The sequence below is a fragment of the Pteronotus mesoamericanus genome, unplaced genomic scaffold, assembly GCF_021234165.1.
Source record: "Pteronotus mesoamericanus isolate MK-2021 breed Mesoamerican mustached bat unplaced genomic scaffold, CSHL_Meso_final contig_29, whole genome shotgun sequence".
Taxonomy (NCBI): Eukaryota; Metazoa; Chordata; class Mammalia; order Chiroptera; family Mormoopidae; genus Pteronotus; species Pteronotus mesoamericanus.
In genome coordinates this window covers 6,003,478-6,140,013 of record NW_026555123.1, presented here as the reverse complement: position 1 = coordinate 6,140,013, position 136,536 = coordinate 6,003,478, and the positions used below count along the sequence as shown (strand labels likewise).

Sequence of the window (136,536 nt, the reverse complement as noted above, 5' to 3'; positions counted from 1 at the left end):
GTCAGTGTTCCCCCTCTTTGCAGGGGGGAACCCTGCGCCCACAGAGGCCGAGCCACTTCACCCACGTCTCCCAACGGGAAATGGCAAGACCAGGATTCAAACGGGGGGCCACCTGCCCCCGAGCTTGGACGCTCAGCCGTCCCTTCAGGCTGCCCACAGGCCACAGGGAGGAAGGCCCGGGGAAAGCCCAAGGTCGCCCGTCACGGCAGAAGGAGTAACAAGCCGGGGCACGACAGCAGGAAGAGGAGCGAATCGAGTCAGAAACTGGCCACGGCCCGGAGCAGCCGTGGGACGGGGACCAAACCCGCCACTCCCTGTGACATGGGAAGAAACGTGGGGACTCACAGGCCAAATGTGAGGATTAAATACACGCGTAGACACGTAAGGGAGGCCAGACACGACAGATGCTTCAATTAAATACATTTATTTAGTTCACACAGAAAAAAGAGAGAAAAAGCAAGTGATGGGCAGCCTGGGCTGGTGCCGCGACTCCCCGGCGTCATCAGGGAGCCAGACCCTGGGTCTCCCTGCGGCCCCCAGCATGACCCTCAGGCTGCCTGGTGACCCAGGACGCCTGCTGCAACGCTGACCGTCCTGTCTACTGCCCGGGGAGCTAGGGGCCGGGAGGGGCCCGCACTCACGCGCTGCTTCCCTTTCCAGGCGCCTTCCCAGAATTCTCACCCAACAGCCCGTGCGTCTCCCTGGCTAGAACTTCGTCACTTGGCCCATCTGGCAGCAGAGGAGGCGGGCACGCAGCCCTGTGACCGAGCGCACCGCCCTGCGAATGAAACCTGGGTAGTTACAAGGGGCGTGGGCATTGGTAAGGCCACCGGCAGGACCCGACCCTAAAGGGCCACTACATTTTCCTGACCGTCAGCTCCGTGCCAGTCACTGCCGCGCCCACACGGGGGCCGCGCTGCCCGGCCCTCCCCACGGTCAGACCACCGCCAGGGCCGGGCCCGAGGCGTCCAGTCCGGTTCGGCGCACCCTCCCCACCAGGTGAGCGCGGCCCCAGAGGATGGTGTGCGCTCAGAGCACAGGGCCCTCAAACCTGGCTCCGAGGGCCCTTCTTCGCGGCGGTGCCGTTCTTGGCCACCGTGGGAGCCGAGCTGCCTGGACACCCACTGCAGCCCTGACCGCCGTCCGCGGGGCGAGCGGTCCGCACGGCCCAGAGCACTTCGCGCTCCCGCGGAGGAGCCCTCTCTGGGTGCGGGGCCTCCTGGCATTTCTTGCCCGGACGTGTCCTCGTGGGCCCCTACCAGCCTGTCCTAAGAGGGGCTGCAGGCTGGCCGGCCCCCGGCCCCAGGGGGCTCATATTTGAAGGAGGTGGACAGGATGGGGCCGGTGGCACCCAGGCTGCCTGGTACGGTTGCAGTCGGCACCGGCAAGGAAACGGGCGGTGCCGCCTGGGGACCGCTCTCCACGCGCCCCACGGCAGCCGGCCCTGGGGACCCTGCGCAGCTGGCCCTGAGGCTGGCCGGCCCGCTCACCCTCACGGCACGTCCATCAGGCTGGCGCCGACCTCCCCTGCCACCTCGAGCTGGACTCGGAGCCCGTCCGCCAGACACGCGGCGGGGGCGTCCGCTCGCGCTCCTCCCCGGCCCCCGCAAGTTCGAGGGAGAGCCCCAGGGTTCACGGGACGCCCCTCCTGTGAGGACGTGGGTGCGGCGCGGGGGGCGGGAGGGTCTGCCCAGGCTCCGTCACCAACAGTCTCTATGCCCCGGGGCCAGAGATGTTCACTCTGTGGGCTCAGAGCCGTCTCACGGCTGTGGAGCAAGAAGGTCCATGAGGTCTCGACACGGAGAGACCAGGGAAACCGAGGGCTTGCGTCGCCGCCAGGGAGAGGGGCAGGGGGGCTGCCTCTGATGCCCAAACACCGCGAGGCTCCACGGTGTTCGGCCGTCACGGCCTTAGGCTCCTGCCCCGGTGCCTCCTGCTTTCCGCTGAGAAGCGTGTTTGACAGGCCCCTGAGCGACAAGGGGCACACGTTGCATGGCTCCAGCCGCGGAAATTCCTGCGCCCCAGGACCCGCGGGACCGCATTTTTCTGGGATTAGTGTGAGGTTTTTCGGACAGGCCTCTGTTTGCCTTGTAGAAACAGTTCCAAAATCAATAGGAATGTTTGACCTTCTCGCTCCCAGAAGGGAAAAACAATGGAGAATTCTGAGCCGGGCGTGGGGGCCGGCGCGGCGGCCGCTGCCCGAGGACGGAGGCCAGCAGCTCCTCGCGGGGCCGGCCTGCCAGCCAGAGCGCCGGCCCGGGCCCCGGGGAGGTAAGAGGCCTTTGTCACCTGCTCCGCTTGTCACCTGCTGCCACTCCAGGCGGACGAGGGCGCCAGGAGCAAAAGCCCGTTCACGGCGACAGGAGTGCGTGGGGCCTGGTTGTTTGAGTCACAGGACAGGTCGCTCACCCTTCGCGCTGGACGGAGAAGGGCCTGGGGCGACGGGGGCAGGGCGGTGGCAGCTTAGGGCGCAGAGATGACGCCCGTGAGTGAGAGTAAGGGAGAGCCCGGCAGGGCGGCCGCACCGCACGCGGGCTGGCGTCGCGGTGCAGACGCCGGTGGCGGCAACTCGGGGAAGCAGGGTCCCTGTGCAGCGCAGCGGCGGCCCGGGGGCAGGGCGGGGAGAGGCCCGGAGAGACGCCCGGAGGCTGCCCTGGGGGGGCGAAGACGGAGGAGCCCAAAGCGACAGGGCGCTGGCCTGGGGCGAAGGGAGAAACGAGGCCCCGGCGGCGGCGGCGGGGAGGGCGGGCCAGGAACGGGCCAAGTTTAGGCCCGGGTTTAAGCAGGGGTCTGGCCTGGGCATCCAGGCAGAGCGGCGGCATGAGTGTCCGGAGCCCCTGGGCCCAGGACAGGACACCGAGCCTGGGCTGTGGATGCGGAGCCCTTCCAGGTGAAACCGCTAAAGCCGCCGAACGGCCGAGGGAGAAAGGACGTGGGTTGAACCCGCGGCCGGGGAGCGAGAAGGCAGGCGGGGCCCCCAGAGGGAGCGCTGTGAGGAGGGCCAGTCGGGGGGCCGGCCCCGAAGCCGAGAGGGCAGCGGGGCGCGGGGCGCGGAGAAAGGGACCCAAGAGCGGCCGCGGCCTCCTTCCGAGGGGACGGTTCTGAGCGAAGGCCGGAGCCGGTGCCGGTCCACAGGCCCCGGACCAGAGCCGAGGAATTAGACATCACAACTGTGTGCTGCTCTTCGGGGCATTTGACACCAAAGGGACGACCCCCAAGAGGTCAGCAGCAAGGGACACGTGAGCAAGATCTTAAAGAGGGAAACCAACCGGGTGCCCAGAACCCGGAGGGGCAGATTGCGGAGGCCCATTCTCGTCCTGGAGCCGGTGCGGAGGGCGGGGGGGACGGGGACGAGCAGGTCCCCCAGACTCTGGGCCAGGGCCAGGTGACCCCCGCGCGGCCCCAGCCGCGCCAGCCGCTATCGGAGCCGATTAGCCTGGAGCGTCTGGAATGTGCCTGGGTTTTCTCAGAAACGGGAGCACAGAGAACTCAAGACACCGCGATAAGCAGCACATGCCTATGAAACAACAGTCGGCCGGAGCGACTCCAAAGGTAAACGCTGATCTTCGCGGGAAATGACACAGACGTCCCCGCGGGCCTGTGGACAGGGGTGTCCGCAGGCTCGAGGCCACGGGCTGTCATGTGAATTTGAGACACAGGAAACCGAAGGCTGTCCCCGCGGGGTGACCCAGGACACGCTCCTGGGCCTTTGAGTTGCCGTCTCCTCGTCTGAGAGAGAGTGTTGTCTCCCTGACGGAGTTCGTGTGCCGGGCGCTGGAGCGGGAGGCACGCCCCAAACTGCGGAGGCCTCCCGAATGTGAATTCTCCGATTCCGCCCTGGTTCCAGGAGGCGAGTAAGTTGTTTACTCAGGGTCGCAGAACCTCGGACACAGGTTTTCAGCCTGTGTGTCGCGAGGAAGTTGCCCTGAGCCTGCACTGCTGCCTCCCTCGTCAAACACTCAAGGGAGAGAGTCTTCACAGAGAAAAGTGAGTTTTCTCCTCTCCCTACATTCACGGCCAAGGATGCAAACCGTTTTAGATGAAATATTTTCATAGGAATCTCTCTCAAAGTCTTCCTTTCAGTGATATCAAAACTAATCAGGATGCCTCCCACTGATCAGAACGTTAAAATTTTTGAAGTTTTGTCTCAAATTGTTTGACAAAAGGATTTTTTTTATTTCATATTTTATGTGGGCAGAGAATTGACTAGCAAGGGATTAATTCAATCAAGCTGTTGTATTTTATGGTTCATTTGAATTTCCTGAGTGAATTATAGCTTCTTAATTCAGTTTTTTTCCATTTAAATTTTGGGGTTATAAAGTACATTTAAAAATCTGGCCTTTTAATGGGAGCATCTGGTGGCCAAAAATGGAAAAACCAGCCTTTCTTTTTAAGTTCAAGGACTTGCCAGTCTTTGTTCCTGCCCCACCCCACCCCCCCAAAACAAAAAAATAGAGACGGACAGAAAGACAGTGAAATTAGGCAGGGTTCAGGTGTGAAGGCTGAAATCACTGATTCGATCAATTTAAACTGGGGAATAGTTAAGATAAAAAACAAACATACAAAAACCATTGTCTCCAGCGACAAGAAGGGCCGATTTGAATTGCAACGCGGCGGCCTGGTTCCACGAGGGGCCAAAGGCGCAGGGTTGGCAAGAGCAGGCTTACAGCTGTGAGGATGCGAAACAGTTTCTTCTTGCGTTATTATTTATTAATTGTTGAATATTTGTATTGCAACTGTAGACCTACTTTTTTCACCCCTGCATATCCTGGCACTTTGCCAGTGCTGAGACCATAGTAGATTTTTAGTGAACGTGTGTCAAATGGGAACATTTTAGACACGGACCTACGCTGCTCCAGAAGGAGCCGCCGTCGTATGTGACGCGTCGTCCGCGTGGCAGGGCGTAGCCACCGCTCCGCGGAAGCAGCTGGCCCGGCGCGTCCCGTGCCGAGCACCTCGCTGGGACGTGAAACAGGAGCCGGGTCCGTAACTCCTCCGCATGCTTTGCTTGCAGTTTTCTCTAAAGACAAAACCTCTCTCGACAACCTGCCAAGTGCGTTCCTTGCCGGGGTCTCATAAAATACCGGAAATTGGCGGGTAAGTAGATTCAGAAAGTGAAGAAATTCTGGCGCAGGGTATTTTTCTTCCCATAAATACAATGTTTCGGTTTCTCGACCCAGCCCTTCCGCTGTTGGAACGCTTTGGCCAAGCAGTAGGTTCGCTCTCAGAACTCTCACTGAGACCCTCACCAGGCTCAGCATGACACCGTTTGCACCCGGCGCGGAGGCGGCCCAGGACCCACCTGAACCGGCCACCTTCCTGGGCTCGCTCAGCGAGCTTCACGTGCACGGACTGGCCTTTATATTACCCTTGAAATAACCCTGCAGGACTCAGAAATACAGTTAACTTACCCCAAAACACCTGGGTGTGAATTGACAGAATCTGGTTTATGCCCCCATGTGCCCAATTCAAGGTTTAGTTGAAGCACCTCTTTGTCAGTGTGGCTATTTCTCCATGACAAGAAAATCTGAGGCCGGTGCCTTCTCCCCACCTCCGGCCCCTTCCATGTGCAAGGACAGAACTGTGCCCAGTGACCCCCTGGGCTCCTGGGTGGGGGAGTCACCACCCCCGCCTGACCGTGGGCTGGACCACAGTGGCAAAGCCCCGCACAGGAACAATCACGGAGGCCTCTGCCCCTCCGGGAAGCACGGGCCAAGCAGCAACCTAGGCCACACAGGAGGCCATCGTCCCCTAACGTGGTGTCTCGGCTCCCCAGAGAGCCCGCCGACCTCGGGCCGGGACGAGCGGGAGCCTGCGTGTCCACTGAGCCCGCGAGGGGCCTGGCCCTGCTGGCTCCGCTGCACCTGCTCCCTGACCTCCCGCCTGGCGCGCAGGCCCCGGCTTGCAAACCTGACCACAGCCAGATGCAGCTTCGTGGCCGGCCCTTCCTGGCGCACAAGGTCCCGCTGAAGTTGGGGGAAGGGACTGGCCGATCCTTTTCCCGGAGAGCTGCGTCCTCCGCCGTGAAGCGTGTCCTGATCCGGCCGACTCGGCGAGTGTGCTCAGCTCTTCACGAGACCCCCCCACCCCGCCCCCAACCGGGAGAGCCGTTGCGACGCGGGGCCTCTTCAAACACCTGACGCTACTGGTCAGTCACGGAGGAGAGCCTCCCCCTCACAGTTCTGAGCAGGCCGCCTCCCCCTGCAGCTGGAAAAGTCTCCTGACATCTGCCCTCGAGGCCGCCCTGCCCGATTTCACGAGTCAGGCCCCACGCGGCCCCAGGTCAGCCTCGGTCTCCAGAGGGACCGACCACTGGGCATGGAACGCGCAGCCTGGCTTCTGCCTCCTGTCCGTTTCCACAGTCAGAGAGAGTCAGGAAACGCGAAGGGCACATCGCTGTCCAGCCGCGTCCCTGGGGGCGTCTTCCGGTGTAACGAGCATGTTTTACTTATTTCTGTATGATCCTTGTGAAAATTCGGGGAGTTCTTATAGTTATTTTCCAGATAAAGAAACTGAGGTTCAAAGAATTCTCGCTCTGAGCCAAGTTCACACGCTGCTGTAAAGACGCCACTTCGGTTCTAAAAAACCTGCCCCTCACACCCTGATATGTTCTCCCTCTTTCTTCATTGGGTAATGGGGCTCTCAACTTTTGGCTGGGCATATGGCCTCACAGCAAGAAAGGCTTCATATCCCAGACTGCCCTGCAGCGACGTGGGACCGTACCGCCGAGTTTTGTCCAATCGTATTTAAAAACCAAGTAGACACTGCTTCCAGAAAGGGCCTGTGACAAGTGCTGTGTGGATTTCACACCTTTCTTCTTCTGCTCAGTAGAGTGTACACGTGATGGCAGGAGCAGGAGCAGCCATATTCAACCATGAGGTCACCTGGGCACGAAGGTCCCGCACGGCAGAGCCACAAGCCACACGGAGCTGGGTACCGGCAGACTCTGTGGGACAAAGCAGCCCCACCACCTGGACAGCCTGCACCCTGACATCAGTGTGAGAAAGAAACACAGCACAGGGAGAGCGCACACTCCTGCTCCGCTCATGCTGCGGTTACTTTGATTTCCTCCCATGCGAAACTGAACCCTAGCGGCTCCTGAGAACTGAATCGTCACGGGCGCTGGATTCCTTCTCTACAACATGAGGCAGGTAAGTGATGAGAGAGAAACAATCACATGAGGCGGTTGAGATGGGAACCAGCTGCCCCCTGAGGCTGGTTCTAACGTCGTCATCAGTCGAACTCGTTAGCGTTGAAACTGATTTTTCTGTCTTTGTCCTCTTGGGTGGACAAGCAACGGGAGCAGCGCCCTCCTCCTGAACCGAACCACCCAACCTCTTACATGTCTCAAAAGTCTGCCTCCACCAAGGAGCGAGCCAGTCCAAAGGGAAACCGTGGTGGTGACTTACAAGCATCTCTCTTGCTTTGTTGCATTTGGCTTTACTGCGCTTCGCAGACATCGTGTTTCATACAAGTGGAAGGTTTGTGGCCACCACGTGCTGAGCAAGTGTATTTGTCCCATTTTCCAACAGGCTCAGATGACAGCACTTTTAGCAATGAAGTCGTTTTAATTAAAGTAGGTACATTGTTTTCTTAGACATAAGGCTAGTGGCACTTAATAGTCTACTGCTTGACATAAGCATAAATTTTCCATGTACTGGGAAACCCACAAATTCACGCGAGTCGAGTTGCTGCGAAACCCGCGGTATGGTCATGGGAGCCAAGCCGCCGGTCCCTCCCGCGGCGGCAGCGACGCATGCAAGGCTGTGCAGCCCCCAGACGCTCGGAGCCCAGCTCCAGCCCGAATCGGGGACAGGGACCACGTCCGAGGTCCGGGGCGGCCGCGTGCCCTCCACACGGGGCGCCCGCAGGCTTCCGCCCGAGTCTGCGCTGCTGCGGGCCAGCGGCCATCGCCCAGCCGGCTCCGGTGCCCAGGTGGGGAACAGGGGCACGCAGGCCCGCGCTGCAGGGTGCACCCCGAAATGCCGCGCCCCGAAGCCCGGCTGCGTGCGGCTCAGAGGGGCTCCGAGGGCTGCGGCGGAGAACCGAGAGCTGGAGCGGTGCGGCTCCGCGGATCAAAGCACCGCCGGTTCGATTCCTGGTCGCAGCGCAGGCCTGGGCTGCAGGCCGGGTCCCGGTAGGGGGCGCGCGAGAGGCAGCCCCGCTGGATGTTTCTCTCCCGGGAGAAGCGGGAGCCCGGTGGCACCGAGAGGGAGCAGGGTCCACCGGCCGCCACGGGCTAAGCAGAGCTGAGGGTGGCGGGGAAAGGGTCGTGCTCCGCCGGAACCACCAGGTGCAGATAGGCGGCCGGGGCGGCCAGAGCCGGGGGCTCGGCGACCCTGCCCATCCCAGCGCCCCCACCGCGGGGGCCTCCGCTGCTGGCGGCGCACACGGCCTCGGCCCGCTCCTCGGTCTCCGCACCCGCGCGATGCGAGTGACGAAGGCCAGCGGGTCCGCGTCCCTCTGCACGCGGCGCTGGCCACCCGTGCCTGGCGGGCGCCCCTGCGCGCAGTCCGGCGTTCCCGTCTCCGCTCCGCGGGCTGCGGCCCCTCCTCCGCGTCCCCGCGGCCCCGGCGCCTGCCACGCCGTGTGCCCGCCGCTGTCTATACAGGTGGCCGGTTGGCCTGATGTCTTCCCGGTTAACCTCCAACCTCCGCTGCGGCGCGCCTCCCACGCACTCGTCGCTGACGCCCACGGTCTGCACGCGTGTTTCGCGCACGTTGTGTAATTCAGCTCCCACGCGGCAGGTGTGTCGCAGGTCGACAGCTGACACTGAACACCTTCCGCCGCGCGCTGTTACCTGAAGCCAGTGGCCCGCGCGCACCCAGCAAACCGCGGACGGAGCCGCACCCCATCCCGAGCTCACGGGCGCCGGGCCGGCAGGCGGGCGGGCTCCTCGGAGGGACAGAGCTGCAGAGGGGGCCCGCGCACCCCAGGGGAGAACGCGGCGGGCCGCGGGCCACCAGCTGCCGTCTTCCGAAGAGAAGAACCGCCCTGCTTCTGGGGTGAGAAAGAAGAAAGGCCCGTAGGCGAAACCCCTTCCGTGCAACTACCAGTCAGTTAAAATGGAAGCTGCGCGTCCAGTTTTCTGTGTAGTGTTCCATTTTTGTCAATACTTTCTCTAAATCGTATTCTAGATGTTTAAGTGTGTTCGCTAATAAAGGTAAGTTTGTATATTCTCCATAAAATAAAAGGCTAGCGGGTTTGTCTGGTTTTTTACGTGGGTCCCCTCCCCCCGGGCCCTGGGAGCACGCGTGGCCTGGACGCGGCCCTGCGGTTTCCAGCGGCAGCCGCTGCGCCCTCCCCGCCCGGGCAGCCGCCGGCCAGGCCCCTCTGCCCGGCAGCAGGACTGATGCCTGACGCTGGTCTCGCGCGCATGCGCCCCCTCCGCTCGGACTCCGTGTCGGCCCCCAAGGGCCCCCGCGGTCTCCCCCGCCAGCTCGGAGTTCGCCACCGTTTCCGCGGCAAGGGGCTCCTCCGCTCAGTGGGCGCTCCCCCCTCGGACCGCCCGGCGGCGCGCCTCTGTCGGGGAGTCCCTCCCGCCCCCCCGCAGCCCTGGGCCCAGGTGCACTTCCTGGCACACTCAGCAAGCGTGTACTGAAGAAGCAGGTGAACAGACAGGAGAGACAGGCAGCGGTGGCGTGTGCGACCGGGCCCCACGCTGACACACGGCCGCCCCCGTGGGCTGCTGGAGTCGCGGGTCAGCCGGCGGCGGCGACACGCGCCAAGCGGCCTGCTCTCCCCAGGCCCAGGCACGAAGGAGCGCTTCAGTCCTCGACCTCAAACCCGAATGTCCATTCGGGAAGTTACGCCCGGGAGGCACCGGGAGACGGAGGTCGAGGAAAGGGCAAGAAGCGACCGGCTGTACGGCCGCGGGAGGCCCGCCGGAGACGCTGGTGCGAGGGGCGGGGCCTGTTCTTGGGTCGTTTCCCAACACTTCCCAGCGGCCCGGCCAGCGGAGCGCAAATGGGGGCGCCGCCGAGCCCCCCAGCGAACGAGAAGGCCGGCCAGTCACAGCCTGCGGGCGTGCCCGTGGCTCTGAGGCAGGAACGCAGCGACGAACAGCCGCCACGCGAGCAGCATGTCACGAGCGCCTCTCACAAGGCGGCGCCACCAGAGTCTCCTTTCATAAATGAAGTCGCCGAGGCGCCAAAGCGTTAAGTGATTTTCCCACGGTCATAATAGTTCATTACTGTCAAACCCGCATTCAAAGCGTGTTTCTGGAACGCAGGTGCTTCAACTCACCGACCTACAACTGGCCCAAGTCAAACGCCCTGCGCTCCGTTTCAGCTAAATCCACACCAGCGTCTGTCGGTTCGGGGCTATGTCCAGCCTCCCTGCACCACTCGCCCGAGTGCTTCGGTGGAAACCTCAGCGCTGCAGCTGGTGCGGCTCCGTGGGCTGAGCACCCGCCTGAGAACCCAAAGGGTCGCCGGTTCGATTCCCAGTCAGGGCACAGGCCTGGGGTGCGGGCCACGTCCCCAGTAGGGCACACACAAGAGCCAACCACACAGGGATGTTTCTCTCCCTCTCTTTCTCCCTCCCTCCCCTCTCTCTAAAAATAAATAAAAGCTTCTTTTGAAAACGGGAACTATCAGAGGCCTTAGATGTCAGATCCCCTGTCCAGAGCCGGACACCAGACAGCCCACGCCCGGGCGCAGCCCGATGGCCCACTGCGGGGGCCTGTTCAGAGGCCGTCGCTCCGCGCACGGGCCGGGTGCACACGTGTGCTCCTGTGCCTGCGCCGCCGTCGGGCGCGCAGGGCAGCCCGGGCGCTCGGACACCGTCCCCGCTGACCCCGAGGTGCGACGGTGGCAGCGACGGGAACGCAGTGGCCGAGCGCGGGGCCGGGGGCGGGGGAGGGGGGCGTCCCCCCGCGGGCGACACCAGCAAGTCGCCCGCCCACCAGGACGTCTTCTCCCTGTTGCCGTTTTTCAAATACACGGTTAACATGAAACACTCGTTATAAATGGTAAATCAGCGCAGCCGCGCACACGTGTGTCGAGTGAAATGTCAAAGACGCACCCGTGGCTGCCGCTCTAACCGCCAGTTAACCGCTGCACGTCGTTTGCACGCGTACGCCTGCATGTTTCCCCGGCGCGCGTGTCTGTGACCGAGCGCACAGCGCGGTTCCGGGCCTCGCGTTCCCCTGTTCCCGCCGCTTCCTCCCGATGCCACGCGGGTCCCCGCGTGACCCCGTCCTCGCCGATCCCCCACGGCCGTGCCAAAAAACACACAGGGCGTTTCCGCTGTTAAGAGCGCCTACGCTCAGCGCTGCAGTGAACAGCCTCACCTAGGCAGCCCGGGGCGCATTTTAAATATTTTCACAGGGGAGTTCTTAGCCACGAAATTCCTGCTTTCTGTCAATTTTGATAAATAGCAACAAATTGCCGTCGGAACGTGCGCAATTACGGTTTCATCCTCTAGCTTTACGGTGTTTTCCTGTATCCGGGATCCCGAATAGTCCCCACAGCCCCTGAGTTTTCCTTATTTTGGGGAGTCGCCTCGGGGCGGCCCCCATTCAGGGTCTCAAGGTCCATTACTTTTTCTGTGAGACACAAAGGGGTAAAGCGATGAAGAGCCTGCCGTGTCAGGGTCCGGCCACCTGAACTCTGGCCCCGCTGCCGAGAGGCAGCCGCCCGCAGGGCCGGTCTCTGCGGCCCCAGGCCGGGGCCCCTCCGGCACGGTCGCCCGGGCGGGATCGCGGCTCGGCTGGGACCTGCGTGTCTGCCGGAGCCCAGGTGAGGCCCCCGGCCGCCCGGGGCCGCGGCCCCTTGTGGGTGGGGTCCGGAGGTCACGGCCCTGCTGTGGGGACGGGGGGGACGGGGGGGGACGCGGTTCTCACTCACCCGATCAGCCCTCGGGGGACTTCTCTTCCTCTCCCCTCGGCGACGGGAGGTTCAGTTCTGAGCTGAAGGGCACCTGGAGCCATCGACTCACGCGACAGAGGCCAGGAACCTGGCTTCACCAGGGAGGAGGAGGACGGGCAGAATATAACAAAGAAGATAAAAGAAGAACAGACGCCAAAACACGCACACCCAGGCCAGGGGGCCGGGGAAGGGGCCTGCGGAGGCGGGAGGGCTGCGGGCCGCCTGCCCGAGAGCCGTGGCGGAGCCGAGCTGCGGGTGGACCCCCACCCAGGAGGCTGCACGCAGCCCCGCTCGGCCCCCAACAGGCCCGCCGGCTCGGGGGACAGCGGCTAAAGATGCCAGGTCGCGAACGCTTTCTGGCCTTGAGTCTTCTGTTGCCGTAGCAACAGTCCCTCTCTCTTTTCAGAAAAGTGGTTAATAATTAGATTTGGGAGAAAGACAATTTTATTTCGCACTTGCATGCAGCTCGCTCCTGTCTCTGATGCCACCATCCCGGGGAGGTAACACTGAAAATTCAGAGTGTCCTGGGGACTAACGTCCGGGGAGAGGCGGCTGCTCTGGGCTCCAGGAACCTGCCCATCCAGACCCCTCCGGGTCCCCGAGGTGTGACAACGAAGTCACGGCGCGTGTCCGAGCGGAGGGCACGCTCCAGCGCACACGCGGGGACTGGCGGGAAGAGCCCGGCCACGCCCGCGGACGTGGGAGGGAGCCCGCGCCGGACCCAGCCAAGCCTTCCTCGATGGAAGCCCCTCCGGAGCCGCCTCACGGCCCACGGGCAAACCCGCGTCCGGACGTCAGGTCCGAACCCCAGGGCCCTGCAGCCCTGGAGCGCAAGAACGAACCGCTCTTGCGCAAAGGGAAACAGCATCCTCCTTAAAAAGCATGTCTGTGCACACGCCCTAGGATGGCCATTATCAGAGAAAAACAAAACAGAGAATTAAAAACGGGAGGTAGCAAGAGCCGCCAGGACGTGGAGAAAGCTGTGCCGGCCGGCGGGGGCGGGCGTCGCTGCGGGTCCTAAAACCCAGCACAGAACCACCGTGGGGTGCGGCAGCCCCACGCCTAGGCACGTGCGCAAATGCCAGAAGCGGACGCGGAGCGAGACGTCACACACCCAAGGCCACGGCGGCGGCGCCCACCACAGCTAAGACACAGAAGCAACGCGAACGTCCGTTGTCAGGGGAATGGACAAAACGCGGTGCATGCACATGTGAGATGGTCCGTTTTCTGTTACGCCTATTTTCTGTCAGTAGGAAATCACACCTATAAAAGCAAAGCCAGGGGAACCCCAAGTGTCCCCAAACCTGCCAGTTGTCAGCTGATTCCCTCCCCCACACACACATAGGCTGTTACGCATAGAAGGTCTCAAGGACCAACCCAAATGTCCGGTGTCGAGCCCCGTCGCTTGAGCAGATCCTGGCTTGAGGTCAGAAGACAGGAAAGCCGCTCCTCGGCGGGCGGTCCGGGGGCCAACGGAGACGCGGTGTCTCGCGCCGTCTCCCCGGGAGGCGAATCCCACCGTTTGCCGCCCTGAAGGCCGCACGGGGCCTGCTCACACGAGAAAGACTCGCTGACCGCCTGGAGTTCACGTTTAACCCACACCCTGCATTTCAGCTGGTGGATGGTCTGCTGCTGGTCAACAAACCATCTCTCGCCTTTAGACGCTGGCTCAGGGGACCGACCCCCTGCGCTGCCTCAGTCGCTGCCCCGGGGCCTGAGCCGGCCGGTACCACCCCTGCCGGGGCAGAAGGCAGGGGACAGGACGGACTATGCGGCCGTCCGCACGGGCCCAAAGCCACCCCCGCCCCGCCTTGTCCTCAGCTGGGAGCGGCCGGCGGGCGGCAGCGGCGCCCCGTGGGCCACAGCTCTGGAAACACCGCCCTGAACGCTGCTTCCGCCGCTTCGGCTCTTCTCGTCCACAGACGCCCGCGGCGGCCCGCAGCCCCGGAGCCATTTCACGACGGTCGCCACCCAGCGTTCCTGCAAATACACCCCCTGGGCCATTAAACACGCGTGGTTCCCAAGGGAGCTTCAGGAGGGGACCGGACGGTCTCCATTTTCCGCCTAAAGAAGCAGGCGGCCCGGCCTCCTCGGTCAACGTCCGCCCTCCCCCTGCCCTTTCCCCCCCCGCCCCCTCCTCCCCCCACATCCTTCTTTTCTCAAAATCAGCCGCGAGGGTGGGGGGCCTTTCCCGCCGCGGCCCCACTTGCTTGTTCCTTCGTCTGATCACTCGCATCGTCACGGCCACGGGAGGGAGAAACTCAGGAGCAGGCGACCGAGTCCAGGAAGGACTCGCCCGTGAGGGCTGCCTGCCCTTCGCGGTGCCGGTCCTGGTCCTGCCGGGAGAGGAGGCCAGGGCTCTGGGACGCCGCTCCGGCCTTTCCACTGGGCCTGCGGTGTCCCCCGGGCCTGCGGTGTCCCCCGGGCCTGCCGTGTCCCCCGGGCCTGCCGTGTCCCCCGGGCCCACAATGTCCCAGAAGAGAAACACACCACTCAATTCAACAGCACCTGCAGGTGTTTCCCATCACACCTACGGCGCCGCTGACTGACGCCCAGGAGCCAAGTCGCTACGTCCTGGTCGCGGCCGCAGGGCACCTGCCGCCTCACAGACCCTGAAGGTGAGCGAATCGCTTTACAGGTGGCTCCTCAAACACTGCCGTTCAGTGAGGTACACGCAAAAACAGCCTTGATTTTCCCCAATCCCTGCTTTCAGCCACCTTGGTCTCTTTTCCTTCCCTTAGTAACATTTATGACATGTTTGTTTTTTTGGTCCCTTGAAACTATTAAAAGTCCAACTGTGTCCAAACGCCAGGCCCCGGCCTGCGCTGGGCCTCTCCGTGTGGGGCCCCAGGGCGCGGCGGGGGGCGCGCGGGTCCGCTTCCCGCTCCCGCCCGCCAGCCGCCTGCGGGGCGGGGGGAGGGAGGCCCCCTGCTCTGGGGCCCACCCTCGCCCGTGCCCGCCTCTCCCTCCCGGGCCGGTCCCTTCAGAGAGGGGCTGGGAGGCGGTGCTGGCAGAAGGGGGTCCGCGTCGTCCGTCTCAGACGCACGTCCCTCAGCCTCGGCCACCCCTCCCCATGTCCGCGCAGGAGACGGCGCCTCACCTGGCCGGGCAGGTATCGGGGTGCGGAACTAGCCTGACAAGCGGCAGGGAGCCTGCGTGGCGGCCTCACTCCCCCAAGACAGGAAGCAGCCACCCAGGAGGGTCTGAGATTGAACCTTTCTAACTAAAAGCAGTTCGCAGTCACGTCCTGGGACCGTATCTTCCTACACACGGGTCGGTCTTCCCCTTCTCTGAGGCTGCGCGCGGCCTTCCTGCACCTGAGGTGACGCACCCGTGGAACCTGAAGGTGACACCCGTTTCCAGGCCCCTCGGGGCACAGCCACCACCTGGGAGCTGCGACCACAAATCCCCTCCTCGTTCCTGTGGCCGCGTTAGCTGTGGGCTGTGACCAGCCTGCGCCCCCCCCCCCCCGAGCCCGTGCAAAAGGCGCCCGAGTCTGTCCTCTTCCTTCTCCCCGGCCCCAGGGCCCCCGAGCTGCTCCCTCCCGCCTCCCTGACCCCCCCACCCCACCCCCGGGGCTCTCACCGAGCCCCTGGCGCCTCCCGCTTTGGCGTGATGGAGAAAACAGGCGGCAAAACTGCCATTTCTGGAGCACTTTCTCAATGCGTTGAGGTTTTGCTTCCTGGCAAAGGTCGTCAGTTTGACTGAAATAAGCACATAAAAATCCTTACAGATCTGGGTGTTTTCCATGTCGACAGGCGCCCCCCATCGCCCGACCCTCAGCGCCCGGCACCGCTCCCCACGGAGCCACAGGACCCCTCACGTGCCCTCCGGGCCTGCGGGGGTCCCAGCAACGAGGAGCCGCCCTCCCCGCGCTGCCCCTTCCCCGCCCAGCCCCTCGGCGCCCCCACGGGAGCCTCCAGGTGAGAGGGGGCTCAACATCGCCCCCCTCCCTCCCTCCCTCCGGGGACATTTGCACACTCTCCCCAGAGCCCCCTCCACACACTGTCCTCGCCGATGGCAGGCGGCCACCCCGCCTTCCTGCCAGACACGCTCGGTCGGAGGGCTCCCCGGACGCAGGAGCCGGCCCAGCCTGCCGCCCTGGGGTCACGGGGGGCACGGAGGCCCACCGCCCCCCGTAAACGCACTGCAGGCCCGAGACCCGCGCAGGGATGGGCGTCGCCCACCCAGGGCTGGAGGAAACGTCTCACTCCTGTCCCCGCGGGGCTGGCCCCTCAGGGCCCGTCACCGACCGGACGCTCAGGCCTCCCGAGGACACCGCCCTCAGGCCGGGACTCGCCGCCTGACCGTTTCCCATCAGCAGGGCCGTGAGCTGCTGGTGCGCGGCGGGGCCCCCGGCGGGGCCAGGCGCGGCCCCCGCCCCGGGAAGTCGCCGTCCGTGAGAGCTGACGGCCAGACCGCCCGCACGAGCAGCGGGCGGCATTACCGGCGGGGGAGACCCTCGGGGGGCAGGCGGGCCGAGGCGGGGGCGCGGGTGGGGCGGGGACAGGCAGGCCGGACCGCGCCACAGCTGCTTCCACGGTCCTGCCCCCTGCGGGCACCGCTGCATCTTCTAGGGTTTTCTGAAGGGTAACAGGTGATGGGATGGGACATGGAAGCGGGTCTGAGGGTCCAGCTGCCCTTCACGGAGCCAGACATGGAGGACACTCCCGGAGCACGCGGAAGAACGCCATGGCTCTCGCTGTTTTTGCTTTGTCAAATACAGGGTCCTGCACAAAGAACGCCCCTTTGTTTAACGATAAAATCTTTTATTGCAAAAGCAGAAGCGCGTCATTCGGTAACACAACAGCATCACCCTCAAGCCCAGCCTGCGACATTTCCGGTGCCGCGTTCGAATGAAACCACAAATCATCACGCCCGTGCCTTTGCCCCGGCGCCTCCCTCAGGCGGGCGCTGCTTCTGCCGGACGCTGGAGTTACTGGCATAGCACTGTGTTTCGTGATGAGTTTTCGTTATTTTTAAGTGATTACTTTAACGTACTTCTCAGCTGCCATTTCTATCCAGGAAATATCAGCAGACAAAGCCCACGCGCACAGGACGCTTGGGGGGTGTCCCTGCTTCTTCCCCGAGCGTTTCCACACGCACAGCAAGCTTCAGTGACAGAAGTTTGAAATCGCTGTTTATTGCACGCGTTCGGGGGATCCGTGCACGAATATTTACCGAACACAAAAAGTCAATCTACTACCACAAACCGCCCGACGCGAGCAGGTGGCAGGGGCGCAGCGAGGACTCGCAGCCCCGGAGCCGCGGCTCCAGCGGACGCACCCTGCGGCGGGCGGAGCGGGGTGCTCGTCGGGACAGGAGGGACGGACGACGGGGGCTTGGAGACACCTGTTTTCTTCGCTAACTCCTGTTTCTACAGCTCTGCGCAAACACAGAGGAAAACATTATTCTCTGCAATGGCGTGATTAAAAACAGAAAGCAAAGGGGCTGCCAATCTTTGGGGTTTCCTGAGCTGAACTTCGATCCTGTCCAAAAATGAGGTTATTGTGAAATCCTCCTTTTAAGCGACAGCAAAGGAGCAGCCGACGGGACAGCCAGAGCAGCGGGAGGTAGGGAGCCCCTGCCCCTCCCCGACAGGCTCGACCTTGACCTTGACCTTGACCTCCCCGTGGCCGTCCCTCAGGGCCCGCGGTTCCCCGGCCAGGCCTCCAGGCCTGCCTGCGATGCACCGAGCTGGAGTCGGGCCCGGCCCCTCGTTCCCAGGGAGAAAACAGCCGCCCGTCCAGGCCAACACTCCTGAGTCTGGGGCCTTTGGGACGCGCTCCCCGGCCTTCGCCTCAGCAGCGGTTTCATCCGGCCAGAACCCGAGCCCGAAGGCGTGGGACCCTGGGGTGCGGGCAGAGGGAGCCAGCCCGCGGGACGGAGCGCCTTGCCTCCCCGAAGCTGCGGCACAGAGCCCGCCCCTCGCCCGCCTCCGAGTCGGTGCCGCCTGCGCCACCTGGCACCTGCGCGGCCTCAGGGACAGGAGCGTGTCTCCTCCCGGCTCCAGGCCCGCGGCGAGGCCCCCGCGGCGAGGCCCCCGCGGCCCGTCTCCTCCGAGCCCCTCTCCGCAGCTCGTGGGCGCCGCGGCCCCGTGGCTCCCCAAGGCCGCTCCTCCGCGCGCCTGTGTCCTGTCCCCTCGCCTTACGGGGACTCCAGCCGCCCGGGGGCGCGGCCCGCACTGACCCCGTTCAGCTTCATTTCTCTTTAACGGCCCCTCCCTGAATGCAGCCGCATAGGCGTGGGGGTCGGGGGGCGACACAGGTCAGCCCAGGGCGCCTGGAGCCCGCCCCGCAGCCCCTCGGCCTGTCTCCTTCGCTGAGCGCCGCCCCTCGGACCCCACCCCAGGCGCGTGGGAGCCGCGCCCTGCTTGTCCCGCTCCGAGCCGCCCGCGGCTGCCGGGCCCGCGGAGGGGCGCGCTCACCCCTCCTCTCAACCCGCGTCCGCCTCTCACACTCACCCACGGTCCCACGCGAGTCCGGCCTCCCCCTCTTGCGCGTTTACGACAGATCGGGGTCCGCGATTCCGGAATCGGCGGAGGGTGGGCGGGAAGGGCGAGCCCGCTGACCCGGCTCCCCGCGGGCGCCCGGAGCCGGGGCGCGTTTCGTAGCCACGTGACCCGCACATCGCTGTGCGCGTTCAGCCCCGCGAGCGCGTGTGTCCTTCGCAACCCACGTCTCGATGGACAAGTCCCCTGTTCAGGAAACGGCGGCTGTTTTTTCTTTTCTTTTTCTCTTCATTTGATATTCATGCAACTGTGATTCATGAAATGAGGCAAACACAGTGCGTGGTTCCAGTGGCTAATTCAGATCTATCCAAAGTAAACCTCTTGCGTGGTGTTTCTGTTTTGTAGGTTTCTTTGGTTGTTTCTGTTTGTTTTGTGTGTGAGGCGGCCCAAACTTTTATTGACTACTAAAAAAATTAACTTGTCCAATTAAAAAAAACAATATAGTTCATTACAAAAAAACAGCTAAAAACTCTTTCATTTGGATTTACGCGAATCTGCGATATATTCCAAATGTCTTTGTGTTACTATTTTCCCTCAGCAATTTTCATTCCGTAATATAATCACACTTAAGTTCTAAGATTGGATCTACACAGAGTTAAACAAAAATCAAATGCTACCGTAAATTGTTTACTCTTTTCCAAGTTATTTTGTTGAAGGGCTGAGCGTTTTCTTGGAAGGAAGGAAGAGCGGGAGGGAGGGGGCGGGGAGGGAGGGCTTCCCCGCGGAGCTGGTGTCCCCGGCGGAGGGACGGAGGGATGCTCCTCCTCGAAGGGGACGTCGGGGGAGGGGTCAGGGTCTGCTACACTTTGCTAAGTGCCGTGCGACGTTCTAGTTGATGAGAAAAAAGTTCCCCCGGTCGGCAGCACCTCCGCAGTGACCGTCAGCGGCGCGTCCCACCGAAGGCCCCAGGCCCCGCGCAGCGGCCCGGCCCCAGGGCACCCTTCCGGAGACAGTGCTCCGAGGGCAACGCCGCCGCCCCAGGGAGACCGCGGGCCACCGCATGCGTGTGACAGACGCCGCTGCAAGGAAGCCACTCCCCCGGAGGGAGACGGGCCGAGCCCCGATTTAGGGAGGGCGGTTCAGGGCCAGGCGGGCAGCGCGCTGGGACGGGGACACACACAGGGCGGAGCGCCCGGAGCAGCCTCCGGCCCCGGGACCCCCCTCGGCCCCACCCGATGTTCTGGGGCTCAGGAGCCTCCCCCACCCCTCACGTGGCTGCTCCCAGGTCCCTGAGAGCAGACCCGGCCCCGGCCCCACCCTGCTCCACCGACAGACGCTCTGGCCGGGCCGCCCGGCCAGCACCTCCTGGCGCCTTCCCGCCCCCTGTGCCCACTGACCCCTCCCGCCCACCCCACGCCCCTTCCCACCCCTCCAGGCTGCAGGACAACAGCCCCACAGGAGGCGGCAGGGAGGGAGGGGAGCAGCCGGAGCCTCGACCCAGCTCCCTCTTGCGGTCAGGGCTACGGCAGGGCTGTGCCCCCCAGCGGCCCGCCCGCCTCCAGAGGCTCTGCGCCTGCCGGCCCCTTCCCACCCGGGGAGGGGGGAGGGTGCTGGCCCCGCCAGGTGGTGCCCGCTCCCCTGCGCCCGGTCTGCCCCTCCTCACTCTCCCTGCGCAGCCGGGGCGGGCCTGCTCCTCCCTCCGCGGCGTCCCGGCCACCGCAGCCGCGCTCTCGGCTTTTCCCATCGTGACGAACAAGCAGAGCCATTGGGCCCAGCGTGTGACTGTTTTTCTGTTTGGCTTGCGTTCTTTTTTTTTTAAATCCTTACCCAAGGACAGGTTTATTGATTTTTAGAGGGGAGGAGCGGAGAGAGAGAGACATCAATGCAAGAGAGAAACATTGATCAGTTACCTCCCACACGCGGCCCGACCAGGGACCGAACCCGCAACGTTTTGGTGTCCGGGAAGGCGCCACAACCCACAGAGCCACCCGGCCAGGGGCGGTTTTGGCTGATGTTCTCACTGACAGAGTCTCCCCTCAGAAACAAAGCCAGCGGGGCCTCTTGCCCGCTCCATCACCGCCCGGCGTGCGGGGCGGCTGAGGAGCGCGGCCGCCAGAGCCGAGCGCCACGGGGTCGCCTGCTCTGGGAGAGGCGGCTTCTGACAGTGTTCACGGCGGCTCGGGCTTCGGAGAAACCTCACGGACCAAGTCCGTGCTAAGAACAGTGAGGGGCTGTCTGGGCGGAAGGCGCTCCTCCTAGAGGTACATTTATTTTCCTTTATGATGTGAAATTCTTTTATCTTTTGTCAAAACACATGGCCTTAATTAAGTTGAAAAGATTATATTCCCTTACTCTGCAGTTTCACAATGTCTCTCCCCCAAATTGATATCCCTCGGTTGTTTTTAAAGCCGTTTTGCTAAAAATGTCTTAAAATGAGTAAAGAAAATGGACATGAAATCGCATGGATCTACAGTTACACCCTGAAAAACGCTGTGGCAACCGGTGTGAGAAGACGAAGACCCCGGACGCTCCGTGGGCGGCGGGGACAGTGGCCGGGCCCGCGGGCCACGTCGCGGCTCCGCTCGCTCGGCGCGGCCCAGCCGGGCGTGACGGAGGCGGGCGGCCCGGGGCGGTGGTCTCGGGGGGCACCGGGGCCCAGCAGCCGCGCGGGCCCAGCGGAGAGACGCTGCCATTTCGGGCCGCGGCCTCCGCTGCCAAAGACGTGGCAGACACGGCTCCAAGCGACCACACACGCAGCCCCGGTGCTGATGGGCACACTGGTCGCAGGGCGTTGATCTGGCCCAAACTCACCGTTCAGCTGAGACCCGATAAACAGTAACGGAACACGTCCTGGCGGTCATTTCTCTTACCGTTTCCTTCCGGGTCTGAAAGAACACGCTGTGCCTGGTTTACCAGGTCCATATATCTTTAAAAAGAACTTTCCAGAGATGTTTATACAGATGCTCACTTTGTGTTTGTGTGTTTGCGGGCAGAGAGATGAAAATTTTACCCGTCGGCATTGCAGCTGTGTAGAAAGAGGAATTGTCCTTTTCAAAATAACCACTGCGAATCTAAATATTTGTGTTCCCATCGAGCACTCGGTTGCAAGGGGCACTCATGGAACTGGACTTCATGTGCGTTGTTTCTTCCTCCTCCACAATCGCGCGGGGGAGTCTCGGGGTCAAAGGGAGTGAACGGCACAGCCAGCGGGCTTGGCGCCCGAGGCTGGGAGGTGGCACCAGGACAAAGAGCTGGGGCCCAGTCCGAGGCGCCCGGCTTCGTCAGACCTGGGCCCCGGGCCCAGCGAGGGGCAGAGCTGAGGGCCCTCCACGTTCCTGCTGAGGGACCTTCATCTCCAGGCACAGCTGTTGGGGAGCTTCTCTGCACCCCCAAGTATTAAAGTGAGAGGCAACAGAGGATAGAACACCGGCGTTTTTAAAGAAAACACTGGCCTCGTGGAAGCTGTTTCCCAGTGTTTCTACAGCTACAAGTCCCCCGAAGACTTAATATGCCTGGAAATTGACGCCTGCGGATCGAGTCCTCTTCCGCCTTCAGTTTCCCAGAAAACGTCCCCGATTAGGGCTCTGAGGTGGGACTCCAGAAGGGGAGTCGGAGGGTCACGTCCTACAACCCGCTTGCCAGGCGAGGTCTCCCTGCCCCCACAAGACGGCACCGCGACGTGACCTTCATGGGGAGCCCTGGCCTCTCGCCTCCCCCTCTCCCCCGACTCCTCAATTTCCCCCGAATTGCTGGCCTAAGTGCCAGGTCAGGGCAGGACATTTCCACACGGGAAAACGCAATCACCACGGAAGGACGAAGGGCGTGAGCTGTTCTTCAAAGGGCGCGCGGTGACCAGGGGCTCCACGGACAGGCTTCCTCTGCCCCAAGAGGCCAGGATGAGCCGCACGCCAACCCCAAGTCCAAAAGAGACCGTGAAGGCGGCCTCGGGGGGCCTGGGTCGCAGCCGGAGCCGCTCCGAGGGGCCGCGGGCATCGGCCGTCCTCTCGGCAGCCCCCTCCGCGGCGCGCCCGCGCCAGGGCCCCCGCGTCCCCAGCCGGCACCGGGGCTGCCGGCAGCCATGGTCTCGCACGCCGCCGCCGCCCGCGACGGGGAACAGGCTTCGGGCGCCGAGCCAACGCGGGGAGCCTGTTGCAAACGGAGCCGCCACGTCTCTCTCCTTCCACCAGGGTGGGATTCAGTGCATCTGGGTCAGAAACTCTATTTTCTAGGCCCGGAGTTCCCCCATTTCATAGCGTGCACAACACAGTAGACGTGTTTTTAACTTTGCAAATTCTACCTCTCCGGTTCTTCTTTAATTTTTAAATACTATGGAACGTGGACGGTATATTTTCTGTGGACCTAGTGTGAATTTGATATAGATTTGGGCAATGTACATAAATAAAGTAAAAGTATTCTTTTACTCAGTCGTTGTGCTTCAGAGAATCTAGTCTAAGAAAAGTGCCCCGGGAGCAGATGGACTTTTGCACAAAAACGCTCTAGGCATGGAGGCGCCGTACACCTCGTGGGAAGGGACAAGGACCATGCCCAGGGGGGGACAAGGGGGCCCCACTGATGGGAGGGTGGCGGCCGGCGCCGGACCTCCGGCCGCGGGGCCGCCAGCGCAGCCGGCTCAGGGGCGAAGGCCCCGGTCAGGAGTCCTGACACCGACCACTTGCCCTCCCTCGTAAGAAACGGCTGGAGGGCCATGCTCTCCCCTCCGACCCAGACGGCCGCACGCCCGCAGCCTGCGGCCCAGCCAGAGCGGCCGGGGCCCGGCCGCGGGATCCCCCAGGCACCGCGATGAAAGCTCACAGTCACGGTCCCGGCGCAGATGGGGCTGCAGGGCCCGCACACCTGTCCGCAGGTTGGAGGACCGCGGTCAGGCCGGCAGATCGGCCCGGCTGCCTGTGAAGAGAAGCTTGCTGTGCCTGCAGCTTCCCAGGAGGGGGACGCACGTGACGCCACGGGGCCAACCCGGGGAGGCAGCAGGGCCGCCCGTGGCGGAGGGATGGGGGCGAGGACCAGCCCTTCGCCGTGGGTCCGAGGGGGCAAGGCCGGGCGGGGCCGAGTGTGGCACCGACAGGGCTCGGCACCTGCGGCGGGTGCAGGGGCACCGGGCCGCCCCGGTCGTCAGGCGCCAGCCCGGGAGGCCGGGGGTCGGGAGCGGCTGGCCCGGGAAGGGAGGCGGTCGTGCGGGGCCGCGTCTCCGGCCCGGGAAGGGAGGCCCGACGGGCCAGGGTCAGGGCGACATCGCGAAGGTCCCACGACCCCTGGAGGAGGCTGCAAATGAAGACCAGCACCGGACACCCACTCCCACCGCGGGAGCGCGGGCGCACGGGCGGCTCCCAGAGGCCTCGGCGGCAGTGAAAGCTCCGCTCCCCTTCCCGCGCCCTCCCTGCTCACACCCTGGGTCTGCCTCCTCAAAGCCCCCCGACACCCCAAACCTCCAGCACCCGCCGTCTCCCCACCCCCTCTGCCCCCAGAGGGTCTGGGAAAGCAAACCCCCACGGGCAGGGTCGGGGGGGCTGGCCCTGCCCCGGGGGACACTGTCGACCGCGCCCGCCAGGCCGGGGGTCACCCGGGGAAGACTGGGGCGCAGCTTCTTGGGAATATCTAATTATTTCAAAATAAAATTGTACACCAAAACATAACTCTCCCCAAAATAAATAAAATTTAAAGGAGGAAATGTTTTATTGAAGAAACGTTGACCCACCCCCACTTCCCGGCAGTGCGCGGCGCGGTCCGGGGCCCCCTCCGGCGGCTGCCGCCTGGGGCGGAGGACGGGGCGCCAGCTCGCGGGTGCCCGCGGGGAACACGGCGGGGCCCACGGCGCGACTCCGCCGCCCCGGACGGAAGACCTGGGTTACTGCCGGGTCCGCAGGGCCCCCCCGCCCCGCCCCCACCAGACGTGCGTGCACGTGCTGAGTGAAACCTACTGTGGGGGGGATTAAACACCGACGTTATCACGGATGAGGCTGGTGTTGGGGGACGCGGCTCACACCACCGTTGCGGGCCCCCCGCCCCCGACCCCCCCCCTCCGCACCAGCAACGAGCTCCCCAGACGCAAAAGGAGGGGCGAGGCCCCAGGTCTCGTGCCCAGTTCACCCTCCGGCTCAGCGGCCAGAGCCGGACGCCGAGGAGCGGGCGCGGAGTAGCCCGGCTCGGGGCGCAGGCCACGTGACGGCTGCGCGGGAAGAACGCGCCGCGCCGCTGAGTCCCTGTCCCGGGGCGTCCAACGCAGGACACCGGGCGCTCGCTGCAGCCGCGCCGGGGCCGGCAGGGCCCAGCTCCCGCGGAAGGGGCTGGGGACCCTCCGCCCGGGTCTCCCCAGCGTCCCGGCGCCCGCGGCCCCGCGGCCCCTCGGCCCGGAGTCTCCGCCTCCACCGCCCCGTGACACCTCCCCGGCGTGTGTCGCGTGTCCTGTGAGGACTCGGTCACTGGGGCTGGGGCCCCCCCGAATCCCATCTGGCGAGCCCCTGTTTCCAAACAAGGTCACGTGCTGTGGGCCTGGGGTCGCTGTGCCGCCCAGGGCCGCCGCCGCCAACAGGCACGCGTGGGCTCACGGGCTTTCGGATTCGTGGTCACGCCTAAAGGGTGTAGCATACGAGGCCGCCACGCGGACATGTTCTCCCTGGAAGCCCCTGCAGAGGGGACACCTGGTTGGAAAGAGCTGACCGACTACACGGCGGTCGCAGACTGGAGACCCGCGGCCGCTCTCTGTGGCAGAGGGAGGGAGGCCGCTGCCCGGGGCCGGCCCGGCCAGGCGAGGGGCGTCCTGTGCGTCCGGGTGAGGAGGAGGGGACGAGGGGCAGGGGCAGGGGCAGGGCCGCGGGCGGCGGGCTCCGAGTATCGCTACCGAGGAGGCGCCGAACCCGACCGATGGCTGACACGGAGCCAGGTGGAGGGCTGCCCCCGCGGCACATCCAGGAGACACGAGCCGCCAGCCAGGCCTGGCCGCCAGCCCGCCCCCGGCCGTCCGCCCGCAGAGCAGCCACGTTCACAGGGCGCCCAGAAACCCCGGGCCCCGGCCGGGGCTCCCGCCGGCCCCTCACGAGGGGAGCAACGGGCACCCCGATCACGCCCCACGCCGGGCCTGCGTGCAGGTGGCACATGAGTCATCATTCAGAAATTATTTTGTACAAAATTAAACACAAAGACTCCACCAAATAAACAGTTTGTATAAAAAAAGGTTTTTATAGGACAGCAGCCCCTTCTCTGGCGTCCACTCCCAGGAATGATGACACGTGACTCATCGGCCCAGAGCAAGGCCACTGCAAACACGTGTGGCCGCTGGGGGCCAGGAGGGCCCAGCGCTGGGCCGGGGCGTGGGGCCCCCTCCACGGTCCTGTCGGGTCAGCTTTTCTTCAGGGCTGAGGGGGGTCACTTCCGCTGGGCAGAGGCGGCGGCCTGGCCGGCTTTCCGTGCTTCGAAGACAGGGTCACGGACTCCCGCCTGGAGCAGTGTCCCCGAGGTTGAAGTGGCTCCTACTAACCATCCTCCTCGCCTTCTGTTCAGAGAACCCCTGGTGTTGAGCTGGTACGTAAGTCCCCACAGTCGAGGCCACCCTGAAACTGCGGTGTGAGCATCGAAGTCCTCACTGGGGAGAGGTAAGCGAACGTGCCTCCTGCCGCTTCCGGGAAGCTTTCTTATACAAGAAGGCAACATGCGCCTCTTCGTCCTCTCCTCGCCCCTGGCCGGAACGTAGGACACGATGGCTGGCGCTCCAGCAGCCGTCTGGGGCTGTGAGGTGGAAGCTACACGACGAGAATGGGGGCTCCTGACGATGTCATGCGCTGGGCACCCCGCTCTGAACGCCTTACGTTTCTCTCCTGTTTGTGCCATGTTATTTGGAGTTTTCTTTCCCTCTCAGCTGAACTGATTTCTCACTGACACATGCTCCCTTCATAACACGACATGGTTCAGGCGGCAGGAGCTGGGAGCTCTGGTCCTCAAAGAGGCAGGAACCTTGACGGTAGGAGAAAACGCCGCCACCCAGGGGGTTCTGTCCCGCTCTGGACGGGCCTGCATGTCTGGCGGGCCATCGGCAGAGGGCGGGACAAGGAGCAGGCCCTCCCGGTTCTGGCTCTTCCCCGACGGGAGCTGTGCCTCGCTTCTCTGCTCTCTGGCACCTCCGTGAGCCCTCCTGGAGCTCGTACCAGGGTTCCCTCCTGCTCGCAGCCGGGAGCTCATGCCCCCGTGCAGACAACCTCCTCCGCAGGGGCAGTGCAGACGCAGCCTGGCAACTGCCCGCCACAGGCGACCTTGCCACACGAGTCCCCGCTCGCCCGTCAGACACGCGGAGTCGGCGGAGGCTCGGGGCAGAACAAAATCTCCCTGGAAGCTGGTTTTGATTAGTGTGTTTGTCTCTAAGAGCCAAACCCCTGACTCCAGGCAATAGGCCAATTGTTTCAAAGCCAAGTTTGGTCCTTGACCTTGAAAACATTATTCAAGGATTAGACTCTCTTAAAATAAAATTTAAAAATGCCTCTTTTTTTTTTGAATACATAATTACCTCCCTTATGTTTCCCTTCAAACTCTTGCACGGCTTCTCGTGACACTCACATAAACTCTGCTTCTTCAGGGACATGGGATGAGCTCTCCAAATGGGCCTGATGCTCCGCCACACGCGCGCACACTCAGAGACTCACGGTCACGCACGCGCACACACACACAGACACACACGCATGAACCAGGCATTGCCTGGCGCACAGTAAGTCTTTATAAATTCCCCTCAAGCCCGACTGCCTCAGTTTTACACTTTCTATGCTGCACTCTGTCCCTTACACCCGTCCATGTAATAAATGTCGGCATCAGCAAAACCTGTGACTTTGTTTGCCTCCGGTGTCCGCGCATCGCTGCGCAGCATCAGCCGCACGCACGGTGCTCAGGAGGTGAGTCCCGGAGGCCCCGCGTGCGCAGACGGCAGGCACAGAGCTGCCATGGAGCGCGCGCCCCTGGGGCGCGTCGGTGGCCGCAGCAGCACCTGGCGGTGCCTCTCCTGGAGCTGCCGTGAGGAATCCCTCCGGCTCATCCACCGGGGAGCCCGGACCCGCGCGGATGCGGGGGGCTGGCGGCGGCCGGGCTGAGGCGAGGGCAGAAGGGAGCGGCCAGGCCGACGCCCGTTAATGGGGTGTGACCTGGGACGCGTGCGCGGGCGGGGACACCAGGGAATCGGATGCCCTGTGCTCAGCTCGCCTCCCTCGCTCCCTGGCAGCTCAAACCACATTGTAATTTAAAAGGGCTTTTCCAGAGCCAGTCATGAAGCTGCTACAGAGAAGTCACAGGCTGACAGGAAACGGCGCGAACTCAGAAGCGTCCTCGCTTGGGGCAGGGCGTCCAAGGTCACCGTCGCGCCCAAGGTCGCAGCCCGGCCCACCTCCTCCTCTTTGTGGGGCTGCCAGGGGCAGACCCAGTCCCGTACCCTGACCTTGCCCCACTGGCCCCCACGGCAGCTGGGGGCAGGCGGGGCCCCCGCCAGGCCTAAGTCCCCTTTGGCCGGCAGGTGGCTGAGCCGGAAGGACGCCGCCAGGGTTGAGCTGAAGGCTGGCCTTGGCGTGAGCACGGCCCACGCACTTCATGGGCGCTCACCTCCAAGAAATGGCCCTGCCCACTTCTTTTTTACAATTCTCGAGTTACGGGGCTGCCCCCTCCCTCTGACTGGAGGTGTCCCCTTTCCTTACCTGCTTCTCTCTCTGCATCCTGTGGGCCCTGGGGGCCGAGAGGCCCTGTGCCTGTTGGGGGCTCGCGGGTCAGCGGGCCTGGGCGGGGGAGGGGCGCGGGAGGCTCTGGGCAGACCGCGCGGGAAGTGTCTCTGGCAAATGACGCGCCCGCCCTGGCCTGGCCCCGAAACGCCTCTGCCTCCTCCGACAACCGCCCCCCGCCCCCCACTCTCGCTACTGACGTTCGCCTGGCAAATCCCAACAAAGAGCCGCATTCTTGTCCCCGGCACCCGCGCCGGAGAGGAGATTCTCCAGTGGGGAGTTTGGGGACCTGGAGCAGAGCCAGACTGAGGGTCACTGAACAAAACGTTATTGGCAAAAGCCACACCGAGGCTGGGAAGACAGCGTGGGGCCGACTCCCCCCACAGTGGGGGCTGCTTACTTCCAGGAATGAGCTTCCCGGACCGCATGCCAGGGGCTTCCCCCACCGACGTGCGGCGTCTCCCCAGCCCGCAGGCTGGGGCCCAAGGTCAAGGTGGCAGCAGCGCGGGCTCCTCAGAGGCCGGTGAGGACGTCACTCCAGGCCTCCCGCCTGGCGCACTGTCTGCGGTGCTGCTGGCGCTGAAGACACACCGCCCGGCCTCTGGCCGCGTTTGGGGGCACGCTCCCTGCGTTGGGGCGCGGTCTCGGGGGCCCTGTTGCCTGAGGACCTCGGGCAAGGTGCACGGGGGCCTCTCCTCGTGGCCTCGCCCTGGCTGCGTCCACAGAGACCTAATTCTAAACGAGGCCCCCTTCGCAGGACCGGGGACCACGGCATGCAACGCAAGGCGCCCGACGGCACAGCTGGCAGCTGCGTGGGCACGGCAGCAGGACAGCAGCCTGTGGCCTCTGCCGGGAGCCGGGGCCGCCCGGGCTGCGGCGGGCGCGCTGGCGGGCGGGTGGGCGGGGGTGTGCGTGTGAGCGGCAGGCCAGGGCTGGGGGTCCCGCCCACACAGCGGACAGGAGGGCAGGCTCGGCCTGTGCTGGCCTGAGGGAACCAGGGCGCCCTGCGCCCACAGCCCGGCTCCCAGCGGGGCAGGGCCCCCGCCGTCAGTGAAGGGGCCCCAGGAGGCGGGGGCCGCGGTGAACACCCGTCTGCCCGCAGGAAGCCTGCTCCACGCCGGAATTTCGCTCCTGGCCCCGAGTCTGTGAGGTTAGCACCTCATGCTGGGCTTCGGCTTCCGGTGTGAGCCGTCGAATGTCGCTTTATTTATTCAGCAAACACGGCGTTGGCCACGCATCGGGACCTGGACCGTGCGCTGTGCGCACAGGAGGCATTTCAGTGCCGTAAGCGCTGGACGCGGCTGCGCGTTGTCTCGGTGCGTTGCAGGCAAGGGATGGGCAGCGGGGCTGGGGGGACTGGGGGGCCGGGGGGCCGCCTGCCGGCAGGTGGCAAAGCCACTGCCACTTCGCTCTGCCCGCGCAGCACAGGAGGGGAGCGAGGAGCTGCGACAGGCCCCGGGCAGGGGCTCCCGGCCTCCCCGGAGGCGTCCTGCCCGGGGACACGGCCTTTCTCTGGCCAAGCAGGCCCGCGGCGACGACACGACACCGATGCCTGTGACCTCACCAGGCCAGCCCTGGGCCTCGGGGGACGCGGGCCGCCCCCCAACCCCACCGTTTCCTCTCACTGCCAGGCGCTTCGTCCTGATCCTCTCGGGACGGGGACTCTAACACAGGGACAAGAAAAAGCCTCCAGCGGTTTCATGAAATGGAGCTCCATCCACCTACAGGAGGAAACAGCCACCGGCCTCCCCGCCCGTCCCCCCGGCTGGGGCGCAACCTCGGGGGTGGGGGCGCCCCGCCCTGAGAGCCTCACGGTGCTTCCCGGGCTTCTCAGCCGGCTCGGACCCCCGGAAGGGTCTCTGTCGTCCCTGAGTCCACCGTTCGCTCGGGAAGAGCCCCCCCAGGAGCCTGGCTTCTGGCATCTGTCCCAGGGGCCGCCCGTGTGACCGGGCCAGGAGGGCGCATGACTGAGATAAACTTAACCGGCGTCTTCACTGCAGCAGGTCCCTGGTCCACAGCGCCAACACCGCCCCCCACAAGCCCATCCTGTTCCCGTCAGCGGAGGCCTCCGCAGGGGCCGCCCCCGCAGGGCAGAGGTGGCCGGGACGGCAGCTGTCAGAGGCCTTGTGTTCACACAAGCGGTGCTGAGGTAGGAAGAGGCGGCTGACGGGCTGGTTTGTATCAACTAGGAGCTTCTGACGTAGAGGGACGTTGCCCTGTTCCGGCACATTCCAGGCCTTCTCGAAGGGAAGACTCGCCCGTGTGAGTCACGGCTGGGAGTTCTCTGCAGCCCAAGCCCATGTGCCCAGCGCGACCCCTGACCTGCGGCCCCCGACCTGTGGCCCCCGCGCTGGGCCGGCTCTTTGGGGGCGGGACGGCCGGCGTTCAGACCCGACGACGTCCGTGCTCTGCTGCAGGGCCGACCGTGCAGAGCAGGAGGGTCGCGGCCGCCCCGGCCTCTGCGTCCAGACGCCGGCCACCGCCCGAAGCCGCGCCCATCGGAAGGCCCACCGTCGAGCCCGACGTCCCCAGGGCGGGGGGGCCCTGCCCCGGAGCCGGGAGCTTCCCACAAGGCCCCCTCAGGGAGGGACACCGTTTGGGACACGGGGAGCTCGGAGCAGCCCCTCCACCACCCGCCCGGGGGGTCCGTGGGGGCTCGGAGGGTCCTCGGCCCTGAGCCTCGGAAACAAAAGCACTGAAAGACCTTCAGGAGATGAGCAGAAAGATGAAAACCGGACGATGAGGACCCCCGGGGGGCTCCGCAGGCGCATCGCAGACGCGCGTCCCGCGGCCTCAGGAAGGAGGGACGTGCTGGTGGGTCCCAGCGCGCGTGACCGGCGAGGACAGCGTGCTGCGTGAAATTGGCCAGGCACAAGGGACACGCACCACCCGCCCCCAGCACGTGCAGGGCACAGCTCCGTCGCACCCCGGGGACAGGAAGTGGACGGCAGCAGCAGGGACTGGGCGGCCGGGGCGTGGGGACTTGCCGGACGGGGCAGAGGCTCGTTCCACGGGATGGAGAGTCTGGAGATGCTGCGCAGGCGTGAGAACACATGGAGCTCCCGACGCGCGCCCCTGAAGATGGATGAGAAGGCACATTCCATGCTACGTCGTTTTCACCGTAGCAACACTCACAGTGAAGAACGTCGCTGTCCCTGGCTCCTCGCCGGGCCCGATGGACGCCCCGGACCCTGCGGACGCCCAGGCCGCGCTGCCTCCCTGGCCCGGCTCCATCTGAGCCCCGGGAAAGGGCCGTGGCAGCCGCACCCCAGCGCCTGGTCTGAAAACAGCGCCGCATCCGCCTCGCTTCTCCAACACACTGCTTAGGACGACTTTAAAATACACACACTTAAAACCGTCGGTTCCTCCTTCCAGCCCGATTTCTGCAGGAAGCCAGAGAGGAACTGGGAGCATCTAAAAGCCGGGGACGGGGGAGGGGGGCGGACGGCCTTCCGAGCCGCGGAGCAGGCCCCAGAGTCCGCGGTCGGGTAAGGAGTAGACACGGGCGCCCACCTCTACTGCCTTTGCCGTGCTCACCAGGCTCAGCAATTTCCTTATGAAACTTAGCAGGCATGGAAAAACGGCCAGAAACACTGTTCCCAGTGACGACTGCAAATTTTTCTTTTATCTTCACATAATTTTTTATTCCTAATAAGAGCTTTCTTTATCTCAACCTGCCCCATCACGTTGTAACAACCTTGAGTAAAACGCAGGTCCGGCAGCGGCGGACGCGTGCGGGCTCCAGGCTGCGGTCCGCGCCGACGCTCGCGCAGGCCCCCGGCCCCTTCCGGGGCTTGGTCAGCCCATGGGAACTGGAAGAGGATCCTTCGGTCAAATGGCTTTAAGACCTCCCTTCGCCGTGGACTGCCTCCTGTTGGCAGAGGCGGCGGCCTCCACGGTGACAGCCATTTGCCAACCTTGGGCACAGGACAGGGTCGCCCAGGGCAGGAGGCGGTGAGGGCTGCGTTCGTCTGCGGACCCCCCTGTCGCAAACAACCAGGAGCTACGTGACCCCAGATGCCAAGACCCCTAAACCCGCCAGGCACGAAGCAGCCCCGGCAGGGACCCTCTGCCGGGGCAGGGAGCACAGCAGCCCGTGGGGGCCAGGACAGGAGGCGGGGCTGCTGACGGGGCGGTCGGGGCGAGGGAGGACCCCGGCGGCCTGGGAGGGAGACGTCCAGCAAGTGCGTGTCCCTGGAGCCGGCCCTGGTCCCAGGAGGCGAAGGCTGTGCGACATCACAGGTCACAGGTCGTCCCCGAGACGTCGAGCTGCGCGGGTGGCCCTCTTTGGTCCTCTCAGCAGGACCTTGGCGACAGACGTGTACATGTGTGCACATGTGTGTGCATGTGTGTGCACGTGTGCTCACGGGTGGGGCAGGGCGGGGGTCCAGCAGCACCGCCGTCGGGCTTCGCAGCCGCTTTACAAGGAAGGGAAGCCAGACGGAGAAACCGAAGCTCAGCGAGTCCAAGACAGACGGTCTCCAAACGGGGACCCACCGTGCCCACCGCGTCCCCCAGAGCCACGTCGGGGAAGGACAAGGCAGCCGCCTGCCGGCCTCCGCCTCTACCCCACCTCGGCCAGAGCAGCTCCGCCGGGGGCGTCACGGGGGCCTCCTCCTACCAAGCCACCCGGAGAGGGAACTCAGCTTCCAGAGTGTGAAAGCCGCTCGGCTAGAAGCAGCCCTGGGTTCCCTTACTGCTTAGCTGCCCTGTGACCTCGGTCCAGCCGGTTCCGTGTGCCCCTCATCACTGAGCTGGTCGTCCCCCCATAACTGGGGCTGCAGAGCTAGTCCAGGCACAGCGCGAAGAAGGAAATGAACGAGACGCTCGCCCTGTTTGCAAGAAATCCACGGCCTAAGGGATCCAACCACGTACAAACCCGGCATCACTGTCCGGCCCCCGAGTGAAGGAACTTGTAAGGCCAGGCGGGGGGGAAGGAGGAAATCTCCCCTGGGCGGTGGGGGGAGGCTCAGGCAGACGGACAGGGGGGTCTGGGTCATCCTGCACCCCCAGGAGGAAGGCCACCTGGCTCAGCAGAAGTGGCATAAAGCCAGTTTCACGTCCGACAGAGCCCTGGAGCCACCGTGGTCAGAGCTGCAGACGAGTCACTGAGACCCTCCGTCCTCACGCGGCTTCTCCCTGCGTCTGCGCTTGGCCATCTTAGAAGGACACCGGTCCCGTGGATCAGGAGCCCAGCCAACCCCCAGATAAACACCACCGACTCACCACCGTGGCCATGGCCCGATGCTCTGACCAGGTCACATTCTGAGGTGCTGGGAGTCAAGACGCCAACGTGTCTTTTTTTGGAAGGTGCACGTCAACCTGCGCCAACCACCTACGTAACCAGACACTGGGATTCCAACGCAAAACTTGGCCTTTCCTCGTTGGGATGCACCCAGAACGTCTCTCGCTGCACCGTCAAGGACCGTAGACTGCGGTGTAGTCCAACAAGGGGAAAATGAATAGAGCCCAGTCCTCCCAGGAGGGACAAGTGTGGCGAGTGCCCAGCGTGAAAGCGCCTGTGAACATGAGCTCCACGCCGGGACCCTGCTCTGTGCCTGTGAGGTCACACACTTGGCTGCTCTGCAAACGTCAGCGGCCCGTGATCCACCTCATTTCCACAGCCAGGTGGCGCTTCACGCAGACGCAGTCAGTGACTCAGTCCTTAAGTCACAGGTTTTAACAAGTGTCAGCTGCTATTCTGGGATCATTTCAACATCCCCCAAGGGGGCTAAATGTCCTTCTTTGCGGCAAACTGTACCCAAAGCAGCAGCAAAACATAAGCAGCAGCTACGCAATTCAGCTGCCGGGAGGCTGTGCTCAGCAGGGGAGAGGGCGGCCCGGCAAGCGGCGCGGGGAGCAGCCGCAGTGGGGGACGGGGGAGGGACAGTCCTCAGCCCAGACGCAGCAAAGACCTGTGCTTGTCTCCATATCGCGAGCTGTACGATGACATCATCGTCTCCTAGCCTGGGACCGACCTCGTACAACCTTGTCTCAAATGGCAGCTTTATTTAATTTCACTCGAGAGAGCAAACCAGAAAAGCATGAGGTGGGGCCCGGGGCGGGGGGGCCGGGTGTGTGGCTTCGGTTCATGCCTGGATGCCGACCCTCCTCTTGCCCGAGGCCGGGGCGGAGAACAGCAGGCTGTCCGCGCTCATTAGGCAGAGAAGGTCGATGGGGCCCGGCCCCCCGAGCGGCCTCATGTGGAAGCTTGGTCGCTCTGTGCTCTCCGTGCGGCCAGGACGGTCACGGGGAGACGGCTCCCCGTTTGGCGCGGGTCCTGTCTTAGAGGGCAAAGCTTCAGGCTCCATGTCTCACCTCCAGTGCCACCTCCCATCAGGCACTTGTTGGACCCTCACCCCACGCCGCCCCATGACCTGTGAAGTTGGGCTGAACAGCCCCTTTGCTCCTACAGCCCTGGGTGAGATGGCAACCTACACCGTCCTTCGCACGCTTCCGCCGCAGCTTTCCAGTGTCCCCAGCTCCCTCCCCCTCCCCCCAGGCCCTTCCACAGGGCCCAACTCTCCCGTTGGAATTGAGGGACTGACGCTGGTGGCATCTCCTGTCCACCTGCAGCAGCTGGAGACACCCGGCAGGTGGCATATCATCATCCCCTGGTGCAGTGAACTGAGTCCATTAAAGCGGCCTTGTCATTCTGCCGTAATGTGATGAAATCACTTACCCGTTTGCCCCACAGCGGGGACCCAGAGCAGCAGGACAGGCTGCAGGAGGGGCCCAGAGGAGGGCGGCGAGAGGCTTTGCCCGCTGTACCCCCTGCCCACCGGCTGGGACAGGAGACAGCAGGCCCCTGCTGCTCCCCCAGCTCCGACAGGTGGCAGCCACCGCTTCAGACTCTGAAGGCTCTTGCTCCTCTTCTGCTCAGCTTCCAGTTTATTTTGCGTCTCTTCCTGGCTTCATGCTTTTCGGTCTCAGCGATTAGATTAAATTTAACCGCCAGACATAGAGCAATTACGGCTGCCGTGACCAGCATTTGCTCATCAGGGACTGGGTGCCTGTTTCTCTAAGAAAAGGTGAAGGGCCGCCTGCCCTCAGGAGAAGGGGGCTGCAACCCCAGGTCCGGCCCTCGAGCCGCCTCCGTCCCAGCTGGAGGGGCATAGCGTGCATGTCGATGTCCCCATGAGCTGGTCGTGCACAACGGGCCCAATGGCACTACTGTGCAACTGTCACTGCACTTCCGGAAACTCCACATACAAAACGGCAACGTCTGAGCTCAGACTGGCAGCGGGTGGCTCCCGCGGGCCCACGGGCTCACAGCCTAGGGCTGGCGGGGGGGACCAAGGGGGGCGGGTCAGAGGCTCTACCTTCCAGGGATTTGCACTCTCGCTGGAGTGTAGTGCCTAGTGGCTCTCAGAGGGGTCCCCAACCAGCGGCATCACAGGGAAACTTGTGAGAAACCCGAGTTCTCGGGTTCAGCCCAGACATACTGGACCAGAAACCCTGGGGAGCAGGGGGTAGCCTGTGTGGGACCAAGGTCTCCTAAGTCTTACAACAATGATGCTCAAAAGCTGGGCATAAACCCGTGTCAGGAGGTTTCAAACGATCCCACAGTGCCAGCCCGTGGCACCAGCCGGCGGGGACGCGGGGCTGGCCTTGCCCGCATGCCAGCTCAGGGCGGGGGGAAGAGGTGTTGACGCCTCCTCTCGGCCTGGGTCCTCGGCCCGCAGTTCACTGACTGGGGGTGCAGGAGTGCGGTGGGGTGCTTGTTTCCGCCGCCGGCCCTGGGAATGCAAGGCAGGTGAGAAGACCCCCGGTCCTCGGGCCACGCGTGTCCTCAGCTGCTGTGGGGTCTGCGCAGCAGGGGCCTGGGGCTCAGCGTGGCTGCCGACACCCAGGAGCAGCGGCTGGCGGCAGGGGGTCTCTTCGGGAGCGGGCGCCGGGAGGACTTGGCACGTGGGATCCCAAGTTCTGGTTCCTCTAAAGGCAGAGCAGCCGTTCGGACCAACACCTCCACCGAAGACAGCCTTGGAAAGCTGGGTGGAGTGTGCACGGGTGTTTTCATCAGAGACCAAATGGCTAATAAAAGCAAAGAACTTCCTGGCCATCGTCTGTAAAAAAGAGAAAATTCAAAGGACCGGGCCCCATCTCTGCGGCTGCCTTGGCCTGAGAGGCAGGGAGAGGGCCAAGCGGTGCCTCTGACCTCTCAGGACAGCAGGGCAGAGGGTCGAGTCTAGGCCCCGCCAGAAGGAGGTGCCAGTGAGCCCCCCGGGGCTTGGGGTTGGTACCCCAAGAGCAGCGCGCTGGAACTAAGTGCCCGCTGCAGTGAAACCTGCCCCGTTTGCAGCCAGACCGCAGGTCTTCAGGGGGCCCCCGTGCGGTCTCACCTGGGCTGCCCCTCCAGGCCCCGGTAGAAACAAGAAAATCCTCGCTGGCGAAAGACATCGTTCTGGGCCTCACATTATCCCTACAAATAATGGTGTCATGTATTGTGCCCAACACAGCCCAACACAGCCAGGCCTCGGGGCCCCGGACGGTCGGGAGGACAGCGGCACAAACAGCAGAGAGGCTCGCCCCGGCGGCCCGGGCGAGGGTGTGCCCGGATGCAGACCATACACCGGCCGCGGCCAGCAGGCGCCAAGGGAAAAAGGCGAATACACGATTTAAGGGAGAAAAGGGAAAAGGGAGAACACGACATTGCAGGCTTGAAAAAGAAACAAGTTGAAATCCAGGAATTTAAAAGCACAGTGACCAAAATTAAGAGCAGAGCACAGAGAGAGCTGAGAGACGTGGCAGGTTCCGTTCCCACCAGCAGCAAGGCGAGTCTCGCATCCGAACTGTAAGCGTCTTGCTGTGGAAACGCACCGTCCGTGAACCACGACAAAGCGCAGCTGACGAAAGGTGTCCCTGAGCTGGTTTGCAGGTTGTAACAAGGCGAGCGGGCGCTGCCGACAGAACCAGTGAACTGGAAAGCGAGCCAGGAAGTCGCGTGGGAGGCCCAGAGGGGGAAAGGCTGGAGAGGAGACACGTCGTGCCCGGCGGAGAGGCACCGGGGCCCCCGCTCCGGGGCCCAGGCCTGCATCCGCCCTCAGGGACGGGCACGGGGCAGGGGGCGGTGGTAGTAGCAACAGGACCGGCCACACATGAGCCGTTGTCAACCCGCACAACTGCAGGGCTTCGCCTCTGTGAGTCCCGCCTTCGTGCTAACCAGCCACTCCCGCAGTTAGTTACCACCTTCTCCAGAAAGGAAGCCTCTGACTGAGGGGCAGGTTCTGGGGGAGCCGAAGTGACGGAGCTCCCCTGACGCATTTCGGAGGCTGTGCCCGAGGGGTGACAGCCGTTCCCTGTCCCTGAGTCAGGCCCTGGGACTCAGGGGGAGCCCAGTCAGGTGGCCGCTGGGCGGAGGCCGAAGGGCCCAGCAGACCGCTCTGCTGCACGTGGGTGGCGGCAGGGCCGCCGGTGCGGCCGCCCCGGTTCCTCAGGGGACACAGCTGGGCAGCGGCCGCGCCAGGGGCTGGAGGAGGGGAGCCGCTGGTGGGCCGCTCGGGAGCAGCTCCGGGAACCCCGGGCTCAGCATCGCGGGGACGGGGCGGCCGTGGTGCCAGGCACGAGGGCCCGTGGCCCCGGGACTGGATCCGGCCGCTCACTGGCTCCTCTCCACCCGGCGGGCGGTGAGGCCCGGCGCACGGGGCGGCGGGGCTCCCATCGCCCGGGGAAGGCGAGCCGAGCCGGCGCTTTGCTCAGGGCGGCTGTTTACTGTGGCTTCTTCTCTCCGTCAGGTGCACACAGCACAGCCAGGGATGGGGCGCCCACCTGACCTAGTCCCCGCGAGGGCCGCGCGTGTCAGCACAGGTCCCGCTCGGCTCTGCTTGGTGCGCAGGTCAAACCCTCCCCGTGAAAGGCGGGGCCCAAACTGAAGAGAAGCTGGAGGAGAAGCAGGGCCCGCGCACGGTCTAGGCAGAAACCCCCCGCCCTGCTTTCCGCTGCATTGTCGGGCGAACCGCACCCCGAGTAGCGGGACGGCCGCTTCACTCAGGGCGCTTCCGTTGCGCGTGTCCCAGCGCTTTCGGCGGGTGGGGCGATGAGGAAGATCCGGCGTTTCAACCATTTCGCTCCTGTGCCCCCCGGAACAGTCCAGGCCGAAAACGCCACCAGAAGCGAGTGTCTGTACCAACTGCAAAGAAAATGCTCTTCATCGCGAGAGAATTTGGGAGCCTTGGGGACGGGACATGGACTAAATGAGACCTTGCTGTTTTTCGGTTTTGACCAAACAGTTTATTTTAGATCTAAACATCCCCCTGCTGTACTGTGAGCCTACAATCTTTGTATATTTTAACTAGAAAGAGAAACTAACCCGCAATAAAGAAGGTAAACACATTGGCTTCATGGAGTCTGATTTTCTAAGGAAAAGAACAGGCGAACTATAAAAAAGCAGGAAAAGGCAAAGCCCGAAACACGGGCGGCTCCCACAGCGCCCCCCGCCCCCGGCCCTGTGGGTGCGGGAAAGCCCTCGCTCGTGGGTCGAGCGCGAGGCGGGGGCCCCCGCGCCCCCCCGCCCCCCGCCGGGCTGCTGTCCCGTGGCCCAGCGGCCTCCGAGGCCAAGAGTGGACCGGCGATTGGGCCCGCTGACCCGTGGCGCCACGTGGATGGTAGCAGCAACGTCCCCATCGCCGGGGTCCACGTGCACCCCCATCTCACCTCCAGGACAAGGCCCGGAGGTGGGCGGGCACCCTCGTTACCTGTCCTGCCTACAGGTGAGGTGACCCGGGAACGCCCGCGCCCGCCACCGTCCCTGGTGCCGCCCCGCCCCGCCCCGCCGCGGGGGGCCGCGCTCGCAGGCCGTCCGGCCCAGGCGTGCACGGCTCCCCGGTCACCCCCGTCCCCGGGGGGGCCGTGTGTGGCGGAACCCGTTCGGGCAGCCACCAGAAGCACGTTTCTGAAACCTGATGGAAATTTTGCAGAGTGATGGCATCGCTGTTAAAAATGAGTCATTTTTTTAAAGGGGGCTCATGTTGGGCTTTTGTGATTTCACTTGTCACCAGAGTAAAAATCCCGTTTCCCCAAGCCCCAGGGAGAGCGGCTGGGAGTGTTTCCAAAGCTGCCGGCCCCCCAGGGCCACGAGGAGCCAGTCCAGACGCTGAGACGCCCCACTCAGCGCTGGAGAAGGACCCCAACCCCCGCCCCGGGCTGTCTCAGCAGGGGGTCATGGTCAGAGGCACCTGCCCCCCAAGAAGACACAGGCCCGGGGGAGTGGGGGGTGCAGAGCTCAGGGCAGGCCCCGCCTCAGCTCTCAGGAGGTTCCAGAACTTTCCCCTGCGGCAGGTCCCTAAAATCAGGAAGGAACTGTGCGTCTGCGGTTTGCAGGGCCTCTGGGGACCCTGAGCAAGGCCAGCTGATGCCTCTGCTGTCCCTGGGGGAGGGAACTGTCAGGGGACAGGCCCCACATCCTCCAGACAAGGGCGGTCACTGGGGATCTGTCCCGTGGGCCCCTGTGGTCCCCAAATTCCTGTCCCATGGACACAGTGCTGAGTCCCCACTTGCAACACAGGACACCGTGTGCTCCCGGGAGGAGGGCGGGGCCTGGGAGGGGGCCCGGGCTCAGCGTGAAGCGGGGGCGGGGCGGGGCGGGGGGACCTCCAGCCCTCAGCCCTCAGGATGCGGGAGGCGAACCCCTCAAGTCACCCCACCAGGTGTGTTGCTGTCTGTGGGAGAAAGACCAGGAGGCCCGGGCAGGGCCCAGGGTGCGGCCAGCACCGGGCTCCCTGGGAGGCCCAGGGTAGGCAGGGTGACGACGCCGTCGCTGGTGGGGGACACTCTGACCTCGGCCGCCCTGCTGAGAAGACGCTGCACAAACACCACCTGTTCGAGACAAGCCCTTGGGCCCTTGGGCCCCGGGCAGGTCTGCAGGCCCCTCAGGCCGGTGCTGTGCTGCCCCCTGGCGTTCGTTTCCTTTTATTTTATTTTTTTAAAAAAGGCAGCCCTGGCTGGGGTGCCTCCGGGGGTTGAGCACCAGCCTGCAAACTGAAAGGTCGCCGGTTCGGTTCCCAGTCAGGGCACAGGCCTGGGTTGCGGGCCAGGCCCCCAGACGGGGATGTGTGTGAGAGGCACCCACACACGATGTTTCTCTCCTTCTTTTTCTCCCTCCCTTCCCCTCTGTCTAAAAAGAAAACAATCTTTTTTTAAAAAAGTCTAGCCCCCCGCTTCCTGCCATCCTGGTCCTCCCCGCCCTCGGTCCCAGAAGAAGCGCCCCAGGACCCGCATAGCCACCGCGCGAAGGAGCCACAGACACACTAAATAAAAGGCAGGGCCTTCGCCTCGCACAGTGACCGGAGCCTGGACCACACCCAGCCCGCGGCGGCCCTGGGGGGTTCACAGGCCCACAGCCCAGAGCCGCGCGGGCACCGCCAGGGCCTGTTCGGGGAGCAGGTATTTCCCCGCCTGCGGGAAGCCACCAGGCCCCCGAAGTTCCTGACTCAGGCTGAGCCCCCCGGCAGCAGCGGTTCACAGCTGGTCCTGGACCCCCAGGGCCTCTGAAGACCCAGGGCTGAGACAGGCCCCACCGGCCCCACGGACCCCGCTGCCTGGCCGGGTCTGAGGGCCGCCGGGTGTGACCGGCCTGGGAGGGGGGACTGAGGGACATCCAGCCTGAGGGCAGCCGCGGGCCAACACGCCCCTGCAGCAGCTCAGGGTCGGGGGCCCGCAACGGCCTCCGAGGGCAAAAGTGGACTCGGGGGGCTGGGGCCCGTGCTGTCTGCCCCCAACCCCGCCGGAGCCCGCTGGGCCTGCCCAGCTGCGCCCCCCGCCCCCCGCCAGCCCCGCTCGCACTTGGGTCCACGTCTCCCTCCGCTCACACAGCCCCCCAGCCCCCCGCGACCCCAGCCGGCATCGGGGCAGGAGCGAGGGCCAGGGACAAGGGGCCTTTTCTGAAACACACCCCCCGCCACCCGCCCCAGGACAAAGCCGTTCACCTACCACTGTCTGCCGGCCCTACTGGGGGCTCAGAGGAGACCCCGCAGACTTGCACAGTGACCGACCCTCCGGAAGGTGGGGGGTGGAGACGCCGCTCCACCGCCGCTGCCCGAGGCCCACATTACCTCCTCGGTCCGCGGCCGCTTCTCTAGCACGGTGGGAAAGCGTCTGAGAAGGGCAAGGCCCCCAGGAACCCGGCTACGGGGAGGGCCCAGCAGGTGTCCTGCTGGAGGGAAGACATGCAAGGCAGTTCCCAGCAGCTCGGGAGGCTGTTCCGTGCCCAGGAGGAGGAAGGAAAAGCCGCCCACACGAAGCAACGAAGCAACGAAGCAACGTCTCCACACAATTCCACGGGCCTGGGAATGGACATGGGGGGACCCCTCGGGGGGCCAGGCATCCGGCAGCCATCGGACGTCTCGGCCGCAGCCGGACAGACTGGAAGGCAACGGGCAAAGTGCAGGGAAAGTATTTCCAACCCGGAAACGTGCACTCAGCCAGAGGACAGGCACACGAAGAATTCACACACAACCAGACTCCCAAGGAACTGGAAACAGTAACTAGGCACCCTCTCTTGGGACATTCCCGAAGATTCGCTCCAGCGAGAGAGGGGAAGGGAAAACATGTTAAAAGGTAAACTGAGGCATATTAAAAATATCAAGAGACTATTTGAACAAAAATCAATTCCACTCCGGCAGCACCAGCCGGAAGTCATCGGGACTCTCCGCGGACAGGAGACGGGGACAGACGCACGCGGGGAAGGCGCTGGGCCGTAGCCGCGGGCTGCGGTGGGTCGCTGGCCTTCAGAGCTTGGCTTTCCCGAGCTCGAAGCGCTTCGGGCTTAGATTTGGGTTTGTGCGCCCGAGCCACAGGCCTGGGGGCCCCGCGGGCCAGGGGCCTCCTTGTCTCACTAAACCGCGCAGGACCCAGGCAGGAGGTGAAGCCGCGGGGTGGAGGGAGCTGGTGGGAGGGGAGCTCCATGCAGACTCTGGGCACAAGCTGGCCCGCCCACAGCAAGAGGACAGAAAAGACATGATACATTTAGTGACTTGGAAAACACCTTTGGCGTTTGACAAATCTGATGATGTGTGTGGAACATCTGTGATCAACGTGTAAAAAACCAGAGCCCTGGGGAGAGCGAGGCCGCTGACTCCCGGACCCCCACGTGCCCCGCAGGACAGGGAGAGATCTCGCCCGCACCGAGCGCGGCAGGGAGAAACATCGCCCACAAAACGGGGCGATGATGGGGACCGCGCGGGGAGTGGAGCAGCAGGGGCAGACCTCGGCCGCCGCGCAGCCGGAGTCTGGGCGGATGGACGGTGAGGCGGGGCTGAGGCGCTGCCCGAGGCGCAGCGGGGGGGCAGGCCTACCCGGCCCGTGGGAAGAGCTGAGGCCGGACCCGGGCGTCGCTTTTCTGGAATTAGCGTTTGTCGAAGGCTCAGCGGGGGCCGCCTCTCCGGCAGGTTCCCCGCGGCGCCGGGAGCGGCGGGGGAGGGGACGTCTCTCGGAGCGCCCCGCGTGCTCTGACCGGCGCCCTCTGTCGTCACATGATCAAAATGCGCAGGACTTTCTGCCCCAGGCACGAGGCGCTGAAAATGGCCGCTCCTGGGAGGACGAAGGGGAGGACAGGGCAGGGAGCGTGGACCACGTTGCAATCTTGTACACAGAAGGCTTTTTTAGGCCAATTTCTCAGTCTTCTATTTTTAACAAGACGCCTCTGTGATTCTGCATGCGTGTAAATTAGAACTGGTTCAGCAAAAGCTGGGGGCCAGGAGCTTCAACACCGCGCCCGGCCCCCGGGGCAGGGAGGGACGGGACCGCAGCCGCTCTTTGGCCCCCTCTGCTGGTGAGTGGTGGGCATGCGCCGGGAGGAGAGTCCACGTCTTGGCTGGACCCTCAGGTGAGCCAACAACTTCTTTAGTGTCCTTTGCACTAAAAATCCCCTCCAGCCCTGAGTCTATTCTCCATTCACCAGCAACGCTGGACAAGGGCTCGGACTGCGTGAAAGGTGGGAAGACCAGCCGGCCCCACGACGCGCCTGGAGGACGGACGGTCAGCGCTTCCGCAGACTCCGTTTCCCGTCACCTGAGCTAAGCCCGCTCACTTTCAACGTCCATTATTTTCTTTTAAAATGACTGGCACCGGATTTTTTAAAGTGAATTCCACAGAATCTGTTACAAAACTTTTTTTTAAAGATTTTATTTATTCTTAAAGAGGGAAGGGAAGGAGAAAGAGAGGGACGGAAACATCCGTGTGTGGCCGCCTCTCGCGCACCCCCTGCTGGGGACCCGGCCCACACCCCAGGCCTGTGCCCCGACTGGGGATCAAACCGGCGACCCTCCGGTTCGCAGGCAGCGCTCCGTCCACGGAGCCACCCCAGCCGGGGCAGGTAATACCCTTTCCTCACTGCACCGCGGTGGCCCAGCACTTCCACCACGCGGGCCCCCCCAGAGGAGAGCCAGGGCCCCCAGCACGGCCCCTGCAGCGACGTCCCCAGAGCTAAAGCGGGGACACTCGGACAGGCGGGCGGTTCGCTGCTCCAGCGACTTCCGAGCCCTGCGAGAGCTTCTACAACAGGTGACGCCTGACCATTCCGCCAGGGGCTCCGGCCTCTCTTCCCGCAGTGTGTCACGTTAAGAGATGACAACAGCCAAGGACAATAGCTGTCCAGTGTGAATGAATCAAAATTATACCTGTTTTTCTATCTAATATGCATAATGTATATTTTTTGGTGTGTCCCAGAATTTTAGTAATCCGTCTATGTGCCACGAGATGAAAAGGTTGAAAATCGCTGGTTTATGCTACAGCATCTTGCTCAGCAATTGAAAAGAAGAAACTGGTGTGTTTGCAAGTGTTAACATGGGTGTGTGTCCAGAAATACCACAGAGGAGCAGCGTACCGTGCAGAGCCGTACAGCACGACGCACGTGTTTCTCTAAATGCCGGACGCCTCTCCACCTACGATGAGGTCGGCACACGGACAGCATCAGCGGCCGCGGACCCCACGCTAACGGCGCAGCTGCCAGGAGCGGGGAGCCAACGGGCCCGTTCGCAGGCGCAGACTCGCTCAGGACCGGAGTGGTTCCCAGCCCGCGTGGAGGCCTCGCCGCTCCATCGCCATGCAACCCCCCTCCTCCCACGGGCCCCTGCCCCGCGCCCTCCCGCAACTTCCTCTCTGGTCGAATGAAGCCGCACAAATACACACGCAGACTCTTCTTTTGCACTTTCTAAAATAGGATCAGACTGTGCATAATACTCTCCAATTGTCTCTTTACTTAATATTATTTCAAAGATACGTTTTCAGATACTATATAGACACAGTTCATTCCTTCCAACAGCTTCACTTTGCTCCATAGCAGGGATGGGCCCTAATTTATTCAAAATCCTTGTATTTACAAACAGTTCAGTTGTTTCTACCAACTTTTTGCACCAGGCTTCTCCCACAGACAGACCCCACCCAGGCAAGGCAAGACGGCTGAGCCTGGGCCGATGAGACAGTGTGGAGCGGGGGCCTCACAGCCAGGTGACTCTGGGTCTCTGGCTGGACCCCATCCCTCACCGAGCAAGTCCGGGCAGTGCCGTCCGCACTCGCCGCCCTGGCCCGCGCAGCCGGCAGGGGCTGAGCGGGTTCTGCCGGCAAGCGCAGCGTCGGTCCCTCCCACGCACTGGGGCTCCCTGAACCCTCTGAACCACCCTGCGAGGGACCCAATTTGCCCTCTGAACAGCGAAGGACCCTGGCTCTGTGGGGTGAAGGGCGCAGCCCAGTCGCCCACCAAGGCTCCTGCCCGCGTCTGTTCGGCAGACATGAGCGGGGCTGCCCTTCTGCAGGTCGTTTCCTTCTGGAATCTGCCCCCACTTCTGTCCCGGGTCTCCCCAGCCAGAGATGGTAGCGGCCTTGCCGCTCCTGCCCCGGCCGCGCGCGGGCTGCTGGCGGCGGAGCCCCAGGTCAGGCCCACCCCGGGGCTCGCTGGCTGCCCTCTGCCCTCCGCCCGACCTCCCTTGTCTGCGTGCCTTCTAGGGCGTCTCAAGTTCAACGCCCGAGGCCCCGCTCTGCTACCCCCGCAAAGCACACTCCCCCGGCGTGCGCCGCCTCGAGGGAGGGACGACACAAGCCAGGCCGCGCGGACCCTCCCTCTTGACTGACCGGTCCTGCGGGCTCCGCCGCCCCACTCGCAACTGCCCCCCATTCCCGTTTACCCCCGTGCAGGCTGCTCTGCACACAGTGGCCACGGCGACCTTCCGGAGGCACCTGCACCTGCTCGGCCCCCATGGCCCTCGGTCCCGCTCTCCGCCGCCACCGCAGCCACCGCCACACATCCCAGAGCAGCGCCAGGACCGGGCCCAGGGCAGGATCCCCCACCCGCCTCCCCGGGCACCCCGCTTCCCTGGGGGACAGGCCCTGCCCCCAGAATCTGTGTCCTGGAACCGGCACCATGGCTGATATGGATGAGATTTGTCGCAAATACTTGAGCCAACGAATGGCACAAAATGTTTAAGTAAATGTACTTTGTGGGTGCCTCTGCCCTAGACTTTCCCTGGGTGAAGCTCTTCTAACCTCCTTTTGACCACTTTCGGGAATCACTACAAAAAAAGAAAAAAAAAAACCACAACGCCTCTCCCGGTTCTCCACACAGCGTGACCTCCCCTGGCCCGACCCAGGGGTCCCCGGGGCCACCGTCTGTCCCCGCTCTCCCCACGGCACTGGCCGTCGGGGCGGCGGCGTCACGGGAAGGCTCGTGTGGCCGCGGGGTGGGAACAGGGGTGCGACCGCCGGAGGCGCCCTGCGGGCTCCCCCACACTCCCGCACGGCGCCTGCGAAGGGCCCCCGCGCCGCCTGAGCAGTGTCTCCTGTGACTCGGGCCGCCCCGCACGCGTCCGCAGAACGTGAGCGCGCCAGAAACTCGACCCCGAGAGAGAAGCTCGTCCACTTTGGAAGAGGATACAAACAAAACCTAAATAAAGGACAATGCAAAAAACCACACCGGATGTTCCTAATACGGAACACGCACCTGCTCTCGAAAGGAACACGGAGCGAGAGGTGGCGACACAGAGAAGACCCGACTGGGAGCCGGGGACCCGGGGACTCGGGAGCCCACAGCTGCCCCCGGGGAGGGGCCTGGCGCAGCCCTTCCTGGGGCAGGAGTTGGGCCCGCGCCAGGGCATTGGGCAGGCTGACCGGTGCGCGCACCCTGCCCCGCGCATGGACGTGGGGGGCGGGGCCGTAGCCAAGGAACTGGCTTGATGTTTTCAGGGTAACTCGGAGTGGAAGACAAGTCTTAATCCTTCCCAGAAGGAGCAACCCGAACCCAAATGGGGCTCAAGATTTTAAAATAACACTCCACACGTTTTTCCTAAGTTGCTTTGCAATATTACACCACCTGAGGGCGCCACAGATTCAAAGGTGTTTCCACCATGCTTTCTGCTGAAACAGCAAGTTCCTCGAACGTGTTCCATGCCCGTTTCCTGAGCGTGGCCCTGTTTCGTGGATAAGGGGCCGCGGTGAGGGGGCGCAGGGAAGCGCAGGCGGCCTCTGCGTGGTGAGCGGGCCTGGTGGCGGGGCGGGCCCTGCCAAGACAGCCGGTCCTGCCTGGACGCGGTTCTGCGAGGCGGCCCAGCCTCCTGAGGGCCTGCGCGCTTTCACAGTGAAAGGATAGGATGGATGCTCCGGGCGCTGGCGTGTCCCCGGGCACGGCGAGTGCAGTTTTCCCCGAGACACGGGGCGACCCTCCTGCTCCGCTGGCCACACGACCTGTCTGTGTGTCCTGCTCTGTAAACAGCTCCTAAGGCAGGAGGTGGGGAGTAAACCTGCGCTTCCAAGACCAGCCTGTCTGTCCTCTGCGCCCGGCCGTGGCCCCCGCGGCCACGAGCTCCCCGTCCCCTGTGGTTCCCAGGCTCCCGGCTGAGCCACCACAACACCGCCGATACAACCGCGGAGACCACGGCACCGGTGAGACGACCGGAAGAACCACCACGGACACTTGAAACAGGGTCGCAATGGGCCCTGCGAAAGCCAGACCTGCTCGTTGCAGCTTCCCTGCACTGGAAGGAACCCGCCTTCCAGGCCGCGGCACAGCGGGCGCTCCGGGGAGCCCCAAGGCCGTTCGGTGAAGAAACCACAGAAGTGACGTTTCCCGGTGACTTACAGACTCAGCGGCAGACGTGAAGCCCAAGGTCACGGCTCGCCCTCAGGACTGCGCTCGTCTCCCCGACGGAGGAACCTCAGGCGCGGCTGCTGGTTTGTGCGTTTGTGCCCGGCCTCGGTGCCCACTGACCTTGGTACTCGGAAACCTGACTGGGCTCATCAGCGGCCCGGTCACATGCAGAGGCCTCGCGGAAGTGGCCTGAGGTTTCCGTGCGACAGCAGGAGCCCCCCGCGAAGGGCGCGAGCAAACCAAGACGCCACAGCACCCGGCACGGCGGCAGCGGCGGCGTCACCGTGGCGGCCCAGCACCCGTCTCAGGGCGAGCAGCTGAGCGGAGGAGCCATCCCCCTCACCCCGGCTCTCAGCCCCCCGCCTCTGATCGCCGCCGGCCTCGCGGCTGCAGACAGGCCTAGCGACAGGTCTGAAAATGCGGAGCCCACCACTGAGGTCCGCTCGCCGAGTACGAATGGCCGTGCAAGTTCAATGACTGCACCTCAGGAAACGGGCAGGCCTCCCACGATCAAGATCAAAGCCAAGCAGAGATGAGCACAGCCCCGCTCGGCTCACGCCAAGGTCCCAGCCGGACGCCTCGGGCCGCAGAGGGCGTTCCGAGCGGCACCTGACACGCGCGGCCCGCGTGACGTGCAGCCAGAGCAACACGGTGCCAGCAGCGAGGCGTGAGCTGAAACGGGCGGCCGTGCGCCCAGGACGTCCGTCGGGGCCTCCCTCCGCGTCCTTCCATGCTCACGGGACGACACGCAGGAAGCAGACCGGGAGCGGCCGCGCACCTGGGTCAGGGCCTCAGGGACGTGGCCCAGGCTCCCCACCCAGCTGTGACCCCCCGCCCCGCGCCCACACTGCACGGCATCCCTTTAAAACGGCCGTGCCCTGACACTCTCCAGACCCCCGTGCAAACTAGAAAGGGACCCCCACGAGGCTACACACCACACCAAGCGCTGGGACACAGCCACCGTGGACAGGCCACAGGAGTGTCCCTCCAGCACACACACAACCACCGACACACGCGAGATGACCGTCAGTCACTGAACCCGCTTAGGTCTCTACAAAACACACCCCACGTAAGGGTGAATGGAATCAGTTTACAGGTCAATTAAATGCCGGTGAGTGGCCAGCAGCACGTCCCTAGGTAAAGAGAAACACGCCACAGAACAGTCAAAGTCGGCAGTCCCTGAATCGGTCGCTACGCCCGCACCACCAACGCACGCTCCGGGCCTGTGGCCCCTCACGCCCCAGTCGCAGGCTAAAGCCGCCCTGCCCGCAGCAAGGAAGCTGCCACGCGTGCCCACCCCTGCGGCCCTCGCAGGCTCTCAGGGACTGCGGTGGCCGCAACGCCCGCCGCTGCGCCCCACGGCCAGGCAGCCGCGGCGAGGTAGCCTGCAGAGCGCACCTGTCCCGGAGGAAGGCACCGTGCCCAGCTCTCAGCGAGCGGTGCCCCGTCGCTGAGGAGCCCCGGCAACACACCCCCACCTACAGGAGCCAAGGTGAACCCCGCACCTTAAAGGTAAGTGGTCACAGGCGTGGGCCGTTTCCACTGCAGGTACCTCAAGTCCAACAAAAACACATTTTAACAAAACATCTGTACAAAGTCTGTGAGCAGGACTATAGAACCTGAGGTTAAGCTTAATTACCTGGGGGTGGGGGTGCAGGTCGGGGGGCGGGTCCAAAAACAAGCAGTTTAGGACGTGTTCCTAAGTCAGAACTGTTCAGGGAACCATACGCCATGTCTACGAACAGTAAACAAGTGCTGTCCAAAGGCACTGAAGTGCCTGTTCTGGTGCCAGGCCCTTCAACACCCAACTTAATTATTAATACAAACCTGATGGTATTAAATCAATCTGATTATTTAATAGAAATATATTTATGAAAAAAATCATTCTGCTCCTTAACTTAGCATAAAACAAACACGATGCAATCTCTGAAGTGCCGCTGTGAGCCGTGCGCCGCAGAGCTCGCTCGCACGCCAGGGCAGCGCGAGGGGGCGGATGGGTCTCGGGGGCGACGGGCCCGTTCCCAGGTCCACGTTTATCCGCTTACCTGCTTTGAACGCACAGCTTATGTCGCCTTACGCCCAACGAAGTGCTCTGTGGAAGACGGACAGCTGCACAGAAGAGCACAGCCAGAGCCACCTTTTCCCTCCACAGCCCGGCCGCGTCCGTGTGCAGCATTTCCACACTGGACCCACAGCGTGACTGGTTCCTTTCAGACAGCACGGTCCGAATTAAAACCATGCTGGGCCTGAACGGTTCCATGCCCTCCCCCACCCGGACCAGCGCCCTCATTTCACACGGAGAGGGAAACCAAACCCCGCCCTTTCCACGCTTCCCGACGGCCGTGCACACGGCGCAGCACAGGGCATGGATGCGCGATGCACTTACTTAACCGCTGAGGAATGGGAATTAGGGCAAAAAAAAATCAAATCCTCTGAATACAACACAGAAGATGCTAGAAATAAGAGATTACAAGATCTTTTCTGAAAGCTCCTTAGAAAATGCAACAGGTAGGCTTTAGACGTGTGAGCAAACCCAGGTGGCACCTGCCAGACCCCTTCACCTGCCGCCGAACAGCACCGACTGGAGAGGCTCGCCGCGCCGTACACGGGCACGCCTCTGCCGGCGGTCGCCCCACACGGCTTCAGGGGGCGCCCCCTGGTGGCCTATTAGATGAGGCCCTCACGACGCAGCCCACGCCCCGTGGCCCAGGCAGCGGCCCTTGCATGTCCGGGGTCGCAGCCTGGGTTAGCCTCCCCGTCACCAGTGCTCGGGGAGGACAAACCATTCCAACTTCTGGTGACAACGGGGGGGCCTGCAAAGGGTGTCCAGTTCAGAGCCTCGCAAAAATGCAGTTGTTCTGATAAACTGAGCACTGGCTCGATCTGACATAAAACCTAAAATGTTTCGGCGCTAAGATTATGCTCTTAACAGTTAGAATATATTTAAACATGGGGGCGGGAAGGGAGCGCTGAAGCGAATGTGGGTAAACAAAACCAGAAAGATCAAAATACAAATGTACGGAGACAAACCACTCTTCCCGCCAGCTGTGAAACAGAAATGATTCTAAAATTAACGTGCAAATGCGAACAGCTGTTTGACATTCATTCATTCAGTGAACGTGTTAAGCTGCTGATAGTAAAAAAGCTTTTTCTCAACTCAGAAAGTGATCACCATCTTTAATAAAGGGTGACTGTGTTTTGTTAAGTGAACGAGACACACTGTGTTTAGAAACCAGCACCTCGAACGCTACAGAGGACAACGACATTCTGAAAATCCAGTTTATTTTCCATGTTGTGGACAGATCCAGTCAGTGTGATCGGTTTCTCTGCACGGGTAATAAGTTATCAAAATAAGTTTTCCCACAACAACTCTTTTCCATCAACTCTGAAAATCCTGGTCTGACAACATATGCAAATAAAGCTCTTGAAAACCACCTTGTACGATTTGGAGGAAGTGTGGCCAGTCTCTCCTGCGATCTCCCCGCGCTGCGAGCGGCTGACGAGCGGCGGCCGCTCCGGCCGGGGCCGCGCGCAGCGTCCTCCTGGGGGCGGGGCACACGGAGCGGGCCTGAGGGTTGTCCACTGCATGGGAGGGCACGACTCTGCAAGCAAAGCAGTGGGAGCTGCCTTTTTTTCTTAAGACCTGGACATTTTAAGACAGAAGCTTTGCAAAACATTACACAATTTTTTATTATTGAATGAGAAAGTCTCATCTGTTACATCGTCACATTGCTAGTCAGAGAACTGCTGCGGTGATGAAGGGGTCAGCGTGGGGTCACCCAGAGCCCTCATTTCTACAACACCCATCACAAAGAAATCACGTGCAGCACGGCCCAGCGCGACAGTCCCGGTTTTCTTCGTCCTGAAGTCCCCCCAGCGTCCTCTAGCGGGGGCTCGCTGCGGCGGTCCAGCGCCCCGCCCCGACCGCCCCGCCGTGGGGGGCTGCGCGCTGGCCTGGGGGCCGCGGCTCACACGTCGTCGTCGTCCGACGTGTCGCTGCTGCTTGTCTCCGAGTCCTCGTTCTCGATCGTGGGCCTGAAAGTGCAGTTTTTCCAGGGTCCAAACTTGAAGTCACAGATCAGGCCGTTTTTCAAAATACCATTTTTCCTCAGACCATTTTTCTGTAACTAAAACGTCAAAAGCACAAAATTAAATAAGCTATCCTCCAAGAGTTACTATCAAATTAAGAAAACTGTAATTAAATGCAACCATGAATACAACAAAGTTAGTAAAACTGCATCCAACCGTCGCTTCTGAAACCCTCGTCTGACACCGGGTTGTGTCAAACTTCTCCCCGCCGACGGGACTGAGTGTCTCCGGGGAGAAGCCGCCGCCCTCGGGAGAGCCGCGCGCCCACCCACCTGCCCTCCCGCCACCGCGGGGAGAACGGTCACCGCCGCCCGCAGGCGCTGCCCACGTGGGCCCAGCAGGCCCTCGGCTCCAGCCGTCCCTGTCGTGGGCCTGCCCTCCCCGGCTCCCCCAGCTGCGTGGCTCATACTTGGCAGAACATTAGGACACTTTCTGGCACACGGTGCTGGTGCACGTAAACAACATCAGGCAGAGCCCTCTGCTCAGCCACAGAGATTAAGATACAGGGGGAGGGGGAGCAGGGAGTTCTCTATTTCTGAAAATGAAAAATTAAAACCAAGGTTAATATAGCAATAAGAACTGGGTCCAAAGACCCCCTATGGGGGGCACGGCTTGACCCAAAGTAGAAACCATTAAAAAATACAAAGTTACGTTAATAATAATGATAATGCGTGTTCTACCAACTCCACCCTTTTAAATTCTTTTCATAAAAATGTTATCCATTCTGATAATCTTCTTCGGTATCTCCAAATACAATCTCTCAGAAGACCAAACCCAGCCATGGAGTCAGTCAGTGTTTCAAACTGTTCAAAGATGCCCCACCCTTTGAACTCTTTGAAGAGCGTCTTCAACCGTGAGGAGCAGGTGACCCCGCGGCGCACGCGGGCTTGTCACAGCCCTCGGAAGCACAAACGCGAGGTCCCGAGGGTCGCCCCCCTCCCCCTCCCCCGCCCTACTTAGGTCCCTGCCATCCACAGCGGGCTGCCCTCTCTACCTGAACTCTGGAGTTCAGGCTGCCTGCTTTCCCTCTGAACAAAGGACCGCACCACCTGCCCTGAGAAAAACGCGAGCCACGCGCCCACCTCCGGAGCGCTCGCCCAGTGCGCGGCCTGGAAAGCACCTCCGTCCCTCTTCCAACGGTGCGGCTTCCCGCCCCCACGGTCCAGTCTTGCTTCACACGCCACCTCGTCTTCCCAAAGCCTGAAGGCGGCTGTGCAGAATTCCGATAGAAACCAAACCTAAACCCTTCCCTCTGGCGTCTCTATGTGCCGGTGTGTCGGCCCCCAGAACCGCCACCTCGCACCAGCGCCGCCTCCCGCTTTCCTGTTTGTACCAGCGACCGCCAGGTCACAGGCTGGGCCCTCGAAGCCCCGCCGAGTCTACTCAGACCCTGGTCCTGCCAGGACCACCTTTTACGGTCCCCTCCCCCGCCCCCAGGGCAGCTTCCCGGCTACCGCCTTCCAGACGACCCTTCCCCCGCCCCGGGCCCGGGGCCCCTCGCCAGACGCCCGGGGACCACCTCCCGTCCTGAGGAGCCCTCCGGGGCCCCTGTAGCTGGACGGCTGGCCCGGGAAGGAGCGTGTCTCTCCGGGCTTTGCGGTCTGGGGGGCACAGGGAAGACGCGGGGAGCACGTGCCGCACTGAACCCGCATGTCTCCTGTCACCAGACACGACATACAGGGGTGGACAAAAGCACCTCGCATACGGGAGTGTGCGAAACAGTTACTCTTGTTCTTCTACTATTTATTATTAACTTTGCTTTTGCCCACACCTGCGAATCCTTTTATAAACAGCATCAGGCCCTAAGTATTTTTCAAGAAACCTGAATGTCAAATCATGTCATCGTTAATATAAACTCATCCCTGTCTGTCCCTGGATCAGAGAAACAGACAGACATACAATGTCACTGCTTCCCAGGCACAACGCGTGCCTGCCAGCGGACGGTTTCATCACCAACTGGGTTTTGCCCGCCCCCCCCCCCCCCGTGACGCCAGGGTTTCCAAGCCCGTCGCCCTGCTGGGACGGCACGAAGCTGTGTCCTTGAAACCACCGCCTCCTGGGGCCGGCCCCTGGGGACTGCGCACGATGCCCCTTCTTCACGTTCCAAGCCAACCCTCCCGACCGACGTGCACACTGGTGCACACATTCAGCGGGCCGCTGCTCAGCACACACGGGCGCGTTTCGGAAGCGTGAGCACGGCCAGAGCTGACGCCACAGAGCGCAGGGTCAGTTACGGCAAAGCCCAGAGAGTTGACACCGCAGGAACAGAGAAGGCATCGGCGGGCGCCCGGGGCCGCAGCTGGGGGTGGAAGCGCTGAACACAGGGGACACGCAGCAGCTTTCTGGGATGACGGCCACACCACCGCGGCCGCCCGCGCACCCGCAGTGAGGAGCAGCCGCTGCCGTGCACACCCCGGGCTCTGCGGCTCAGCCCGCGGCTCTGGGGCATGGCCCCATGCGGGCGACCCCGTGCTGAGCGCTGCCGGTGCCTGTCCCGCAACGGTGAAGGCCCCGTGAGAACAGGCCGGGGACGCGCGCGGGCGCCCACATGGGGCGGCGACCCCACACGGAGCCCGCAGGACCGCAGGCGGCTCTGGGCGCGTCGGGAGCCAGCGGTGAGCAACCAGAGGCCCAGGGCGCGGCTGCTCCCGACGGCGGGCCCCACGAGCCCCCCGCTTCCTGCCCACGGGGCCAGAAACGGAATGCGGACACCGTCCATGCGGCTCCATGAACAGGGGCCCAGGCTGGCCTGACGGGGAAGAGAAACTGGCCAGGGAGGCGCAGGGCCGCCTCCCAGGGACCGTCGGGGGCAGAGCAGGCGGCCGGGGGTCCCAGGGGTCAGGGAGAGGTGCCGGCACCCGGGGGTGGCCACACGACGGGGCCCGGCTGCTGCCCGCGGGAGTGGTGGTCCGATTAAGGAGCCCCGTGGGGAGACAAGCAGGGCGCGGCGTGGGGAGGCGCGGGCCGAGGACGCGGGGCTCCGACCTCGGAAACTGGCTGCTGGCTCCTCCGACCACCCCCACCCTCGCCCCCCACCCCCGGCTCAGAACCGGTGGGGACACCGCGGCCTGTGCCTCACGTCATCCCAACCCAGACACGTTCCCAGGTGCAGACACAGGCCGGCTCCACGGCCTCACGGAAACCCGTCGCTCACGTGGCGGCGGCACTCGCTCCCCGTCACGGCCGGAGGCCTCCGTCGGAGGAGGCGCAGCGACAGCTCGGAGGCCCTCAGCCGGGGCTGGGCGGCCGCCGCGCCCCCTGACCCGGCAGCGCTGAGGGGACAGGGACCTGCCGACAGGCCCCACGGGCACTGCCCCCGTCAGAGAAAAACCCTCCTGGGCCACGTCCCTCCGTTTCCTCAGGAGATTCGGCTCCATTGGAGTCTGACGGGACCCCCGGGCATGGGGCCCCCCGCAGGCCAGTTGCTGTGAGGCTCGTGACTGTACATTTACATTTATCAACACCCATCCACCTGCATGTTGAAAAAATGAATTTCTGTACGGAAATTATGCAGATGTGACCAAAAAAATCTTCAAAACCATCATCCAGTGCCAGCCTCACAACCGTGTTGTGAAAAATAACATAGTTCACTAAGATCTTCTAATTGAAAAATTAAAATCAATTAGGGAGAAATATGAAACTGAAATAGAAAATGATCTGTTTATGAACATGACCTTATGTGCAACAAACCCTAAAGAATCCACAAAACAACTGAACACTAACACAGCAAAGATACAAGATACAAAAATTAATGCAGAAAAATAAGTTGCATTTTTATAACAAAAAACAGTCCAAAAAGAAATTAAGAAAACAATTCTATTTACAATAGCATTTAAAAAAATAAAATCAGTACTAAGTATAAGGAGGCAAAAGTCTTCTTCCACATTGAATATTACAAAATACTGCTGGAAAATATTGTAAAGAAAACCAACACCAATAAATGGAAAGACATCCCATAACTGTGCATTAGTAGACCTAATGTTGTTAAGACGTGAACGCTACCCAAAGCAACCACGGTTCAATGCGGTCCCTAGCCGGTTCCCAAAGGTCTTTCTGGGAGAAGACAAAACCCCACCACCCTAAGACTCCCAAGCAGTCGACGTTCCCAGCGGCCAAAACAATCTGAGAAACACACCTGGCGTTTCACAGGTCCCGACTGGAAAACGCTCCGCAGAACTGCAGCACTCGGAGCAACGTGACGCTGACGCAAAACAGACGTCCCTCGGGGCCAAAGGGGCAGCGGGCTGGGAACAAGGCCTGGCCAGGGCGCCACGGCCACGTCCTGCCGGGAAGGACCGGCCCAGCCGACGGTGACCGCCAATGCCCAGGAACGGGGCTGGACCCTCATCTGACTCCGAGTGGATCCGAGACCGAAACTCAACTGAAACTGTAAACCACGCAGAAGAAATCACAGGGTCTGGAAAGCCTCGCCGCGGGTCTGGCGATGGCTTCTGGAGTCGGACGTCGAGGAGACAGGCAACCAAAGAAAACTCGGGAAACTGGGCCACATCCAAATGCAAAACGCCTTTGCAGCAAAGGCCACGACAGTGAAAAGCCAGCCGACAGAGTGGAAGATATTTACAAATCATGTATCTGATAACAGATTAATACGCAGAATAAACGAAGAAGTGACACAACTCAACAACAAAAGAAACCCAAACAACTCAATTTAAAAAAGGGCAAAGGGTTTGAATAGATATTTCTCCTTTGAGATGACGTACAGATGGCCAATAAGCACAGGAAAAGGTGCTCAGCGTCCCTACCCTGCAGGGAAGCGCACGAAGACAAAGCGATAGGAAGACAAGGCGCTACCGCGAGGTGTCAGCCACAGTGGCTGCCGAGGGAAAGCAGGGGTCCCTGGCACTGCTGTGGGGGAGCAGGGGGCACCGCGGCCGCAGCAACGGCACAACCGCCCGCCGGGCGCCGGCCCCGCAGCGAGCGGGGTCCGCAACGGCACTGCCGGGCGGGCCCCCGAAGGCCCCGAGAGCAGGGACGCCCGGGCTCTGCCCGCCCCGGTCACAGCACACCCCCCACCAGCCGGGGGCGCGAGCAGCCAGGCGCCGCCGGAGGAACGAACACGCAGGAGGCGGGACGCGCACGCGAGGCCGCCGCTCAGCCCTACGAAGGAACTCTGGCACCTGCTGCGGGGGCGACCCTGGAGGGCACGACACTAAGTGGCACGAGCCAGTCAGACAGGGACACGCGCGCTCTCTGCCACCGAAGGGAGGTCCCTCGAGCAGCCGGGAGACAGGGCGCAGACCGGGGGCTGGCGGGAAACGCGGGCGCCCCGCGGGCAGGGTCCCGGGAGCGCCAAGGGAGGCGCTCGGGCAGCGGCAGCCACCGGCCGCACGGCTGGGGGGCCCCTGAACACGTGGGCCTGCCCCTCAGACATGGCTGCGTGGAACCTACCACATGGTGCGTTTTGCCACAAAATTCTAAATGCTGTGAAAAAAATCAACATAGTAATTTCACCCTTAAATTTTTCTTAGGGTGAAGTGACTGTAGCTGATTTCCTCAGGATCGCCTCAGAAACACTTAAAAGCGTTTAAAACACTTTAAAAGTTGAATTTGTCCGTTTAGGAAAATCACTTCCGTGAGACCACATTTAAAAAACCATAATGAACCCAGAAAACCGTGTCAGCTCTGTCACCCCAGCCAACATTCCCTAATGCTCTTTCTAAGAGAAAACTATGGAGACAGAACACAAAGGCGATTCTGACCCACCATGTGATGTCCTGTCGGTCCCTAAATAAAACCATGCTCCTCAACCCTGCTCCCCTCCAACACGCTCTGTTTTGACCCGCTGCTCGGAGGAAAGGGCAGTCCCGGGGGGACGGTGGCTCCCGCCGCCTCACCTGCTCACTGATGACCTGGAACTCCCTCATCTCGTCCTCGGTCAGGGGGGCGCAGGCCTCGTCGTTCTCGCTGTCCTCCTGCCAGCCCATCTCCTTCAGCAGCCTGAGGAGAGCGGACATCAGTGCGTCAGAGCCGCGCCCCGCGCGGGTCACCCCACTCTCGCTACGGGCAAGAGAACACGACCCAGGGGCACCACGTCCCCGAAGCACATAAAGAAGGGTTTGGGGTGCGCGCGGGTGTCTTTCTGGCAATGAATAAATAGGTGAGATTCAGCCCAATAAAACGTCTTAGATAAGATCCGAATGAGCGGCTCAACTGCTTTATTTCCAGCGTCAGAGGTTCTCTGGGCTGCAAAAGCCCCCCCCCCCCCGCCCCCGGCTGGAATCTCAAACCCGCTGAGCCTGCGCGATGGAAGTGAAAGCAACGCCTGCCGTTCGCCCCGACGCCGCCCGCCCTCCTGCAGTCGCTCCTCAGGGCCCCTCCTCTGACGACACGGGCTGGGCTGTCCCGCCGCCGTTCGCGTTTTGCAGTTCGCGGCCCGTGCGAGCCAGTCCTCATCCGGGGCGCGTGGTTTAACGCGAACGGGCGGCTGTGTTCTCCAGCCACGCAGGCAGCTGTTTTAAAAAGCTTCCAGCCAGGCTCCAAGGAAAATGAGTAGTAAGAGTCTCTCTCTTTTCCTTCCAGGTTTAAGGTAGCTCCACCTTGGGCACGTAGGCCGGCAGAGGCCCAGCCGCACCCCAGGCCGGGCGGGACCGCCTGGCCGGGCTGCTGCACTCGGCTCCTACCCATGTATTTTCCACTCATCTGACTATAGTTTTTTAACAATTAATTACATGTCTCCTTTGTTACTATTTACACCTCTTCATCTTTCAGCTTGAGCCTGCCACAACTTAGCTCCACTTTGTAGACGTCTGTATTTTTTTAAAGTAACTTCACGGAGTATGGGCGTTCAGAGACTCGAAATTTAACACTGTCCCCGTGTTTCACAGAGGAAGCATCCAGGTCACCTCAGTAAAGCGACTCGCACAGCTGCCGCCAGAGGAGGACAGAGACGTCTGGTGTTCGGCTCACCAGCCCCTGCCGCCTCTGCACTGTGCCGGTCACAGCCGAGCCCCAGCCCCCCGCCCCTCGGCATCTCTGAACATCTCTTTTCGCACCGTCTTCGCTCCCCGGGGACGGCAGTTCCAGCCCCGCCGCCCAATACAGCGTGGAGAAACCACCTGCATTCTCTTGCTACTACTTGTACCTGGTTTCACTGTTAAAAACTGAATCTTAACAATAATGCAGATGGAATGAAACCAATTATTTCAAATGTTGTAAGTCAGGTATTCCTACCTGTCCATTTTTCCCCTCGGTTCCCTTATTTCCAGAGACGCGTCCTGTTGCCTGTTTCTGGAACAGCTTCCAAAACAAATGCCCTTGTGGGTCTCCCCGCCCCACAATCAGGCCCACGTCGTCACGAGGCCACCTCTCGTTCCATCAAGGACGCCACGCTCCTGTCAAGAGGCCCACCCACTGCCCGGAAACAAGGCGCGTGCACCCCTTCTCCCGCAGGACGGCCCGGGGCCCTGGCCCGGAGGGCGCCGCGCCCCGAAGCGCAGGTCAGCGGCGCGGGCAGAGACACTCGGAGCCAGGCCATCGCCCGCGTGCCTGACAGGCTTACGCAGTCAGTGCTGGGTGCTGGGTACAGCACTGAGAAACATGGGCAACATCCTGTCCTCGTCGCGCTGGGATCCATGATGATATATTAGAATTAAAAATAAATTTTTAAAAAGTTATTCTACAGCAGGTAATAGCCCAGTTCCCTACTATTCTGGAATTCAACGAAGTTAGAGGAGAGCTGCCATTAAACCAAACCAGAGGTCCAGCCAATTACCTGGGCTGTACTGACCCTGGCCCCAGAGGACGTTAAGAACTTTCAGTGGAAAAACAAGCCCGTTTCATACAGCGACTCCAGAGGTAAGGGGACAACAAAAGTCCTCAAGTCCTTCATGTAGTGACGTGGAACCACGCGGGTTACTTCAGGACCACAGTGGGGGGAGGGAGGAATCACTTCTGCAAAAACACCTGCTATTAACTATGACCTCAGAGGGGAAAAACCGAAAGGTCTACTCTAGACAGGAACACATGCCAACGCTGAGACAGGCCGAGTCCCTGAAGAGTTCACTATGTAAAGGATGTTTAAGGTGACGGTAATAGAAGCAGAAAGTGCTCTCGAAAGGTCACAATGAAAAAATAAATCACATCTTGGGACAAGTGGATGGAGCCACGTAGGAAAGGATGAATCTGGAACCCCATTTTACAACACTGACAAAATAGAAAGGCTATGATAAAAAAGACAGATGTGACAACACGTGCTGGCAGAAACCCGGAGAAAAAGGCGTCTTCACATCTCGCTGGTGAGAACATCAAGCGTGCACCCCAACGAGTGCAGAGCCTGGCAGTTTCTCAACATGTGAGCACGGGTCCCAGCAGTGCCACCCCAGGTCTCTACCCGAAAGAAATACAAACACGCCCACACAGAAACACGCACACGCTCTTCTCGCAGCAGCATGCAGAGCACAGAGCATGCACACCCCGCCCCACCCCCGGCCGAGGCACAGCGGAGCCGCACCGTGCACCGCAGGCAACCGGAGGGAACCAGGCGGTGCCACAGGCTGTGACATCAGCGAACACGGAAACATCAGGCCACGTGAGAGGCCAGACGTGGAGGGAAACCAGTGCGAGATGGCATTCAGATAAACATCCAGAAAAGGCAGATCCACAGCCGCAGAGAGCAGACCGGGACCGCCCACGACAGGAGGACAGGAGAGGGAGCCACTGCCGCCGAGCGCGGGGCCTCTCCTGGGGGCGGCAGCCCAGCGCCTCTGAATGCACCGAGTCACAGACACGCACACGCAACGCGTGTGGGCTCCATGGCGTATGACCTGCACCTCAGTAGAGCTGTTAAAGAGCACGTCACAACGTCTCCACAGTACCAAGATCCTGGCAACTAAAAGTGCTCCAGGAAGCAAACAGCAGCACTCACCTGTGTTCCGCCTCGAGAGAGCTCGAAAGCACATCGCTCTGCGGGAAGGCTGAAGACCGGACGACCTGCTGGGAGACCACCGAGGCGTTGCCGTTCTCCTGTGGGGCTTCATTTTCATCAAAGTTTCGGTTGATATCCCTTTCTTGGTGAGCACTATTGCTGTTATGCAAATTAAATGAGTCGTCGTCCTGGTTTTTAGGGAGTTAAAAAAGAATGAGAGAGAGAGCACCACTGTTAAAAACTCACGGAACCTGGTCGGCATCTGGCGGAAACGCGGAACTGTAACGCCTGTGATCGCCAAGCTCCGAAGACGCCCCCGTGAGACAGCACACCGCTGGGCAGCGCAGGACAGCCACAGCCTCCTGGCTGCAGTGGCCGCATCCACGCGACCAAGGCAAAGCCCCACTGGACAAAGGGAGGCGACTTGGTTTTCCCATGTACGAACAGGACCCTTTCTGACTTTTGCTCCTGCACAGGAACCACGGAATGAGGAAAGCCAATGCAGAAAGCAGGCCGTGCAAGTGCACACAGGGCCCCTCAGCGCATCTGCCCCGGTGGCTCCGCCACACGTCCCTTCAAAGCTGGGGGTGGTGGGGGGCGGGGGTCGTGCCTGCAAGGGGCAGTCACCTTCTCGGAGCCGGCGCGGCTCTCGTCCTCATGCTCCTCTTCCACGCGGTCCCGTTTCAGCGCCTTCAGGAACTCGCTCTTCTTATCGGTGCGCGTCCGCGTCAGCTTGGTGAGGCGAGGCTGCTGAGTGAGCTTGTCCACGGGCGAAGAGGAATTGGAGCGGTTACACTGGGGAAAAAGTCAGAAGCATCGATAAACGTGCAGACAGAGCAAGAACTCATTTCAACCCCTGCCCATTTCAGCCCCTGCGACGCCGCCTCCACCTGTGCTCACAGGGCAAAACGGGCTCCAGGGTCTACTGCAAAGACGGTTTCCCTCTATCCCTCTATGTTCCATCCGCCCCACTGGATGAGTGAACAAGAGCTGTCCTAATCCAGGGACAGTTAAGGTCAGACAACTCCGTTCTAACTTAGAAGTTTAACTGCTATTCTTATAAAATAAACCCTGAACTTGTGGGAGCACTTCCATCACACACGAAAAGCAGCGTGTCCAACTGCGTCCCACACAGCCCTGCGGCTGGTGCAGTTCCAGTGACCGTGCCGATGAGGCCTCGCGTCCCTCACGCTGCAGACGCAGGGCTCATCAGGGCGGCTTCCCCAGAAGGCGGTCCTCTGGCGGGGCGGGGGCAGAGAGGGGGCCACGCCCCGATGCCATGGGGTGCGGGGTGTGCCCTGGGGACAGCGGGACACACAAGGAGCGACGCGAGGGCCACGCGCCCGAGGCCCGGCCCGCGGAGAGGAGCCGCAGCGCCGGGCGCCGCGGGCCGGCCGACAACGCGGGTCCCTCCACCAAGGCTCCAGGGGCCGGCGACGAAGGACCGGGGCGAGCGCCTCTAAGGCCCCTACGCAGCGTCCAGGGCAAGTTCACTGCCCAGGCATCTGAAACTGGTCCACTAACACGCCTCTTCCCTCCCCCGCCCCTCTGCTCCCCAAAGTGTTAACATTAATAAAATTTCCATCAACCCCAAAAGACGATGAAACAAGGCAAATCCTCAGTTTGAGTCCAGGTTCCATCGTATGCCTAGCATGACTCTATCCCAACGATTAAAACTGTAATTTTCCTAAATGGTATTATTTTGCTTACATTTTGAGATATTTAGAAAGTTTCATTAAAACTTAAGTAACTTGTTCCTACTTAACTAATCATTCAGAAGTGTTAGCAAATATAGGGAAGTACCCGAATCAAGTGTTGGGAAAGAACCACATTATCTCGTTTCGATATCGTCACACAGTGAATCTAATAAGCCCTTTGCTGTTAACGGAACTACCGTGATGACAATATGCCGCGTTCCTCAGGGATCATCGTAAAGGCCGTACCTCTTTCACTGAAGTTGTTGATGGACTAAAATTCTTGGCAGTTGATTTAAAAGCACTGAAGTTGCCAACACCGTATGTAGACTCATGGGAGAAAGACGCCCCAACTTTACTCTCTTTAGCTTGGCTTTTCCACTGTGCAGGCTGAAGAAAAACACCCAGACATTGCCGTGCGTCAGAAACACAGACTATCCGGGGGGGACAGTGTAACATAACGGTGGCTGCGGGGGGCGCACAGACACAGTTATTTTTTAATTACTCTCGATCATTCCCACGTGATTCTCTGGCCTCTTTTTCTACGAATAAAATCAAAGTGTGGTTTTCAGATAAAAACATCTGACTACACTGCTATTTTCTCAGTTTTAGAAACCTAAAGTCAGATTTCTTTTGCCTCATGTCATGAAAACACGAGTGGGAGTTTCAAAAAGCTAAACCAGGACACCAAGGAAACAGCAAATTAAAAATTAAGCAAACATATCACAGGTTCATATAACAAAACAAAAACTACAGATTTCATTCACTACTAAGACACATACATGAACACACGCGCCATTGAAATAATGACACACAACACACCAACTCCACTCAAGTCAGCACCTCACCAAATATCCCCAACAACTGAGTGTAAATTTTTAACACTTTTTTTCTGTATATAACTCAATTTACATCTACTTAAAACTTGTATTTTGAACAACTGAGAACTTACTTTTGCAGGTGGAGCAGCAGGTTTAGGGACTAGCCCTTTATAAACACTGGGACCAGCCCCGTTCTTAACTGGCTGCGAGGGAAGGTTCCCGACTCCCGGGAAGCCGGGGAGCTGGAAGCCTTTCGCACTCCCCTTCTTAATGACCAGCATCCTCGGGGCTCTAGACTTAGGGTTCGGAGGGTACTCTGCATGAACAAAGCATGTGCAAGAGTTACACACAGTTCACCTTTTAGCACGAAAGTAAAGCACCAGATGCACAGTACACTCTAAGCCTTGACCACATTTAAAAACCACCACCGCCTCCTGGGAAGCATGAACTGTACTCCTCCCTGAGAAATGCAGCCGACACAGCGCGACAAACCCTGCAAAGAGCTGCGCGATGGCAGGTGCCACAGCCGGCGTCAGCCGGGCTGCGGCCCAGAAATGCGACTGTGTCCAAACCAAGGTCAATTCAGAGTCTAACATGCTTTCAATTAATTTTTTTAATTGCAATCTTCATCCTAATGGCTCTTAAGACTGGGAATATAAAGTATATTTGTTCTCTTTTCCCTTTTAAAAAGAGAATTTTCCTAATTCCTTTTCATTCTTTTTAACCTCATTTATAGCATTACCACCAATAGGCAAGGAACTGTAGTACCTCTATTTCTACTTCAGTTGTAACTAATAAAAGAGTTCCATTTTCACAATACCAATCAATTCATTCAAATAGTTACTGACCATCGAACTACATTGAAGGCATCTGTGGGCGGCAGGGCAACCAACTCAACCCTTGCTTCTGAAGTCAGCACCAGGGATAACAGTTGCTAACTAAACGCTTTTCTCAAGACCATGGCAGATATTCAAATATGGACAATTACTCCTAGGTCTTATATGAAATCAGAGAGATGCTACAGGTGAGCATGTCCATGACCACCGCAACAGAAAACTCCGAAAGCTTCCGTCATGCCGAGTTCAGAGCACACGCAGAGCAACTCAACAGCTGAGGAAGGTCTGCAGACTAAGACTTGGAAATGCCACATGTGGCAGAAAGCAGAAGTAAAAATTCTTCAGGCAAAAATTAACACTCGACCACCAAGCAAAGGTCCTTAACTAACGTACATCCTAAATGATATACTTCAGACAGAAGGAAGACGATCCCATATACAAGGCTAAAGGTACAGGAAACAAAAGAAACAGTCGTTTTTGTGCACAAACGATCAAGGATCAAAACGAGAGGTCAGAAGAGGTGTAAATAAGCAGGCAGGCAGGCTTCCTTTAAGCCTCAATACCTTTCCTAAAATTCCGAGGACCTAGGAATTTCTGGATTCCTAGACACCGCAGAGTAAGGAACAGGCTGGCTGTTCGCTCCAGAAAGCCCCTGACGCAGAGAAAGAGGAAAGGCAAGGCCTAAGCCACCAGTCACCGGAGAACAGGCAGCAGCGTAAAAGGTGGCCCAAGAGGCACCCAACAGAGGACGCCAGGGACCAGGCGGGAGGGCGGTGGGCGCCGCTAACCCCCAGCGCACGCGGCCGGATGCCGCAGGGCAGGAGCCAAGAGCACGTGTTTCTGGACCAGGTTCACAGAACTTAATGCTGGCCCCAACCTTACTAGGTCGTCCCTCGTCTGTACAATGGAGAACGGTTCTTATCTCAGAGTCACTGCAGCATTTCCTTTAAAAAATTAGGGGAAAATATCCTGAAAAGTCACATATTATGTCTGCTATGATAGGCTTCCAATTCTATTTTAAAGGTGTCCTTTTCGGGGAATTTTAAGTTGACCCACAAGACTGTAAAACATGAGCATCTGTAACAGAAATAAGCCCAATAAAGACCAACTTATGTCCTGTGTAGCTGGCGGAGTTCACCACACAGACCTGCCCACTTAAGAACAACAAAGTATCCCTGATGGTAGCAACTCCTCGGAAGTAAAGGAAAGCGGCAGCCGCGGCAGGGGGAGCCCCACCCTGACGGGCACCGTCTGTGTCCGTCTTACTCTCCCAGCCGGGTTGGCCGATCGGAACCCTCTCCACGAGCCCCCGGCACAAGCCTTCCAAGGTCAGCGCTGAGGCCGTTGGATTTAAACAGCACCCCATGTCTCCTCCACTTTTTCCATTTACTTTGTCAACTGGAAACGATATAGTTTTTGCAAACTATATGCAAAAGACCCAACTTATTTGTTCTTTTAAAGGAAAAACTGATGTACTGATGAAAAACTTAAAATTTGAAGTAAATGACTTAGGTCAATTGCATGTGCTTATCACCTCAAGCTCCTAAGCAGGTATTTATTTCTCATTCAAATTTAAGTTCCAAACACCTCAAGGCAAACATAACTTTGGGTTTTCATACCATTGCTCCCCTTTATCCTCACAAGCAACTGTGACCTGCCAACAGCTGATTCTCAATGTCGCTCTGTCCTGTTATTGAGGCTCTCCCAAGAGCCGTGAATATAACAGTTGGTTTGATTCCTTCCACACAAAGTCAAAGGTGGAAGGGTAGTGGCTCAATTCTTCGGAAGAAAGGTGAGAATTAAAATACTGCCACATACAACACAAAGTAAACTGGCCGAGCTGAATTCCAAGGTGACGTTTTGATTTCTCATCTTCTCTTTTACTAAGCTCTCTTCATAGCTGCCATATAAAATCTTTTCTGATTTCACTCACTCACTACTTTATTCTTTGATATATCACTAGAAAAAAAATTTTTTTTGGCCTTCTAATAAATCTACTAGAACCTCCCTTGCTTACTGGATTTGGACAACATAACTAAACGCCTAGGAGACGATCAAGGTTTTCACGCGCTGGACAAAGCGCTGATGGTGCTGGGTGCCCGCCCCCGACCCCACGGGGACCACTGAGCCACCTCATCCCACACAGGAGCCGAGCTCGCGGGCACCACCGTCCCGAAGGCTAAGCAGCCCGGGAGCCACAGGCCTCAGGCAAGGGCCCGGCTCTGGCGCCGGCGCTCCCGGCCACACGGCCGCGCTGCTGGACACGGAGGTCCGACTACTGCTGGCCAGACCCGTCAACGTGCTCGCCGTTCCCGACCAAAACACAGAGTCGATGCCGGCCGGCCAGGGCCCGGGTCTGCACACGCGCACGGCCCTGACACCGGCCCGCCCCTGCCCTCAGCGTCACACTGACGGCTTTAATGCGGGAAAAGAAACAACTGTAATGTGTGAACAAAATCAAAATCACATGGCCAAGGGTAAACAGCAACTAAGTTTCGCACTAATGTGGGGAGGAAACCCAGGCACAGGAGACAATATACAAACACCCCGTTCAAAGACTCTGTACCGCAGCAATGCAAACAAATTCCTACTATGAACAACACTATTTCTAACAAATACTCTAAGACCGATGCTGTTTGAATTTCGCTGGGTTTGAGTTTTTAAATCAATATACAACTCTCTTGTTTTACAACAGTACGAGTGTTACCAAATGAGTTTCACCAACGTAAATGATGTCCGGGACAGGGGTACGGCATTTCCCCTTAACAGGGTCCCCCATGTCACTCATATGAAGGACAGGCTTCAAGAAATATACTTCTAAAACCATAACAACTTACGTGATAAACAAGCACTACTTCTCACGGGGACCAAATAAAATTTACTTCTGTCAACTTGTCTAATCAAACACCACTCATTTTCCCTTCTCAATTTTGAACATACGTTATTACCTTTTTCTTCTTTATGTAATAATTTCAATAGTTTCCATACAAGAAAGATATTGAAGAAAAAAGGAATCATTTCAATTTACCAACAGAATGTGTTTACAAAGAAATCTGACAAGAGATTATTCTCTTCTTTTAACCCTACTTATAAAGTTCCTTTAAAAGAAAGCGGGTTTCAACATGCTCTAACTCAGTCAATGAAATCACACCTGCATGTTGTAAGCTCCTATCATTGAATTCTCTAGAAAACAATCCATCTTCTAGAACTAGTCGCCAATTTGCTTTGATTTCAAAGACAAAACTCTTAAAATGGAACCTTGATGCTTTCAGGGAGTATTATCAAGTATGAGCAAAAATCCTAAGAGTTCACCAAGTAATAGAAGAATACAAATACCAGTGCTAAGATGAAACAAAATTGAGCTTCAAGTTAATTACTAAGGACTGAAGTGTCTTATTTATTATCTTACGTGCGAGGCATTAGCCTCTGCTAAGGGTGTATTGCTGACACAAAAAAAAGCCAGGAGGACTCCTGAAATCACAGAAGTCAGTTACTAATGATGTCTCTCCAACTGCATACAAATACATAATAAACACGTATCACTACTTTATTGCTTCTTCCTCACCCACCAAACAAATCAGTCACATAATTAAATTATGATAAAAGCCTCACAGACACACTGAAGTACCCCACATTTTGCCTGAGATTCCCGAGGACCCAGAAGGAAGGTTAACCGAGTCAGCACCCGTCCTGAGCACTACTAGTCCACCACCGCGGCCCTGGTGAGGGCGAAGCTACCGCGGTCCCAGATGGGAGCGGCACAGAGGTGCGCCCGGCCCGTCTGAGTTCCCAACAGAATTAAACTTACGGCACTTCTTTTAAATAGCATATTGCTTTCCCACAAGGTTATTTTTTACATTGGGATATTACGTTTAGACTCTTTCTGATCTATAAAGGGATAACTTCAGGGACAAGCCAGTTTACTTTTAATACGTAATTCATTTCCATTATTAAATTTTTACTTACCTGGAAGAAGGTAGCACTAGAAAAGTTCTACCGAAGTCTTTCCTAAATTTCTCTGTCTTCCTCAGGAACACAATAGCTATTTTAAATGTTGCAATGGGTAACACAGTATTTGGGACCCAGGGGGAAGTGAGAAAGGATAATGAAACGCAATACAATGGAAGTGTCATCGTATTCCTACGGGAAGCACTGGGACTTCCACAATTAACCAAGCCACCAGGAGCCAGCCTTTCCTACTGCAGACACCCTTCTTGGTTTACCTAAGACACAGTACAGAGCACATCTTCCTTTACCCATCTTTTCGAGCAGTACTCAAAATCCTTATCACACCAACCCTGCAACAGCACAACCAACATCCTCGTGTTAATACACTGCATTGTCAATACTTTCAAAGATGTATTTGCCTTTAAATCATTTCTAAAACTATTAAATTAACCAAGGCTCAATACCAATATAGCTACAGGAAGTTTTATATGACAAACGCTGACATTCTTGACTTTTTAGTCACTTCATTCAATTCCAATAATCCAAAGCAGCCCTCGTGTCCTCGAGTCTCGTTAACACTTTCCAGGAGACTCTATATTCTTATGCAATCAGCTGTTCCCAGAAAAACTGAATAATAAGGAAACATACCTAAGAGAGGAGCTTGGGAGATTTTTTTGGTTGGGTATGTGTGTGTCTGGGCGTGTAGGCCTGGGGAGAGTGGCAGAAATACTAATTTGCAATACAGAAAACACAATGCCATTCACATGGTTCTAACAAGTGCCTGACCACCCCCACCCCCACCCCCAAAGAACCCCTTCAATAAATCTGGAGAACAAAAGGAAACAAAAGAATTCCCCAGACTATCACCCCATAAATACAATAAGGAACAGCACAGGAAGTGGCAAAGTTTAAAATAATGCCTTTACTGCTGGACTATTATGCTGTCGTAAGCCACAATCCTTTTGTTTTGATAAGTTGTTGATTTTCAATAGAAAAAATACAACTGAACATGTGTACAAGTTTCAGAGTGAATACATCATCTTTGAATTTGGTATCACATAATTCAATTTATTTTTCAGATATCAAATCTTATTATGAATTTTTCCATTATTTTAAACTTCACTTAAATCTTTAAAAAGCTGTCTACTTTATACTGAGTGTAGTTTAATAGAAAAGGGAGTTATTACCAGAAAAACTGTCATTAAGCTTTGACAATCAAAAAGGCAAATAATTCAAACACAGACTACTTCCACAGGCAAATTTATACAATTCTGTTTAAATTCTCTCTATGTATAACCACTTTCATAGATAAAAAGATTAAATTTATCACACTATAATTAGGAGTACTTATTTTTCCAGTTAACTAAATTTTCAGCTTTGTAAAACAAAAAATTAATCTAAGTCTTTCCTTGAGATTATTGGGCTGCTCTCAAAATGACATCCATTCATTAACATTAACGTACAATCATTTTTTTTTAATTCACAGGTAAGTATCGTTAATGGTACAAACAAGTACAAAAATCAATTATTTCTATTCAAATTCTTCTATCCTCACTATCTTGTTTTAAAAGGTGACATCTTTTCTATAACTTAGCACATCAAACCATATTTAATTCTAACCTATGTATTTTTAAAAACACAGAGGTGAAACCTACAATAACATTTTAAACCCCTCAAAGATAGATAAAAAATCACTTACCCCATACGCCTGCAGCTAAAGACTTATTCTGATTCGGTTCTCTCTCATACTCAGGATTTAAAGACGGCTGAAAGGAAATTGGAATCAAAACAATACAAAAAGTGTTTAAGCTTTAAAAATTAATCTCATCATCAGAGCGAAAAACCTAACGACATAATCAACTCAGCAATTAAAGACTAATTATAATCATAAACTTAAGTTTCAGTTTAGTCTGCTAATCATTAAAACGGTTACTATCTATAATCACTCCTAGTCAGGAAAAACAAGGGAAAAGTCAAAAAAAAAAAAAAAAAGCAAGCCAACACAAGAGGACACAGTCATGCTAATCTGAGAAACAGCCTTTCTCAGCATGAGGTCAAGGGCAGAGAGGAGGAAAATCAAGCTGTCCCCCCATCCTTGCTGGCTTCCTTACTGGGCGCGTTAAGTCAGCACACTCCTCCCGGAAGCGAAGCACAGAGTCCCAGGCGAGGCGGCGACACTGGGAGGGCTGACACGACGCGGCTGCGCCCTGGACCTGTGCTCTGAAGCCAGCCTTTCGACACGTTTACCTCTAAAATCCTGCATTTCCTGTAACTGTATCAGAACTTGTCGGTACTACCTAGCAGTAGAGACCGCCATGCGGTAGGGTAGCGGGGCCTAATGTGTACTGAATAAAATGACTCCTAAGAAGAGTATTTTAATTACTACAGAAGTGAACTAACAACGTTCTGTTCACGTTATCACCGAAAGCGCCAAAGAGCAAGGGTGCACTGGCATGGCATCCCGGACGCAAGCCAACGAGGACTGAGAAGACCCTGGTGGAGGTCACACGTGCTTTTTCAAAAGCTGGCCCAGGGCGTCAGACCGTCGGCCGCACCCCGGCTGTCTGCGCTGACGCCCACCGTCTTGGAGGAGGAGCAGCAGCAGCAGCAGCAGCAGCAGCCAGGCATATGCGCCCAGCTATGTGCCCAGCCCCAGCTTTTAAGTGATTTCTACTTGAATTAACACTATGATCATTCCGGGTTTGTTCGTGTGATAAAAATCCCATGTTGTGCTAACTAGCATCTGAAAGAACAGGCTGGAGAAACGGGAAAGCACAGCGATTCCGAGGTTCCCAGGTCCCAGAGCGTAAGCATCGTCTGTGTCTCTTCCCCTCGCCACTCCCCTGCCCTAAACCCAACCTGCCCAGTTCTTCCGCTCACTTCCACCCTCCAACACATCCACCATCAAACTCCACCCCAAACCTGATCCAGCCACCTGCCCGGTCAAAGTCCTCGCTTCCTCCTGAACCAAGGCCACCGCTTCCTAAGCGGTCTCCCTGCTCTCACAGCGAGCGACTCACGTTCATGCTTCTACTGGAACCATCGTCAAAGAAACGAAAATCAACTCCCGGGACGTCACTTTCCTCCCAAAAGGCTTCCCGCTCCGTTTGAAGTTAAACTAAAATTCTTTCCATCACAGGCAACAACCCCAGCGGTTACAGCCCTTCCCCACCCCTCTAGCCGGGCCTAACCAGCCTCCGTGTCCTACTCTGGCCTGACCCTTCCCCCGCACCCGTGACAAGCGTGCTCCCGCCGTGGGGGCCCGCTCCCCAGCCTCCGCACGGCGGGCACCGTCACGCCCCAGATCACAGGGCGCGCCCCCGGGGAAGCCTCTCCTGGCTGCCCATGCCCAAGGGGCCACTCAGTTACTTCGTGTCTAAATGCTCTGCAAGTCTGTCTGCCTATAGTCTGCAAATCCGCAACAGAACAGAAACTCAGTAACAGCAGGAACCGTGCCTGTCTTTTTAACGTGTGTCTTCTGAAGGCCAAGAACAGCTAGACTCAGAGCCACGCAAACATACGTGGAATGAAAAATGAACATACACACAAAAACACATCATCAGGAATGAATCACAGGACTTCGATACATCAGAGCATACGCTGGATCAATTTTTATGTAACTCGAGAGACACAGTGTTTAGGAAGCTAGCCACACGGAGATTTACCGAAAGGAAAAAAATTAAGAAAATTTGGTTTTTAATTAGTTGGTGCTTGTTCTCAGCAGCTGAGTTGATATTCCTAATCCTACATGACCGAGGCCATCAATCAGGCTGTCTTCCCTGACCGCAAAAGACTTAGAGAAAGTAGCTGAAAGAAAGCAGAGCTATCCTGGGATGATCCAGTCCTGCGCCGGTAGGCACGATAGGCACGTGTTAGGCACGTGTTAGGGAGACGCTCTAAGTACAATGTACTGATAGAATATTCCTTGCAAAAATGTAACGTTTTTAAAGATACTATGATGCATTTGCAGATAAGCGACCAAAGTCAGCCATTATTTCTAAGGGAAATTGTTTAAAGTTCTGTAAGAAATAAAATACAAATCCATCTAAAGTTCTGAAAGACCAGACAGTGAGTGAGACTCAGGAGCAGGCAGGAGAAGGGAAGGAGGGCAGAGGGGAGGGGCAGTCACGAGCAGAAGCCTTAGACGCCGGGGCCTGACCAGCACGAGCTCTGTGGGGACCAGCGGGGCTGACAGGGTCTCACGCGGCGGCGGCGCCTGCGGGCCCACACGTGCGCCGCAGCGACGAGGGACTTACGAAATCCTCGGCCTCAAACTGCCTGCGCTCGCTCTTGTCCTCCTTCCTCGCCGGGTCGCTGTCGGGGACGCTGTTTTCGTGCAGGCCCGGGCCTTTCCCGCAGTGGAAGCCGCTGCTGCGAGAACGGGAGCCGCCCCCACCGTGGTATCCCCCCCGGTGATTTATGTTGTCGGCTCCATTTCTTCCGTGCGACCGCCATCCGTTTTTTTCTTTCCTTCCAAAGTTACCTTTTTTGATCATGGAAAAGTATCACAAATTCAAAGAAGATAGTTATGCTTAACAATTAAATTACAATCAAAACACTCTTTAAGGAACACTTAGAAAGTCCTGGAGTGCTACCCGTCCGAAGCGAGGTTACCTCCGTTCGGCCGCCCCGCGCCGGAATCGAAGCCGTCCGAGGAGTTGTGGCGGCGGCGATGCGCGTCGGAACGGCCTTCCGCCCAGGAGAGGCTCTCAGAGGGCTTCTCGAAGCTCAGTGACGACTGCAACAAGGTAGAAGCACACCGGTAAGCCTGCCTGTAGGACCCACATGTAGCTAACTTCCAAAGCTAACACTCTCTGTGGCTTAATTTATTTCTAAGAATTCTAAATCCTTAAGGGTCTGCCGTTTTCAATGTGTGTGGTGGCTGGTCCCGCGGTTGGTCTGTCGTCTTCTACCTACGGACACCGAGAGCGCCGTTCTCCAGGAGCACAGCAACGCCGGCTCACCCCGGACTTCAGAGGTGAAAGGGCGTGCGGGGAGCACGGCGCCGCTCGGTGCACTTCCCTCACAGCAAAGACCGTCTGCACCCCACCCGGCTTGGACTGGACAGCGCAAGGTTGTCTTCCATGTCAGACTGTGGCAAATAAAGGTACAGTTCTGTCCTAAGTTCTCCAGACTGATTTCAAAACTCCTCTCTCCCCGTAACAAATGTTTTAAAAACTATTTTTAAAAATTAGAAGTGTATAAATAAAACAGCTGTTTATGAAAGTTGCTGGTTTCCCCCAGTATTAACCCACTGCTCTGATAAAATCATAATCAAACTCCCAACGTTTTTACGGCCCTGACCGATCCTCTGGGCTGCACCACGCAAAGCCTTCCTGCAGGACAAAGAGCGGAGCTCCCCATCGCGGGGGAGCCCCGCATGCTCCCAGCTGGACCTCGCCCTCCCACGCTGCCCCCCCGGGACTTCTAGGCGCCAGTTCCCTGCTTTCTCAGGCCTCTGTCTCAGGCCTTGCTGTCTGCTAGGCTGTGACCAACGAAGTCCCCGGCTGTCGCGTGCTGTTTGCCAACACATGGAGCAGCAACGGGCCAGCGTGCTCCGCTTGGAGACGGGACAGAACCCCAAGCCCTGCCCAGCCCCTCCGTCCTGGCACTGCAGACGGGTGCTCGCAGAGCTGGGGCTGCTGGGGGAGGAGGCCGGGGGTCTCCTGGGCCACACGAGGACACGCGGGAGGACTCGCCGGGATCTGCAGCAACTGTCCTCATCCAGGCGGCAGGTGGCAGTAACGGTCCCTCCCTATTCAGCAGCCAATGGCAAGGGGCAGATGTGATGCAAAGTGCCCAAAGGGTGCTCTGGCTGTAACTCTCCCGGGAGTGGGAGAGGGAGGGGCGTCGCATCGTGACAAGGGGACCCCGACGAAAGGCACTGTGGCTGTGGCTGCAAAGCAAGGAGTCTCCAGAGCTGAAACGAACAGTGTCAGCAGCGAGGATCCGCACTTTGCAAAGACTGAAGACACGAGGGGTAAATCCGTGTCTTGCGACAGCCACCAGCCCCAACCACCCTGGAGACCGAGCCACTAGCACAGGCCGGTGGGCACGATGGGGAAAAGGGAGCTGCGGCCCTCACCTTAGGGGATGTTCTTAAGGCCTAGACGCTTCACGTTTGTCTGACTCCTGGGCTATTGCCTATGGCTTTGTCAGCTTGTCCGTATCTGAAAAGCCACAGACCAGCAGGTCAAAGACTCGATCTTTCTCCTGCGGGAGCCACCGCTGCCTGCCAGCACATGACTCCTGCCAGGAGCCGGTCCACGTGACACCAGGGAGCTGCCCAACCTCCCAGCACTTCTTGGCGCGATCGAAGGCGTCTGGCCCTGTTGAGACTTTTTCAAGTTACAGCGTCGCGGCTGCAGTCTGACCGGCTATCTCTGGTCACACTATTGTGACCCCTGAAATTAATCCCCATCGCGGCTTTGGCATTCCAGACCACGAGCAGTCCAACCACCATCAGGCCATCTGTGGTCAAAAAGGTCACCCACAACAGGCCGACATCCCATGCCCCCCGCCACCTGCAGGCTCCCCGGGGCGTTGAGCGTCCCAACCGTCTCCTCAGAACTCCGCTCAGCGTGCGCTCCTCTCCCCGCATGTCTCGGCAGTGAAGGCAGCGGGCAGCGAGTGCAGTGCGACCACGGAGACCGTGTCCTTGACCGCGTGCCCAACAGCAGTCGGGCGCGGGAAGGGTTCTGAGCGCCCTGACCCGCTTTAGAAACTCAGGGCTCCAGCCCGACTATACCCAGACTCAATGCGTCTTTCCTCCTCCTCAGAGTGAATGCCGGCCAGGCCAGGCCAGGGCGATGGCCTGGCAACAAGGAGCCCGAGGAACTCCAACGGCCGGGTCCGGCCTGCCTGGGAGCCCTTCTCACCGGGCCCGCCCCCACAGCGCCCCCTGGGGGCCAGGGCGCGGCACAGCGGCTCTCCGCACACTGTGCGAAAGGGGCCGGCCCCGCCCACGTCCAACTCCTCTGGGTATAAAAACCTGGGAGCGAGGGGTTTTTTCCCCCCCGAAGTGACTCTGAGCTGCTGGAGTGGGACACAGATCACGCGGCTGCAGAGGGGGAGTGCAAACGCCCGCGGCCCGGGGCGGGGGGGCGCCTGCGGCCCCAGGAGGCATGAGGAGGAGGAGGAGGACAGCGAAAGCGCCCCCACCCCCTGCCCCCGCCCGCCCGCCTCGCGCGCCTCCAGCCGCAGCCGGCGCGCTGACCCAGGGGCCGGGCCGGCCACTCCTCCGCTGCCCCCGCCAAGAGCAGCCCTGGGCCGCGGGCATAATAGAAACACTCACCCCCACACAGCTGTGTTTCGTTCTGCCAGGTAAAAACGCAAAGAGTTCTCCCAACACTCGTGTGGCCATATGGCGGCGATTTTCAACCGGCGCAGCGAGTGCTAAAACACGCAGCGCCTGACCACTGGTCAGGGGCGCTGACCTCTGTTCCCTTAGACAGTCAAATAAAAAATGACAACAGACAACACAGCAACTGTCCTGAAAGAATCAAACTCCACATGTATTTTTTGTTGGATAGGCCCAAGATGTATTTCTTGGGGTGCCGCAGAATTGTAGTCATTAGCTTGTATGTGCTATGAGATGAAAAGGCTGAAAATCGCCGCCTCGGCTAGGACGCCTCAACTGGGGAGACCGTCAGGGTCTCTTAAGCAAACTGACGTAAGAGTGACCCAAATCAAGTGTGACAATAAATGCCAAACTGAAGTGATCTGCGCCCCTTTCAGCTAGTATGCCTGTGAGGAGGGAGAAGCTGGCCACAGAATGTCTGTCACTGAGGATGAGAGCTGCCTTCTGGCCCACCTACGGCCCCTATAATTACAGGTAATAATACCAAAAATTCAGGTCAGCTGACACTCCCTCGAGTGGTTAATGAACACTGGACTGACCCTAGATCATACACTGAGGGCGAAAAAAATCATCTGCTGGTCCCCCTGAAACTTGGGAATGGCCTCAGCCTACTGCTTGGGTTTCTGATTAAGTGAACACTATTAAGACAAATTAAGTGAGTCTGTTTCTAGCCTCTGTTAGCTTAATCAGAGTGACTGGAAGAGTGGTACAGTCATGTGAAAATACAATTTGGCCAAGAACATGCAGGGCTAATGAGCAGATTGTTGAGACAGGCAATCTGAACATTTCTTAATGGTGTGCAAAGAACGCAAGACCCTGATGGCTTCTGTGTGGCCCATTTCTAAGGGTTAGGTTTGCAGCGAGCGGCATTAAGAAATAGGTCGCGTCCTTCTCTGGGACAAAGAGTGGGCTGATGACAAACCCGGGGGACTCACCACGCAGTGCGAGGGCAGCGTCCGCCCGGACACTCCGCGCACAGCTCCTGCAGGTCTGGGGGCACAAGGGGCCAGTGCCGGCAGCAGGCTCTTTGTCTCCGGCCCCAGAGGCTCGGGCTTCCCACCAGCACCCGCGGCCGCAGGAGGGCGAGTCCCAGACCCTCACCGACTGACACAGAGCCCGCACGTCAAAACAGGAATACTGCCAGGACGGGACTGAAAAGGGAGGTAAAACACTGACAGCATTTTTGAACAAATGTTCGTCCATTTAAAAAGATCCCAAAGACATTACAGATTAAGAATTAATCAAGGTTGCTACATACAACACTAACGAGGAATCTGCAGCAAGGACTTAGGAAGCTTTTAATAACAGCAACAAGCAGATACTTGGATATGCCCAGCCAGATGCATGAAGACCAAACAAAAACCAAAACCTATGTGACTTCATTTAAAGACATTAAAAATGACATATATACACACACATATGTGTACATAGGCATGCATTTCTTAAACCGGTATCAAAAAAAAAGCAGCCCAAAATAACAAAGAATGTGAACAGGCAACTCACAGAAATGTAACCCAACGTCCAAGAACAGTGCGGGTGCATTCTGTAACTAAGACTGGCAAAAACATTAACTCTGACAACCTGAAAAAATTTCAGCAACAGTGCAAACAGCACCACCTAGCACACAGGCGTGTGACTCAGCACACCAGCGGAAGAGAAGCCGGCCACGTCCAGTGGAGCCCAGCAGTTCTCCTCGGCCAGGCCCGGCCAGCTGCAGTCAGGGCCGCGGGCCGGCAGAGCCGGCGTGTCTCTGAGGACTGTCAGGGGGAGGGCCCTGCGCTGCGGCCTGCCGTCAGCAGAGCCTGCGTGCGGTTCAACAAAAGCCCCAGGTTATCTCATTATATATTCAGGGAGTACTGGCCCAGAAAAGTCTTGCCCATGTGCACAAGCAGATATTACAAGAATATTCGATGCGGTACTCTGTACAGTAGCCAAAAGTTATAAACAATCTGGACAAATGGAATGTGGTACAGAAGCACACGGTAGAGAATACTATACAGAGCTTCATATAATTACACTGAATCTGCAGATATCAACATGAAAAAACCTCAAAGACAGAATGAATGTAAAAGCAAGATGCAGACGTGTAAACGATAATCATTTATATAAATGTCTTAAACATGCCGTAGAGCAGTATTTATTGACAGTCCCATATGTAATAATAATGGGAGAACAGGCACTGAGACTACCTCGGGGAGGGGGCGGGGGAAGCCACAAAGAAAAGGGCTACAGAGAAGCAAACAGTGGGCTTCGACTCTACACGTGATGTTTTATTTCTGAGAGAGAACACTAACATGCCAAAGCAGCAAGATGTGCTATTGTGCGTGGTTAGTAAGTGTTCATTCAATATTCTCTACACTTCTCCCTAGAAAATATGCACAATGTTAATGGCAAACAAATTCCTCAATATAAAAAGAGCTATTATGAATCACTAAGAAATTGATTATATGAACAAGCAGTTCTTAGACAGTGCTCCTAACAAAAAAATATGTTCAATAAACTACCATTTTTCATTCAATTTCACAAAAATTAAAAAATATGAAAACATCCAATATTGCCAAAGGGGGGGGGTACCCTGATAGTTTGATGGGATTATAAATTGGTGCATCTACCAAATCTTCCTGCAGCTAAATCCACAAGGCAGCGGCTAATGAAATCATCCACGCAGACCCTCTCCACAGAAGACACCCCCCCAGCCACCGGATGAGCCGGATCCCCGCATACTGACTACGCCGAAGCGCTGGAGATGCCAACCTCAAGGGGAAAGAAAGCAATGTCATTTGTTTACTCAAACCAGGATAAAAACACACCCTGGGACATGCGTAAAAGCATCCTGGTACTTCACTTCTGAAAATCCGTCTCTTACCTAATAATCAGGAAAAGGAAGCTGTTATACTGACACACTCTAATGTCAGGAACACGGGGACTCCTACCCCAGTTCAAGCCCTTTGGAACAGACGGCTCATCTCTCCCAACCTCAGTTCCCTCATCTGTAAGTGAGGAAAAACCCCGAGTATCCATCCCTTGGGGTTCTCGTGAGCCTTCGCATCACACGTTTTACAGAGTGGCTGGCATGCGGTGATGCCTCGAGAAAGATTAGACATTACAACAAGCAAGGAGGACACCACCTCTACCCTTTTCTTTTCCCTCTTACACGTTTTAATTCCTTTTCTGGACCCCTTAGAGTATCTGAATCAGTTAACAAAAAACTCCAGTAAACAGCCAGTTGGAACACACCAGGCTACCCGTCGGACTGAGTTTTCCAGTCCTCCACCGGCCTGAAGTTTAAACAGCACACGTTCCCGACTCAGGCTGACCCTGCTTTCACTACTGAAAAATACAGTATCCGGAGCCACCGTTAAGGCGTCACCACAGAAGAATCAGGAAAGCACTGCCACACTTCAGCCAGGGAAACGACGTCACAACAGCGGATACCAATGCGCCAATGTGCCGACTGCAGCGGAATCTCGCGGTTCTGTTACTTTTGTTTAAAACCCTCCCCCAATGTCCTCCGCTTCTCCGCCTCCCAGCTACTCCTCGGGCCGCACCCTGGGCACGTTCCCGCCTCAACCACGCCCCACAGGGCAAGGGCGCCTCGGCCCGCCAGGCGCCCCGCTCCACACCCCCGCTACTCCCTGCGGCAGGCGACGGGAAGGGGGCACCTGCCTGCACAAGGCTCGTCTGAAACGCTGTCCACCTTTTTCAGCATCTACACCCATATCTGTTCAGTATTTCTTCAGTAATAAAAATGCTACTTTTCAAGCGGTACATCAGAACCTATTAAAGGATGATGAACTCAGTAACAATTTGCATTTTTAATGGAATAAAAAAGAACAAAAGACCACAAGGGAAAATATTAGTGCACCACAGTTATGTGTCTTTTAGTTTTATCTGTGTGCAAACGAAAACACTGCATGAAATGTATTTCTTCTGGGTCCACAGCGAGCATTTATTTCAGCGGCCGACGCAATTCCCTGCGCCAGACGTTATCAGTGCAGTTCAAAATCTCACCACATGATGGGGCTCACATCCCACAAAACTAAGAACTGCTGCCCTACAGCCAGTTCTGAAAATACTTTGACCCTTAACTGAAGTCCTCGTGATCATCCCTTCAAACAAATAAGTGACTTTCATTCAAGTTGAAATAAAGAACTCAACAGTAATTACCATTTCTCCCACTTAGTGTAAAAGTTAAAAGGGCTCGGACAGAAAACAAGAGATTAATTGAAAGAGAGAATCCATGAACAATGATTTTGAAATGAAAAGATAAAGACAAGGTACAGTAAGTCATGTAAAGTAAGCTTTTAAAAAGCCATACTAGTCGGTATGTCTGCGTTTCTCGAAACTACTTTGACCCTGACTGGTGTGCTCAGCTGGGCACCGCCCTGCAAAGCACAAGGCCGCCAGTTCAATTCCCGGCTGGGGCACGTGCCCAGGCTGCAGGTTTGCTCCTGGTCCAGGTAACTGACTGAGGTTTCTCTCTTGCATGGATGTTCTTCCTCCTCTTTTTCTCCCTCCCTCCATCTCATTTTCTGAAGACAATTTAAAATGAACAACGAGTGAGAATTCAGGATAAGCAGGCCCAATTCTCACCATCACCGTCCCTGTGCGTGAGGGCCCGCACGCAGGCTCAGAGCGAGGCAGCTAGGTGGCAGGAAGGGCTCACCTAGCGGAACGAGAAAGTCATTCTTTGTCAACCTCAGATTAACATGTGAGTGAGTAATTATTCTCAAAGTCTGCAATGTTTTGCAACTAACTTTCCAGATGCTGGTAATTTTTACTGATCTGCTTAAAAATGAAAACAAGTCACACTTATTTCAGAGAAAAGGGAAATAAGGGGGAACAGGAAATTCATGTGTATCCAAGCTCTGAAGTAAGCCTGGAAAAAACAAAAATGAACCCAGTCAAAAGACAGATGAGCACAGCTGAGGGGAGAAAATTAAAAAGGAAATTCCCGAAACCAACACATACGAGGAGAAGGGCAATCAGAGCGCCTGTAACTAAGAAGGGATCTCAGTGGCCTAGTCACTAGAAGTCTCCATTCCCTAACAGTTTCAAATCTGGTTTCACAGTATAGGAAACGAGCCCTTTCACCATTTTACCGAGTGCCAAAAAGGAGTCCTGTGGGAAGAGGACAGAACAGGAAACTACCCTGGATTCTAATCTAGGCTCACACTCATTACGGGACAACAGGCAAGTCAATGAACCTTCCAGAGACTCCATCTGTATTGAAAAAGGTCAGATGATACGACCAATAAGATCAATCTTCAAACATTAAATTCTATTGCTAGGAATTCTGTCACTACAGTGCAGCCTTTCCACGTATTATGGGCCAAATTTATGATGATCTAACAAGTCCTTATGTGGTTACAACTCCCCCAATTCTGAAATGACGCCCAGCTGCTGCTTGCAACGCTGTGGGGAGCACGGCCTGCGCTGGCAGAGCTTCGTGAACAGGCAGGCGACGGTCGGGACCCTCTCCTGACCCCCCCGCGTCAGCGTCACGGAAGAAGTGGCAGACAGCTCTCACGCCAGGTCGACTGACTCTATCCAATTCCAAACTCCCTCCTACAAACTACTGTTGTGGCATTTTAGTAAAATACGAACCAGTCTTAGAGTAATGAGCCCTGATATGTAACAACTGTTGCAAAGTCCTCATCACTCCTGAAGTTTTAGTAATGTGCCATTCAAAGTCTCATTGATTATATAAGAAAGAAGTCTCCCAGTTATGTGGAAAGACTTCAAAATCCTCCACTTTAAAAACTAAAAGTTACAGAAAAGTAAGGCAAATTATCTGAAAAATAACAGAGAAAAAGGCAGGATGCAACAGTCATTCAGTATGGCTTGAAATAGTGCGTGGAACTTTGATTTGTACAAAACACAACCTTGAAGTAACTGGTTTCATATGTTGGTCATATATTAAAAACTGACTTTTTAAAGAATAAAAACCCATAGATTAAACATACACTAACTTAGATAGTAACACACACAGTGTTTCTCCGCAGAAATACCGCGCCTTCACATGGACTCGGCTTGCGCAGAGCGCGCAGCGGAGAGGCAGCAGGAAGACAGGAGAGGAGAGACAGTGCGAGCGAGGAGGGTACCTTGGCTGGCGGCGGCGGGGTGGGGAAACTAAGCCAGGCCGGAGCAAAGTCATGCTGCGCCATTTAGGTCCAGTCTCGCCGGCTCAGGGAAGCAAGGCTTCAACACCTCATGGCCAGTCCCTGTCGTGAAAACGGAAGGAATTAGACCTGCGGCTCCTGACCCCGATCGTTTTCTCATTCCATAGCTCCTTCAAATTACACCCATCTTACTGCTTTAACATGCCATTTATAATGAAACTCTAGAAAAGGCAAAAATAAACGGATGGAAACTAGACCAGTGGAGTGGGTGTAGGGCCCGTGGGGGTGGGGGTGACTGCAAAGGGCAGGAGGGGGCTGTTATCTGGGCTTGTGGTGACGGTCACATAAATGGACACATTTGTCAGAACTCATCAAACTGCACACTTAAAACTGGTTAATTTGATTATAAAAAGTGCATCTCAATAAAGCTTCTCTGTAACATGAGTGGAAGACGGCCGTCCCCGAACTGGACGTCAGGTGCCCCCGGTGCCCCAGGAGGCCACCCGGGAGCCCCCCTCAGGGTGAGCCCCACTTAGGAGGCCTTCTTCCCCACCTGCAGGGATGTGCAACCTGACCCGACTACCACCCATCTGCAGGAAATTCGGCCTAGGGAAACCGAGTCAGAGAACATTCTTAGGGAAGTAATCCAACAAATCCAGATCACAGGCTGTTCCTGCAGGTAAAATGATCCGGTGTCTTCAACAAATAAACGGTTTCCGTAAGCAGAGCAATCAAATACAGAGTGTGGGCCTTACACAGATCCTTCCTCCAACCAACCGTTTAAAATGAAAATGATGACACAGTCAAAAACTTGAGTATGACCTGAGTATGAAATGGCATTCAGAAATTATTAATCATCTCAGACGCCAAAACGGTTAGCGCGATGATGGCATGTAAACGGAAGACACACACAGCATCTTTGCAATTCACACGGACGCGAGAACCCGCTTCAAAATAAACCGCGCAGTGCTGACCGCACTCACTCTGAAACAAGGCCGCCCCACGTTCAGAAAGGCTGGCTCAGGCAGCTGTGCCGATGCTCTTCCCTCTGCTCACAGGGATGGTCGCAAATTCCCACAGTTAAAATCTGTTTTTATTGCGATCATCACTGTCACTTATCGTAACCACAGGGGGGCACAAAAGCAGGTTTACAGTTCTGAGCATGTGAAACACGACTTTATTCTTCTCCTGTTATTTCTTATTGCATTATTTTCCACACAAACAACTGTAAACCCACTTCTGCCCCACCCTGAGCTTCAGCAGCTACTTCTCTTCCACGTTCTAAAGCCAGTTTCCACCCTGGCTGGGGCGGCTCCGTGGACGGAGCGCCGCCCTGCCCACCACAGGGTCGCTGGTTCGGTTCCCCGTCCAGGCACAGGCCTGGGCTGCAGGCCAGGTCCCCGGGGGGGGGGGGGGCACTCGAAAGGCAGTCACACATGGACGTTTCTCTCCCTCTCTTTCTCCATCCCTCTCTCTAAAAATAAATAAATATTAAAACAATAAATAAATTTAAGTTTCTAGGAGCCTCTCTCAGCTGCATCAATAACACTTGCAAGTTGCCAGCCCAACCTAAACACAGCAAATTCACTTTTTTTAAATAAGGCCAAAGCCAAGTGGGCAACTGTACTCATTTCAATACACAGCTCAGACTATTAGTCAATGAAGAACTCAAATTTCCTGAACATCAAAACACCCAAGTTTAGTAATATGTTTTGTACTTACAAATATCAAAAGTGAAAAAATTTAAAAAGAAAATGATCAATACCACTGTTAACCTTCCTTTTCCAAAGTCTTCTTTCAAATATAAGTGCTATGTTTTAAAATCATTTATCAATTTCCTAAAATACTTTTTAAAAGATTCTCAGGGTATTACAGAAATAATTCTACTTCAACTATCCCAAACTGTGCTAGGTTCTATTAAAAGGCAAGTTAAGAGTGGCCAGATACAGAAAATCAGATATAACTAGTTAACTCACTATGGTAAATGCTTAAATCCTAAACACTTATGAGAACCAGGAATAGAAAATTATTGACACAATTCGAAAAACCTGAATTCCAGAAACACACTTACGAAATAAAATGTAAGAGCCTAAGAGTGTGCCTAATCAAAAAGAACTATATCAAAAAATCAGGAATTCTAATTCTACTACTATCTTATGTTACTTTTTAAAGTCTTCTAAAATAAAAAGGAAATCTAAAATGTTTTAGGATATATGAAAGATTTTTATTATCTATTTTGACGTAAGGCTAAATACTAAACTGCTTTCTAATGTTTGTGTTGGACTGTTAACTTTCCCAACAACTTTTTGTTGAAACTCATAAATAAAAGTATAGCTCTAATAACTCAACATGAACGAAAAGTTATAACCTCTACCAAATGAAAATTCAGAGGAAACTCTTAGAGAACTTAAATTAACCAATAATTTAAAGCTTATGATTTTAAACAGTCTTATCCAAAATGACGGTTAAGTGAGAAGTTATAAACTGAAAACTATCACTGAGACAACCATTAACATCAACCTATCCATTTGTGCGTTACTATGAATTTCAATTTAAATCTAGTTATTAAAGAATAAAGTATCAACAGCTAATGGCAGAAGTGTTCATATTCTGAAAAAGGTAAAGAACAAATACTAATAGACATTATAGCATTTACGCAAGTGTGATGAGATCAGGATGTGCCACCCCAAAACATGCCACTTTGACGTAAGAACGGGTCTGAAGGCGTCTAAGTTCCCCCAAAAATCCCGTATCTACCTAACAGCAGGGCCTCCAGAAACAATGTATCCATCCCATAACCTAAGTGTCTCTTCTGGGAGACCCAAAACAAAAGACAAAAAAACCCCAAAACAAAACAAACAAAAAACCCCAGCATATCTCCAAGACACTGCCACAAACTATCCTTTCTCTCATCAATACTCCTAAGGGTCCATTTATCTATCTTTTCAAAAAGTCATCTGCTTTTCCGTTCAGTTCCCGTTTCCCTTCCGCCCTGTCTGCTGTGAAGGGATCCGAAATTCTAACCGCCTCTCTGACTCACTCATCTCTGGATCCTCCCAAGCGGGAGCACACGCTCGTATCGAACGTCTCCGCTTTCCTTGCTGTCTGTCTCGTGTCAGGCGAGTCCACAGTGGCCCAGCCAGGGAACCTAGGAGGGCACCAGGAAACAGGACTCTCACTCCCCTGCACACGTAGAGGCAACTGCGTTCCAAAAGCCCCACCCAGTTCATTTTAACTGGGCTCTCGTGCCACCTGATTCCATTCCATCTTCCTTTCCCTGTATAAATGCTACGGGTTGAATTGCGTCCCAACCCCTCCAAATTCATACGGTGAAGCTAGAACCCCTTATTGTGAGAACGTCACCGTATTCGGAGGGAAGATCTCTGCAGAAATGATTAAACTTCAAGGACGCAACGAGGGGCCGTCCCGTCCCCCTCCTGCCCTTCGAGGAGGACGCGTGGAACGCGGAGGCAGCGGCACGCAGCAGAGCGCCGAGACAGGGCAGCGCGAAGAGGCAGCACGGAGGGGCCGTCCGCACGCGCAGGAACGCAGCCCCCGCTCTGAGCTACAGCTTCAGGCTAGCCTCCGGGCCTGAGGGGGTCCCTGTGCAAGCCACTTGGTTTGTGCTCTTTTGTTGTAGCAGCCCTCGCGAACTAAAATAGCAGTTAGAAATACACTAATTAAAAATGTCTCTATTTGCTTTACACATATATCAATCAGCAATGAACAACAAAAGGGGGGCTGCAAACCAGCTGTCCTCCTCACACAGCCCAGGGATTCACGTTTGTCGGCAACGTTCTACTGGATTCTGCCAGGTCTAAAGGCCCCATGCGGACACAAACAGTTACGATTTCTCCCAATTTCTCATCTTTCACCCAATTTACAACTTGTTCATGAACTCCTTTCTGAAGTCTAAATCATCTGCAATAAAAATTCTCCAGGGAAAGCTGGTTCTTTAAAAACCCTCATCTAAATTCTATGCCCTTCTCAGTGGACATGCCTGACTCGAAGCAAGCCACCACCACCACAGATCACTGATTAAGTCCGAAACACAGCGCTTCGAATTGCAAAACAATACTCTGGCCAAAAGTACAAAAACAGACAAGATTTTTTTGTATTTCTTGTAATACTTTACTTCTAAAGTCACCAAATTTATGCCAAATGCTTTCAATAAAAAACTTACTCAACTTGATCTCATCGGAATGAACACCAAAACTTACTATCGCATTAATGGTTCGTATTTCAGATAACTTAAGCTTTAAAAATCAAAGCCCTTCAAAAACCACCCGGATCAACCAAAGCTAAGGCATTCCACGAGAGGCAGAGCACAGACGTTTTGTGAGAGAAGATGGCTTCCAAGTCCAACAGTCCTAAATCCAGATCAGCTCAGCCAGGCATCAGGCTGGACTGACCCTCATTGGCAAGTTTACATCCTAGTCTGTTCCCCCTCTTCGTTAAAATTGAGATGACAACTACTCACCTTCAAGATGCACCCTGAACACTGGTAAAGCTACGAAAAACTACCACCCTTGCCCTGGCCAAGAGGCTCAGTTAGTTGGAGCATCATTCTGTGCACCCAGAGGTGGCTGGCTCAATCCCCAGTGAAGGTGCACACAGAAGGTAACCGCTCAAGGTTTCTCCACCTCCTCCCCAAAATCAATACATGTATCCTGGGGTGGAGACTGGAAGAAAGAAAAAAAAAAAAAAGACAATTACCCTTTACTACCAGACTATCAACATTCAAATCCTTGAAATAAGGTTAGGTTTTTCAAACATTTAGTCAAACCATTAACATTCTTTCATTAAGGCAAGACGCAGAACACAACTACTCAAATTCATCCCTGGTGTTCTTTATAGTAACCCTCAGAAATATTTTAGTATAAGCTTAGTTTAACACATTAATAGGTTTCATTTAGAAAGCGGGTCCTCCTTACTCAACTCGGGTCTCAGCCATTACAGGGGCCCAGACCAGGTGTCAGGGCCAGAGCAGGGACGAGGGGGCACCAGCGCACGCAAGTGCCACGGGATGCCAGCTTCAAAGCAGCTGAGACAGGACAGCAGCAGAGGGACAGCCAGGGACGGGCACTGGGCCCAAAGGAAGGGGGGAGGCGTCCACACGGGGAGAGAGACGCCCCTGCAAGGGGCAGTCAAGGAACGCAGCAGGGAGAGGAAGGTGCGCACACGGGGGAGGCGGCAGCGGCTACCCCAGAAGGTTGGTGACATCCAGGGAAAACGCTCAAACTAACACATTTAGAATGATGGAAGCTTCGTACTGTCTAAGACGGCAAGGGCAGACGACGGGCGGGTGGAAACCAGAGTGAATGCCATGGCTTCATGTTGTCCGTATAATTAATGACTGATTCAGTCATATGTTAGCATTATTAAGATACTAATGTTCCTCTACAACATAAGTGTTAAGTACATCTGTTTACACGTCCGCACTTTTCCCTCCCCCACTCCAGCTCTGCACACAGGGGGGCTTGAGCAGCAATATCCCAACAGCAATGAGAACACCTAACAGCCAAGTCTTGGCTTCTATGTTTCACTAAAACCAAAGCTTTCCAGAGAACAGCTGATTCCAAGGCTAGAAAAAAACAGATGACAAAATAAGCCCACAGTATTTTGATGTGGCAAAAAGCAAGGAAATGTTCAAATGACTGGGAAATAACTAATGGCTGCAGAAACCACTTTCAATGGGTTCCCGCTGGCCAAATCAGGGACAATTTAAACATTAAAAATGAGAAAAGACTTGTGAAGGACATCAACAAAAATGGTGAAATAGGAATTCCAAGGGCCTGACCTCCACAGAAATGCCAAATGTCAAGCAGAATCTGTCAGAATCAACGGCGTCAGAATTCTCAAGAAGTCAAAGGTTTACAGCAACCAAGCCAGCAGAAACTCTGAAAGGACGGAGCAGCGCTGCCGCCTGTCCCTGGGCCCCCGACCGCCGCCCCCCCGCCTCTCCCTGGCACCACTGTGGGGCCTGGGCTCTGGCTCCCGAGGTAGCAGAGGGGACCCCTTACCCTCAGAGTTGCGTTTGTCTGCGTGAGCTGTCGGGGGCTACGGGAGGAAGGACAAGAGGCCAGGCCTCTGCCAGGGAAGGAAACGGGGAAGGAAAAGGCGCCGTGCGGGGTGCGCGCACCTAGGCCTGCGGGGCCGAACCGCCCCCAGCTGGGGACAGAGGCTTACGAAAGATTCAGTGGCACCCCCAAAAGATCAAAAGATTCAACAGGAAAGGCTGAAGAGAATTTCTTTCCGAAACTATTTCCTTGCAAAGAACTCCCTTATACCAGGTAACTTAGAAACCTACACAAACGCCCAGGACAAGATGCACATACAGGAAAAACCCTGAAATCCCGAGCCTCACCTCTGCACGAGCCTCACCTCTGCACGCCCCTTCGGGCTCGGCAAAAGCAGGGAGCGAAGGCAGCGAAGGCAGAGCTATGGGATGTGGCTAAACATCACAGAAATGCCCCAGCAGGCAAGACAAGAGTTGTTTTTTCTTTCCTTTTTTAAGTTCCTTTTAGGCTCCAATCATGCATCTGCAACAAAACACTAACTGAACACAGTAAAGATGGGCCTTTTCAAAGAACTCTGAGAACACCAGTTCCATGTGCAGCTGAGATAAAGCCGCCACTGCCCCACACGGGCACCGCCTTCTGCCACCAGCGAACCTCCCGAAGCCTTACCCAAGGCTGCACCTGAGCGCAGAGGGGGCAGCGATGACGCGAGGGGACCAGGACGAGGGGCGGTGAGCACGCAGTAGGGCACACAGATGAGGTGCTATGTTAAGCCACGCACCCCAGTAGAAAAGTAAAGAGAGAAAAAAGGGTGCAGCCTGTCTCAGCTGTGAGGGTTTGCAAACTTTACACAAGCGACATGCTGACCCCGATGCAAACTTTTAAGTTTTGTTCATCATGGTATTTTTGCATTAATTTCTTCAAAACTTTTCACTGAAATACTGTTTTTCTTAAAACAACGAAAAAAACACTAGTGGTCCAGCCACAAGTTATGGGTCAGAGACTACCCCAGCCAAAGAACACCGACTTTACAAAAACAGCGTAGGGAAGTCACCGAATGAACACAGTGAACGACCACAGCCCACAACACGCGACCCTGAGGACGGGAAGGGGGCGCGGGGGGGGTTCAGTTCCAGAGCTTACAAATTAAATATTCACAATGTTCAACTTTCCACAAAAATAAATAGGTAGATAAATAAATCATACAAAGAAATAAGAAAGCATGGCCAATTAACAAGAAAAAAATTCACAGAAACTGTCTCTGATGATACACAGATCTCACCTGTCTTAAACACAAAAAGCTAAGGGAAACCAGGAGAACAATGTCTCAACAAAGAGAGAGAACATCAGTAAGAGACACGGGAATTCCAGAAAGGAACTAAAGGGAAATTCCGGAACCAACGAGTGCAAGAACTGAAACACAATTTCACTGCACAGTTTCAGGAGCAGATTTGAGCAGGTGGAAGAATCAGAGGCTTGAAGATAACTCACTTAAAATTACAGGTCTAAGGAGCAGAAAGAAAACAAAACACAGGGCTGCAAAGACCTGTGGGACATCCCCGTGAGTATTATGTGTGACGGAAGTTCAAAAAAGAGGAGAAAGGTGGAAAGAAACTTTTCCTTGTCTAAGGAAATAATGGCTAGATATTGGTTTGTCCAGAAAAATCAGTAAAAATAAGACATTTTTCAGGTTCACTGACTTTACTGAACATATCCCCCGTTTCGTTCTTCCGCTTTCTGACGTCTCTCAGGCATCTTCATAATTCCATCTTCCCAAAACCTTTATCTTTTTGAGCAAAGAACTGTTGCAGATCAACACAGAAAACTCAGTTATTTATCTATACATTAGCAATGGCAACCCAAAGAAGAAATTTTTAAAATTCTATTCACAATAACATCCAAAAGAATACAAGATCTAGTAATAAATTTAACCAGGAAGATATAAAACTTATCCACTAAAAACTACAAACCACCACTGAAAGAAAATTTAAAAGACCAAATAAATACAAAGACATCCCACACTGAAGGATTGGGAAACTTAATTAAGATAGCAATACTTTCCCAAGTGATAAATACAGAGTCAACGTAATCCCTATGAAAAGTCCTTTTCTGCAGAAACAGAAAAGTCACCCTCAAATTCATTGGGAACCGCGGGGGCCCACATACCCAAAGCAGTATGGGGAAAGGGGGGTACCGTTACGGGACTCCCAGCTCCCTATTTAAAAACTTACTACAAAGCTACGTTGATCAAAACAGTGTCCGGCTGACATGCGGATGGATATAAATGATGACACAGAACTGACAGTTCAGAAAAAGTCATACACGTAGGTCCCACTGAGTTTTGGCAAAAGCGCTAAGACCTTTCTTTCTATAGAAAAAATAACAGCCACTTCCACCAACAGCGCCGTGACAACTGGGATTCCTAGTCACACTACATACAGGAAAAAAACACAAAAATAAATCAAAGACTTAACTTAAAAGCTAAAACTGTAAAACCATAAAAAAAAAGGTAAGGCTTCATGACCTTGAATTTGGCAATGCATTATTAGGAATGACACAAAAACATAAGTAACAATAGAAAAAAGAAACTGGACTTCATGAAAATTTAAAACTTCTGTGCATAGGATGTTATCTACAAAGTAAAAAGACAACCTAAAGAATGGTAAAAAAAAATTTGCAAAGCACATCTAATAAGGTCTAGTATTCAAAATATGTGAATTCTTAAAACTCAACAAAAAGATAACCCAATTTAAAAATGGGCAAAGGACTTGAATAGACAAACCCTACCCCTAAAAGAAACCAACAAAAGGAAAAAGGAAAAAGCAAACCCTCGCCCGCCCCCGCCAAAAAAAAAAGGAAAGGAAAAAATACAGGGAAGAACAAGCATTGGCAAATATGTGGAGAAGCCGGTCCCAGGGCGCTGCTGGCAGGAAGGTGGGTGCCCCTGGGGGCACGCGCACCGAGCGAGAGCAGCGGCGAATCAGCATCACAATCTGGGCGAAGCTGGGACACTCCTCCATGGAAACTATTCGGGTGACTCAGAAAGCTGCAGCTCTGGGCCACGGGTGGCCGCCAGCTTCACGACAACAAAGCGTCCACTCATGCGTCACCTGCTGTGCAGTTTGTCGGTGAAACGTCAAATCCCCCAGGTGACTCAGCCCCCCCACAGCCCAGGTTTGGAGCCCTGTGACTTCCAGCTTTTCCCAAAACTAAAATCCCCTTTGAAAGGGAAGAGATTTCAGGCTTTGATGAGATTCAGGAAAATATAACGGGGCAGCTGACGGTGACTGGGAGAGCTGCGTGAGGTCCCAAGATGCCTGCTTTGAAGGGGACTGAGACGCCATTGTCCTACGTACAATGTTGTTTGTATCTTGTATCTTCTTCCATAAATGCCTCTATTTTTCATTATTACAGGGCTGGGTACCTTCTGGACAGACCTTGTGCTCCTTCGATGGAAGAAGGAATAAAGTACCGGCATGTTAGATGAGGATTAACTTCAAACGCACGCGAGGTGAAAGAAGCCCGACTCAAACGGCCAAGCATCGCGCAATTTCAGTTCCGTAAACATCGCAGAATAGGTAAATCTAGAGAGAAAAGGCAGATCGGAAGTTGCCAGGAACTGCTGGGAGGGGAGAATGAGGGGTGACTACTAAATGAACACACGTCTGTTTTGGGGTGACAGAAACACTCTGGAGGTTGACAGAAGAGTCAGCGTGACACGGCTGCGAATGTCCTGGATGCGGCTGCATCGCGCGCTTCACAACAGTTAACTTCGATTGATGCGACTTTCCTCAACGAAAATAAGTAACAAGAGCACTGTATCATAACCCCTTGAATAAAATGCCATGAATCCAGGAAACCATGAATACATACACTGAAAAATGAGAAGCTACACAATTTCGAAGCCCTCCCAACTCCCCGCCAAAAAAATACTGTCAGTGTTCTCTTCGCCCTGACCCGTACGGCTCAACGGGTTGGGGTGTCGACCTGCAAACCAAAGAGCGGCGGGTCCCACCCCATGCCAGTGCACACGCGCAGACTGCAGGGTTGACCCCTGGTCAGGGCGCGTGTGGGAGGCGACTGACCCATGCTTTTCTCTTACACCAATGTTTCTCTCTCCCTCCCAACCCTAAAATTGATAAACTCTTTTTTTCTTTTTAATTTTAAAAACAGATGCTGCGTTTCTGCAATAGCCTGGCCTAACAGCCTGGGAAACCCTTAACCAACAGGTCAAAATGGACACACTGAAACTGCGCCCCATGCGAGAACACCGCGGGCAGCGTCCCTGCCCGCGACGCCCAACCTCCGGAAGCACAGCCGTCTCCACAAAGAAAAGCAGGCACGAGAGGCAGCAGGGCCAAATAGCAGGCCGTGATCTTCACGAGTCCGGTTGTAAAAGTCAAAGACAATCACTTCTAAACAATGACCAGGCTGTAAGGTATTCATGCTATAATTTCTGATTCATGTCTTTAACTTTTAAATGCTATTTTGACATCTTATTTCACCAAATTTTGTTTTCTTCATTGTTGGGTACCCCTGATAAAATTGTATTAATATTTAGTGTGCATCTACTAAATGCTAAGTGATTTCCAGACTTCGTTAATAAAAATGTTAAAGAGTCCACTGCCTTGTAGACTCTGATTTAGTAGATCTTAACCAGGGCCTGCAACTCTGTTTTCAGACAAGCACTTAAGAGTGAGGATCATCAGAAAAGGACAGAAGGTGCTGTAATAAATATTCATCTGGAAGAAAAAAATCCACCCTGGCCAGGTGCTGAGTTGGTCAGAGCATCACCCCAAAACACCAAGGTTGCAGGTGTGATCCCGGTCAGGGCGCACACACACACACCAACCATCAAATGTGTAAGTGGAACAATACATCAATGCCTCTCTCTTCCTCTCTCAAATGAATGAATAACGACAAAAAAAATCCGTGCTTAAAGCACAAGACTTCTAAAGGTAGCAATACCTACTGCTTGACTATATATTCAGTTTTGGTCATGAAGCACTGTCCAGTCCCTTGCTGGTTATAACTCTACTTAAAATTATAAATTATACTCTCTCAAAAATAAAATAGCATTAACTTCACAAAAAACCTAGAGTCCTAGAAACTGTCATCCCTTAACTTTCATTTAATGCTTCCTTTTACCTAAAATGTTGTTAGAGCCCTCAGTTTACCTAAAGCTGTTCAAAATCTTTCTATGCTTTACTTACATGAAAAAAAATCATAAAAAAATGGAACTGAAGTATTATGAGAACTGTTATTATTTGTTAAACTGCTACACATGAAAATTGCCATGTTCACCCCCTCCTAAAGGATTTTAAGGAAAGAAAAAAGCATTACTGGAAACAGGATACTTTCAGTTCTCAAGTTTTTAGACTATTAAAGCTGCAATATACAAAACATAATTGAAGATCTTCAAAACCAATAATGACCTTAATTTTCACATAACATTCACCACTACAAAAAATAAGCCTTAGTCTTTGCATAAACAGATTTTTACTCACTGACCTGCTCTTTCCTCACAAAACCAAAGCAGGTTAAGTCATCCCTGAAATTCTTCTTTAGTCAACTTACAGAACCCTTTTTTTGTACGAGTTAGTAAAGGTAAACCTTAGTTCAGCGTTATCCCACACAGAGTATGAATGAATCAGGATAACATGTCATTCCAATCAACTCAGTTCATGAGCAGCTCACGTGGGCATCACAGAGCTCGCGGGAGACACGGGGTTCAGGGGAGCAGCTGCGGGCTGCCGCCCGGAACCTGGCTCAGAGGTGGTGCACGAGGGTTCCAGTAAGAGAGGTACCTTTAAAAGATACGCGAGATCAGCTTAAACATCTCTCCAGAAAGGGGGCGAACTCCAAGAACTGTGGGCAACACCCCAGCCGCACACCCGGCAGGACGGAAACCAGCCTCCCAGAGGCAGGCCCTTCCGCCCCGGGGCCTCGCTCCTCTCCCGACTCCCAGGGTCTCCCCGACCGGCCCACAGAGACTAACAGAAGGCAACCAATCCATCCTCCTGCCCCTCCAAATACATTTTCTAGAAAGGAAACTAACTAACTTGTGTTCCAGACCCATTTTATTTTACAAACTTATGAGATCTCTGCACTGTACTACAATACATTCATTTTGTTTTACCACAGAAACTATTACATTACTTATTACCATCCAGTAAAAGGACTGCAGCGAGAAGGGCTCGGTGCGCCCTCAGCCGCCTGAGCGCGCGCTGCCAGGCCACGTCGAACCCCCGGGGTGGCTTAGCTCAACTGGAGTGCGAGTATCTGTAAAACCGGGCGCGAGGACGTATGACTCCGGTAAGGCCAGAAACCACCACCTGGATATGTGGAATTCATTTTTAAACCAGGCTATCGGACACTAGAAGCGATAACGACCAAGAAACTGCTCCCGGACCATCCCTTAAGGTGCAAGGGTCGACTGTGTCGCCTTAATGGTTTTGAGTTTATTGAGCCTGACACAGAAGGATACTACTTTCCACTTTGCATTAACTAAGCAGAAAATGCGACACCCCCCAGTCTCTCCCTGACTGCTCCGACGCCCTGACCAGGAACGGAGCTCGGAAGCCCAGCAGAGCACTAAGCCCGACGGGGTGGCTCTGCTGGCCGGGGGTCGCCCTGAGAAGAGAAAGGCCCCCTTCCGATTCCCAGTCAAGGCACGGGCCTGGGTTGAGGGTTTGGTTCCCGGTTGGGCGCGCACAAGAGGCAAATGACTAACGAACTGTTTCTCTTCCACTCTTTTTCCTGCCCTTCCCCTCTGAAAAAATAAAAATGAAAATCTTTTTTAAAAAAGAATGTAGAGTATTTTAATAAATAGGTCTCTTAAAACTACTGGAGACTTCCTTCCTAAATAATACTAAACCATTCTGTTCCAAATATATCAGAACTAATGAATCTAGCTACACCACCCTCCAGATATCAAGCCAGTAACGCACAGATCCTACCAAACACCGTTCACTACTGCCAGGCAGTGACTTCCGAGGGGGGAAGCACTCCAGGACAGAGCGGCGGGGCCTCGCCGAGACCCAGGAACAAGGAGCCAGGACTTCATTTAGTAGACAAAGTTGGAAAAAAGGTTTGGAAATCCGCTTTCGAAAAAATCCGGCATCTTGTTGATAAATGAAAGGGGGGGAAGAAATCTGTAGATCAACTGGAGAGGAAAAAATATCGAAATCTAGTACTTCAGTTCCCATTACCACCAATTCATTTAACAGAAGTTTCTACAAGTTTTGTGTTACTTCATTTTTTCGAAAGGACTACTTTTCTGAGTTCAATTCCAGTATAAAAGAACTTCTCTCCACTTTTATAAAACCAAAATATAAAAGCCAAACGCAGAGTTTTATTCTAAAGAATGGAACTAAGAAGAGCAAGAATAAGAGTAGTAATGAATACGAAGCAACTACGGAAAGAGATTGACTCGCAGGACCTCCAGGTCCAGGTGGGTGACCAGACTGAACGTGGGGAGCAAAGGAGCGCGAGGAACCACTACGCCTCCATCTCCGAGGAAGGACACGGGGGGGGGGGGGGGGGGAGACGACGACGACGCAAGGAAGGAAAATGCGGGGACGTGAGCGGACGGTGTCACAACAGGGCGTGTTCACGTCGTGCGAACTTACCAAGCTGTATACTTAGAATGTGCGCAACCATTAATAAAACGATCAAATGAAAACTTTTTTTGAAAAAAACCAAGACTGAGGTTCCCAACCACCTCACGTGGTAGCTGAGTCAAGCACCAACAGCCAGGGAAGGGCCCGTTCGTGCCTGAGCCACAGAACCTCTGTAAAAGCCCTGGAGACGGCCTCGCAGGGCGACCAGGCTCAGGGCCGGTCTCCGTGCTGAGGCCGTGGAGAGGCTCCTGACCCAGGGGCCCCGAAGACCCCCCCCCCCCACGCACCCCTCACGCGGCTGTTTGTGTTCTTTTAACACCTTTACACCAAACCACTACACCACGCAGCGCGCCCCTGAGGTCTGGGGCCATCACCGCGACAGGCTGAACCTGAAGACCGGCGCGCGGGGCGGGGAGTCACGGGCGTCCGCGGGGTGCAGCCCAGGAGTCTGGTCACTCCAGGAGCGCGACTAACCCCGGAACCTCCTACTTGAGGCTGGCGTGTGAGGGAGAGGGAGGGGGAGGGGCGGCCCAGTGGGACCTTCGCCGGCAGGGTCCACGCTAACTGCACGTGCTTAGCGACAGGAAGCCCTAAATAAAGCGGACGGCCCCAGTGGGTGCCCACAGAAACCGGAGACCTGGCTGGCGTGACGATGCACACACACGAGGAGCACCAGCAGCAATCGCTCGAGGGGGAAAGGGTAAATTCTCTAAATAAAGAGCTAACGTGGGCGCTGGCAGGGCAGAGAGGCTTAGTTTATCAGAGGGCCCGTCCGTAAGCACTGTTCCCTCCCACGAAACCCCCGAACAGCTTTTTAATCAGCTCATTCTTAAACATGAACTGTTGGGGCGGCCAAAAGATCCAGTTAGTTTTCTCCGTAAAAGACACACTTTCCATTTGCACCGACGACAGCGCTGAGGGGTCCCCGAAGTGCGCCGTGTGCCGAGCCCCGCCCCGCGCCCCACCCCCACCCCCGCAGGGCCGCTGCCCGCACCTTCCGGGGCCCAAGATGGCCCCACGGCGCAGAGCCACTCGGGCAGAGCACCCACTGCACCGAGCAACCCCGCAACCACTTTGGGCACATCTGGTGAAGGCACGGCACCGTCTCCGTGCCCACCACACGCCTGCTCTGGTGTTTCAGCTGCGTTCCTAGGCAGAGCGCGCCAAAAGGGGCGCGTTTCCTTCCATCTTCAAAATCAAAATGGCGGCACAAAAATTCACCGATTTTCATTTTTTAAAAAATGCACGCTGACATGACTCCGTCACAATACAACCTAACAAAATTGTTTCAGGTAAAGTTAAAAGCAACTGAACATTCCTAGAGCCATCATAAGGGAAAAACCAAACTAACTTTTCGGCCAACCCCAAAATAACCACCATACGTTGTTCAGAGGCAACACGCAAGGGAACCATTAAAAACGATGAGCACAAAGGAAGCCATGCAAGACATAACGAACCAAATGAACGAAATCTTCAGGACCCCAAGAGTAAAAAGCCACTTTTCAAGAGACAAAAGGACGCACTTCCGCGTCTCCAAGTCCTCGGGAACTCCTTTTTAAAGGACCTGAAAAGCCATACATTTTCAGACAAGCAATTCTTAAAACTGGAAGAAGAAAAAGACTAGTAACCAACGTTTTTTCATCAGCTAAATACAGTTAAATATCGTACACTCGTTCGCAAGAGAAACACAAGTTAAGGCTCGCCCCTGACTCGCCTCCCACACTAGCAAACCCGCCCTGGTCAGGGTGTGGCCGGGCACGCTGGTCGTCGTCGTCGTCGTCCTAGAAGGCCGCTCCTGCCCCGCTGACGGCAGAAGGTCCGTCCGGGACTGGGCCTCTCCGCCACCCACGAGGAGGTCGCTCCACACGGCTGCTGGGGACACAAAACTCTTTCGGTCCCCCGTACACGCGGGCAATGGCTGAGCCCACTCCTGCTGGCTCTGTCGCAACCTCAAAGGCTCATGGACCCGAGGGCGCGCGCGCATACTTATGCACGCACGGACGTACGGACGCACACACATGGACGCACACACGCCCGTACGGACACAGGGACGGACGCGCACGCGCACCGTAAGTGCGGAGGCGGCGCCTTCAGGGGACCTTCGGAGCCGAGCCGAGCCGAGCCGAGCCGAGCCGAGCCGAGCCGAGCGGAGTGCAGGCGCCGCCTACCCTTAACCGCGCGGGCTCTACGCACCCGCCCGGACTCCAGTTGAGAGCTGTACCCGCAACTTCCCGCTCAGATCCCCAGGCCCGGTCCTGAGTCTCCCTTTCTCCCAGCACAGCGGTGTCTCCACAGACACCGCTCGCCGCCTCCCAGTGTCACAGCGCGGCCCGCGCCCAGGGTGGCGGGCTCCGCGGACTGCGACGGTGAGCCGGGCTCTCGGCACCCTGTCCTGCCATCACGGCCTGAAATCAAAGCCCACTCAAGTTTAACATTCCAGGATTGTCCGTCCCGGAACGCTTTGTGTGTATTTTTTCTCCTGTAATTTTCCTTGAAAGGATCCAACTAATTTCAAGTAACTTATCTGTTGCCCAAACTAAAGCCCAACAACAGCCCTCGCTGGTGTGGCTCGGGGGGCCGGTGCCGGTCCAAGGCCCCGTGGGGCACGCGCCCAGGTCGCCGGCTCGATCCCTGTCGGGGACAAACGAGGCGGCGGCCGGCGCGTCTCTGCGTCTCGCTGTTCTTCCTCCCCCGACGGTTTCTCCGCCTCCCTCTCGAAGGAGCAACGGCAAACGGCGTCGGCGGCGGAAGATAAAAATGAAATAAAAGTAAACCTCAGCAAAAGCGAGCACACAACACAATGAAAGCCCCAGCTCCCAGCGTTCCCTCCACAAGCCCCAGACCCGCGCCCACGCAGGCGCGGCGCGGCGAGCGAGGGCCACGGGCTCCGTCGGTCAGGCGGCCGGGCACGCGGGCCACGGCCGATGGGCGTGCGGGCGGCGAGGGACCCGCGCTGGCTTCGTGCGCCCCGGGTTCGCTCCCTCTCCCTCCCCCTCTCTCTAAAGTGAATTTTTCAAGATCCTTTAAAAAAAGGACAGGAAAATACTTCCACCAAGAAGGAAGATACCCAGATTCGACAGAAACGACGCCATCAGCCCGCGAGGCCACTGAGCAGCTGTTGTAAACCAGTTTCCACTAAGGAAGAGCGTGAACGCAACAGGAGAGATGCAAGACCCGAACGCGGCTGTGGCGGAAAAAGCAGCATCTGAGAGAAAAGCTATCCGGGGCAGGACAGACGTTAGGGTCAGACAAGGCGCAGAAGGATAACCCGCGCGGGAGCGGACGGGACGGACCGCAAATGCAAGCGCGGGAAAGCAGACAAAGGCGCCCGCTCCAAAGGAAAGGCGCAGTTAACGACGGAAATGATTTCTGGTACCTCCGCACCCGGTACAGTTTACACTTCTCATAAAGCATAAAGTACGGGAGAAAAAACGAACCACCACCGGGACACCCGAGCACACCGCTCTCAGTCCAAAACCAACCCAGCAAGCGAACAGCAAGAGCACAGCCGGCTTAGACCTCGGCGGCAGACGCAGTGACAGCTGTTCCTCGCGTGCCAACCCCCCAAATACAGAAGCTTCGTCTTTTCAAGCGCCCATCTTAGGATACAAAGAAAACTCTGTAATTCCGAACACATACACAAACGGCATCATGTGACCGCAAATCCAACTCAAAACAAAATCAAAAAAGGAAAAGTCTCTTCTACATGTGATTTAAAAACAAAGCTAAAAGAAATGAATTCACAAAACCAGTAACACCAAATTAGAAAAGCAAAAGAACTTGTAAATAAATCCCCAAACTGTTCTCTGGGGGAGGAGGAAAATCGACAGAGAGGAGCCACTAACATAAATATACAAAATCAAAAATGACAATACCTGAAACCATTAGGTTCTGCACTAAGTAAGCAAAGTTAAAGATAAATGGTTAAGTTTTAGAAAAATACATTTATTAAAAATGTCCCAGGTACAGAGAAAAACTAAACCAGTTACTATTTAAAAAATCCCATCAGCAAAAAAATGCAGACAAACGTGTCCCGGAGAAGCGAGGCTCCAGCAGGGGGAGAGGGCGCACGGGCACACGCGGCGCCCGCGGAGGCGGCGAAAGCCCCGCGCCCCGCACCGGACCCGGGAACCAGCCTACCCGGGGCTGCAGGGTGAAAGTGCGTTGAGACGGACGGAGTCCTGCCCTTCTCCTTTACACGTCCCGAAGCGCTCAAAACGCTAAGGCGCCATAAAGCTACCAGCATCCTTTTTCAAGTCTCCCACTGACGACGGATGACTGAAGCAGCGGCAGCGCACACACGCCACTCAGCCGGACAAAAATGAGGAAACCCTGTCATTTGCAACCACGTGAATAAACTCTGAAGCCATTATGCTAAGTGACATAGTCAGGGAAAGACAAATAGTATAAACTAACTATATGTGGAATCTCAAAAAAAAACCCTCTTAAATCAAAAGGTACACACTTCCAGTTACAAAATAAATCGGTCAGGAGGCACTAGAGCTGCAGGCAGAGCACGACGACCGCACTCACCGCGGCTGCACGGCGGGCGTGTTTGTGCATGTGTGTGCTTATGTACAGCTGTGAGTTCCTGAAAGAGTTAAGCCTAAGAGTTCTCATCACAAGAAAAAAATTTGTTTTACTTGCACTTTTTAGTGTGTCTATGAGATGATTAGTGCTAACTAAACTTAGTGCAGTAATCATTTCGAAATATATTAAGTCAAACCATTACGCAGTACACCTTAAGGTGTACTGTGAAATATATCAAGTATATTCATTACAAAAAATTTTTTAGGATTAAAGGGATAGGCCCTGGTCAGAGAGCTAGCTCTGTGAGTCCCTGCAAGCCCAGGTTGCAAGTTTGATCCCCCGTTGGGGAACATACAAGAATCAACCAACGAATGCATCAGGAAGTCGGACAACAAATTCACATTCCTCTTTCTCTTTCTCTCCCCCCCCCCGTAAAATCAATAAATAATACTTTAAGAAAACACTAAAGGGGTATAAAAGAATCCAAAAGAAATTAAAGGCATACCAAAAAAACCTTAAAGAATTTCACAAGTTACTTACCAAAAGAGTCAGCATCCTATTTATGTACACACACACACACACACACACAAAAATTCCATTAAAAGGAGTTAGAATTCCCATAAAGAAACATCTCTGATATATTTATTTTCTAAGTGACATAACGGTCAATAAACAGGCCTGGAGTGGCTGCTCCTAACCTTCTCCGCAGGACGACGTTACTACCATGGAAGGAAAAGACAAGGGAGGACCAAAGGAAAGGAGGGGGCTTGGGAGGGATATCAGCTCATTCCTCCTGGTACCAGAAGTGGCCATTTACAGATAAAAAAAGAAGGTGCAAGAATGGTCACGATCAGTAGATATATTAGCAAAGAATAGCAGAAATCTTGATTTTGAGGACTGGAAAAGGGAAAACTGAAAAAATAAACATTATACAGAAGGAAACGAATCCTTACTGAGCACCTATGTACAAATATCATGTTAATTCTTTACACATCTCAATTAATCCTAATTAGAAAAGGTACTTAAATACCCATTTTGCCCTGACCAGGGCGGTTCAACAGAGGAAGGTGTCGTCCAGCAAAGTGAAAGGTGGTGGGTTCATACCCTGGTCGGGGCACAGAACACGCCTGCTTGTGGGTTCCAGGGTCGGGGTGCAGACTAGAGGCAACCAGTTGACATCTCTCTCTCACAATGGTGTTTCTCTCCCTCTCTCCCCCCCTCTCTCCCCGCCACTAAAAACAAACAAAATCTTAAAAAATTAAAAAAATAAATCCCCATTTTATAAACTTAAAAATCACTTTAGCTTAAAGAGGTTGCACCCAAGGTATCATAGCTAATTTCTAATGAATTTCAAATACAAATCATGTCTTAATCCAGTCTTTTCATCTAAACTATGGCACGCAATTCTTTTTTTGAAATATAGCCTTCCTAACTATTTACAACATAATAATGGGCTTGATAATTTACATGTCAAGGGGAAATCAACCTTCTAGAATTAGGAAATTGTAAACTAAACATAAAGTACCGTGTCCTAATTCCAGATTAAATGGCTTTTTAACACACCCCGTTTTTTAAAAGCTACAATTAAGACACCATATCATTTATGCAAGAATAAAAAGAAACAGTAGCAGAGAACAGAAAGTTCACACACCCAAACACATACAGAAAGGTAGCGTAGAATAAAAGAACAGCTCTCCCTACCCAAAACCTTACTCAAAATAATCGTCAAATGAATCACAGATTTAGAGAAGGGTTAAGTCAGTAAGAAAAAAAATGAGAAAATTTTTATGACTCCAGAAGGAGGAAGGAAGGCCTTTCTAAGTATGACACACACAAAAGAACTGAAAAAATATATATTTACATATTTAAGTATATGCATAAACACGAAGAGGGTTCTGTGTAACAAGATGCACAACCAAGGTCAAAGGACACAACACCCCGGGTGGAGCGGAATTGCTCGTGCACATGACACGTCCCTACAAATGCACAAAACAAAACCCCTCCACAGAAAAATGGGGGAAAATGTAAGAACACACCAAAAAAGTCCTGGGTAAGACAATTTTCCTTTCTCATTACCAAAACAAAAGAGAAACTGCCCGAGGAAAGGGGCCCCCACAGGTGCTAGCGCTGGCGGCGGGGGGGGGGGGCGGGGGCGCGGGCCCCCTTGGGAAGGGGGAGCCGAGCCCTCGAAGCCCGCCCGGCGCTCCCGCCTCCCCCCCTCGGGTTTTCAAAACGCCTCCGGGTATAGAACGACTTCCGGCCCGCACTTCCGCAACCAACGGAGAGTGGGCGTTCGCTCTCCCGTTGTAGTTGGTGCGGAAGAACCTTCCAGGGTACTTCCGTCAGGTATTGGGCTGTAGAACCGACTGCTACTACTTCTATTTGGAATAATAAGAATATAATGTCTTATATATACATAACATCTCTCTGGAAAAACACATTACAAAAAAGCCAGCTGGTCCCTTGAGGTAAGTACTACCGGGCACTAGCAGTGAGGGGGTGACTTTCTCTAAAAACCTGTCGTGCTTTCTGTAATTTGTACTGGTTCTATGTTTTAAAAATGATTTTAAATCTTCTTTAATCTTACTCAGCTTTACTATTTCCTGAGTCCTTAAACTCAGGAAAGATAAGCCGCCTTTTTCTGAGCCCCGTTCGGTTGAAGAGCATCCTGAAAAGCACCCCGAGAGCAGCAAACGAGTTCCAACAGGTGGGCTGTGAAATGGGCCCGGCCCTGCCAGCAGGCAGCTCGCCGCCGGAGCGTCGCAGACAGGACCCCTGGCCCGGGCCAGCGCCCTGGGGACGCGAGCGCCCTGGGCATGCGAGAGTCACGGCGACAGTGGGGCGACAGTGGCCGAACATCCCTACGGAACGCCCCGCCCCCCGCGCCCGCGCGCTAGGCGCCCGCTCAGTCCTCCCCACACCCCCGGGAGGCCGATACTATCTATTTCTCCAAAACAAGAGGAACAGGTTTGTCTGTAGACGGGAAGCACATTTCAAAGCTCCCGAGGTCCCAGCAGACGGCCCGTGGCAGCGGACACTCCTCGGCACGGCGCGCTCGGACGCACGGCGTCAAGGGCGTCGAGGGCGTCGAGGGCGTCGAGCGCGTCAGGCGGAGCGAGCTCGGCCCGGCGGGCGCCGCGGGGAGCCGCGCGGCCGCTCTCCCGGGCAGGTCACACCCAGCAGCTCCAGCGACCACTGCCCTCGCCCAGCCGCCTGTGTCCCCTAACAGACTCGTGTCCTCTCTCCGCACTCAGTCCTGGGAAACTTAATTTAAAGGACTAACGTGAAAACATTTTCACTCCCTGTTCTCCAAGTTCCTCTAAAAGGAACTCGTATTAATGAAGGAGAAACCAGAGTGACTCCTGTGAAAAGGCTGAAACCACCAGCTGAGCTACCGGAAAAAACGGCAGCGCCGCCGCCGAGGCCCTCACGCACCCGGGCCCGGGAAGCCGCTTTCCGAGAGGTTGCGCGCAGAGCCCGTGCTCCACGACCCGCCGGCCGACGTCCTCCCTCCCCTGAATCACTCGCCGGAACAGCCTCCGGCCGAGCCGCCTTCTCACCCAGAGCTTTAATGAATAAACCCTCTTGCAAAAGATCTGGAACGTGTTCCACAATTCAAAATTCACGGACTCTGTTTACTCTGTACTCAAAGAGCAAATACTGAGGCGTGAATTTGAGAACCTCCCACAGCAGCAGTGGCGGGGCGCGGGGGGCGGGGGGGCACCCAGGCCTCCCGGAGGCCGACCCTCCCGCACGCCCAGCTCCACGGCGGAGAATCCCCCCTGCGGCCGCCGGGTCGGGGGGTGACAGTCGAGAGGGCGCTCTGCTGGTGCCCCGCGTGCTCATTTCCAGCACAGAAACGCTGTCGTGCAGGTGCCATGCACTCAAGTATAAACTCGGCCCTGTCGACACTCGGGCCACCCGAGAAGATGGTTCTACGCACTCAAAATGGCGTCCCTGTGCAGCCGGTCTGTCTGCACAGGCCCATGAGAACACTTTCTCCTTTTACTCCGAATTTCCCGGAACCGTCTCTAGAAAACGGATGTCATCAGGTTTTAAAATAAAGCACAAAGACGACATTAAATGCTATAATTTGTATTTATCAACTACTGTCCTGTAGAAATGACACAGTACATCTGTATCAACACAGTCCACAAATAGCTCCACATGTATATGGTCAATTGATTTTCAATACAGGTATTTCAAAGTGATTCGATGGGAAACAATGTGTTTTCAACAAATGGAAATGGGACAAGTGGACATCTATACCGAAAAAGAATCTCAGCCCTTTCCCCATACTACATGCAAAAAAAAAAAAGGACCATGGACCCACTGTGTAAACGTGAGCTGAACTACAAATTTCCTAAAAGAAAGCAAGAGAAAATCCTGTGACCTTGGCTTAGGCCAAGGTTTCCCAGCACACAATAAAGCACATGCCACAGAGAAAAAAATTAACCAATTTACTTCAAAATTTAAAATGTCTCTTCTTTGAAACACACTTAAGAAAATGAGGACAAACCAGAGACTGGGTGAAATTACTTGCAAAGCTTTTGTCGGATACCCATGTATCCAAGTACAGGGTGGCGCAAAAGTAGGTTTACAGTTGTTTGGATGGAAAATAATACAAGAATAAACTCTGTTATACATACTCCCAACTGTAAACCTACCTTCTGCCACACCCTGTATATAAAGAATTCTTTTGACTCAATAAGACAGCTGGTATTTTTCAAATGGGCAAAAGATTTGAACAGACACCTCACCAAAGCACAGGAGAAGATAAATGTTAAACATCATTATTAGGGAAATGCAAGTTAAAACTACAATGCAAATTCAAACTATACACCCACTAGAATGGTTAAAATTAAAAGACTGACTATCCAATACTGTCAAGAAAAGAGAACTAGAACTACAGGATGTACACAGCTGGTGAGAATGCAAAATGGCTCATTGTGGAAAAGAACTAAATGCACACCATCGACGTGACCTTGCAATCCCACTGGTAGGTGCTCCCCTCACACCTCCCCCAGAAAATGAAAACATGCGTTCACACCAAGTCCATATGCAAATGTCCAAAGGAGCTTTATTCATTAATAGACAAACATGGGGGAAAAAACAAAATGTCTAGTAACCAGAGAATAGGTAAATAATTGTTGTATATCCACACAACAATAATCCTTAGCAATAAAAAGAATGAGTTATAATACACCCAACAACATGCATGAAGGAAGTCAGAAACACGAATTACATACTGTTTGATTACCTATACGTGACTTTCTGGAAAACAGTACACACTGCAAAAGAACAAGACGCAGACTGATGGTTTTGGGGGTGTGGGGAGCAGACAATGACAAGGTCAGTCTCGGTAACTTTCTAGGGTGATGAAAATGTTCCCATTGTGGTAAGGTTACACAGTTTGTCGAAAATCTTCAAAACTTTTACACTAAAGAATATATTTATTGTATGTATACCCTAATAACTCTAATTTTAAAATGGGTTCATACCCCATTAAAAAAATTAGCAGGCAGACATTTATAAAGCCCAACTATTAAAAATGTTAATTTTCGTCGACAGCCATATCACCCTGAACATGCCCGATCTCATCCGATCTTGGAAGCTAAGCAGGTTCGAGCCTGGTCAGTCCTGGGACAGGAAAAATGTTAATTTTCACTGTAAAAATGCAGGGTTTATAGTGTTCCCCATACAGAGCACATCTCAGAGATAATGCAGGAGGGTCTTGCCTTCAGTTTGTTAAACACACACACAGCATCTGTGAAGCACAATAAAGTGAAATGCACCAAAACAAGGTATACTGATATTACTTTGACCCTAAAATTTATTTTCTCAAGTCTGAGATTTAATAAATTAATCCTACAATTTTTCCTCTACATCAAGGACTAAGTCCACTAATCTGAATTGGATGCTGATTTTTACATTCAACTTACAGTAGAGGGAAACCAAGAATTACCGTATTTTGCCGTGTACATGCACACTTTTTGCCCAAATTTTTAGGGAAATATCAGGATGCATGTTATACATGGGTAATCCTAATTCCATATCTATATAAGTGTTCTTGATTATTTTATTTATGCTTACCTGTTAAAAGTGTAACTCTAGAAAGTAGTAACAATATCCATATGCAAAGTAATACCCTGGAATATGATAGTTTCTAAATATAAATAAAAAACAATTAAAAAATTAAAACAGTATTTTTTCCTGAAAGTGTGGACCAAAAACGTGGGTGTACATTATACATGGGAGCACATTATTCATGGCAAAATACAGTACTTCCCTCCTGATCATTTCTAGGAATACAGTATCACTACACCACAGGACAGCTTTAATGCTGGCTGTCTATTCAACCACACTGACAGCAAACATTAGAAAAATAAAGGGAAAGTACTCCAATTAACAACTACATTTCGAATCAGCCTCAGGCACCTTTCTTCCTTTAAGGACAGCAGCACTTAGGAACACAAGCGCACTGGTTTCTTCTAAGAGGAGCAGAGGCAGTGCGGAGGGCCGTCCTCTAGGACAAGCTCGTACCATGTGTGTGTCCTTGCTGAAATGCAGCTTTCCTTCCGTCTGTTGTATTGCAGCTGCAAGTGACTGTGGTCTCGTGCATGGGACAGTATTTTAGTTCAGGACGGTGAGGAGGAATTTAAACAGTGCTTGTGAGGAAAGCTGTACGAGCCCCACTGGACTCCACACCACTGTTCCAAGCTGCACCGTCCTTCACGGCGGCCCTTCAACTAGGGGTCAGGGAAACTTCAAAGTCAGTCCCCCCCTGCGCCAGCCGCATTTCGCATGCTCCACGCTGGTGAGTGACCGCCGCAGTGACCAGAGCAGGCACAGAGCCCTTCCGCGGCCTCACCCACATGCACGGACAGCAAACCCCAGGAGGGTAACTGTAGGGATGAACACAGGTAACACAATTCAACTTCTAGCTGTTACTTACTGAGGACCTTGGGTGAATTATTTAATCTCAGACTGAGCTTCTTAAAACCATGCAATGGAAACAGCACTTACTTCACACATTAATTGGGAAAATGACGGGCTGTGCGACCTTGGCGAGCAAGTTAACATCTCCGGCCTTCACTTCCTCGTCTGCAACGTACATGCTTGTGTGAGTAGGACCACACTAGGACCCTCTCACACACAGTGCGTAAGAGGTGCAACTGAGTTAATATACTTAAAGGGCTTAGAACACTGCCTGAGCAGAATTGATAAATACTACTTATTAAGATCTACTCATTATTATTAGCATTGATAGCCAGATTAGAAAGAACTACAACTCAATGACAAAAACAATTGGATTTAGAAAATGAGCAAATGACTTGAATAAACCTTTCTCCAAAGAAGACAATAAGCACATGAAAAGATATCACTAATCACATCACTAATCATTAGGGAAATGCAATTGAAACCACAATGAGATACCACTTCAAACCCATTAGGATGGCTATTATCAAAAACATGGAAAATAACAAATGTTGGAAAACATGCAGAGAAACTGGAATATTTGTGAACTGCTGATAGAAATAAAAAATAGTACGGCCACTATGAAAAATGAGAAGGTTCCTTACAGAATTAAACAGAATTACCACGTGATCCAGCAGCAGTTCCACTTCTGGGTATACAAACAAAAGAATTAAAAGCAGGGATTAAGACAGTAAAACGGGTATTTGTACACCCATGTTCACAGCAGCCAAAAGGTTGAAGCAACCCAAGTGTCCATCAGCAGATGAATGAATCCACAAAGTGTGGTCGATGTCTCCAATGCATCATTCTGTCTGAAAAAGGAGAAAATTCTGACACCTGCTATGACACGCGTGAACCGGCAGGACACCATGCTGAGGGCAACAAGCTGGCCACCAAGGGCCCACAGCGCACCGCCGCACTTCCCCGTGGCTCGGCAGGGGCCCAGGCCCCGAGCCCCACGCCGGGCGGGCTGCCAGGGGCTGGGGAGTGTGGGCTCACCAGGCACCCCTTCAGCCTGGGAAGATGATGAGGGTCTGGAGGCGGACGTCGGGGACGACTGCAGCGCAAGGCGAATGGACCCAATGCCACTGAGCTGGACACTCAGAAGGGGCGGGGCGCGCGCTCCCTCCCGAGGGCAGGCCCACGCCTGCCTCCCTCCCCCCTCCCCTCTCTGGCTGCATCTCCTCATCTCCAAGCGCCCCAGGAGACTTGCAACCAGGGGAGCAGTGGGCAGCGGCAGCTCGTCCCAGGCGGACCCCTGGCCCTGTCTCCGAGGCCTCTCTCCTGACTGTCCAGGGAGCCAAAGCAGCCCTGCCCAGCTCGCTTCTGCTGCAGCTTCTGTCCTAAGCCCTTCCTTGTTTCAGGTTCTGGTTTTCCTAAAAGATAAAATTTTAAAAGTGGCTCAAGTGGTAAATGTTATGTTTATTTCCTCTCATACACTGACTGGGAAATCAGCACAAAGGGGGAGGGACCACATCTCATCTATTAGCTAGAAAGGTACAAAGATCTAAACCTCCTAAATTCACTTAAATTTATAACACACGTTCTTCTCTAATCTTGTAATGGCACAACTTCCTACGTGCAGGTTCTGAAACCTTTGGCTAATTCCGCTGACAACTCCTGGTTGTGGAGGACTGTCCGCCATGGTGGCTTTTACTACATCCACAAACTCTCTTGACAGCAGGGAGCCCAAGGCCGCTGCCCTCGGCCGCCACCTCGAGCTAACGACGCGCCTCCAGCAAGGAGACTGTGCCATCCGAGACCCAGCGAGTCAGGTAGGCACTGCTTCTTCTCACGACCCACACGCACACGGGGGCTTCCAGGGCGACAAACCCCAGCGCTGGGCGGGAGACGGGTGCGCTGGCCACAGGGGCAACTGCGGGGAGAAGGGAACAGCGCTAAAGGCAAAAAGAGGGGCGAACAGGCGGCTGTCTTAGCCAAGAGCCAAGCTCGACTAACAGACGAAGCCGGAACTGGGGAGGCAGCGTGTGAGAGGGGCTGCCGGTGAGGCCGTGAACAGAAAGGAGAGGGAAAAAGTGACTTCAGAGACCATGGTAAATACTGATTCGACATTAAGTAGAATCTTGCAATATTAGAATAAAATTTTATATGTTACACTCTATAATTAACAAAAAAAAACTTCAAATGCATTATTTCCATCAGTTCTATGAAGAACTAAGGCCAAAAGAGGTTAGATGGCTATACAAGGTCACATGAGCCCTTTTCTACATATTCCAAATCCTAAACCAGAAATATTCCTAAGTCCCAGACATTCCCCATTATCCACATCACCACCCTTACCTAGATCTGAATGGTCACCTAAACACTCATCACAAAGTGAACAGAAAAGGTGGCTGCGTCCAGGACAGATAACCTGGCCTGGGTTAGTGTCTGTCCTGACTTGTGGATTTTACTTACAGGCTAGAAATTTCCATCCTGACCCCCTTCTCCTGTGGCTCTGTGATCTTCCTTTTCTTCTTTCTGCTCACTATTCCCATTGCTCTGATTTCCCTACTATTCCCCCCTTCCTTAATTCTATCACAGCTTTAAGCACAAAAACCCACGCAGTAATGTCAACTCAAAACCAGAGGAAACAAAGCCAACGCGCGTAGCTCCCTACCTGGGCAGAGGTGGCGGGTGCCTGAGACATCACTCTCACCTAACACTACAGTTTACTGTTTTGCCCAAGTTATCACTCATAGAGTTACTAACAGCAAAACCACCAATAACTTCTTTATCTTCTAGTTGTCTACAAATAGTAATCAAAATTGCCCAGAGAAAAGAGTGTATGAAAAGAAAAACAAAAAATATCAGGGACAACACTCAAGTAAACCAAGTTACTAAGGAAGACCCCAGAAGCAGCGCAAGGATCAGTGATTAAGGGCGCAGCGTCTGGAGGCTTGGCCAGGACACCAGCTGGCCCTGCTCCTAAGCCCGTGACCTTGCTCCCAGGCAGCCCCCCGAACCCTAACCTCCCCACCTATGCCGTCGCTCACCGTACCCCCTCACAGGGCCAGGGCAAGAACGAAGGCCGACCGCGTGCGGTCACAGCAGAACACACGACACAGTCGTCACTTACAAAGGTTCCCATTCTGCTTGTTATTTTTGCACCTGTAGGTTAGGCACAAGAAAGAGAGCGAGGGAGGAGGAAGGAGAGAGCACTTCTACAGGGACGAGCAGCAGCCAGTGCCCCGACGACCAACAGGGCTGCAGGTTCCGGCACCAAGAAAGTGAAACAGTGAAATAGACATCAAAACGTGCAAACAAGCGCACCTTTCCTTGACCAACTGCTGCAGGTAAAGATCCAAGTATCCTATTCAAGGACTCAAGTTAACTGTTAACAGCCCTGGTCTCGGGAGTAACCTGTAGTCTGACGCTACTGCCTGGGGTAACAGCGACAGGAGCAACTTAAAGGGGAAAAAGTCACAAATGATAAATGTTATGTGACTTTTTATGAATAAAGGTCATTCATTTCCAATCCTTCTTAACCACATTCAAGCTGCATATTCTCAAATAACTTGAAAAACCATTAAATTGAGAAATACATAAAACACAGGCTCCCTGAAGTAAGGGGGCAAAGGAGAATGTTCTCACCACGTTTTACATAAATCAAGGTGGAAACGCAATTAAAAATACTAGTTTTCTGACAGAGAAAACAAAAATAACCTGGTCTGTGTTAATGGAGAGACTTGTTGAACTGTAATCTCAATTTCGGATCAGAAAACAGGAGTGACGCGTGCAGCCCTCAACACTTCCTGGGGACCCTTCGGCCTCCCCTGCTCCAAGCGACAGCGAGGGAGGCTCACCGGTGCGACCGGAAGGCGCTGTTACAAAATAGAGGACCAGCTGACCGGCGACCGGCCATCTGAGCCAAGTGTTCGCAAACCAGTCTTTTATGTCAGAAAGATCATTAAATGAAACTCTAATTCCAGCTACACTGATGTGTTCACTAATAGTAATGGCCTAGAAGAGCATAATGATTTAAAGAGTTCAACAGAATGCCTATGATTCGCTAAAAAAAATGTAGTAACTCATGGTAACTAAAAACGAGATTCAATCCTATACAATAAATATTAATTCATTCACCAAAAGAATTTCTATTACTACAATTAAAATTCATTTTCTCTATGAAAGCTTTACTAAAGACTTAAACCAGCACAACATTCCTGGGAGAAAGAAAAAAGTGCACTCACTTTTAAAGTTATTTCAGAAGTTCTTAGCGCACCCAGCGCAGTTCCTCTCCGTTTCTGTTCTGGTAATGCCCTGGGTGTTTGACACTGAGGTCTTAATGTGACATAAAACCACTCCAAAGAATTGTGTCAGAAATCTCTATAATGGAAATTACAGAAGCCACTTCGAGAAATGTCAGATTGAAACACAAGCCCCACAGGATGACGTTTCAAACAAGAAACCCTTCGTGGTCCCCCACCGACCGACCTGGGAGCCCCGGGGAGGCTGAGGCGGACGCCGACCGTGCGGGCTCGTTCGCTGCGTGAGCAACGCGAACACGGGGACCTGGGCCGGGCGCGCTCCTAAGCCCCAACCCCTGCTGCCGGCGCGGCCGTCCAGGGCCCGGGCCGAGGCGGCCGCCCCGCCGGAGGCCGGCGGACTTGCTCCCGGCGCTACTTACACACTCCAGCGGGGCCGCGCGGCAAGGTGTCGGGGTTGTCTCCGTTCTCCCGGGGTGTTCCAGTTTGTTTTTTGACTTTGTATCCTCTCAAGTCAAGTCCGAGTTCTCTGAAGATGCCCGACCTGCGGCCACTGGACATGGAGTTGCCCCCGCCAGTCAGCTGCCCATGCTGCCGCCGCCGCCGCCGAGGTTCGCGCGGCCGCCCGCCCGCCGGCCGGCCCGGCCCTGGAAGGAGGAGGCTGCGGCCTTCCCGACTATTCCATGTACTCGTCGCCGCCGTGCGTGTCCGCTCGAGAGGGAACGTCCGACTCAGGGGCCAAGACGCACGCGCGGGGAGGGCGCGACACGTCCGCGGGGCATTCCCGGACGCGGGCTCCCGGGACCGGCTATCTCAGCGCCGCCGCGCCGCTGGGCGCCGGCAGCATCTTAGGTTTCACGTGAAAAAAAGATCAAAGGAAAGACTCGCCGCGCCGCCCCGCAGGCCTCATCGATTAGCAGAGCCGCCCCATCGGCCGAGGGCTGCGGTCCTGGGGGTTGTAACGGGGTGGACGCGCGGCCGCGGACCCGCGACGGTGGTTAGACAGCGGCCGGGAGCTTCCGCGACCGCCCCGCGCGCCCGGCGCGCATCGCCCCCGCTCCGGGCTGAGACCCCGCGGGGGGGCGGGGGGCGCCGGCAGCCGAACCGCCGCGGCCGCTTAGGCAACGCGTTTGAACCCAAACACGGAGGACCGCCCAGGTGTGCTCAGGGGCTCGCAGAGCTGCTCGCCGCTCTCAATTCACTTCCGAGGTGACTTTCGCCCATTCGAATCCACTTCTGGGGCAAAACTGTCCAAAAACATTGTAATTCCAAAATGGCCACTTGAAATATCCGGGGCCTTTCTCGCAAAACCTAGACGACGATCTTCTTATCTGAGTAATTCGATCACCTGTGAAAGTTATTTAAAAAAAAAAAAAAGAAAACAACTTGAATTACACGGTTCTGACGTGGACCTAGAAATTAACCCTGAGCTCGGGCGCGGAGCTGCGGAGACGCCGCCGGGGTCGGAGGGCGGCGCGCGGGTCGGAGCGGCGGCGGCTGGGGAACGCGGGCGGCGGGGGGCGCCGATCCCGGTGGGAGGGGGCGCGGGCTTACATAAGGAGCCCCGCACTTTCCGGGCAAGCCTCGCCATGCGAGAGCGGCGCCCAGCCGGACAGAGCGCCTCGCCTGCGTTCTCCATCCCGGGCCCGGCGACGAGACACCGACAGGTGTGGGGCCGAGCTTTCGCCCGTGCAAGTTGGGGAAACCCGCTCCCGCGGGGCGGCACGGGCCGAGGACCATCGAGGCGGACCCCGGGGGCGACAGCGTCCCCGCACCGGCCTCCGAAGGCGGCCGCCGGGCGAAGTGTGGGTGCTGGCTTTCCCAATTCAGGAAGCGGCTTCTCCCGACGCCTCTGCCACGAAGACTCGCTCAGACCCAGGGCGCGCGGGGAGCGGCCGACACCCCGGCGGAGGCCCCGACCGCCCGGCCCCGGAGCCCGAGGGGGCGGCAGCGCGCGGAGGGGGCCGGCCCTGGTCGCAACGCCCGCCCGCCGCGGAGCCCACGCAACCCCTTGAGGTCCCGGCGCCGGCCTGCTCCCGGCTCCTGCACCCCGTCTGCGGGCACCGCGCGCCGCCACCGCCGCCCGACCCCCGGCCCCGACGCCCACACGGCACCCCCGACTCCGGCGCGGGCACCAAGCACCGCGTTACCTTCTGCCACCCCGCAAGTGCCCCCGGCCTGGGGTGCCCGCGCTCGGTCCCGGGACAAGGATCTCGGTACTTTGAATAATCCCCTTTTGCCGCTTTTCCCTCCCCCACAACCAGTCTCCGTCCCAAAATGGCGCCGACCCGATCCGCAATGTTCTGGGCCAAGTCTCGCGAGATGGGGGATGGTGGCGAGGCGCGGAGGGAACCGGGGAGCTAAAGCTAAGGGAGAGAAAGGCGGGGCGTGGATGAGGAGGAGGGAGACAGGGCGTGGAGGAAGCGCCGCGAACGAACCTACTGGGCGGGGCAGCAGGAGGAGCGCCTCCACCACAGAACCTTCTGGCCGGAGCAACGGCTCACGCCCCGGCCGGAGACGCTCCGCCCTCTACGTCGGGCGGCGGGGGGAGGGGCCAGGGCGTGGCTACGCCTGGGGCGGGGCTTCGAGGAGGCCCCGGGGGCTGGCGCGGGGGCTCCGCGCGGTGACGTCAGCAGCAGCTGGAGTCGGGGATTACCCCCTGCTGCTGACGTGCGCCCCTTGAACAATCGGGAACGTTCGGAGGAAGGGGGATTCCCCGCCGCTCCCGCAGGAGCCCTCTCCTCCCGCCCCTGCCCCGCCCAGCGCCGCCGAGGGCCTAAATGGTGGGGCTGCCCTGGGGACAAGACCGAAACGCTGCGTCGGAAGGCGGCCGGGCAGCGGGCAGTCGGGGCAGTCGCGGCGCGCCACTCGCCGGTCCCGCGCTCTGCCAGGCGGCGCGGGTCACGTGCTGGCGGTGCGCGGCCGTTCCCAGGCGGAGCGCGGGCGGCGCTGAGCCGGCGCCTGGGCGCCCTGGAGCCATGGTGCACCCGCACTTGGCCGGCGGGAGCGGCTGCTGCGGCCGCGAGACTCGCTCTTGGGGCGCTAGGCCCCGACTCCCCAAGGATCAGTACGGCTAGTGCACCCCGTTGACGGGGCCGATTGTCATGTTTACCTGTGCAGAAGCTACACCGCCCACGCGATTCCTTAAATGAATGTTGATTAGTCACTTCGCGGAGCAAAGCAAGGACCCCCCTTGGACACCTGTGAAGTTAACCTTCCAGAAGGAAGCAGCTCTGTGTGCCTGGGGGACCGTAGGGGAGGCAAAACCCAGAAAATACCGAGCTGTCCCGCCCTAATCCACAAAGGTTTCCCCGCACAGAAACCTGATCACCCCTTTACATGCATTATGGGGTTTGTAGTTTAGCGGGCTACTGAAAGATCCCTGGAAAAACGGTCGAATGTAAATTCACCAAAAAATTTCAGCTCCCAGTCTATTAGGCTTCATAGACTGGACACGTTGGCAGATGATGGTGCCGCTGGCTGAGTGCAAAGAAAAAGGGAATTAACGCTTTTGGGATTCCTCTTCCTCGTTTTGAGGACGAGGAGACTGGTTCACGATAACCGCCCCGCTTAAGGCGACAGAGCATGGACGCTGGGTGCCACAATTTGGCTATGCCGGGCAAGCTCAAGTCTGTTTGGGTCTTCATCTTCATTCTTTCCACCACACCACGTTACTTACGTAGAAGTGACTTAGGTATTAGGACAGGACCTACTTCAAGAAAGTGGAAAATATTGATAACGAACACACAAATTGTGCGTTTCATATGGCAAAAGAAGTTACAAAGCAAAAAAAAAAACAACGCTGGTGAAATATAGAAATGATTGTAGCTTGTATGAGTTTAATTATAAATACTCGGTTATTATTTCTTGTATCTAATGTTTGATTTACTAATACGTCAAGAATTCTTACAGATCACTAATGAAAAGCTAACCAACTCTTAAAACGTAAAAGGACATGAACAAGCTAGTCATACATGTGTCAATAATTATACGGGGACAAAAGTTCTCTCTCAGTAGAAATTAAAGTAACTGTGTGAACCCTGAGAAAGAAGCGACCAGACCTACAAAGAAGGGCTCCTGGTGGCTACCTGGGCTCAAATTTTAAAAAACTGGCCCTGGCAGCATTTCTGCTCAGGACCTCTCAGCAAATCACGCTTCAGGGAGGAGCCTGCACTGTTTCTGCTACCTGGGCAGCCCTTACAAAGGAGTTCCTGAAATCCTGTCTCAACCAATAGGACCGAGGCCTTCCTCGCCCAATGAGAGCTGGGCAGTTATAGTCAGCCGCTTCTTCACTGACCAATCAAGAGCCTCCATTCTGCCCAATCGGGACAATGCCTTTGGACCAATCCAACTGCAAGGATTTGGAGCCCTCGTTTGCACGAGGACAGGCCAATCCGCGATGAGTGGGGAAGGGGTGGCTCTCCGTCTGTGTAAACCAGCTGCCCTGTGGCAGTTGCCGCACTTTTCCTTTCCCTCTGTTAACCCTAGAGCGATGTCCCAGGCGTTGTTTATTGTTGCTACCATGCCTATTGCACTGGGTTCAAATGGCTGATTTCCCGTCTGTGTCTAGGTGGCACTGGACTCAAAAGATCCCAGAGCACAGCGACTAGGTCTTCCTCATACTGGTTCATAGCACCGTGGACAGTTTCAGTCACGTGTAAATTCTCAAGAGTCGTTAAACACATGGTTTCCTACCTTCAGCCGCGTTTTAGTCACATGTTACCTGCAGTCCTCGGAATTTCCCTTGCATTGAACATTCTGTGCAATTATTATTCCCTTTAATCATGGATTGCTTTGCCCTCCCCACTCTCTACTTCGCAAATTTTTATTCTTATTCCTAGAGACCCTGTTCAAAAAACGCTCACATAAGCAACCATCAGCTGAAGCTCAGAACTCACCCCTCTATACTCTCTCATGGGTGTACACTCACTTCTATCGCTATGTGGTTTTTTTTAATTTTTAAAAAAGTTTATTGATTTTACAGAGAGAGGAAGGGGGGAAAAGAGAGAAACATTGATAGGTTGCCTCCCATAAGCATCCCAGACAAACCCACCACGTAGGTATGTGCCCTCACAGGGAAATCGAACCCCCAAACTTTTAATCCATGGGACAGCATTCCAACCAACCGAGCCACACTGGCCAGGGCACTAGTAGCTCTTCTTTTGTTCCCCTCCAGACAGTGAGCTCCTAGTCAGCGACACTATCCTACTCATCCCCTGCCACTAAACAAAGTTCAGCCTGCAGGAGGCTGGGTGGACGCCTGCAGCTTCCAGAACCACGGGCGCTGGCCCCGGGTCCCAGCACAGCCTGGCTGGCCACGCGGGACCCTGTCCGGGTGCAGGGTTCTCTCCTATTTTCTGTTCACTGCCGGTCATGGTCCCGCTTTTGCGCTCATGGCCCACAGGTGATCTGAGCTGAGGCTCAGCTGTCCCACCTGGAGAAAGTCAGAAACCCACAGCCTTTCTCCTCGGTGTAATCAGAACTGTTGGCGTGCCCCTGTCTCTTTCTGGCAAGTCCCGCAGTTCCGGCCAGCCCTTCCGACGGGCCCCTCTCCTCAGTGGATTTCTAAGGGGAGCTTCCTTGCCCTTTTCGTCCTCTGCTGCGTCCCCAGCACCTGGTGCAATGCTGGGCCCAGAGCAGGTGTTCCTTACATGCCACCTGGATGTTGAAAATACAAACATTTTGAAGAGAAATGTTTAAAAAGAATGCTGATCTACAAGAAATGTTTCCTTTTAAATTAAAAAAAAGTTATCTAAAACATGAAAAATGATGGAATGTAATTTTAACTTTGTAAAAATCTGTGTCACCCTCGCTGGTGAGGCTCAGTGGATTGAGCGCTGGACTGCGAACCAAAAAGTTGCCGGTTTGATTCCCAGTCAGGGCACCTGCCTGCATTGCAGGCCAGGTCCCCAGTAGGGGGTGCGCAAGAGACAACCACACATTGGTGTTTCTCTCCCTCTCGTTCTCTCTCCCTCCCTCTTGCTCTAAAAATAATTAAATAAAATCTTTTTTTTTAAAAAGATATGTGTCATCTTTAATCATGTGACATCTGATGATAAATTTGATCAATAGAGTTGATACTCTTCCATTTTTTAGGCATAAAAGTACTATAAATTTGTCCGAGAGAGCTTAACAGACACAGAAGAGCATACACAAATTAAAATTATCAATAATTTGCCACCCAGAAATGATGGCTCTTAAATATGAATGTATCCTTTTCACACAGTGTTCATGATGTATCTCTGTGTCATAATGTGCGTATAGCTTTATATCTGTTTTTTATTTCATATGCTCTAAAATTTCCCATTTTTAAATTTTTTGTCTGTGTTCCATTTTTAAAATTAACAGGACATTTCAGTTCCTAATTTAAAACACTGCATACTGGTCCTTGTGGCCTCTTAATTGTAACGCGGTGCGGGCGGCTGCTATCTCGAGCCCTTTTCTAACCCGCCTTCGAATGGAAGAAGTTCCTAGTCCTGTTACTATACGTGATTAACCCAGGATTATAACTTCACCGAGCATTTTCTCCCTTTTGATGGGTTTTTAAATTGTACCCAGAACTAATTACCAGGGAACTGACCACCTCATCGAGACGTATGGTCAGTAAACGTTCCTCCCAGCCCGGCTGGGGCCAGCCCCGACCCCCGCCTGCGCCCGCCCGGCTCCGTCCCCTTCTGCTGGGATGGGAGAGGGAGAACCACTCGCAGGAGCACCGCGGCCAGCAATCGTTTTTAAATGTCCTGTCCCGTAGGTGGCTTCCGAAACGCGCCTCCCCTTGCCTGGCAGGTGTAATGTGTGCCTGCAGCAGGGACAGAAGCCTGCAGGTGGTTGTTGATGAGGTGGACAGTCCCTTTTGCTGTGTTTTCGAGGACGTGTGACGTCTCTCGGTAGGTCGTGTGCTCGGTCCTCTCCAGACACGGAACACCAGGAGCCCCGCAGGCTGCGCGCCACTCCCCCTGCTCCTGGCTACGGGCGGGTCACAGGGGAAACTGAGTCTCAAGCTGCGCTTCCGGGCACAACAAACATGAGGGACGCTGCTTAGAAATCTCTGGGTGGTGGGATTTTCTATCCTCTTAGGTCCCCACGTCCCTTTCGGGGCAGCAGCCTCCAGCTTTGCCTCTCGGCGCCCGTTCTGTGAAGGGACGTCTGTCGTGGACACGAGCAGCCCTGTGGTCAGCGGTACCCCCCCGCCCCCTCCCCTTGCCTCCGTCATGGCGCCTCTCCGAACACTGAGCCCCGTTGCCTGGCTGGCAGGTGGGGACACATGCAGAAGCCAAATGACGCGATCAGACCCAGTCAGAGGACGTCAGACATGGAAGTAAAACGGAAGGTTTCTCACTTTGATACCTAGGCGGACTCTGTGAGTTTCAGAATTATGGAAACTGTAGATCAGGTCTGTTACCGGGGAGACCAGGCTGGGGGCTCCCCTCTGGGGCTCTTGCCTCCCTCGCAAGAGAAGACACCAGCCCGGTGGAAAGGAGAGAGCACGTCACCCACGAGTACACCTGAGCACAGGCCGTGGGCGGCACCCAGCCAGTCCGAGAGCCCTGCCGGGGCTTTCGGGGGTTTCTGCGGCCCCCCACCCCCCAGGCCCTGGGATTAACACAGAGCTTCAAAGGCTTTCTTCCCCGATAGATAGCGGGAAAGACACACACAGCTTTTCAAGGGCTCCCCTCCTCCTGGCGACCGTGGTTTTCCTGGTCCCGGTCAGGACACCTGGCGATCTTATCGGACCAGGCTCAGGGCGCCTGCCTGAGGGGCTCGGGACGTCTGAGTCAGGGCGGAGGCGTGTGTCCCCGCACCGCCCCCCGCCCCCCGCCGTTTCGCTCTGTGTCCTGCGTAACACTTCTGCTTTACTGGGTCTAGGAGCTGTGTTCACCCTCACCGGCTTTTGTTAAAATTCATAAAACTTAATATAGTAATAGCATAGTTTATGTTATGAGAGCATCTTTGATTATATTTTCATCTTTTTCCTTCTTTTTAACTATGAAAGTAATGCAAGCTTTTTTAAAAATGCAAACCAGATGAACATAGATAAACGAGAAGTCCTACTATACCGCCCCAGGTAAAGTTTTGTGCGTTGTGACCCTTGTAGGTGTCTTCCTATGCGTACACATGTCGTACATACAAGTATATTTTAATAAAATTGGTCTACACATGCTAGTCTGCAATTTAATAATATGTAGACATCCTTCCATGTCAGTACACTTAGGGCTAACTTATTATTTTTAAGAATTGGGTAATAACCCTTTGGAAGCATTTACCTTACCTAGTTTGACCAGTACCTTCTGGAAGAACTTCGGGGCCGTATCTAATTTTTCCTCCTGTGAACCATGAATGCGTGTGAATTTAGAGAGCGAGTGTGGGAAGGAAGGGGCGGGCAGCGCGGGGAATGACAGAGACAGGTCCGTGGGTGACTCGTTGAGCCCAGGGTGGTAGTTTAAAAGAAAGACTTGGCGAAACGGCATTACTGATTGAGTGCTGATGGTGAGCCAGGCTGTAGTTAGATGAGGTTCACGCACCATGTCTCTCCGTAGTGTTGCTCTTTTTACTCTCATAGGTTAGTCTGGGTTCCACACGGTGCTGGAAAGAGCGTGGGCTGGGAGCCGGGCCGGGGCCTGAGCACCAGCTCGGCTGCGCCCAGGTTCACCCCGCACCAGGCGCCGAAGCCGCGCCGTCTGCGGAGGCACAGTGTGTCCTGGAGACTTTCGTCGTGTCTGCTCTGCTCACTGCTGTGCCCGCCAGCGCCCAGAACAGCACCCGGCAATCGCAGCCACTCGGAGGTGGCCACGCGGGTGAATTTCAAGGCCGGCATGGCCGCTCTGCGGGGTCCTGCCCAGAAGCTGCCTTTCAAAGCCCGGTCGCATGCACCGGACAGACCGCCAGGAGGGAAGGGCCTCCCAGGTAGAGGCGGCGGCCCTCCTGCAGGGGCAGGGCATTTCCCACGATGTGGGAAGGAGCGAGGGCCACCGCCAGGCACCGGGAGCTGGGACGTGGCTGCCGAAGGCACAGTCCCCTCACAGGGGCCCTGACCTTCTGGGCGGAGGCAGGTATTCATCGGTTCTGGCTGCTTTAGGGGGACAGAGAGAGACGATTGGATTCACGTGCGACAAAGGGCCTCCCCGCGTCCCGTGGAGAAGAGGCTGGAAAGGTGACGCCGCAGGGAGAGGCGGGGCCCGCAGCCCGGGTGAAGGACCCAGGGCCACGCTGGCCGTCTGGTGGTGCCGCCAACCCAGCGCCGTCGTCTCCCGTGACAACGGCCCACGGGCTGCAGCGCACGGCCTGCACGCTTGCTGCCACCGGTCCCCCCACCACCAGGTCTCACAGCCTCCTGTCCCCTCGGTCTGACCGCGGTCGTACACCAACCAGGCGTCCGCACGGACCTGACTTCGCGAGGGGTCGGTGACCAGGCGAGTGGCAAATGGAGACAGCGCGCCGTGTCTCCATGTCTGTGAGGGCCAGGCAAGGCAGCGTCGGTGCCGGCAGCGGGTGTCTCCCGCGGTCCAGGGGGTGGCTGCCATGGCCCCGAGGCAGGACCCCAGGCTGAGGAGTCGGGGACGAAGGCAGGGGCGCAAGCCCGGGAGGGACGGCAGCGGGCACCAGGCCCAGGCCACGCACTCCAGCGGGAAGAGGCGGGCTCGGCTCGGTCTCCATCACCCGCCCCGTCCCACCTGCGCGAGCCGTGCTGCGTGCTGCGTCGCGGACCTGAGAGGGACAGAGGCCCCGACCGTGTCGTCGGAAGGCGGCATCTTTGACCTCAGCCCAGGAACGCGGCACCGTGGCAAGCGGGGCGGCGGGCGAGGAAGGCCCCGGCGTCTGCTGTCCCCTGCGCCCACTCCACACCCCCCGCCCCCTCTCAGAGGAGGGGCCCGGCCGCGCGACTTCGCTGTCTAATAAAGTGGGGACTCCAAACCAAAAAAAAAGTGACAACCAAAAAGGGTAAAACAAAAAGACGGCAAAGGAAACACACTCTTGGCTCTTGGCATTGCTTTCGTCTGTTTTATGTGCGTATGGTGCCTTCCCACCCCCCACCCCCCCGTGGTGGCCTTGTCCTTTTCTTCCTCATTTTCTGTTTCCAAGCCGCGAAGTCCCTGGAGCAAAGCCGCCACAGCTGCACGGCGTTTCCACCGGGATCCCAACAGAAGTAAAGGTGCTAACAGATCACAGCTTGGACCACGTTCCCTAGAAATAAGCAGACACGCCCTCGCCAGGGCGGCCCCCTGGGCCGGCGCCTGCGCGTCGCCGGCTCTGCCTGGTCAGCGCACGGGCCTTGGCAGCGGGTTCGGTCCCAGCCGGGCCTCCTGTCCGGGGCACCGGGTCCACGCTTCTCTCTCAGATCGATGTGTCTCTCCCTCTCGGTCTCTCTCCCTTCCCCTTCTCTAAAAATAAATAAATAAATAATTCTTTTTCTTTTTTTTCTTTTTTTAAGGAATAAAGAGATGATTTCTGATAGAAAAAAAATCATTAAATATTGGAATAAATCAGTTGAGAAGGGGTCACCTTTAAATCCTTACAGTTAGAAGGAGTTTAAAGTGGAGACATTTTTAAAAAGAAATTCAGGCGCGCCCTTCCTCCCTTCCTTCCCTCTTTCTCTGACGACAGAACGCGGGTTCCTGGGGGGAGCGGTCTCTGCAGCGCCGGGTGGGGGGGACCAGCCCTGGCCCAGGCCCCAGGCCTCCCTGCCCCCCCGCCCCCCGTTCCAGGTGCGGCCACCTGCCCCGGCTCTGTGGCCATGGCCGCGCAGGGCGGGTGGGAACTCCTGACCCACCCCGCAGCCGCGAGAACCTCCTCGGAGACCGAGCCGCGCACCATCCCTCTCTGTCTGCCGGGGCTACTGAAAGCGACAAGGGCGCCAGTCTGAAATGCCCGGTGGAAAACTCCCCAGTGCCCGCCTCGCCCGCCAGGTGCCTTCCGGAGGGACGCGCGCCACAGCTCTCGCGTTCTTCGGGCCCTTGGGTCCAGTCCTCCCTGAAGCCTCTGGGCTTCCCAGCAGCGAAAGCCGAGGCCTTGCCTTTACCGCTTTGTGCCGGGCTTCGGCCCCTCTCCGTCTAAGGCGCGCCCTCGGCTCCAGCGCCTTCGTCCTGTAGGGCGGCGGTGCTTTCGTTCCGCCCGTCACCCCACATCGCCTGTGGAAGGCCTTCAGCGTCTGGTAAAGGACGTGACCATCGCAAACCACCGATGCGGGAAGTGTAACGGTTCTGTTTTTCTTTCTTTTTGTGTCAACACTACGGCTGCCCGAGGAAGGATCAAATTCGCCTATTCTATCTATAAATAAGTTTCTCTCTAAAGCGGGATCCCTTTTGTGGGAACTAAATAGAAAAGGAAGCAATTTATTCTGTCCGGTTTCCTTTGGCACCCAGGGCAGCCGCTCCCTTCACCTCAGCGGAATGAAAAGGGAATCCGAGAAAGCCGGGGAGGCCTCCTCCCTGCGAGCGCGCTCGGCGGCCGAGGGCGAGTCCGGCCGAGCGTCCAGGGCGTAAAACGATACAGGCAGGAGAAGGCAGTCGCCTTGCTGGAGGCCTTGGTGACTCTGAGTGAGAAAGAAGTAGAATTGGAGTGAGAAAAATAGCCCTGCATAAGACAGAAAACTAAAACATGGTGAGAGTTTGCTTTGTGGTTCTGTGCTTTAACCGCCATGAAAAAAATATATATATATATATATATATATGTTTACCAACAGCATAATCATTCCTTCATTTAAAAAGCTGTCTTACAAAGTCTCCTCTGACCGAGGCACTGGGCCAAATGCTGAGGATGCAACAAAGAGCAAGAGACTGGTGACTCCATCTGTATTTATAGAAGTAAAACTGCGACTGTCAGAAGGAAAGAGACATGGGCATCCAACGCCCGCTGAATCGCGGCCGTGGGCAGGGACCCGGTGACAGGTAACCACAGATATGCAGAGCGGCTGCTCGGGTCGCCCTTAGGACAATGACGAAGGGAGGGTTACAGGGCGCGGGGACACCTGGACAGGCCCAGTGGTCTCCGTGACGCCCTCCCGACACCACAGCTGACTGCGCAGGCCGCGCTGGGGATGGCCCGCTCCCACGCCCGGGTCAGTCGGGAGGAGGGCGCAGGAGGGACCCACGGCCAGAGGTGGCCTTAGCGAAGGCAGCCGGACTGGGCTCGGGAAGGACACCTGGAAGGGTGTGGTGGCTCGAGCAGGGAGGTGAGTCACCGGAGGTGGTCAAAGAGCAACCAGGCTGGACAGAGGTGGGAGGGACCGACCGCAGTCCCTGACGTCCCGTCCCAGCGGGGAGGGGCCTGGCGTGAGCCCGCTGAGGTTTACACAGAGGGGGCTGGGTATTTAAAGGGAGAAGGCACTACCCTGGCTGGTGTGGCTCAGTGGGGTGAGCACCGGCCTGAGAACTGAAGGGTCGCTGGTGTGATTCCCAGACAGGACACAGGCCTGGGGTGCGGGCCAGGCCTCCAGCTGTGGGTGTTCAAGACACAACCACAGGTCGCGGGTTCTCTCCTTCTTTCTGCTTTCCTCCCCCTCTCTCTAAAAATAAACACATAAAATCTTTTAAAAAGTAAATAGAAGGAGAATGAGGGACTAGGGAGGGGAGAGGAAGTTCAATAGAGGCAGGGAAATGAAAAGTTACAAAAATCAAAAACTGGCTCTCCCTCGGCGCTGCCTACGCAGGTGGCCGCCACCTCCTCCTTGGCGCCACCGTGGCCCCCAGGCCTGGCGTGAAACCCGAGATTGTCCAAAGGAGGATGGAGACGTCCCTGCAGCACCGGCCACACCCATAGGCCAGAACCCCAAGGACCCTGACTAGGGGCGCGTGGGAGCGTCCAGGGCCCGATCCCCGACCCAGCATGGCGCGTGGAAGCGGCCGGAGAGCAAGGCCCGCGCCGCCGGGGGCTCTCTGAGGGCGCTGGTCCCCAGCCCCAGGGGCCGGCCGCGCTGGCCGTGCCGCCCACGTGCAGCGAGCCTGGCTGTGCAGGGGCCGCGCACAACGTGTCCTCGAGGGCCCGCAGTCCCTGAGGACAGAGCCGCCCCGCCGGCCGGCAGGGCCGCCGCCCGTCCCAATGCCAGGCTGCGCAGCAAAGAACATGAATAGACGGATTGTGTGCACATTGTGTTTGTGTTAATAAAACCATGCACTTCTGCCACCTGGCAAAAAAAAAAAAAAAAAAATAGACAAAGACCAGGAAGAGGGCTGGTCACTGGGAAACCCATCTGCGTGTGTGAACTGCCTTTGTCAAGGTCAGGCTCCTGCCTCCCACGCAGCCCGGGGCGGGCCCACCTGCAGGCTGGCCCGCACCCACAACGGCTCTGGTGGCGCCCGAGCTCTCCCACGCAGGGCGCGCGGGGGGGCGGGGGGGGGCGGGCAGCCTTGACCTGCCAGAGACGACGTGTCCCTCCGCTCAGGCTGTGACCAGGCGGAGGCCGGCAGGGAAGGGCTCCGAGGCCCGGCTAGAGTTGCGGCCAGGAGAGAACCTTTGTCAAAATCAGGGAGCCAGGGAGGGGCCCGCACGGCCACTCGAGGGGCCAGCAGGAGCCCCCAGGCATGGCTTTCAGGGTTAGATACTCCCCACGTGAGAAGGGCTCTGGGAGCACCGGGCCGGCGCTCTGGGACGGAGTCGGCCTCTGGGACCTGCCCGACCCACGGGCACAACCTCGGGCTCCTCGGCCCCCTGCGGTTCCTCTCCCCGCGCCCTCTGGAGGAGGCAGGCGCGGGCCGTCTAGCCCTGCCGCCGGCCGGAGCAGAAAGCCGGGAGAAAACGGGCCCCGCCCGCCCCCACCAAGGTTTAAAACCTGAGGAGCCTGGAGCAGGGAGGGGGAGAGCGTACGAACTGGCAGAGCCCGGACAGCATACGATTGGACTGGCTGGCCTTGTCGTTACCTGAAAGTGAAGGTAAAACCACCACAGAACATGCCCGAGACTTGGTCCCGAGACAGACAGAAGCGAGTCTAGAGAGGGTTTCCATGCACAAGACGGCGGAGGAAGAAGGCGGTTTCCTGTGGGCACCCTATTAAACTATTCACACACCCACCTCCGTTACCTCATCTTCCAAACGCTCCCCAGGAACGGGGCCGTTTGCATACAATAAACACAGGTGCTCCCGCAAGTGCACGTCTGGGTGCGACCGACGCTGCCCTGGCCTTCACGACCCGAGCAGGGTCGGCTGATCCCACAGCGAACAGCTCTTACCCCAGGGCCAGGCGGTCTAGCTCTGCATAGCTACGCCCCCTTCCCATTTCTAACAGTGAGTCTTTCCTGGCGCCCCTTTACTATAATAAGCTGGAAGTAACATAGTGAAACACAGTTCAATGTGTCAATGCTCAGTCACTGGTGTGCATAATGGAATAGTCATGTCTGTACCATCGAACCACAAGCCAACAGTCCCAAGATGGATTTGCTTATGCGAAGCCCCCACGTGACCGAACGAAGACTTAACTTTATTGTAGTCTTGGCTCCCCCAGAAATGGAATCTCAGACCAGTCCGTCGGCAACGCCCGACCTGGCGCTAGCGAGGCTGTTGTGGGAGGCTGGGTCTGTCTTGCCAGCCCAGTAAAGAATTACAGATCAGCGAGGCTGCGAGGAGGTAAGCAAAGCTTCTCAGTGCCGGGTTCTCAGGGGAGAGCAGGGCCTGGCCCGGTGGGGGGGTCAGGGAGGGAAGTACCTGCGGATTGGGTGGGAGGAGGCAGGTGCGCCCTCCCCAGCACGGGTGCGGGCCGAGGTCTACACCTGGCCAGAGGCAGCTAACCCAAGGTGTGCAGGAGCTGTTTCTGCAAGTTCTCCCCCTCACCCCGCCTCCTCCTCCTGAACTTCTACCTGCAAGTCACCTGCCTGGCACCCCTTCCCATCCCCTAAGGGACGTGACCTTAGCAGTGACTGTTGTTTTAAACCAGGTGAAGTTCCTCGTTCCCACTCCCTTCTGTCTACAAAGTCTCATTGGCCACCGCTCCCCAGAGCCCCCCGGGCTGCTGGGTGGACCAAGGCGGCCGGCGCTGCTCAGGTTTTGCTCACGTGAACTCTGAACACGTTGAACACGCCTCAGTGGATCGTTTAGGAGCTCCCACGTGCGGGTCAGGGACTGCAAAAGCTGCAGACGCAGATGATAATGCGTCACTGATTTAAAGGAACGACGTGAGCTGGCCAGTCACAGTAGCCTTCTCTGAAGTTCTGCAGTGTCTCGGGAAAGTTGTCCATAGAAGGTTAATTTAAGTACAGTTGTCCTTTGCTTACTTAGAACTGGCTTTTCCCAGCAAATTCAATGTGCAGTAAAGTCAAGCTAGAAATACTTAGCATCTACCTTTTAAAAGAAGGCAGGTTGACTAAATGTAAATTGAGGAAATGCTGTCTTTGTACACCCTCCCGATGCCCAGACCAGCCAGGGAGCTGCTGCCGCCGCCGAGGGTGGTGGAGGTCAAGGCTCCCCGTCCCCCTTCCGGCCCCTGGTCCCCGCCTGCCCCTGCCTGCCTCCCAGGGGAATTCCTGGAGGGCGAGCGCTCTTCCCGGTATTTTTCCCTCAGGAATGGATGAGGTCGCCTGGTCTGGCTGGAAGCCTGGGTGGTCCGAAACTCCCCAAGCTGCTCGGCTTCTCCACCCCGCCCCCCGGCCCCCCCCCCCCCCCCCCCCCGCAGCGACTGTGTCTGCAGAGGAGAGGCTCTCCGCCCTGGGGACTCTCCAGCCGAAAGTCCCGGCTGCACGCTGCCTGGCCCGATTGCAAACCACAGCCCCCCCCTGCCCCGGGGTCTCAGGGGACTTCTCCAGTCGCTTCTCCCACTTCCCTCAGCCCCGATCCCCCGCCTCACCCCTTCCTTACGCCACCACTGCAGCTCAAAACCTGGTTCCTACCTTGCTGGCGTCATTTGGGTCACACGGCCCTTCCGCGTCCTGGCCCGCGCTCACTTGCCAAAACCTCTTCCTACAGCGGCTGCCTCCCAGAGGGGAAACACAGAGACCGAGGCGGCGCACCATGAACGCAAGAGCTCATACTGCCCCCTGAGCCTGGCCTCCGGGGGTGAGTTTCGGGGAGAAAAAATGGAACAGTAGTTTATTTATCGTCTTAAGGATTTTATTTGTTTATTTTTAGACAGGGAGTTAGGGAGGAAGAAAGAGAGGTGAGAAACACCCAAGTGTGGTTGCCTCTCCCGCGCCCCCTGCTGGGACCTGGCCTGCAGCCCAGGCCTGCGCCCTGACTGGGGATCCAGCCGGCGACCCGGTGGTTTGCCGGCGGCGCTCAGCCCGCTGAGCCATCCCAGCCAGGCCTGGAGCAGCGTTTTAAAGCCCAAAGGCCACTGGCAGCCTCTGTGCTGTCTCGGGACAGTGTTGCCGCGAGCAGGCCCTAGGCAGCCTGGGGTCCCCGCCTCGGGACCCCGCCTGCAGCCGCTGCCTTTGACACGAAAGGGCCGCAGCTGGAGAGCAGTTTTATCCGAGCCAAACCAACGACATTCAGGGGAGCAAGATGTCCAGTGCTCAGGACAAGGACGAAGACAGCGTGGGTGTCTGCCCCCTGCATTTGGCCTTCAGAAGGGAACGCAAGACAATCACATGGAGGTGGGAGAGAGCGAGGCACAGGGCAGCCAACAAGGTGCTCGCAGGAGGGCGGCCCCGCCCCGCCCCCCGCCCCCCAGGCGGAAAAAGAGGCATTTCCAGGGTGAGCTGGCCCCCCCGCCCCGGGACAGTGGGCAGGGCGAGCTTAACACAAAGGCAAGCCTTTCACAGGGGAGTTTGGCCTGGGGCGGGCCTGCCCGCGGGGACCTGCCCGTAGGAATTCACGGTCGGTCCCGGTGAGGTGACTGCAGGTGCGAGTCATGACGGGCCCTCTCCCACCGCTCGCTCGCTCGGGGCCAGACGCGCCGCGAAGCCGCTTCCTCCTGCTGCAGTGTCGGCGCGCCCCCCCGCCCCCCCCCTGCCCCGCTCCACTGAGAAAGGACCAGGGGTGTCGCTTTACTCGCCCAAGAGGCCCGCCTGGGTCAGAGGAAAAGGGGCAAAGATTGGAAGAGGCAACTTTACTGCTCAGAAGTTGGGTCAAGAACTAAGTTTGCAAAAAGCATTCTGCTACCTGCAGACCCCAAGTGGAACGGGAAAGGCCGCGTGCGCCGAGCTGCCTGCCACCACCGGACCCCGTGAGCAGACAGGGGGTGCACCTGCGTGGGCGCGTCCTTCGCACGGACGGACGGCGACCTGAGACGTGGGCGGGTTTGTGCCCCAACAGACCACCTTACGTCCCACCTTAAACCGACCCTTTTTATAAGGAGAAGAAAAGTGCAGGCAAGGGGTTTGGAATTCAGGGAAAAGGTAATCAGATAAAAGGGCAGCGTTCTTCCCTCTGCGCCACGCGGGGTCTTTGTCTTCCTCGGTGTCCTGGGCGGTGGGCGCCCCACCCTGGAGCCCGGTGGCTCGCATTCCGCCCTGATGCCCTGCAGTCCTCCCGCGGCACCGAGGTGGAACTGCTCCTGGTCTCCTGGAGCCCGGGCGGGTCAGACCCTCAGTTCCTGGAACAGTTCCTTTCTGCAGGCACTGACCACTAAGTTTATAAGCTGTTACCTGAAACTGAAATTTTTCCAACGTGTGAGCCCCCCATCAAAAGGAAAAGTAACATTGTTTTAGGGAGTGAATAGTTTTTGAAGTGAATGGTTCTGTTCATTCGATGGCAAAGTTTGGAAACATGTTCATAGGAGTTAAAAGTGTTGCATAAATGATTGCTGTTTGTGTCATGAAAATCTGACTACCCTAAAAGTTCCCACTTTGGGCTTTGGGTCGTTTTGTGGCGGCCGTTGATTTGGGGGATCTGACATCACTTGCCCTCAAGGGCGACACTTTCCTGTGCTTCCAGGTGCCGCCTCCTCGCCTCCCGCAGGCCTCCAGGAGGCAGTCACGCTCCCCTGCCCTTAGAAATGGGTGCGGGTGTCACCAGGGCGGTTTCTACGCGGTCGTCAAATCATGGACGATTGTTTAACTATTTTGTATATTCCAGATTTCAAACAACAAACACGTATCTCACTTTTTCCTTTTTTAACTTGGAGAGATGTTAAAAGCACAGAAAAGCGCCCAGGAAAACATCAGTGACACCTGCGTTCCCGTAGCCCAGAGCCAGCCCGTGGCCAGGGTGTTACCAGCTCAGGGCGGAGGGGGCCGCCGCCCCCCGGCGCCCCCCGGCCTCAGCTCCCCAGGTGGGCTGCCTGCTTGGGCTCCGTTGGCCCCAGGAGGCAGGAGGCAGCGGAGGTTGTATTCAGAGGCTGATTCTGCCTTGGTCAGCAATTTATGCAGATTCACTCTGGGAATTATGAGGATTTCAAAAGCCAGTAAACATCCAGGATCATCTCTCTTAAAAGGCCAAATGAAGGACCAGCATACTGCAGACAAATGACAGATTGTCACGCTACTGCTCCAGGCTGGGGAGTGGAGGAATGAAGTCCAGATTTTCCGTGCGTGTTTACCTTTTTCTAGAAAGAGAGTAGGCGCAACCCAGAGCGGGTTTCCTGCAAAAATAAAGGCCCCGCTGTTAACCGGGGCCCGGCTGCCGCGATGGGCGGGTGGGCCGGCTGCAGCGCAGGGCCCATGGCGGCGGCGCGGGGGTTCCCCAAGGGTCTCCACGGAGCTTTCGGGTCCGCAAAGAGTTGCCTGGCGCAGACTGAAACTCCCAAGCAGCTCTCACAAGCTCCTGGAGTTGACAGGCTAAATGTGCCGTTGCCATGGTTACTTGGCATGCTCTTATCCACAGGCTCCCAGTGGGCCTGGCTGCTTATCACAACTTTGTACTCACATCAAAGCAACTTCTTTTTTTTTGTTTTTCTCATAAACAGGTCGACTCAAACTACTGAAGTTACAGGCTAGTGGATCTGAAATCGAGTTAAACCAAGGCTTTCAGCAAGATCTCTGTACCTGTGACCTTTCCCCCTGCCACTGTGTCTCCTCTGCCTTCTTATGATTATAAATAACGTCGAGTATGAAGAGGCAGGCCCATGGCGGGATCTGAAGAGAGAGGCCATTACGGAATGAGTAAGAAATAAACCAGTACTTCTCAGGCCCAGCTACTCTACAGAGAGTAAAATCACAGGCAAGGGGTCATTTTAAAAGATGGAGGTGCCTCGCTCTGGAAACAACGGTGTCGAGGGCGCCAGGCACCAGGGGCTGCTCTGAGCACTCACGTAGCCGGGACAGCGGCGTGGCGGGGTCGCCCTCGTCATCGCTGCTTATTCCATGGATGAGGAACGAGGCACCGAGACGTACCTGGCCTGCCTAGAGTCACACAGGTGGCAGGTGGTGGCACCGGGAACACTGTCCAAGGCGGTCTAACGCCGGGGCCTGTGAGCTCAGCGACTGTGCGCGGCCGAGCTCCCGGGGGCAGGAGCACCTCAGGCCCTGCCCGAAGCCCAGTCCCCCTACCCCTGGTAGAACCCGGCCGGACCTGGGCGCTCCACCGCCGGCCGCACAGCGCCACACCCAGCACCACGGTTCTCGGCAACGGCCACCATTGATTCGGCTCACCCGCAGGCCACCGCCGCGTGGGTCAGGTTCCGCAGGGGAGGCTCGTTGCCCTCCGGGCAGCCCCACCGGCCAGCGCAGTGCAGGCCGGGGGGCCGTTCCCCAGACGACTCCCCTCGGGCAGGTCGGCGGTGCTGCCGCCTCGGCACGGGGACTGCTGGGGACAAGATGCCGCTTACCCGTCGCTTCCCATGGCTATGACAAGGGATTACCGTACGTAAGAAGGCACACTACGGTTCCTGGGTGATTTGCATTGCTTAGAACACATTTGCCTTTCTTTCCTCTTTCGGAAACGTGTTCTGGTTCAAGCCGGTGATGTGGCTTCTGAGGCCCAGGCAGTGCGTCGTGCTGCCTCGCGCTCGCTGGGAGCCTGTGGAACCCCCCGTGTGTGAGTCCACGGAAACCCAGTGCCCCGGGTGTCGTGGGGGCACCTGCAGCGGGGTAGCGATGGATAGCGGGCGCGCCGGCTGCCCACGCCTCCAGCGGCCGCACAGCTTCCCGCCTGCCCAGCTGCACCTGCAAAGCGCAGGTTCCAAGGTCAAGCCACTGCGAAGTTTAAGAGCGGGACCGCGGAGCCCCAGAGCATGGTGGAGCCCGTCCCGTCCCAGTACGGAGCCCTCGCTGCTGGCAGGCCGTGCACCCGAGGGGACCCGGGTCCAGGCCCAGTTCAGCCCTCTTTGTGTTCCCCAGGCCCGAGCAAAGGGCAGAGCCACGATACTTGGGGACTTTAGCCGCGTGGAGCTAAAATAAACTCTTAGAAATTATTTTCTTTCTACATGGCATGGAGCCTTTCACAGCATTACGGGTTAAGAGGCTAGGTGTTGGCCAGCTGGCAGCTGTCTTCCCAGGCCCATCACGGCCGATTCCAGAACTTCCTTTTCTTCATCTAGTCTAGCTCTTTAGTTGGAACCGAGCTCTAACTGACCTGCGGTAAGATGCACAAGCCTTAGGTGCACAGCTCAATGACTTTTTACCTGCATGTAACCCCTGCAGCCACGCCCAGTCATGCTCCCATGTAACCACGCCCAGGCGGGGCAGGGGGCATTTCCGTCACTTCAGGTTCTTCTCTCGCGCCCGTTCCCAGACATTGACCACCGACCCCCGCTTTCCAGGACCCCAGAACAGCGCTGCCTGTTTGATTTTTCTAGAACTTTGTAAGAACAGAGCTGAGCAGCGTGTGTCTTTTGTGTCTGCTCTGCACCGTGTTTTGGATTCATCCACCCTGTTGCAGGTGTTCTGAACTGCCGCCGGTATTCCAGGCTGCGAACATGTCAGAATTTGCTCATTCCTTCCAGCGTTGACGCACGTTGGAGTTGTCTCTAGTTTGGGGCTCCTATAAGTTCAACTGCTACGAATATTTGTGCGTAAGCCTTTAGGTGGACATTTGTTTCACTTCTCTTGGGTGAGTGCGCACGAGCGAGAACGCTGGTGTCGTAGAGAGGCATGTGCTCGACTTTCGCAGAACTTGCCTCCGTAGTTCGTGATAGAACTTTGTGCTCCTACCAGCAATGTAGGAGAATGCTTCTCTTTCACTTGTCACTTTTTCTTTGCATTTTGCCCCAAACCTCACAGTTGTTTCCATGGGTTGGGAAGAGAGCTCTCATTTAGGAACCCGTATGTCCATGGCCAGAGAAGAGAAGGAACTGAAAGTCTAGTGATCTTAAGCGGTTCAGTTCTTAGTAGTTTCTTAAAGAAGAGAGCGAGCGTGTGTGTGTGTGTTCACGTGCTCTCAGATAATTCGTGGGGCGACCGGGGGCCGCGAACTCGAGGAACATTGAGCGGGTTCCCTCGGCCGCCGTATTTCGTTTCGTCTTTAAAAACTAGCCATCCCAGAATAATGTGATTATTGAGTCATATAATTGTTGTATACTGTAATTATCATCTTTGAGATGTTTTTTCATGGTTAGGATGTGCAACCCAGATGTGACGGTTTGAGGAGAGGTCCCTTAAGAGACAGTGCCAGGTAACAGTGTCTGCTTCGTCACCTTCCCTTAATGCTCTGTTTCCTGAGGGGCCCCAGTGTTTTTTCTTTCCTTCCACAACCGCCCCCCCCCCGCCCCCGCGTTGGTAAAATGTCTGCAGCCTTTAAGGGTTGAAAAGACTCCCTAGACCTATTTACGCAAACAGACAGGCTCAGAGGGCAGCTGGGACTCCACAGGCTGCAGGTCAAGGCCTTCGGTGGCCGGGGGCAGAGTCCAGAAGGGGGCAGCGAAGAGCCACCTCCACTCCCGACAGGGTGCCCGCGGGGCCCTCCGGGGAGGCGAGGGCAGCGCTCCGGCCCCTCGTGGGCCTCCCCAGAGGCGCAGACGCCCGGCGTGGCCCGAGCAGACTTGACGGGGGCGGGCGCAGAGTGGGTGGGGGGAGCTGGGGACCAGCTCAGGTGCGCGGGCGTGGGATTGGGGAAAGCAGACCGCGGCTGGCGTGTCCAAGCCGGCGACCAGAGAGGGCGACGGGAGCAGATTGGCAGAATAAGAAAACAGTGCCCTTCAAAACAGGCGCGCTCGCTGCGACGCACTGGAAACCAGAGCAGAGGCGCGCACAGAGAGGGGCCGAAGCCTGTGCCAAGCCGCCCCGCGGGGGCGGCGGACCGGGGGCTGCGGCGGGGAGCGCCCGGGCCCGCTGAGCCCCACGCGGCGGAGTCCGCGCACAGTGGGCGGGCGCCCTCGCGGGGATGCCCCCGCCCTTTCGGAGGCCCCTGCTGTGCGCGCCTCGGGGCGGGCGGGCCTGGGCGCTGCGCTCGCGCCCCCTTGGGCGTGTAAACACTGAGAACACACACCGGCAGCCTCACCAGCGGCGGGTATTCCCCTCCCCACCCTTCGCCGTCCTTGCCCTGTGCCTCCTCCCCGTCCCCACCGCGCGGAGCTCGGGCGCCGAGCGGGCTCCGCTGCGCCCGGCGTGCGTGTCCCTGGCTCCTGAGCAGGCTGCCCCGGCCGCAGCCCGCGCGCCGGTCGGTCAGTCGGTTGGTCGGGCAGTTCCGTTCTCTTTCTCAGCCGCCGCCTGCTCGCAGCGCCCCCGCTCCCCGACCGGCGGCGCGCGCAGAGGAATCTGTCAACACGAGACTTTCCTGTGCATGTCAGAAGCCACTGCAAATTTGGGGAGACAAATAGGGTGTGAACATCTGCAGCTCAGCCAAGTGCGCCCCTCCCCCGGAAAAGGAGGCACTTCTTCCAAGAGCTTCTCAGGACTCCCAGGAGCTGCTCGGAGCCCCACCGTGGGGCTCAGGGGCGCGCTGTGCCCGCGTCTCTGGCTGGCGCTGGGTCACAGGTCCCTGCGCCCCCCGCCTCCCGGGCCGCAGCCCCCGATGCCAGTCCCCGTCCGGGCTGGTGCCCACGACCGAGAGAGGACCATGCCACGTTTGCATTGCCCCCCGCCCTAACGTTCCGCTGAACGGCAGGGCCTCCTTCACCGGCCGCAGTCCCCTCCCGAGGACCCGGTGGTGGCAGACTCCCCTCTCCACCTCTTCTGGTGCAGCGGGGAGCCCAAGGGACACGCAGCGGGAAGCGTTGGAAGCAGACCCGCAAGGGGGAGTGGGCGGAGGGAGGGGCGCCGTCGGGAGGGCAGTGGCTGCAGAGACCCGGTGGCTCCTGAGGGGAGCCCAGACCCAAAGGGATTCAGTTTGCGGGGAAGGAAGGAGATGTCTCCCCGAAACAAATCAGAGGAAGAGCGGACACAAGCCCCCGGAATGGGGCCAGTAGGGAAGCTGATCCTCCAGGTCCCTGCGGCTCCCGGGGGCCTAGTACGAGGCCCCCGTTCCTGGCCCCTGCGTCCCGGGCCTGGTGGAAGGTGTGGAAGAGGCACTCAGACGAGAAGCTCCGGGTAACAAGGCTGTAAGGAAACGCCTCAGCTGCTCGATGCGCAGCGAAGACCCTCGGACACTCCAGACCCGACTGATACTTTTCCCTCCCTCGGGAGGAACCAGCGTGATGAAAGGAAGCTTGTTGCCACCTGTCACTCCTGAGAAAGCCACGCGATCACTGCGGGCCGTCCTAAGGTCAATTGTACCTGCAGAACAAGGAAAAAGAAAATGCAACAGTAGCATAATCTCACTGAAGACCTATTCAGAGTTGATGAAGTACAGCACAAATGTACACTCAGTCACACGCCCCCAAAGTCGTAACGGTGGCAATAGCACAGAGCTGGGGGCGGGGGGAAGCAGACCGGCCCCTGGAACAGCAGAACAGAGAGCCCAGATATGGGTGACACTCGACTCCTGAAAAAGCAGGCGTTGCCAAACAACGTGGAAAGGAAAGCGCGCTCTCAGGCGGCTCGCGAGCACTGGCTCGCTGCACAGAGGAAACGGAGCGGGGTCCTGCCCTTGCGCCCCACGCGAAGGGGACGTCACACGGGTTGCGCAGCCTGTTTAGGTAACAGGAGATGCTGGGGACCACCTTTACGAGCCAGGGGAAAAGCTCTATGTTAAAAATACAAACATGAAATGAAAACGACTGTTGGGACTGCATACGACTTCAACATTCTTGTCCAGTGAAGTACAAACTCGGGACACAGGTGACGGACTAGGAGGCAGTATGAGCCATGACCAGCGTCTACCGGGCATTAAACCAGAATGTGCAGACAGCCCCTGCCGGTCGGCAGAGAGGAAAGCGCAAACGGCGTGGAAAGGCTGAGGAAGGGAGGGAGGAGGCAGCCGAAGCAGGGGGAGTCCGAAGGGCCGGCCGGTAGCGAAGCAACGCTCGACCTCACTAGTGAGCAGGTGCGACAAAATTAAAGCGAAGATGATACACCATTTTCTACCCCTCAGACGGGCACCAAGGCAGGGGAATAAGGAAATCATGTAAATGACATTCTAGAAAGCGCCCTGTCAGAACTCAGTGACAGGAAGTGAGTGCCTGTCTCAGGCTCGGCTATTTCGGGGTGCGCACCTGCCAGAGACGTCCCTGCGGGGGCAGGAAGGCGAGTGACACAGGGCGTTCGCCAGCGTTCATGGCCCACGGCGAGCCAGGGACGCGCTACGGGCGCCTGCGCAACCTGGGCAGATGTGGAATGATACACATTTACCATAAGTGCATACAGCATATGGGCAAGTCATGAAAATCAAATGCTGGGGAAGAAGAAAGAAGACATAGAGTAGAATACATGGCATACATCATGAATGTAAATTAAAGCACATAGACGTGCAATACAAAACTGCATATTTTGCAAGAACATATGCATATTGCATAACCCATATCAAACACAGTGAGAAATGAAAGGAAAATGGGATCGTGATGCAGGTTAAAATAAACCAAAGTCAACCAGTAACCGGCATTACATAGCTGGTCCTGAGCGTAAGCCATGAACTGAAAGGTATGATTAATTAAATTTTCTACAACTGCAGTCTAATATACAAAGTTTTAAAAAATGATGAAAATACATGCTTATCTAGCACTAATCACCTTGAAAATATTATGATCGGAGTAATGGATGATTGCAGGAAAATCGGCAGACACACACACACACACGGAACAGCTGCGTTGCTGGGTGTTTAAAGACGGCATGAGGCTCGGGCCGACGAGTCCCGCGCGGCGAAAAGGGAATCAAAACAGGTACCGAAACTCAGGGGCCGGCACAGGTAACGCCTTTTTTTTTTTTATTACAAATCTTTGATTACAAAATCATACGCATGGCGTTCTGTAACATAACAATATCACAGTCAGGCACAGCGTAGGATGTTTTAGGCGAAAGGTTCAAATTAAAACTGTAAATTAATACCCCCTGTCATCACTCTACCAGCCCCACGCAAGCCGACCTTCCTCCTGCCGGACCCTGCGTGTTGTTCTTCCCGAGACAGCGGGCACCTTAACATCATCCCAAACAAAACACCACTTGGGTTTGTCTTAGAAAAAACGTATAAAAAGGTCACTAAATGTAAAAACAGATGCAGGTATCAAAGACTAGCTTTAAAAAGAAGAGCAAAGAGGAGACGGTAGCTTCTAGGACAGTAAATCGTGTTGTGATACGTCAATAATTTATATAATGGAACAAAATGGATGGACGGACCTGAGCGGGAGCCTCGGAAGCCGCGCGGCTGGCGCAAGGCCCCCCTCCCACGGAGAGAGACGCCGCAGGCCGGCGGGCGGGCGGGCGGGCGGAACGCGGAGGCTCGCTGGCGGGCACCGCAAGCTGGCTCTAGGCCCACGCTGTGGATGCACCGAAACTGGTCTGAAGCGTTGTGTCTTTGTAAACGAACCCTTCTGAGCTTTTCACCTGCAGCGTTTCATTTACTCTGCGGGAGAGCTCTGGCGGCTGGGTATAATGATCACAACCCTTTTACAAGTGAAAAACAGAGGCAAAGGGAATTTCAAAAACTTACCCACCGCCCAACTGTTTGAAGGCAGCAGAGTCAGGATTCAAAGCAAGCCATGCAACGCCCCAAATCCCTGTCCAGCTGTTCGCCCGCAAGGGCCGCCACGGGCAGGCACTGCGCTCAGCGCCGCACGGACGGTCTGCGCAGACAGCAGCCCCGGCCCCGCCAACACGGCCCCCCCCCCCCGCCCCGAGGTGGGCTCGCCTTCTGTGCCCTGCAGGGGGCACCGGCTCCACCGCCTGCTTCGCCCACCAGCTGGCGCCCAGGACGATGGCGTCCAAGGCGCAGAGCTCTGGTACCCAAGGCCGCGGCCTGCACTTTGGCTCCCGGGAGCCCTGAGCAGCTGCCCTACCGGAGAAGCAGGTGGGGCGCAGCCAGCAGGGCCCCTGCCACCCGCCCAGCACTGTGCCGGCCCAGCTGGGAGGGGTGGGGGCCATCGGGGAGCCCCTAGGTGACTGCAGCTGCCCCAGCAATGCCAGGTGGGACGGACAGAAGGGCCGTCCAGCCAAGCCCAACCCAGAAGGCAGAGCTGTGGGCGAGTAAACAGGCCTGAGCCCCTCAGTCTCAGGTTGTCACAT

The 136,536-nt window shown here is 56.4% G+C and overlaps 1 protein-coding gene across 4 annotated transcripts; it reads right to left on the bottom strand.

The window, feature by feature from the left end:
* Positions 1–50,408: 50,408 nt before the first annotated feature.
* On the bottom strand, positions 50,409–112,506 carry GPBP1 (GC-rich promoter binding protein 1). 4 transcript variants are annotated; one of them, XM_054575356.1, is made up of 14 exons: positions 112,357–112,506; positions 110,629–111,554; positions 110,192–110,327; positions 80,831–80,950; positions 71,981–72,104; positions 71,623–71,849; positions 69,066–69,132; positions 68,015–68,074; positions 62,714–62,898; positions 62,011–62,151; positions 60,695–60,862; positions 60,068–60,255; positions 57,039–57,141; positions 50,409–51,221 (listed from the first exon to the last, which is right to left on the bottom strand). In XM_054575356.1, the coding sequence occupies exons 4-14, from the start codon at positions 80,891–80,893 to the stop codon at positions 51,063–51,065; spliced, it is 1,485 nt and encodes a 494-aa protein (XP_054431331.1). In that variant the 5' UTR covers positions 80,894–80,950; positions 110,192–110,327; positions 110,629–111,554; positions 112,357–112,506; the 3' UTR covers positions 50,409–51,062. The 4 variants fall into 4 exon arrangements, with proteins under 4 accessions (XP_054431331.1, XP_054431330.1, XP_054431332.1 ...); XM_054575355.1 differs by lacking the exon at positions 110,192–110,327; XM_054575357.1 differs by lacking the exons at positions 68,015–68,074; positions 110,192–110,327.
* Positions 112,507–136,536: the final 24,030 nt, after the last annotated feature.

Bases quoted from the DNA above. Each gene is read 5' to 3' on its own strand.
- GPBP1 (XM_054575356.1), bottom strand. From the start codon at position 80,893: ATGGCGCAGCATGACTTTGCTCCGGCCTGGCTTAGTTTCCCCACCCCG. The intron at 69,133-71,622 runs GTAAGTCCCTCG...ATTTCCTTTCAG, and splicing joins AGTTTGAGGCCGAGGATTTC to CCGTCTTTAAATCCTGAGTA. The intron at 62,899-68,014 runs GTATGTTTCCTT...TTGTTCATGCAG, and splicing joins CTCCCAAGCTCCTCTCTTAG to AGTACCCTCCGAACCCTAAG.